Source organism: Impatiens glandulifera, chromosome 6, assembly GCF_907164915.1.
Source record: "Impatiens glandulifera chromosome 6, dImpGla2.1, whole genome shotgun sequence".
NCBI lineage: Eukaryota > Viridiplantae > Streptophyta > Magnoliopsida > Ericales > Balsaminaceae > Impatiens > Impatiens glandulifera.
The window spans coordinates 15,929,195-16,051,447 of NC_061867.1; the positions used below are offsets into that span (position 1 = coordinate 15,929,195).

The 122,253-nt window shown below is 29.8% G+C and overlaps 10 protein-coding genes and 1 non-coding gene across 12 annotated transcripts; 3 read left to right on the forward strand and 8 right to left on the reverse strand.

Annotated features, from left to right (window-relative positions):
• Nucleotides 1–13,652: 13,652 nt before the first annotated feature.
• LOC124941115 (LEAF RUST 10 DISEASE-RESISTANCE LOCUS RECEPTOR-LIKE PROTEIN KINASE-like 1.2) lies at nt 13,653–17,389 on the forward strand. Its single transcript, XM_047481382.1, has 2 exons — nt 13,653–14,431; nt 15,999–17,389. Exons 1-2 carry the CDS (start codon nt 13,660–13,662, stop codon nt 17,207–17,209), a joined length of 1,983 nt encoding a protein of 660 aa, XP_047337338.1. The 5' UTR covers nt 13,653–13,659; the 3' UTR covers nt 17,210–17,389.
• A 667-nt stretch (nt 17,390–18,056) lies between these two features.
• TRNAN-GUU lies at nt 18,057–18,130 on the reverse strand. Its single transcript has one exon. It is a non-coding gene; the product is annotated as a tRNA-Asn (tRNA).
• Nucleotides 18,131–25,572: 7,442 nt separating this feature from the next.
• LOC124941449 (CRM-domain containing factor CFM3, chloroplastic/mitochondrial-like) lies at nt 25,573–33,432 on the forward strand. Of its 2 annotated transcripts, none has more exons than XM_047481781.1 (11): nt 25,573–26,581; nt 26,766–27,228; nt 27,311–27,441; nt 29,269–29,625; nt 30,135–30,291; nt 30,368–30,660; nt 30,758–30,817; nt 32,387–32,467; nt 32,624–32,817; nt 33,030–33,066; nt 33,154–33,432. In XM_047481781.1, the coding sequence occupies exons 1-9, from the start codon at nt 25,709–25,711 to the stop codon at nt 32,753–32,755; spliced, it is 2,547 nt and encodes an 848-aa protein (XP_047337737.1). In that variant the 5' UTR covers nt 25,573–25,708; the 3' UTR covers nt 32,756–32,817; nt 33,030–33,066; nt 33,154–33,432. The 2 variants fall into 2 exon arrangements, with proteins under 2 accessions (XP_047337737.1, XP_047337738.1); XM_047481782.1 differs by having other exon boundaries at nt 33,161–33,432.
• Nucleotides 33,433–52,486: 19,054 nt separating this feature from the next.
• Nucleotides 52,487–57,312, reverse strand: LOC124941870 (cytochrome c1-2, heme protein, mitochondrial-like). Its single transcript, XM_047482233.1, has 8 exons — nt 57,174–57,312; nt 55,709–55,775; nt 55,011–55,231; nt 54,303–54,582; nt 54,155–54,226; nt 53,128–53,244; nt 52,981–53,046; nt 52,487–52,897 (listed from the first exon to the last, which is right to left on the reverse strand). The coding sequence occupies exons 2-8, from the start codon at nt 55,763–55,765 to the stop codon at nt 52,781–52,783; spliced, it is 930 nt and encodes a 309-aa protein (XP_047338189.1). The 5' UTR covers nt 55,766–55,775; nt 57,174–57,312; the 3' UTR covers nt 52,487–52,780.
• Nucleotides 57,313–64,588: 7,276 nt separating this feature from the next.
• LOC124943247 (pollen receptor-like kinase 4) lies at nt 64,589–66,794 on the reverse strand. Its single transcript, XM_047483787.1, has 2 exons — nt 66,118–66,794; nt 64,589–65,932 (listed from the first exon to the last, which is right to left on the reverse strand). The coding sequence occupies exons 1-2, from the start codon at nt 66,773–66,775 to the stop codon at nt 64,761–64,763; spliced, it is 1,830 nt and encodes a 609-aa protein (XP_047339743.1). The 5' UTR covers nt 66,776–66,794; the 3' UTR covers nt 64,589–64,760.
• Nucleotides 66,795–67,596: 802 nt separating this feature from the next.
• Nucleotides 67,597–69,709, reverse strand: LOC124941960 (protein APEM9). Its single transcript, XM_047482352.1, has 6 exons — nt 69,499–69,709; nt 69,006–69,170; nt 68,855–68,932; nt 68,483–68,747; nt 68,089–68,393; nt 67,597–67,999 (listed from the first exon to the last, which is right to left on the reverse strand). Exons 1-6 carry the CDS (start codon nt 69,552–69,554, stop codon nt 67,879–67,881), a joined length of 990 nt encoding a protein of 329 aa, XP_047338308.1. The 5' UTR covers nt 69,555–69,709; the 3' UTR covers nt 67,597–67,878.
• Nucleotides 69,710–72,778: 3,069 nt separating this feature from the next.
• Nucleotides 72,779–73,282, reverse strand: LOC124942477 (mitochondrial import receptor subunit TOM7-1-like). Its single transcript, XM_047482995.1, has one exon. It carries the CDS (start codon nt 73,240–73,242, stop codon nt 73,024–73,026), a length of 219 nt encoding a protein of 72 aa, XP_047338951.1. The 5' UTR covers nt 73,243–73,282; the 3' UTR covers nt 72,779–73,023.
• A 1,815-nt stretch (nt 73,283–75,097) lies between these two features.
• On the reverse strand, nt 75,098–75,813 carry LOC124943248 (acyl carrier protein 1, chloroplastic-like). Its single transcript, XM_047483788.1, has 4 exons — nt 75,703–75,813; nt 75,490–75,597; nt 75,292–75,411; nt 75,098–75,217 (listed from the first exon to the last, which is right to left on the reverse strand). Exons 1-4 carry the CDS (start codon nt 75,811–75,813, stop codon nt 75,098–75,100), a joined length of 459 nt encoding a protein of 152 aa, XP_047339744.1.
• A 15,224-nt stretch (nt 75,814–91,037) lies between these two features.
• On the forward strand, nt 91,038–91,646 carry LOC124943249 (agamous-like MADS-box protein AGL62). The gene has a single exon (XM_047483789.1). It carries the CDS (start codon nt 91,038–91,040, stop codon nt 91,644–91,646), a length of 609 nt encoding a protein of 202 aa, XP_047339745.1.
• A 16,012-nt stretch (nt 91,647–107,658) lies between these two features.
• On the reverse strand, nt 107,659–112,065 carry LOC124943250 (plant intracellular Ras-group-related LRR protein 6-like). Its single transcript, XM_047483790.1, has 4 exons — nt 111,868–112,065; nt 108,680–108,880; nt 108,428–108,597; nt 107,659–108,346 (listed from the first exon to the last, which is right to left on the reverse strand). Exons 1-4 carry the CDS (start codon nt 112,063–112,065, stop codon nt 107,659–107,661), a joined length of 1,257 nt encoding a protein of 418 aa, XP_047339746.1.
• Nucleotides 112,066–114,699: 2,634 nt separating this feature from the next.
• LOC124941086 lies at nt 114,700–115,244 on the reverse strand. Its single transcript, XM_047481351.1, has one exon. The coding sequence runs from the start codon at nt 115,208–115,210 to the stop codon at nt 114,953–114,955; it is 258 nt and encodes an 85-aa protein (XP_047337307.1). The 5' UTR covers nt 115,211–115,244; the 3' UTR covers nt 114,700–114,952.
• Nucleotides 115,245–122,253: the final 7,009 nt, after the last annotated feature.

Below are 122,253 nucleotides of genomic sequence, written 5' to 3' on the forward strand. Positions count from 1 at the left end.
AGTCTCCCAAATATTCTTCTATACTTAGAAGGGATCACATAATATATCTTGAGTTTCATCTTCAAATTTTATGCCTTTAATCATTGGCGTGTTTGTGGGTTTACAACCCATTAGACCCGTATCATGTAATAAATCTAGAATATATTTCCTTTGGTTTACATAAATACCAAGATCATTTTGTACAACTTCAAGACCCAAAAAAAACTTTGCATTTTCAAGATCTTTGATAGGAAATTTAGTGTCAATCATATGTTTGATCTTTTTGATATATTCATAGTCATTCCCTGTTATTAACAAGTCATCAACATATATTACTAGGCCAATCATATTCACACCTTTTTGTTTAAAATATAAACAATGATCATGTTGTGATTTTGTAAAACCAATATCAATCAAAAAAATAGATATTTCATTATACCATTGTCTTGATTCTTGTTTCAAACCATAAATACTTTTTCTTAATTTGCAAACCATGTTTGTGTTATCAACATTGTTTAGACCTTGCGGAATTTTCATTAAAATATCTTCTTCTAAGTTTCCATGAAGAAATGTATTATTTATGTCAATGTGATTCAAGATCCATTTATTTGAGGTTGTTAAGGCAATTAACAATTGTACAGTTACACTCTTAGCCACAGGTGCAAAACAATGATGGAAATCGATACCATCCTTTTGATAAAAACATTTTGCAACTAATTAAGTTTAAAGTACCATCATAATTAAGTTTGCTTTTATAGACCCATTTACAACCAATAGTTTGCATGTATTTGGGTAATTTAGTTATTTCCCATGTTTGATTCAATTCAAGCGTATTTAGTTCATCATTCATTGCTTTTATCCACTTTGGATCTTGAGATGTCTATTTGAAATCAAATGGAGTTGTGGTTAGATTAAAGTTAGATAAAGAGTTTATATACTCTTGATCTTTGTACGAAGAATGAAAAGGATAAGTTTGTGGAGTGTAATCAAGATCAAAATTTTCTTTTGATTTAATATGATTTTCAATAAAGTTTTGAATTCAATTTGGAGAATATTTAGTTCTTGTACTTTTCTTTTGAATTGTTTCAGATGAATCATTATTTTGATCATTTTTGTCAAGGTTAATATCTGTTCTTGTAATTTCTATAATATTATTAAGTTTTGATTGATCATCGATATCTTCTTTGAAAGGTAGAATATTCTCAAAGAAAATAACATCTCTTGAAACTACAATATCACCTGATTCAATCTGATAAAGAGTATACCCTTTCTGATTTGAAGGATATCCAATAAAGACACATTTTATGCCTCTATCTTCAAATTTTGATTTTTGTGGAAAAATATTTTTCATGTAACATAAGCAACCAAAAACTTTCAAATCATCATATTTAGATTCACATTTATTAAGCATGAAGAATGGTGACTTCCAATTCAAAACTTTTGTTGGCATTCTATTTATTAGATAGGTTACAGTAAGGATAGAAAAAGGCTAAAATTTGATCGGTAGGTTAGAATGTTTTAAAAGAGATCTTGCTACTTCAATTAGATGTCTATGCTTTCTTTGTACAACTACATTTTGTTGTGGAGAATATACACAAGTCTTTTGATGTATTATGCCCATTTATTCAAAGAACATATTGCATTTTGAATTCACAAATTCAGTTCCATTATCACTTCTAATGATTTTAATGTTCTTTAAATATTGAGTTTTGATCATGAAATAAATTTTTTGAATTTTGTCAAAAATAACAGTTTTATCAGAAATTAGAAAAGTTCAAATGCATCTAGAGTAGTCATCTACAATTGTAAGCATAAACGACATTTTAGTGTACGATTCTTCTTTACAAGGTCCCCAAATATCAATATGCACAAGATCGAATTTGTCTTTAGAAGATGAAGTGCTATTATGAAAAGGTAAACGATGTGATTTATATATTTGACAGGTTTCACAATGATCCATATTATTGATAAGAGAAGGAAACATTATTCTAATAACTTCATTAGAAGGGTGTCCACATCTATAATGCACAATTTTACAATCTAAGGTAGAAAATGAAGTTTAAACATCACTATTAGAATCTTTAAGGAAATCAGTAACTATGGAATAAAAATACAAGTTTCCTACATGTTTTCCAAGCTCAAGGATATCATATAATTTAGGGCCATGTATCAAACATCCATTTTCAGAAAATATGCATTTAAATTTTTTATCTGCAATTAATCTTGTAACTGATATTAGATTATACTTGAAATCTGAAGCAAATAACACATCCTTAAAAATCAATCCATCATTTAATTTGAGACTACCAGATTCATTTATTGTCTTCTTAGATCCATCGGCTAAAAATAAATTAATTTCATGTTATGTTTTCTTAATATCAAAAAGTAATTTTCTATTATTGAAAATATGTGTACTAGCCATGAATCTATTAATCATAGTTGTTTTGAATTGTTTAAACTATTCATGCTCATTGTAAATTCTATATCAGTTATAAAATAAAGATTGAGTCTAGAAAACTTACCTGCTTCGAAGTTGATTTCTTTATTTTTAGCATACAGGTTAGCTTCAGGTCTAGTGTTCCCTTCAATTAAGTTTTTCATCATGTCCTGCATCATCTTCATTTGATCTTATAAAGAGGCTGTTTTGTCATTATTGTCAAATGATACTGAATTCACAGCATTCTTCCTTTTGTTGTTATCCCACCAACCTTGAAAACCAATTAGTCTATAACATCCTTCTTTAGAATGACCCTTCATATTGCAGTAAATACATGAGAGATTTTTTCTTTTGTCATTGTTGTAGGCCCTGCCATCATTTCCTTTGAATCCTTTTGAACTACCTTCTTTGAAAGCTCTTACTGCCATTATAAATTGGATTGTTGATGTTGTCGATTTATCAAATTCTTTGATTCAACATTCAAGAACATCGTGAAAGCCTTGTATACACTCGGTAAATGATCCATAACTAGAATATTATCCTTTAGATTCTCATAAGAATCATCCAGACCCATCAAGAACAGTAGTAAATTATGTTTTTCATGCCTAGTCAAAACTTGTTTTTCCAGTTTGCATCCCACATAATTTTTAGTTTGAGATTTATCACAAGAACATACATGATGCGGTTCAAGATGTAACAATTCATCCCAATTTAGATGTACCTTAGAATAATATTCTTCTAAATCAAGATTGTCCTGCTTTGTTGTACATATATCTTTTTTAACTCGATACAAGGTTGGACCATTGTTACCTTCATACCTCGCTTTCACTTCATTCCATAGCTCTAAAGAGGTAGTTGTGCTCTAAAAGTGAATTCTCTTCTTTTTATTGATTGAGTTCATTATCCATGATCGGACCATTACATCAATCATTTTCCAACGGATGGCATCTTGAAGTGCAGTCGGAACTATGAATGATCCATCAATATAACACATCTTCATTTTCGTAGTAAGTGTCAATTGCATGTTGGTAGACCATTCGAAGTAGTTCTGGCGGATCAGAACTATGTGAGTCAATATTGCTCTTGAAATATTGCCAGGATGAACATAAAGAGGATCTGTGCAATCTCGCTTCAATGGTGCCATTGGCGGAAAAACTTGAACAATAACTTGAAATGGAACTTGAACTGGATCAATTGTGCGTTCTTGACGAGCTTTGAAATTATGGTTCATAGAACGCACTGGCTCATCAAGAAGTTCGTCGTTGTCGAAATCAAATGGATCATCACTTCCTGAAGGTTCTTGAAGGTGCAGGATCGCCTCCTACTCTGATACCATGTTGAACTTTAATCAAGAAATCAAACAAGAATTCAAGAGTGAAAGATGAAGAATAGTTGTGTGTATTGATTGATAGAAATCCAATGTCTTTGTTACATAATCAATTTGAGAATTGGGGATCGGGACATATCTTATTCTCATATAGTAAAAATTATAAATAGGTCTTTGAACTAATATTACAACTTAAAGAAAGAGAATAAACTTTATAAAGTCTTATTTGAAACTGAAAATATTATGTAATTATAAAAAAAATAAAAATTATTAATATAAACTAATAATTAAATAAATAAATATAACTTATCTCAATATCTCTTGAGATATGAATGACCTCATCTGATTGTAATATTGAAGACCAAAAACAGTTTTTAGTCCATGGTTAACATTAAATAACAAAAATAAATATAACTTTAGACCTTGTTTTTAATAAGTTTTTATTTTATTCATTATCAAATTAATTTTTTAATTAATTATTTCTCACCAATCACATTACTCATTTCATTAATCAAAATACTAAAATATTCATTAATTAAATTATTATTTTATATTTTATTTATATATATTAATATTTTTAAGTCTTTTTACCAAAATTAATCATTATCTCCTTAAAATCATCATTCATCATCTATTTTGTTCCTCAAAATCATCCTTCATCGTCTATTTTGTTCCTCAAAATCATCCTTCATCGTCTATTTTGTTTCTCTCCGTTGATTTTTTAAAAAAACTCATAACCGAAAGAGGCTTAGTCTTTTATTACCTTTGACCTTTTGGGCCACACACATAAGTCTCAACTGAAGTCGTTGTAAAAAGATGAAATTTTGGAAAAATATAAAAAGAACAGACTAAGAAATTTGAGCCTAAATTTCTACCAAATGGAAAAGCAAAAGATACTACTGACCTTTCAAAGCGTGTTGAATATGGGACACGTGTTTAGTGCGAATCTCATATATTATTTATTTGTTACCATTTCTTTTTTTCTTCTAATATTGCTTCTCTTATAAATATAGCTTTTTAAGTTTAATATTTTTAAGAACAGAATAAATTATTTAATACTAATCATTATTTATTATCAATGGTAAAATAATTGTTTAAAAAACTAAATTATTCTCGTTTAAAAACATTTTAAATTAAAGATTAAACATATATGAAATCAATTTTTATCCCAACTTAAATCATTTATTCTTTATTTGTTATAGTAACATATACCATAAAATTATGCATCTTAATAACTATTACAGAATAATTGTTTATCTTTTTTAGTATGTCACAATGAAATAATTAAGAAAATTAAATCAAATAGTAAACAATAAATCAACCACACATAACACATCAATTTTAGCGTGAATCCAACCAAGATTTAAAGTTATAACCATGGGACCATAAACCTTTTACAAACACATCCATTACCAAAATCTTCTCTATCAACCTAAAGTTTAATTCATACAAAGTTTTTACCGTGGATCATATGATTCTAGTCAAAAACAAAAACAAAAATTTGAGAATATTCAAACGGGTATTTGAGAGAAGTCAAAACAAAAAATTTAACGGGTAAAATTGAAACCGATATCGTTCGATTGTCCGATCGTTTCGAAACTCTCAATATGTAACTTATTTTTGTATATTCTTATATATATATTTTTTTATATTTAAAGTTGTATTCCTTTCTAAACAGATATTTATTTAATAACTTTTATTTTACTTTAAATTTCAGCCTATCACATCATGAGTTAGATCCAACATAAAGTTATAAATGGAAAGAAAAATATTAAAGCCAATTTTGAATCAATTTATAAGTATGAGAATGTTTAATAAGCTTATACAAATTATACAATAATTTTAGTTTTAGTGAATAAGTTATAAGATTGTTTGGAAACCAGTCAAACATCGCTATATTTTTTATCCATCACAGCTATATTTTTTATCCATCACATCATTTAACTCATTAATTGAAATATTAAAATATCATATATTTTAAATTATTATTTTTTATTTTATTATATATATATATATATATATATATAAATAACTTTAATATCTTTTTACCAAAATAATCAATATATTCTCAAAATCATCCTTCATTGTTACTCCCTCTAATCTATAATATATATATATATATATATATAATTAATGATGCTTAACTTTTAAAGTGTCTGGATTGTCGGATCGAGAGTTGTGTTTAATTTGGATATATATGTGAGAGTAAATGGATATTTGGGTCGGATTATGGGTTGACCTGCTCATAAACTTAAAACGGTTAAAAATAAAATTAAAAAAACTATAAGTATAGTTCGAACTTACAACCTAACAAAACAAGTACAACTCTTTAACCAATTAAACTAATAAGACTTTATATTTTAAATTTAACACCAAATTTGATGAACGCGAGACATTTTAACAATATAAGTTCAACTTTTTAACTAACTAATATATATATATATATAATGATGCTTAATTTTTAAAAGAATAATGATTTGGGGGCCGAGGGTGGGGCTCAGATCATAAAGCGAATCTATGTGGCATTGCCACGCTGGATTTTTTGAATTAAAAAAAATTAAATAGCTTTAATCTGTGACTCTTCGCCTACCCTTCTCTCTCATTACTCTCTCTTCTCGCTCCCTCCTGTGTAAACCCTAGTCGAGCTGTCAGTCTAACCATTGATTCTCTCTCATTACTATCTCTTCTCGCTCCCTCCTGTGTAAACCCTAGTCGAGCCGTGAGGTATTTTCTGTCTCGCCGTGGAAGCGCTCAACCATTTCCATCAATCTCTTCTTGCCTCCACTTATTATCCGTCTCGTTGTGGAAGCCCCTCGCCTCCTCTTATATTCTCGCCGTACGTATTCTCCAATATCTAATCGCTTCTTGCTATCTATTCTCTAAGATCAATGGATTCTGCTACCGATATCAACATCCCATCTACCGTCCCCCCTAATTCCAACATTGTAACGACTCCGAATGCACGAAAGAGGAAGACCATCCCGAAGACACAAAAGAGGAAGACCAACGATGTTGACAACCAAGATTTTAGAAGGTAGGTTATCTTTTGCGTGTTATATTTCGTAATAACTAGTTATATTTAGCGTAAAATATAGTTATATGAAGCGTACTAAGTAGTTATATGAAGCATAATTAGTAGTTATATGAAGCGTTATAAGTGGTTGTATGGAGTATAATATGTAGTTATATGGAGCATAATAGGTAGATATATGGATCGTAATAAATAGTTATATGCAGCGTTCACCTTTGTCATTTTTTCAATATGCAGGTCTAAAATCTTGAAATCACTAGTTCATGTTGACAGTATTAAGGACCTAAATTGGTGTCGATTCACATTAAATGGACTTGTTGAGAGTATGATCAAATGGAAGAAGAAACGAGACTCATTTTTCCACGGACCAGCAACCTTCCTTATGGTAAGAGCGATTCATTAATTAATTTCATAAACATTGCTAATTAGTATACAACTAACATTCCTTCTTTTTTCAGTTATGTTACATGGACAGGGTAGCAGATTTCACCCAAAGAAGGAACGTGAGGATTTTCCCGATCATATCCTGTTGGGATGACAGGATGATTTTTGAAAGGTTACGTACCGAGGAGAGACTTGGTGGGTATGGCAAAGGGAGGGTGTTAGATAGGATTCCACTTCCAGCACAGGAGAACGTTGTTGCTCCTTCAGTTTCTGCTCCTACTGTTGTTGCTCCTACCTTCCAAGTCCTAGTTAAATTGTTTAAAATATTTATGCTTAGTAAAGCTAAAAAAAACTTAATATAATGCTGAATTATGCTTATAGTTTATTGTTTGTGGTATCATAGTCAAATCATTTATTTGAGATCTATATAATGAGGCAATCAGCTCAATATAACGAAGCAACAAGTACAATATAAAGATTCAATGATCTCAATATAACGAAGCAATAAGTACAATATAACGAGTCAATAATCTCAATATAATGAAGCAACAAGTACACTATAATGAGTCAATGATCTCAATATAATGCTGAAATAAGCTCAATATAACTACAATAATGTGGTAAAAGAGAATTGAGTGGAGACTATTGTTTGTGGTATAGTAGCTGGGTCATTGAATTGTTGCGCATCTGTTGGTTCATCCCGCATTTTTTTCTATAACAAAATTTAACAAGGCAATTAGTTAAATATATTACATCAATATAACTAGGCAATGAGCTCTATATAACGAGTAAATGAGCTCAATATAACAAAGCAACTAACACAATATAACGAGTCAAAGAGGTAAAACTAACCTTTGTTGAATGTTTGGACCTGTTAATTACTTTTTCTACGGCACATAATTTTCGTTTCGTTGGTGGCCTACCTCGAGCCCTCACTCTAACCGGAGAGTGAATCACTTTCTCGGTTGGAGGAGTAGTTGCTGGTGTGGAACTTGTAGATGCATTATCAAAATCCAACATCAACTTTTGAATTATGTCTTCCAAAAGTCTAGACGCAATTGAGGTCTTATCTTCAGATTGTGATGCAAGTTGTTGGAACAAATGCATCATTGGAGTTAGACTGTTATACCTTTTTCTTTAACTTTCAGACACATCAGAATCATAAATATTGGTGATGCTTTGATAACCTCGTTTCAAATCTTTGCGCCAACGGTCCAAGACATATCTCTCAGGCACTTGATCCACTTTCATTCTTCTATACACCATAAGAATATGTCTGCACAAAATTCCCCTAAACTCAAACATCTTACATTGACATTGTACAAAATTCCCCATCGCGGTGTAGTGTACTTTCAACCAAATGTCCCTCAACCATTGTATAAAGGTGGAATGAGCTCAATATAAAGGTGTATATATTTGTGTATTGAGCTCAATATAAAGGTGTATTGAGCTCAATATAACAGTGTATTTAGATCAATATATATGTGTATTGAGCTCAATATAACCGTGTATTTAGCTCAATATATTCGTGTATTGAGCTCAATATATTCGTGTATTGAGATCAATATAATGATGTATTGAGCTCAATATAACAATTTCAATATAAAGTTGTATTGATCTGAAGATAAAGGGAGGATAACGATTAAAGATAACGATGAAAAAACACAATATCAAAACATAGTAGTCATATGTAGTTACCCGAACAATGTCAATATAAAGTTGCATTGATCTGAAGATAAAGTGAGGATAACGATTAAAGATAACGATGAAAAAACACAATATCAAAACATAGTAGTCATATGGAGTTACCCGACCACCGTCGATATGATTCTCCGGAGCAGCCACCGTCGAAATGTATTTATATCGAGTTATATCCCGACCGTCGTCGATAAGGTTCTCCGGAAGAACTGAATGTATTCTAGGGTTTACAAGAAAGGTTGTCTTAGAGAGGATAGAGAAAAGAGAGAAAGTAGTTTCGTGCGTTTATATTTCTTTCTCAGATCATAAAGCGAATCTATGTGGCTTTTTTTTTACACGCTGGCAAAGCACACATGGCATCCACGGAGGATTCGCTGTATGGTCGGAGGCCCAGCATCGGCCTCCCTATCACGGCCCTTTTTAAAATGTTCGGATTGCCGGGTCGAGAGTTGTGGTTAATTTGAATATATATGTGAGAGTAATTGAATACTTAGGTCGGATTGTGGGTTGATCCGTCCATAAACTTAAAACGGTTAAAAATAAGATTAAAAATGCTATCACATTTTTACCATAATATTTTTTCACAGTTTTTTATATAATTACTCGTGTAAATGCACAAAATACATGCTCGTTTATATAAATAACCCTAATCCGAACTCTGTGAGAAAAAAAAATAAAATCAAATATATAAAAAAAAATGAATAATAAAAAATATAATTTAAAACCAATTAATGAATAAACTAAATAGTATTAAATGTGTATGATGCCCAATTGAGGAAACCTATAGAGAATGTAGAAGCCATCAATTTATTGTTTGACCAAGTCATGCTTTTAATTTCATTATTTATTATTCTTTAAAATAAAAAAAAAATAAAAAAAATTGCGTGACTTAGCATGAGTCTTTGGAAGGTACATAAGTGTTCTAGAAGAACTAAACTGGGATATATATATTATTATGTCATGTTTGGAGTGCAGTAAATAAATATCACCTCCAAAGGTACCCAACTACGACTTTTATTTTAATATATTTTTGTGTTTTAAAAAGATAAATTAAAATATATAATATTGTATCGTTAAAAAATATTAAAAATTAATTTAGTGTAAAACTCTAATTAAATAACTTTGTGCCATAATTATACATGGTATGCAAGTTTGATTATGGCATTTTTTTTCTTATTTAACAAAAAAGAATAGGGCAAATTCCCATTAAGGTTTCTAATAAAGTTAGCTTGGAATATTTTATCTTAGCAATAATATACAAATAATGATTTATAAAAAAAATACATTTTGAAAGTGTCAAAAAGACAATACACAAGAGTTCATTGATGTGAGTGTTTTTGGGATTAAAACTGATTTAAAAAAATAAATTCAATTTGATATTATTTGAAAAAAATGGTTTTTAAGTATACATTACTTAAATATACATTTCATTGATAAATACTATTTAATAATAAAAATATTTAAATAAGAAATAATTTGATATTTTATTTAATAAATATAATGATTCAATTGATGAAAATAAAATTTATTTAATGATTGAGTTTTTTTATTTAAATACTCAAAACAACCCAAGATACAGGTTTAATAAAGGGTGTTGGCTCATAATTAATTATAGTTGATTTTTGGGTTGTTTTGGATTTTATTTCGGTTTGGATACGAATTTTTGAAATATGTAAAATATTGAGTTTTGAGTAAAATAAATTTAAAAATTCAATATTAAACAAATTCTTACATTTTGAATATATGAAATTGAAAAATTAGAAAGAATATATTAAATAAATAATATTTTAATATTTAAATAGATAAAAAAAATACAGATGAAATGAAAAGATAAAATATTGAATTTTGGAAAACATTTTTTAAAAATAATTTCAAACAAACTCTTAATATTGAAACACGTGAATTGCTAGTTTTATTTATTTAGTTAATTATTTATTATATTACTTCGAATGAAGCAGCCAAAGTTTTGGTGTCATTCTCAATGACTTTGAATTAAATTTGATGGTTTCTGAATAGTCTTCATCTTGTTTCATCACTGGTATTTGGATTACTTCATGTTTATTAATTAATCATTTAAATTATTAATTAAAATTAATAATAAATTTCTATTTATTTATTTTTAAATTTTAATTATTAAGTAAAAATAAATATTTTAATAAATTAATTCAAATACAATTTTCAAACTATAATCTATTTTTTCTTTTTCAAATAACCCAGAAATCAAACCATCTATTGGATAACACCATTTTTTCAATTTTTAATTTAATTTAATTTAATTTTATGTAAATAATTTGCTAGATTAGTAGTTTCCTTTTAAATATATATACTCATAAGTATGATGATCAATCAAAATGACTTTTGACTCAGCCTTACAGTTAATGTTTTGTTTATTTTTACTTTGAATTTATTTTATTTTTATAAAAATTCATTATATTAAAAATAAAAAATAAAATCATTTAAATACAATAACATGACATTAAAAGAAAAAATATTTAAAAAAAAGATATTTAATAAATTATTAAGCTCGTAAATTTTCAAGGAAAACGATTAACTTACCGCCATAATCTACTGTTTTACTAAACGAATTTCAGAAAACGTCATAATAATAGTATTATGAATGATACGAATCATACGACTACAATAATTAAAAGTTCAATAATTTTTTTCAAACTAGATAATGCAAAAACATATGTTCATATAATCGCGTCAATCCAAATTTTATAAGAGAAATTATTTTAACTTATTCTCTTTTATTTAATCAAAGTATTTTTTAGTAATTTTTTTTTTTAGTAAAAATCCCCTGAAATTAATAATTTATTAGATAAAAACTTTTAACATTTATTTTTGATGGTTAATTATTTAAGGTTACATGTGAATGAGTAATGTCAAGTTCAAATTGTGAATAAATTAGTCATCTAAGCTTTTGAGATGCTTTTTAATTCAACAATTTTGTAAGATAAAATATTTGACCATTCAAAGATAGATTATTATGTTTAGTAATTAGGTTAAGTATATTACTAACTCCGGACATAAAATTCAATTTCATTTCATTAATTCAACTCTGAGATGTGAAATAACCTTAATCAACTTAATAAAATAAATAAATTAGTTGTTTTCTATAAGAAGAAAACTAGACATTCAAAATTTAATAATTATTTTGCCTTAGTTTGATTCAGCTTATAAGTTGAAATTATCCGTTTAAAACATATTTTTGACACTTTTTTATATTTATTTATTTTATTACCTTTGACTTTAAGTTTGTAATTTCAACATTTAAGTATATATTTGAAATAAATATCCACCTCATATCTATTATTAGATATATTTTTGTTAATAAAGATTCTTTTTCTTATTTTTTTTACTTATTAAATTATTTGTTTTTAATTAACTATTAAAATTATATATTAATAAAAAATTATATAAACTAATCTATTTATAAAATTTATTTTAAAATAATTTATTTATTAATTTAAATAATTTATTAATATTTTAAATTAAATTCAAATAGTTTTACAATAAAATAACTATGAAAATTATACATATATTATTTAATTAGTGAATTATATATGGTTGATTATTTATTTAAAATTATAGTGATTAATATTTTAAATATATATATATATATATATAACATTACGTATATAATATTAATTATTAAATATTATTACACGTATAAATAATAATTAAATGAATCAAAAATATATTAGTGTTAATAATTAAAATAAGCTATTTAATAAAATAAAAATTAATAAATGTAATATTTGTAAACTCTGAAATATAGTTTGAACGAATAAATATTATTATTTTATTAATATACACCTAATTAAAATATATTTCAAAATATTATTTATTTAAATTAATATTTAAATAAAAATTTTAAAAAAAAGTAAATTTTTAAACAAAGTTTTAGATTTAACCATAGTTTTTTTTATTAAGTTATATCTTATTTATTTATTAAAATAATCATAACAACTGAAAACTAACAGTAATTGTTATTTGTCATTAATTTATTTATATTGTAAAATTAAACAGAAGTTACATAATATAAATTAATTAATAAATAATATAAAATAATTGATGATATATATCAAAGTATGAACAACTTAAAAAAAATAAAACTATTAATAGAAAAATTCAACGTTATGCGATTTATCGAGATTCTTTAATAAAACCGAACTCATTTGAGTTCTTAAACGATAACGGTTGAAGTAGAGTAAGTCGAACGAACCAATAAAATAATGTCGGAAGAATCCCTACCAAAAATTTCGAATGACAGTTAAAATTATCCTTAACCGATAGTTGGTAAGCAACACCGAAAAAAATCATATTAAATGGAAATAGACCATCTACCTATATGGCCAAAATATGAGAAATTCGTACAAATAATAAGATGATACATGTAAGAGGTCCCCCCATATACAAGATTAAATCGAGAACTTTTTATTAAAAAAATGAAAAATAACTTTATATCCGATTATTTTGTCTCATTTACTGCTAAAATATTGATGAGCATAGACTCGTGAAATAATCACCAAACACAATCAGAATGTATGAGTAACAAATGATCTACCAACGATTGATAATATTATTCGTACTATAAAAATCAGAAGGAAGAAGAAAAAAAAAGCGAATTCGACTAAACATGATACCGGAGCTAATAAAGCGTAACAACAACTCAATTTTTCTAAAGAGAGAAATTGAGTAAGAAGTTTCGTGGGTGGTAATTGTTATGGAAAAATCAAATATATTATATAATGTCCAATTCTAATGAACTCTCTCATTTGTCAATACAGAATTTCCATCATGCCTAATTCCTCTCTCCTTCCTCTCTCCACTTTCTTCATCATCTTCTTCTTTGTATCAGCGGCCGATTCGTTTGATGCAAGTTGCAAACCAAGCATGTGCGGCGACACTAACATCAGCTATCCATTTTGGAAACTCGATTCTCCCGCTGTTGCCGCCGGCGGCGGTGTTTTCCATTGCGGTTATCCAGGTTTTGGAGTTGATTGTTCTTCCGATAACAGAGTACTCTGGAATCTATCGCGCGAAACCTACTTCGTTGAAAATATCAATTACACCGATTACACCTTCAGACTAATAGATGCAGATCTCAGTCAAACATGCCCTAGGGCTCGTCAGAACGTCTCAATTGAAAAACTGCCTTTGGAATTCCCGAGGTCAAATCTGAATCTGACTTTCTACTTTAATTGTAGCGGCAGAGGCGGTTTGATGAACGAATTGAATGATGATATAGAGTGTATGCGATTCAATGAGAAGAAGTCATTTGTATTTGTGAAAGGGGAGGAACCAGGTATCATTATCAGAGGTATGGAATGCGATGAGGTTGTGGAAGTGACGGTGGTGGACGGAGAGATCGATCAGTCTGGTAATTTGAGAGGAAGATTTGCGGATGCGATGAACAAAGGATTCGATCTGAACTGGAAACATCTGGCGGATTGTGCCTTGTGCGAAGAATCAGATGGGCAATGCGGGATGAATAAGATTAATGATGGAACAGAGAATTTCTTGTGTCTTTGCAAAAACAACTCAACCCATCCTTCTACCTGCCAACCAGGTATAACTTTGTAACTCTTGTTTCTTTTGATTGATTTAATATTGAAAATTTCTTAATTTAAATCGTTATAACTAGAAATCGAACTCACAAACTTTATTATCTTAGAAACCAACATTAGAAATTGAACTACTTTAGGAAGTAGAACCTCTTTCTCTTTATTTTATATAGGAATGTCTTATGATTATCGAAAATGGTATTTGTGTCCTCGAGGACCTCGACTCTCCGTCCCGATCTTATCCTCAAAAATCCTAGAGAGGGAAAAAAGTAATGATTGATGATGATTTTGAGGAAGGGATGATTATTTTTGGTAAAAAGACTTAAAGGGTATTGATATATATGAATAAAATAAAAAATAATAATTTAAAATAGAGGGTATTTTAGTATTTTGGTTAATGAAATGAGTGATGTGATTGTTTAGAAGTGATTGATTGGAAAATTGTTTTGGGATACGTTTTTTAAAATATCCAAAGAGATTAAGGCCTTAGTTTATAACATTACCCTAGATTTTCTCAAAACTAAACGGGAACGGGATGGTAGTAAAAAAAATCTCGGGACAGAACAAAACATTTTTAGGCCGATTCGTCCCATTCGTCCCATTGTCTATCCCTAATTATATATATTAAATTGATTTTTTAACTATTAACATTAATTTTTATAAGTGCTAAAACTAAATTATTAAGAATTTAGGAGTACTAATTAAACAGACTAACATTCTAGAGAGAAACAAATTATTTCAACTTTTGTAAATGAACATGGATTCATTATTGCACTCTATAAATCAAGATATGAGTCTCCAAAAAAAAATTAATTGGTATATTTTGAAACACTTTCATATAAATAAATTATAATATTTTAGTAAATAATTAAAAATTTAATAAACTACAAATATTTATAAATTTAATTAGAAAACCACAATAAATATTAATTTGAACCATTTTTATAGGTTGAGTAATCAAATGAACATAAACATATCTTAAATAAACAAAATGAGTTCTTAGTGTAAGTATGTAAAACAATATATGAGCTATAATTTCTAAATAAATATAACAATAACCACTAGGTTTAAGAAATCAAAGATTTGAACTCAAAAGAGAAAAAAAAATATAATAATTTGTCACCATTTAAATTAAATAAAATAGTGTGGGTACTGGGTAGTTGGTTAGAAAGGAATTTATGTTTTGGAAGGACTTTGAAAGTCTTTTGGTCTTCCCCTAGTTTTATAATTTAGTGATAGCCCACCAACTTTGACCGATCCTTTTATCATTTTTTATAATAAATCAACATTTTAGTCAAAAACAATATAATTTTACCCCTAAATTTTGATATTTTTTATTGTGACATTAGAGGATTGCATATTGAGAATTTTTCAACCAGATTTCCCAATTAACCCACACAAGGAATAGTCAAGCCCTATTGTTGAATCTAAACTTAGTTTCTTAATTTGTAAACTATTGGAATTTTTCAGACCATGCACTTTTATTTTATTTTGCTTTCAATCAAACATCTTCAAAAATATATTACTCAATATTCAAATGAATTCTTTTTGTTACTTTCACTTTCAAACCAGGGAAAAAAAGGGATAAAAAATTGAAGGTTATTATCGGAGTTAGCACGTCAATAGGTACCCTTCTTATTGTGGGTCTTGCATTCATCCTCCATCGACACTACAAGAAGACACGATATTCTTCAACTAATTCGTCATGGATAACCTCTTACGCCTCTTCATCGAAAACTCGAGATCTCGAAAACGCGAGCAACTACTACGGGGTCCAACTCTTCACCTATTCCGATCTCGAAAAAGCCACCAACCATTTTGATTCCAAGAAACAACTCGGAGACGGAGGCTTCGGCTCGGTGTACCTAGGTAAACTCCGCGACGGCCGTCAAGTGGCCGTCAAGAGACTATACGAAAACAACTATAGAAGAGTCGAACAATTCATAAATGAAGTCGAGATCCTCGCTCGTATCCGCCACCAAAACCTCGTAACACTCTACGGTTGCACCTCATACAAATGCCAAGTCCTTCTCCTCGTATACGAATACATTCAAAACGGAACCTTAGCCGATCACCTCCACAAACCTGGCTCACTCTCGTGGACCACGCGAATGAGCATTGCGGTCGAGACAGCAAACGCGCTCGCGTATCTCCATGCCTCGGAAGTAGTCCACCGAGACGTGAAAACAAATAACATCCTCCTTGATCAAAACTTCTCCGTTAAAGTCGCGGATTTTGGCCTCTCTCGACTTTTCCCAACCGACGTCACCCATGTCTCAACCGCCCCTCAAGGTACCCCTGGATACGTCGATCCGGAGTACCATCAGTGTTACCAACTAACAAACAAGAGCGATGTTTATAGTTTTGGAGTAGTTCTCGTGGAGTTGATATCGTCTAAGCCAGCAGTGGACATAACAAGACATAGACACGAGATTAACCTCTCCGCTATGGCAATTAACAAGATACAAGGTAAGGCTTTGCACGAGCTGGTGGATGTAACGCTCGGATTCGAGTCCGATTATAAGGTGATGACGATGATTACTAGGGTCGCCGAGTTAGCGTTTATGTGTCTGCAAGACTCGAGAGACTTGAGGCCGACTATGGATGAGGTGGTGAGTGTTTTGGTCGAGATTCAAAGAGACGGATTCGATAGAAAGGAAGAGGCGGATGAGTTGGATATATTGGAAGATGACGATACTTTTCCGCTAAAGAGCGATCCTCCAACTATGTCTCCGAAGTCTGTAACTGTCGAATGGATTAGCGAGTCGTCGACGAGTCACTAACCCTAAACCCGAGTGTCAAAATTTGGTGTAAAAAAAATCAAGCATGCATGCATGAATGATTTATCTTTGAGATTTTTTTCAATAGGATTTATGTACATTTGCTAGAATGGTTTATTTCTTACTATTATATAATAATTATTTTATGAATATTTGATTCATAAATTAAGCTTATATATGCAAAATATTACTTTTTTAAGTTTGAATTTTAGTCTATGTCATATTGTAAATTATAAAAGAATTGCTAATTAGGCTTTCTAATGGCTAACTAAATTTGGGATATATATCTTTACTTTGTAAATAGTTAAAAGTCAATTTTATTTTTATTTTAAAAAAATACAACTTTTCAATCAGACAATAATGACTCTCAAACAAAAACATCTCAAAAAAAAGTATAGGTGAAGTACTTTTATAAAACAGTTTGTAAATATTAGAAAATTAATTATAATATAATAAAAAAAATTATCATAAAATTAAAATTGGGATTGTAAGAACCTGTCAGATAAAGAACTCCCTCCAAATTGTGTTTTTTAACCATACAAGTGGAAAATAAAGAAAAGAGAAAAGTGTTATTCTAATTTAATTTTTGTAATTACTTCTAGTCAGGGCGGCTCTGGATAAGCATGAACGTTCAGTTCATTTATTAAAATAAAAAAAAACATTTATAATATTTTTTAAACATAAATAGATCTAACATAGTGGTTTGGGAGATAAATAAAAGACTTTTATTTGGTCATGAGTTCTAACCTTATTAATATTTTTTATTTTTATTTTTTTTAGCTTTTAAAATTGACGTTTCTTTTAGGCTTGGACAGCCCAAAACTCGGGGCCGGTACTGCTTCTAGTAAAACGCTAGAAGGAGGGCTTGAACCTCCGATCTTGTGGTTAACAGCCACACGCTCTAACCAACTGAGCTATTCCAGCTTATTGGTTAAAATTTATTTTATATATTATATGAATATTAATTAAGATTTTTTATAAATTACAAAATTATCAAATTTTGAATATTGAGACCCTTATTAAGATTTCACATTTTTTTAACTTCATAATTTTGGGTTTCTAACAATATCTTATATGTAAGGTTTTAAATGTAAATAAAAAATCAATATCTATAATTTAACTACCAAATTTAAGAGAAGTAGTCAAAAACCTTTAATTTGTTGATAGTGAAATTATTGATATAATTATTTATTTAAATATTTTAAGTATATAACAAAATAATTGTTTATGTAATTATTAAGATAACACTTTATTTGGTACAATATTAAATTTTAACCAAAAAAAAGTTATTTGTATATAATAATGCTTAATTTGAATTTTCTTAGTTTGTCGAGTCGAAAACTGTGGTTAATTTGGATATATATGAGAGTACTTGAGTCGGATCGTGAGTTTACTCATCCACAAATTTAAAACAGTTAAAAATAAAATTAAAAATGTTATAGATATATTATGAATTTGCAACTTAACACAAACAAGTATAACCCTTTAACCAATTAAGCTAATAAGACTTTATATTTTAAATTTAACACCAAATTTGATAAACGTGAACATTCTTAACAATATAAATTAAACTTTTTAACTAATATATATATATATATATATATATATATTATCGGTCGAGAGTTGTTGTTAATTTGAATATATATGTGAAAGTAATTGGATACTTGTGTCGTATCATAAGTTGACCCACCCATAAATTAAAACGATTAAAAATAAAATTAACACAATGTAATTAAAAATATTTTTTTTATAAATCATTAAACACCCTTATTTTTTAGAATAATAATCAATAATTTATCCTTCCTAAATAATATTTTTTATTATCATACATATATATATTATATAATTTTTTTTATATTTTCTAATTTTTATTCTTATTTTCTCTCCCATCTTATATTCTATATATATTTATTTATTTTAATAAAATTATATAACTTTTATTTAATCATATAATATATATTAAGTTTAAATATTTTCAAATATTTGGCATATAATACAATTTCAAATTTCATACACTAAAGTTTTATTTTTCTCTCTATATAAAAACATATATATTTCGGGTTAGTCAAAGACTTATTAACGGTTGAAATGTCCACATTTAATATTTGAGACTATATTCAAATCCCACTATAACTTCAAAATAGATTGAAGTTTAAGAAATTTTAACATCAATTTACGTGTCAATATTCTTTTTTAAAATAAAATATTATTTTACAAGATTTTAAACAAATATCACAATTTGAATTTTGGGTACAAGTTTAAATAATATTTTAGATTTGAAATAATCAAATTAAAATTTAAAATATTATTTATTTGAAATACAATTGATTTTTAATTTTATGATTTGTTTATATTTCAACATTTTATAATTAAGGAATATTTTATAATTTAACAACCCGTGAAGAGTTTATATTTTTTAATCACTTCATATTGTGTATTTTGATATTTTTAGAAATTTTCGGGACAAAAATGTCCCGAAAATAGAAAATTTTGAAAACTTTCAGGATAAATACGTCCAGAAAGTTTTCATTTTCGAGAGAAAACGTCCTGAAATTCTATTAAATGCTTAAAACCAAACGCAAGATGCATCCAAAACCTTTCTGCAAGCATTTGAAGATATTTTTGCTCATTGAACTTAGAAGTATGCAGTAAGGAAAATGATAATAAATAGATAAACAATAAATATATCTATACAATAAACATATTTATATAATAAAATATCTAAATAATAACCCGATCTAAACAATAAACAAATTTAAGCAATAATGGAAATCTTTAAAGAATAAGACATTTAAAGATATGTAAATTGTAAAGTAGGTTCTTTTATAATATATATATATATTTGAATGACTTATAGTCATTTATTTAAACCCAAAAAGGAAAAAATGAGTACATGAGTTTGAGTTAAGAAAACTACAAGTCTTTTGTCCTAATTATGAAACAAACAATTAACATCCTATAACATGATATTGTTGTTTATGGCACAATTAGAATCCCACATCGGAAGATGATGGGAGTGAAAAAAGTTTCTTAGTATATAAAAGAAACTATATTCACAATTAGTATAAATTCCACATCGGAAGATGATGGGAGTTGGGGAAGTTTCTTAGTGTATAAAAGAAACTCTCCCCTCTTTGGTTTATTGCACCCAAATTTGTATCTCTTTTCCTTATTAATTGATAGCCTTAGTGCTCGTAGACGTAGGCAACATTTTGGCCGAACTCCGTTATCAAATTCTGTTAGTGTTCATTCTTTTGTTTTCTTCTTTTGTGGTCCTGTCAGGGTTTTTCCCAACAAGTGGTATCAGAGCCGAAGGTTCGTCCTTGACATGGTGGAGTCTTCAAAAGGGGCGTCAACTCCTTCGTCATCCTGGACGAGGACACCGATGTCGAATTTGAAGTTTGCGGTGGAGATCTTTGATGGAACTGGACATTTCGGCATGTGGCAAGGTGATGTTCTAGATTGTCTTTTTCAGCAGGGTTTAGATGTTGCTATTGAGGTCGGAAAGCCAGATGGTATAGAAGAAAAAGAGTGGAGTATCATAAATCGGTTGGCGTGCGGAACAATTCGATCATGCCTGTCCAAAGAGCAGAAGTATGCTGTGAAAAATGAAACTTCTGCACAAAAACTGTGGCAAGCATTGGAGGACAAATTTCTGAAGAAGAGTGGTCAGAATAAGCTCCTTATGAAGAAGCGACTGTTCCGGTTTGATTACCAATCAGGTACTACTATGAATGAGCATATAACTAAGTTTAATGAATTAGTAGCAGATTTGTTAAACCTTGACGTTAGGTTTGACGATGAAGATCTTGCGTTGATGTTGCTATCGTCCATTCCTGATGAATTTTAACACTTAGAAACAACGTTACTTTATGGGAAGGGAAATGTTTCTCTTGATGCTGTAAGTTCTGATTTATATAGTCATGAATTGAGAAAGCAGGATAAAAGGAAAAACAAAGTAGGTATAGTAGATGAAGCATTGATGGTCAGGAGCCGTCAGCAGAGCAAATCAAAAGGGAAAGGATTAAGATCTAAAAGTAGAGTTGCCAAAGATGAATGTGTTTTCTGTCGTGAGAAAGGACATTGGAAGATTAACTGCCCAAAGTTGAAGAAGAAAGAGAAAGATTCTGAAAATGCGAATGTTGCAGAAAACAAAGGTGATGCAGATTCAGAATACTCTTTATCAATGTCACACACAACATCACATCCTGATGCGTGGATATTGGACTCAGCCTGCACTTATCATATGACACCAGTTCGAAAGTGGTTCTTTGACTTTAAGGAGCTAGATGGTGGAGTTGTTTACATGGGAGATGCTAATACATGTAAAATAAAGGGGATAAGTTCAATCAAACTGAGGAATGATGATGGATCCACCAGAATTATTAGAGATGTTCGGTACATACCGAATATGAAAAAGAATCTAATTTCTTTGGGGGCCTTGGAGTCGAAAAGCATACATGTGAAATTGGAAAATGGAATTCTTAGGGTAATATATGGAGCGCTAGTGATGTTGAAAGCTATCTGGAAGAGTAATAATTTGTATTACTATCAAGGTAGTACAGTTAATGGGACATCATGTGTATCAACTTCCGGGAGCAGTAAGGAGTTAGAGGCAACAAAGCTATGACATATGCGATTGGGGCATGCTGGTGAGAAATCTATGCAAACTCTTGTCAAGCAAGGATTGTTGAAAGGTACAAAAGTTTGTAAGTTAGATTTTTGTGAACATTGTATTCTGGGAAAACAAAGCCGAGTAAAATTTGGCACTGCTATCCATAACACCAAGGGTATTTTGGATTATGTGCACTCAGATGTCTAGGGACCTGCCAAGACTCATTTTCTTGGAGGTAGACATTATTTTGTTACTTTTATTGATGATTTATCCAGAAGAGTATGGGTGTTTACTATGAAGAATAAAGGTGAAGTGTTTGAGATTTTTCTTAAATGGAAAAGTCAAGTTGAAGACGAGACATGAAGAAATATCAAAATTCTCCGGACTGATAACGGTGGAGAATACAAGAATGATCCATTCCAGAAGTTATGCCAAGAGTGTGACATAGTTCGACACTTCACAGTCAGAAAAACACCACAGCAGAATGGAGTATCGGAACGTATGAACAGGACATTGGTGGAGAAAGTTCGATGTATGTTGTCTAATGCTGGGTTAGAAAGAAAATTTTGGGCAGAAGTTGTGTCATACGTTCAACATTTGGTAAATCGCCTACCATCATCTACACTTGGTGGCAAGACTCCATTAGAGGTATGGTCTGGAAAACCTGCAACTGATTATGATTCTTTGCATATTTTTGGTTCTACTGTATATTATCATGGAGTTGAATCAAAGTTGGATCCACGAGGAAAAAAACTCTTTTTATGGGATTTACTACAAGAGTTAAAGAATATCGCCTTTGGTGTTTGGATGCAAGGAAAACCATTATCAGTAGAGATGTTACTTTTGATGATTATTTAATGTTGAATAAGGTAACACCAAACAAGATTGATTGTACTCCGCAACAGGTGGAGTTTGAGCAGATAAAGATAAACCCAACTATAAGTGACTCTCCGGCGACAGACGAAGAGTTAAATGAGGAAGAGGTTCCGACCCAAGAACCTTCAGAACAAAGTGAATCAATTGCTGTGAATAGGCCAAGACGAGTTATTCAAAAACCAGGTCGGTTTGTTGACATGGCGGCCTATGCACTTCTAGTCGTAGATGATGTTCCATCCATTTTTTCAGATGTCAGTCGAAATACTAAAAATGGAAAAAGGAGAGGTGTTATGGAAGATGAAATGCAATCTATTCAGAAGAATGAGACATGCAAGTTGAGGCATCTACGAAAAGAGAAGAAGGCTATTGGTTGTAAATGGATCTTTGCTAAGAAAGAAGGATTTCCTAAAAAAATTGATGTTCGCTACAAGGAAAAATGGTAGTTAAAGACTACGCTCAGAAGGAAGGAGGTGATTATAATGAGGTACTTTCTCCTGCTGTTAAACACTCTTCCATTAGAATTTTGTTGGCCTTGGTAGCGCAGATGAATTTGGATCTAGCTCAAGCAGATGTGAAGACCGCAGACATACACGGTCATTTGAATGAGGAAATCTACATTTATCAACCAGATGGATTCAAAGTTGCTGATAAAGAAAATTGGGTTTGCAAGTTGAACATATCATTGTATAGGTTGAAGCAATCGTCGAGACAATGGTACAAGCGACTTGACAAGTTTATGATGAAGCACAAGTACACAAGAAGCAGATTCAGTTCATGTGAGTATTTGCGCAAATTGCAAGATGAGTCTTACATCTATCTACTCTTGTACGTTGATGATATGTTGACAGCATCAAAGAGCCAATATGAAGTTGACAAATTGAAGGCTCAATTGGGTAAAGAGTTCGAGATGAAAGACATGGGGAAAACCAAATCAAATTGTTTAGATTTGGTAAACATCTTCCGCGTTTGAGTCGGCGCTGAAGAGCGCCAATTGGAAGCACTGAAGGTTTATTTTTTAATATTGAAGATTAATATTTGGATATTGTGCCAAGGTGGAGATTTGTTGTTTTTGGCACAATTAGAATCCCACATCGGAAGATGATGGGAGTGAAAGAAGTTTCTTAGTATATAAAAGAAACTATATTCACAATTAGTATAAATCCCACATCGGAAGATGATGGGAGTTGGGGAAGTTTCTTAGTGTATAAAAGAAACTCTCCCCTCTTTGATTTATTGCACCCAAATTTGTATCTCTTTTCCTTATTAATTGATAGCCTTAGTGTTCATTCTTTTATTTTCTTCTTTTGTGGTTCTGTCAGGGTTTTTTCCAACAATCCTATAACATGATATAACCAAACAGCTAACAAAGAAACATATAACTATCTTTCCTTGAACAAAGTAATCAGACTTCTTCAAACTTGATATTTCATTGTTGACAAAGCTCATAATTTTCCGACGTTACGGGAATACGCCTCCACGTGAATGAGAGGAAGACCATCAAAATCAATGTCACTCCATACCTCATTCTCATTCTCATTCCTTCTTGCCTTGAGAAGACCCTAACATTCCTCACTATCTAGACTTGATATATTAGTGCTCCATATAAACACTTGAAAACTTTGGACTGAAATGAGTCTCCTTTAGTCTTTGTAGGTATTAATCCTTTAATTTGATCCCAAACCTAAGGAAAACTTTGCAACATGAAATTTTTAGCAAACTTCCTCCAAAGCATACTAGTATATGAACATTCATCAAAGATTTGAACAATTGATTCCTCACTACCAGAATAAATGACACAACTCGTGCTAAGTATCATCATAAACTTACTAATTCTAATTTTGTCCCTTGTCATGAGTCTTTCCCTAAATGTGAGCCAAAGAACAAAGAACAATTTGATGACATGTATGATTTTTTAGGACCATACATAATGAGTCAATCAACTAATTGCTCCTGCTTCGTATGCACTACCACACCAATCCCGGTATGAACTTGCTGTTTTTCACCACTTTCCATTCACGAAAATCAACCCGATCTTGAAACTAAATATGGTTTATTGCATACAGAATCCTCACACTTCTAGAATAAGCCTCAGAAGATCATTACATTCACTATTGCATTCACCATTATTAACATTTCTAACTGTTACCATTTGATGTTCTCTTATAAGCCGAACCAAACCCGATACATATGTCCCGCATTCCGCCTCACTATTTTTTAGTGACCACGACATTTTCTCCTTAATTTATTAGTTTTACAAATCTGCATAATAATTTGAAAAATTAATTAAAAATTTTTACGAGAAAATGATAAACAAACTTAAAATAAGGTAAATTAAATGTTTATCAATTTTAAATTTTGACATTTTTAACTTGTCTAACAAAATAATATAAATTTAATGTGATTATTTTTAATGTCCATTTAATTATCATTTTATTTTATTTTTTTTATTTTTATTTTTGTATATTAATTTTAAATGATTAATTAAAATATTAAAAAATATATATTATAAATTCACCTAAAATGTAAAATATTTATTTACAAACAGTAATTATTTAATTAAGTGTTTAATTTTTTATTATTATCAATTTTTATCATATAACATTTGTTATTTTAACTATTAAATATTTTTTAAATATATATATTTTAAATTATAATATAACTTATTAATGTTTAATAATTTATTTATTTAGTTTTTACCAAATAAATGTCTATATTAGTTTTAAACTGTGATGTTTAAAAGATCTTACAAATATTGTGATATTATATTGAGCTATATAAGTTTTCTTCCTTAAGTCAAAAATCAAAATATTATCAAATAAAATATCAAGGGTTTTAAGGAGTTTTATGAAATAACTAAAACTAAAATCTTATCATACTCTCCTCAGTGATGAACAATGAACTTCTTCTTCTTCTTCCTCTAACCTAACCGTCTCTTTACTTGATTCTCTGCGCCATGAGATTACAGAAATCAGTGAACGAAGAAGCAAGAATCGTCAATTGAACTCGATCAAATGGCCTTAGCCACTGCGAAATTGACAGAATTACCATTCCGTGGCACAATTCCTCTTGTCTATCACCCATCATCCTCTCTTCGTTTCCGTTTCTTCATTTATTCATACCCAAAACGTGCTTTTTCTCTCTTCAAACCATTCTCTTCACTTCGTTCCACCACAGAATCCACCAATACCACAAACCCTACCTCTGGCATTCAGAAACCAAAGGTTTCTTCTTCTGCTCCCTGGATCAAAAAGTGGCCATCTCCCAACACACCAAATGACTCGGACCTGAGAGGAGCTGATACGAACAACAACAATAGAGGAGGAGAAAATCGCACGGAAAGTCGGTTTTTTGATGGAAGGACTGGTGGTGTAGGGACTACTGCAATTGAAAGAATTGCTCTCCGATTGCGGAATCTTGGTCTGGGCTCCGATGATGACAACAAAAGCGAAGAAGAAGAAGACGAAGAAGAACACACTGAAGTGAAAAGAAAAAGAAATGAACCAGTGAATAGCGAGGAGAAATTAGGGGACTTGTTGAGGAGAGATTGGGTGAGACCTGATAGGATGTTAATTCAAGAAGAGGAAAATGAATCGTGGTTGCCATGGGAGAGGACGGAGAGCAATGAAGAAGGTGGTAAGAATGGAACAAGGAAGAAGACAGTGAAGGCACCTACATTGGCAGAACTGACCATTCAGGATGAAGAACTGAGGCGGTTAAGGAGGCAGGGGATAATTCTCAGGGAGAGGGTCAGTGTGCCTAAAGCAGGGTTAACTGCAGCTGTACTTGAAAAGATTCATGAACAATGGACTAGATCAGAAATAGCTAGGCTTAAATTTCACGAAGATTTGGCTCATGATATGAAGACAGCACATGAGATTGTTGAGGTTTGTGGATATATATTGCATATACACTATTAATTACTATCAATCTCTTTTTAATCCTTCGGAACAGAAAAACAGAAATTGATTCAGTGTCATTAAGAACTTCTGAATCTATTTGAACAAAATGGAAGATTACATGAACATCATTTGTTTGCAGCTAAAATGTTGAATTATTGCTTGTTATCAGCGTCGAACTGGAGGGTTAGTCATATGGAGGTCAGGAAGTGTGATGGTTGTGTATCGTGGAAGCAACTATGAAGGGCCAACTCTGATTCAGAGGGAAATGGAAGCAGACAATGATAATATTTTCATTCCAGATGTAACTGCTGCTAAAAGTCCTATTGAGAATCTTGAAAATAAAACAGTTGTGAATCCTGAGAAAATAAAGGTGTCTCTTCCAACACGTTTGGCAAATATGACGGAAGAGGAAATGGAATGCAATGACCTTCTTAATGGTTTAGGTCCACGTTTTGAGGATTGGTGGGGTACTGGAATGCTACCGGTTGATGCTGATTTGCTTCCTCAGACAATTTCGGGTTACAAAGCCCCTTTTAGGCTTCTTCCAACTGGGATGCGATCTGGGCTGACAAATGCAGAGATGACTAATCTGAGGAAGCATGCAAAATCACTTCCATGCCATTTTGCCCTTGGTATTATTCAAACTTTCTATTTGAGTTTATTTGTTTTATATGCTTATTTCTGCAGCTGATATATTATATATCCTTAATAAAGGAAGGAACAGAAATCATCAAGGTCTAGCTGCTTCTATAGTCAAGGTGTGGGAGAAAAGTCTCGTGGTAAAAATTGCAGTGAAACGTGGAGTACAGAACACAAACAATAAGTTAATGGCCGAGGAAATAAAGGTATGTTAATATGATGCTTACCATGAATAAATTGCTAGGGAAGGCTATTTAGTTTTATGGTTGAATGTACCATTTAACTATGATTCGATGTGTTTTCAACTGAAAAATGAAATGTTCCATTTGCATAAGATTCAAGTGAAATCAGTTTACCAAATTGCTATTGATTGTTGCTTAGGGAGATGTAGTATGTGGATGATCAATCCAGTTCCGAAAGACATCAAAGAGGTTCTGGCTAGAAATCCTGATTTCAGTCTTACGTGGATTTCTAGGTTATTTAACAATGCGACTCATTGGGGTGCTCATAATAATATTTGCATGGATAATTTAGCTTGCTTTAATTTTTCAAATGTTTTTCTTAACACTGTTTGTAAGGACTCTTTTGGTTGATATAAGGAAAAGATCCATTTTGATCTTCAATTGTATTTTAGTAAATGAAATAAAAAATCTTGATAGTCAACAGCTTACTATTGGGAACGACTTAACGTTTTAGACTGCCTGTAGGCTGTAGGTTATAGCTACCTACTATTTCGTCCATTGAAATGAACAAAAGACAATTGCTCTTCTTGGAGTTTCTGTTTTTGTATGATTTTACATTTTCCAAGTCAATCTTGTCTATTACCAAATTTTGTTCTATAAAGCTTCTACAAAATGGACAGTATACGTTTTTTATGTAGGAGATAATGTTCAATTCTCTTGTAGAAGAGATAAGGAAGTAATCTTTATTGGCAGATATTTAGTTTGTGCACATAGGTAGTCTTTTGAAATTTTTTTGATTAAAAGATAGAATCATACCACTATTCTATGCTGGGTATGAGTGTCCAATGAGGAAAAATAAAGATTTTCATGACTTTCTGTTTGCTAGTATCAAAATGCCAGTAATTCTATCCTAAAATGTAAAAAAAAAAACATGAATATGATATTCAAGGCTAAAATATAGGCTGAATAAAGATTTAATTGTAGAAAAGCAGGAATTCTATTTTAAACAAGTGTCTCCTCTTACAATTGTTCTTGAAATCCTGTAACAAGTTAGGATCTTCTATGGCTTATGGTTCTTTCCCACAAGAAGCTCACTTGCAGTTGCCTGATTATAGCTGGTCCTTTCAGAATGAGTTTTTAGGATTCATGATTTGAATATCAATAAATTAAACTGTTAGTTTTTCAGGGTTAAGAACACGGACAATATTGTCGTACAGTTATGTAACGAATATCATTATTTATATCGAATCAATTTGTGTATATCAAAATAGGGATGCTAGTGAACCTGACAATTCAGAGTACCAATTACTTATTAGGAACAGCTACACCAGTAATATTGAAAACTGCCTACGGTTATATAGGTTGAATTCTTCACAATTTAAGTCTCTTGGACCTTATATTATCTACAGTTTAATTTTGGTCCTTAAACATGAGGTTGGGATGTGTTTTTTTGTAGTTGGAATTCTTGGTTATACCATGCCCCTGACTATGTGCATACTTTCCATTTTTCATACTTTTTGAAAGTGGGTTTTACTTTTAACATATTCCAAGATTTAATAGCTTTGGAAAGAAAAAACATCTAAAAAGGTAAGGAACATAAGTTGAGTAATTGGTCATATTCTATTGCAATTCATGTTTATTGTGTTACTGTATTCCATGTTGTCGCCTACTTTGTTCCCATCTAAATCCGGTTTGTAATGATACATAACAACTTCTGAAATATCAAAGTTGTCTATTTTTTCTTTATGCAATGTAACATGATTAAGCTTCAATTTTATCAAACGCCCCTAAATGAACTCTATGGTCCAGTTAAGAGTCTGCATATATGTAAAAATGTCAATTTTTTAACAGGAATTAACTGGTGGTGTGTTGCTATTGAGAAACAAATATTACATTGTAATATACCGAGGCAAAGATTTTCTACCAACAAGTGTTGCTACCGCTTTAGCCGAAAGGACTGAAATGACCAATCAGGTTCAAGACGTTGAAGAGAAAGTACGGAGTAAAGCAGTTGAAGAGAAAGTACAGAGTAAAGCAGTGATGCCTGCAAGTGGGCAGGTGCAAGCTGGTACTCTGACTGAATTCTATGAGAATCAGGCTAAATGGGGAAGAAATATAACTGATGAAGACCGAGAGAAGATGATAGAAGAATCTGTCAGAGCTAAAAGTACTAAGGCTGTCATGAAAATGGAAAACAAACAGACTCTTGTAAGTTCTATATTCTCCACTCTTGTTTTTGGAAACTTATGTTGCCTATATGCTGGGAGAATCTGTTGTATGCTAAATATCCTTTACTCTTTATATTCCAAATACCTCTTAACTTTACTTAGAAGATTCACTGGAAATCACGAGTATAATCTAATTTAATAACTAACATGTAATATGATTGGCCAGATTCTATATGTTCCTAAGAAAGTGATTATTTTCAATGAAAAATGTGAAAATATCTAGAAATATTTTGGTGACTTGCAAACTGGAGATTGCGTGAATACAGTTTCACAAGCATGCAAGAGATATTGTCTGTGCAGTCCCCTGCAAACTGGAGAGATCCCTATTAAAAGGAAATTAAGAAGGAATTCTAATTTATCCTAATTGATCGAATTTCACCATCTGTATCTGACTTTTGTTATTTCACAATGGAGCTAATTCTTCACGAAGCTATTGTTTACATTTACTGTAAATTATATAATTTTACTGAATTGTGCTCACTTCAACAGGCTCAATCCAAATTGCTGAGAGCAGAGAAAATGTTGGCTAAATTAGAAGCATCTATGATCCCTGTTGGACCTTCTGATGACCAGGAAACATTAACTGAGGAGGAAAAATCCATGTTTAGAAGAGTTGGATTAAGGATGACTCCATACTTACCTCTAGGTAATAGTTTGATTTTTATTTTCATTGTTTATCATGCGAATGTATAATTTACAACATTTCTTTCTGGACCTACTAGGAATTAGAGGTGTTTTTGATGGAGTTATTGAGAACATGCACTTGCACTGGAAACACAGAGAACTTGTAAAGTTGATTTCCAAACAGAAGAATGCTGCCTTTATTGAAGAAACAGCAAGATTGTTGGAATATGAGAGTGGAGGGATACTAGTCACAATCGAAACTATTCCGAAAGGTCATGCCCTTATTTATTATCGTGGGAAGAATTATAGGCGACCAATCAGCCTGCGGCCAAGAAACCTTCTAACAAAGGCCAAAGCCTTGAGGCGTTCTATTGCCATGCAAAGATATGAGGTTTTCTTCTCTTAAAACTATATTATAATCAAATAGAAGACATATAGTTAGATGCATTATACTTCATGTTGCTTTTAACACTGTCTTTTCTTGGTAGACTCTCACCCAACACATGTCCGAGCTGGAGAAAACAATAAAGCAGATGAAGCATGAAATTGTAAGTGACAATGTCATGTTTAGCTAGATTAATTCTTTTTTTTCATGCTATTATGTGAAATGAATACAAGACTGAGGTTTGGGAAGTTTTTTCTTCAAAGATCACAATGATTAAAATGTACTAAAAAAAATTAGAAAAAGACAATTAACAGGAAATAATGAACTGCAAGAAGAAGAGGGCAAAGGGAAGAGTTTTGTTTTGAACTGGGGGGATGACTATTACATTTTAGATTTACATTGTAATCGTGTTACAATAGTTGTGGCATTTTTTTTTCTAACTAGGTTCATTTAGAAGTAGAAACTATGTCCACATTAAAAGTAATAAATATGTTTGAACTATTGCATTCACTTCCTTGACCATTTGAGTTTCACCATCCTCATTTTCAAGTTCCTTTTCTCTTTGTCAAATTTTTACATAAAAAATTTATTATATACTTAATTATTCAGTTATTTTCTCCCACAAGACAATGTGACCTTCGCGTTGGCTGTGGTGTAATGAAAAGTTGTTCCACCGCTTCAATTGTTTTTTATTAAGTTATTTTCTATCCTCTAGAGACGCCTTTGATCAATTTATGACCAATACAAACTTTATATCCGTAAGATCATGATTTCTAATTAACCTCATCTGTCCTTAAGGTTAAATTTATACATTGTCAGATGCCACTTATAAAGATGATACATTAGCATTCATAATCTTGACAAAGGCCTCAATAATTTCTCATGTCTACAGAGACCAACTAAGCTTCACAGTCATAACTTTCACATTTTATCATTATTTTATTTATTTATTTATTTTTTCAACTTGGTTACATGGTTAGGACTGTCAATATTGAAAAATTATATTGTAGACAATAAATACAAAATATTGTTCATGGAAATATTTAAACTTTCAGTTGCTATTTACTGCATTCTGTCTTTGCCATGCATCTGATAATACCACATTATAATCGATAGAATTAGCAAAAGCCATAAATAATAAATGGAGATGAGAGACTCTGAAGAACAGGCCAAAGGCCTAGATGAGTAGAGAACCCGAACTATTCAATTTCATTCAATAACAATTCAACATAACCTATTCATAATAGTTGCTAATATTTATAGTACTAGATTTTTAAACTCAAACCGCTTATCACTAACAACTAAATACTAATTGTTTAACTAATATTCCTACAGTTTATTTTCGGCAGCAATTTGCTATATTTTCGACTTAAGTCATTCATAGCTAGCCAACTTAAGCCAGACTTTTTAGCATAGTTTCAGTTGAATCTAAATATATATTTCTTTTAAATGTCATGAAGCCTCAAATCCGCGACTTTGTGGTTATTAGCCTTGTGCTCTACTACTGAGTTAAAGGAGCTTTCTAATGAATATAAATAATTAAATGGTTTTAAACAACTGATATCGCATGAACTTATTTCAAATTAACACTTAATTATTTAAATTTAAGTGATAACGTGTGCTATCAAACACCGTCTTAGACTCAAGTTTCATTTGCTGTTGCATCTTCCATCGTTGCTTACAACTCAATCCTGACCAAAAAAATAAAGGGAATAATGAATAATCTTTACAGGGCGATTATGAAGATGAAGTTGATGGGAACACCATTAATTTCAAGCATGATGAATTCGCTAATACGTTGGACTCGGTCGAAGTAAGTAATTTTTACTGAAAAAAATGATGGCCAAGAATCTGCCCTTAATGGGTGGTTAATGTATCAATCTTTTGAATTTTCTTCTACTTGTTGATATCAGGCAATTATATTTTATTTTGAAAAAGTAAATAGTTCTAGGAACTTTCTGTTATGCAGAGTGAAGATGATGAATCTTCATGGAGTAATTCTGATAATGATGATGAAAATGAGCTTGAGTGGGATGGCAGTGAAATATCGAAGAATTTAGACCTGGATAATGATTGTGGTCCATCTTCCTTGGTTGGCTGATTTTTGTTGATTGAAAATACGCATACCAAAAAGATACACCCTTTGAAGCATCTGTTTCTCAGGTATTGCATCCATTCCATTCCATTCAATTATTTGTTTTTGCTTTCGCATTCATTCAAATACAATTAAAGTCATCTCGTCTAGACTCTCGAGTAGGTTTTATTTTATGTGGCTAATCATCCAATCTCTTTGGCCATAGCATAGCCTCGGTTATAGCTATGACCCTATTAGGTTGTGATTGTGTTTTGATTCATTATTTTATGAACTGTTGCAGTTAAAGCAACTGAATCACCCACCAATGGTAGTTTCAGGTTCGATTTTCACTTAAATCACCTTTGATTGATTGGGGATACGTTAAAATAAAAGTTATAAGATCTTGACTTATTCTTCTTCATAAGATTACAGGCTATGGCTACATTGGTTCCAAAAGGGTAAAGTTGAAATGAAGAAAGTATGTATATTAATGGAAGTGCTGACATTGGTTTATATCCAGGTAATCTTAACTAATATGAATCATTTTATTGTATAACAATAATATCGATATAGTTTGGTAGCATTTGTGGGGGGAAAGGAAAGGAAACATGGGAAAATAAGATAATCCTTTGCAAAATGTATTCTCTAATGGTGAAAGATGTATAAGAATTATTATACAGTGAATGAATGTCAGATAATTTCTTCGATCGAAACCATTACTTATGTTTATTGTCGTTGATAAACAGTTTTGCAAGAACTTTTCAAATGGATTCTTCTTAAAGACACACTTCTCAATGGAATTTAGATATTAAAATGGTGTTCATATTCAATTTTGTAAAATTTGAAATTGAATGTTATACTCTTTTTAGTGGTCGATAATAAAATATTCTAATGGAGAATTCAGCCAATTATTATTGAAATTTAAGCGTATAGGTAGACATTCATTCTTGTTTCAAACTCAAGTAGGTCTGTATAAAAAAAACTCGAAATGATCTTCCAGTTTTGGGGAGAATTCGCAAAACTCTGCTTAGGTAGACATTTATTATTGTTTCATTATAGTTTATTGGCAATAAGAGGTAAATATTCTCAGCCTTCTTGGAAGTTCTGGGTTCGAACCCGTCGGGCGACAAGTTTTGCTTGTCTGATTAAGTGTGTTTGTGGGCTATTTGTTTAATCCCGTGGAAATTAATTGCACTCCGAAGGAGATCGAAATTCTACGTTTTCAAAAAATAAATAAATAGCCAGAAAACCAATCAATATCAAAAGTTTAGCGGTTTCATTTCATTAGTAAAAAGTTTTAGCGGTTCCGATTAATCGGGTTTTTTATCTGTTTATCAATTGTTTTTGTTTTTGTACCGTTTTAATCGTTAATGTAATAATTTAATTATATATTTTATAAATTGTATTAGTTATTTTTTAAAATATTAGATATATTATAATATTTAATAATTTATATAGATTAGTTATTTTAAAATTATAAATATTAGGTTAGATATTGATTAAGACGATAATGATGTTGAAAGTAAGGGTTTTGAAAAAATATATAATTTTTTTTTTTGTTAATTTTAAAAAAAAATTAACTTTAGTTTGTATTTAATTTTTTTTTTATCATTTATTATAAATATCTGTGTTTGATAAACCTGAAATTAACATTAGAATTAGAATTAAAATTCTCAATTTTATTATTTTTATTCGAAATTGTAATTTTAAATTTTATTTTTTTTATTTTTATCAAACAAAATAACTTATTATTTTATTATTTGAAACACGATTAACGTTATCAATCGATAATATTTGGTTTTTAATTTAAAAGGTTTATAACGAACTGATATTTTTGTTTTGTTTTTTGAATTTAAGAAATTAAAATGCTGAATTTATATTATTTTTTTTTAATGAGAATCAAAATTTAAACAAAATTCTTACGCTTGAGCTTTTATAATTAGTTGTGTCAAATTAATATTTTAATAAAATTTATAATATATATTAAAATTGTTTTTTATTATATTCTTTATTTTAAATATATAATTAAAATTGGAGTTGAATTATAATTTATAATTTTTTATATATAGAAATTTAATTATAATTTAATATCAATTCTCATTCAATTAAAATTAAAATTATAATTATAATGTTAATTTTAATTTCAATTGTTCAAACATACCTTGGTATTTTAGTATCACGTGAATTTTTCCCATTAATAAAATTCATTTAATAAATTTCATATTTAATTAAAAGAAATTAAATTATCAATTTTTATTTAAATCGGTTAATTCACTAGAACATAACAAGTTTTACCAATACTGGTCGTGGTTTCAACCACCCACTCTGAAATGATTGGATAAAAAATACAAATGAAAAATCCAATAAATTATAGATCAATGTTATTATCTGTATTGATGGGAAATTTGAGCAGATGACCCTTAAAAACAGGGTGAAATGCGGAGAGTGCAAGTGGATAATTTAAATAGGGCTGGTGACCATCTTTTTTTTAATGACAATTGTATTTTTGCGTAACGCAACTCTAAGTGCGTGACGTAACCGATTTTTTTTTTGTCTCGCGATTGCGTGACGTAAATGGGGTTGCGTGACGCGATTACGTAACGCAACTGGGGTTGCGTGACGCGATTACGTAACGCAACTGGGGTTGCGTGACGCAATTGGGGTTGCGTGACGCAACTGGAGCATTTTCGTCCAAAAAAAATTCATGATTAAAATTTTTTGAAAAATAAAAAATTGCGTCACGCAACCTCAAGTTGCGTGACGCAACTGGAGCATTTTGTTCAAAAACAGTAAAATGGGTCATCAGCGCTATTTAAATTATCCACCCGCACTTTCCGTATTTCACCCTGTTTTTAGGGTCATTTGCTCAAATTTCCCGTATTGATAACACATTTTATTATTTAATTTAAATAACTATTTATTTATTTGAATAATTGTTATTTAAAATTATCTAATTATTTAAATTAACTCAAATTAAATTAAAAGATAATTTAATTTAAACTTTGGATAGCTTAATTTAATAAAAGTATTTAAAAAACAATTTTAATCACTTTTATTTTATATGGATAAGTAGCCATTAATCTCTTATCCATTAATCAATGTTCTCTTATATTTTATTAAATCAATTTAAATATATATAATATACTAATTTAAATATTTTTATTTTTCAAAGTATTTTTTATAGTGTATAATAAAATAAAAATATGAAGAGATCTTGATTTAATTATACTTAATCTTAATTTTTTTTAAAAGTTTTATTTTTAGAATTGATAATATGAACAAGAATTATTTTATTGAGTTCTTGAAGAGAAAGATTGAAAACAATATTATTAATTGAATGAGTAATATTTACCATTGTTTATCTATTTATAATAGTAATAAAAAAAAATAACTAATATGAGAAAATTTAGAAATTAGCTAATATATTTAGCCTAATTACTAGGAGATAAAGTAATAATTTCGCTTATTTGTTTAATACTTTATCATCCCTTTCAAGCGAAAAAGTGAGGCACAAACCGTGAGCTTGCTACGTAAAAGAGCAAATCGATGAGAAGCAAGACCTTTGGTGAAGATATCAGTCACTTGATCTTCAGTAGGAATGTACTAGATGAATAGTTGTTTATGAGCAACTTTTTCTCGAACAAAGTAAAAATCAATTTCAATATGTTTTGTGCGAGCATGAAATATCGGGTTTGCTGATAAAAATGCGACACAAATATTATCACACCATAGAACTGGGGAAGAAGAAAGTGAAACTCAAAGTTCACTAATTAGAGATTGAATCCAACAAAGGTCTGCAATTGTATATGCAAGCAAGAGCAAGATATTCAGATTCAGTACTAGAGCGAGCAACTACTTATTGTTTCTTAAAATTCCAAGAAATGAGGTTGTCATATAGAAAAATACAAAATCCAGTTATTGAACGACGATCATCAAGACATCATGCCCAGTCAACATCAGAGTAGGCAGTAAGAGTGAATTGTGAAATTGGACGAAGAAAGATCCCATGACGAGGAGTATGACGAAGATATCGAAGAATATATTTAACCGTTCCTCAATGAGAAGAGGTGGGAGTTTGCATGAATTGACAAGCTCGATTGACAACAAAGGCTAACTCATGACGAGTGAATGTAAGATATTGTAGAGCCCCTACTATACTCCAATAGAGAAACTAATCAGATAAAGGATCACCATCATGTTTAGAAAGAGAGGAGCCAACAAAGACGGAGTGTGTAATGACTTTGCTTGAAACATACCAGCCCGAGTAAGAATATCATCAATATACTTGGATTGACAAATAAATAAGTCATCTTTGGTACGAGTGGCTTCCATTCCAAGAAAATAATGTAATTGACATAAATCTTTAACAGGGAATAATTTATTTAATTGAAGTATAATTTTTGTTAGAAATGATTTTGAGTTGCTGGTGAGAATAATATCATTCACATATACTAAAAAGTATGTGATTATTTGAGGTACATGATGCGTGAAGAGAGCCGTGTCAGATTTCGATTATATGAAATCAAGAGATAGTAGAGCAGTCTGGAGAGTAGCATACCAAGCAGGAGGAGACTGTTTAAGACCGTAGATTGCTTTATGAAGTTTGCATATATGATTAGGAAAATCTGGATGGACGAAACTGGGTGGTTATGCCATGTAAAATCTGGATGGACGAAACTGGGTGGTTATGCCATGTAAAATCTGGATGGACGAAACTGGGTGGTTATGCCATGGACGAAATGGATGAATGAACCCTTGATAAGATATTGACAAATAAAGAATACAACGAAAAGTAGTGAGTTTTGCTACAAGACTGAATGTCTCTTCATAATCAATACCTTGTTGTTGATGAAATCCTTTATCCACAAGATGTGCGTTGTGTCGATCAATAGACCCATCAACTTTATGCTTGAGTTTGAAAACTCATTTACATCCAACAAGATTATGAGATGGTGTACGAGGAATTAGAGACCGTGTTTTATTATGAATAAGAGCATTATATTCATTTGTGTTGGCAAGACTCCATTGCAGATCCTTATTAGCTTTGGTAAAACATGTAGGTGTAGTAGCGGAAGAAGTATCAATGAGAGCTGATGAAGACATAGATTGTGCTTTATTGCGTGTGATCATCTGATGAGTAGAATATTTAGGTGCATTAACTGTTGTGATAATTAGTTGTGTTGGAGGAACAATAATAGTAGTAGAAGAAGATGATATAGTGTTTTGTGATGTTGTGGAGGTCGAAGAGGGTGATGGTGGAGACGATGAAGTGATATGAGATAATAGAGGTGGTATTGATGAATTAAGTATAGTTGTTGAAAGAAATGTCTCATTAAATTCAGGTGGTTTAGATAAGTGCACAATGTCCTTACTTTTAAAATGAAAAGTGAGTTTGTCAAAAGTGACATGTCGAGAAATAAATATACGTCCAGACTGAATGTGAATACACTTATAACCTTTTATTAAATGAGTTGTAACCAAGGAAACTGCATTCAGTAGTATGAAAATCGAGTTTGTATTGATTATACGGTCGTGTGAGCGGATAGCAAGAACACCCAAATATCTTCAAAAAACCATAGTCAGGAGAATAGTTAAATATAATCTCGAATGGTGAACGTTGATGTAATGTCGGAGTAGGAAGCCGATTGATAATATATGTGGCCGTTTCAAAAACTTTACTCTAATAATGTAGTGGCATAAATGAATGAGCCAATAAAGTGAGACTAGTTTCCGTAATGTGACGAATTTTTCGTTCAGCAATATCATTTTGTTCACTACTATGTGGGCAAGATAAACGATGTAAAATATCATGATTATCTGTTAATGATTTGAAATTTCTATATTCTCTTCCCCTATCAGTTTGCAATATTTTGACTTTACGACTAAATAAATTTTCAACAAAGTCGAAGAAAGTTGATAAACGTATTCAAAACATCTGACTTTTTCTTTAGCGGATATATTCATGTGAACTTGCTAAAATTGTCCATAAAATGTACGAAATAACGACAATCAGTAGACAAAAATTCAAGAGCAGGTCCCCAAACATCTGAATGAATTAGGTCTAAAGGATCCATAGATGTAGATTTAGAAGAGGAAAAAGTAGTTTATGTGCTTTCCCATATTGACATGATCCACAAAAAGATATAGTATTACTACCTGAAACTGGTAATTTAAAGTGGGATATAACTAAAGATGTAGTAGCGCTAGAAGGATGTCCAAGTCGTGAATGCCAAATTTGAGCCAGAGATCGAATACCGATGAACACTTGTTTATTAGAACATGTTGAAAACGAACTTTCAGTAGGGTCAATGCAATAAAGTCCGTCCTTGAGTAATCCCTTAAGAAGTATTGTCTTCGTATCTCGGTCTTTAATAAGACAAACATTCGGGTGGAATTCAAAAAACACATTATTATCTGATGAAAATCTCGTTACACCCATCATATTTTTAGTAATATTCGGAACGTGTAAGATATTACGTAAGTAGAAAGGTTTTTGTTGATTTAAAATTTTAGTAGTACCAATATTATAAATATTCAGAGGCATACCGTTTCCGACTTTAATAGTTTGAGTACTTGTATAAGGAGCATGTATGTGTAGATTATTAAGATCAGAAATAATATGGTCGATAGCACCTGAATCTAGACACCAAGTGAGATCTATAATAGTAGACGATGTAACTAACATTGTCATAGGATTTGTAGAAGGATTAAAACGAGGGCACTCGAGAGCATTATGTCCTTGCACATTACATATTTGACAAGGTGGATTATAAAAAAAACTTTCAGAGCGATGAATTTTATGACAAAAATTACACTGCGGACGATTATTGTCTCGATTCTGTCTTTGGTTCTTTCTACCTCCATGCCATAAATATAAACAACATTCGTCGAAAAGTCTGAGGGAGGAATATTTTCATAATGGAATTTTATTTTCTTGAATATGAGCCATTGTTTCATGATTTAGAAGAATGTTTGTCATCTCATTAAACGGTAAATATTTTCCGAAAGTTAGAGCACATATCATTGACTCAAACTTGTTTCCGAGCCCATTGAGTAGAGTTAATTGCAGATCTTGATCAGAAACATATTGTCCGATAGTGTAAGTGCATCTAACAGGTTTCTGATATGTTGAATGAAGTTAAGAAGAGAATCATTACATTTGTATGCGTTTAGGAGCTAACTCTACAACTGAAACGGCCGACTCTTTGATTGAGAAACATAGATCTTCTCTAGGGTTTCCCAAAGTTCTTGCACTGAAGATGATTTTGAGACTTGTTGACGAATCTCGTCGGTCAATGTTGAAAAGAGCCATGCAAGTACCCTTTGATCTTGGATTCGCCATTGTTTAAATGGATTATTGATTTAATTGTATTATTTTGATCATCTGTTTCTTGAAGAAATTTGGGAGGAGTTTCAAGATTCCCTTCTACTGTATCCATAAAATCATAACCTATCATGATGTGAGTAATTTGTGATTTCCAATAGATATAGTTGTGTTTACCAAGCTTTACGCTTCCATGTATTATTAGTGTATTGAGAAGTGATATTGTTCTTCTATTGAAATCGTTTTCGGAAGTTTTTCATTATAAGTTCTGATACCAAGTTTGATTTTTAGAATTGATAATATAAACAAGAATTATTTGATTGAGTTCTTGAAGAGAAAGATTGAAAATAATATTATTGATCGAATGAGTAATATTTACAATTGTTTATCTATTTATAACAGTAATAGAAAAGATAACTAATATGAGAAAATTTAGGAATTAGTTAATATATTTAGCCTAGTTAATAGAAGATAAAACAATAATTTCTCTTATTTGTTTAATACTTTATCATCTAATTATTCATTTTATTATATATATAATTTATTATTGTAACGCCAAAAACCGATTCTTCTAAAGACGGTGTTTTCGATACTTGATAGGTCGTGTCTCATAACTCACATTCCTCTCGAATCTCGAGTGAGACGAGAAATCAAAATGGTAGAATTGACTTTAGTGAATTTAAAAATATTGATTTAGACTAGTTTTAATTTTTTTTATAATCGTTACCTAATTTACTACTCGAGAAATTAGGGAAGAAAAACATGTTGCGTGTTAAACACATTTTAGAAATTTTGTTCTTGATTCGGTGATTGGTTACACATGAGAAAGTCCTCCCGCATTATGTCTCACGTGTCTGTCACATTATAATTTTTTCTCCATTTAAAAGAATATTATTTTATACCTTATTTATTTATCCAATCTTAGGGCATGCCTCTAAAAGTAAATTCAAATCTAAACATGTGTCTAGTTTAGTATCATTTTGTTCCGAAGACATGCGCTTATGTCATTAGTCATAAATCTAAAAATAAAAATATAAGTACATGTAGACGAGTAGCGAAACTCGAGGAATGGTACAAACAATTCCAACGACGTCTAAAGTTAGTGGAGCCTCCTACCTCCGAACTCACTACACAATGATCATCATTTTTTTCTAGTTCCCCTTCGCTCTGTCTCTTCTCCTTTTTAATTTACCCCTCCAAAAATAGCCTTGTCATTTTATTTGGCAAATCAAAGGTGTTTTGTCCTTTTTTCGAAAAGGATCATATGGGTTATGATAGGAAGCATCGAGAGAATCAAAATTGCAGGCAAAAACGAATGGCGCACCTTCCGTGTGTTGCTTGCGTCTGGGAGTTCTCTAGGTCACGGGTTCTTTGGTGATCCTTAAGTTGTTGACGAGCATTGTGCTTCTGTCTGAAGGGTCTTCGCTTGTATTCCTCTCATATAGCCTCTACCCCCAAATTGTCAGGCACACATCGCTGATCCATCCCTCTCTCTTTGGGCTCTGTGTTTCCTTCATCAGGTCTGAATGATTTGGTCATATCCAGATCTGATCCCTTGGCATGTTTAATCTAAGAGTCTTGGTGCTGTTGCGCCTGGGCCTTATTTGGAATCATCATTTTTTTTTATCTAAAAACGCAAATTAATTAAAAAATGATAGTATTAATCTTTAACCATTTTAATTCATTTAAATTAATTTGCCCCATTTTATTTTACTAAAATAAGTCCAAATTTAATTATAAACTTAGGGTATCAAATATGGGTGTCTATAGAATGCCCCTCTTGGATAATGTTTAGAAATTACTATTAAATTTTGAAAAACGTGTATTCAAGTATGACACCGTAGACACCACATTTTTAAATAACTTATTTGTAATCTCACTTGGACCCATTTTAGTTTATTTAGAAAAGAATTAAAATGATTACATGATCGATGATATCCCAATTCCGGTTCTCATTGGTGGCTCATCGGAGGGTTTGGATCTTACAAGATGCCACTCTTGTTTCATTCGTAAAACGTGATAGGATTTTCTTTTAACTCTAGCCAATGTGTTGAATGGTGACGCAAATGTCTCATACAAGCATATGTGTCGAGACATTACAAAACGTTGCACGAGGTTCGCTTCATTACGACTAATAAACAGTGTATTAATCTAAAGCTATTATGGTCTCAAAACCAACTATGTGAGATAGCCAAAATATTTTCATTATTTTGCGGATTGATGAATGTGGTGTATTGATTTCTAGCTTTTATGGTCTGAAGACTAGTTATGCGAGATGACCGAAGAGTTTTGTGTCCTTGTGTGGGTGGACGTCTTACAAATATATTAATTTAATTCTATTGTAGTTCGTAGACTAGTTACGTGAAATAGCCAACGGAGATTTTCATCGTCTTTCGAATTGAGTGAAAAAACAAATACATTAATCTTTCGTCACTATGGTCTGTAGACTAGTTGTGTAGATAGCTAGAGGGTTGACGCCCTTACTTAGGTGGGTGACTACATCATTTTAACCCCACGATCCTAGTCCCGAGTGCGTATCTAATTAGTTAGAGTGTACATGTTTAATTAGTCCGAGTTACATGACATAATTCGTAAGATTGCTAGCGGTTTGTATAAGCTTGATAGATTGACATCTAAATAATTTTACTGGTCTTGTGATTACGAAGATGGGGGAGCCAAACACATGATCACATAAGAGTGGTTTGAGTTGCGTCATTTGCACAATGAGTATCTTACTTCTTAATCTTTGCAACTATTTCATGTCTCGATGGAGTGTTTATGTGCAAAGACATCTTTCAATATTTTTTTTGGTGTACAAATCTCACAAAGCCTAGAAATAGGGAACCCGGAGGGTATAATCCTAAGGAGATGGTCTCAGATTATTTCATCAATTTGTTTTTCAAATTTTCGATTTTCGGATCGTGACCATTTTAGTAATTTTTTGAGAAAACACTTTTCCTCATAATTTTGTGTTTCTCTTTTTATTTGATGATTTTGACGCTTTATTTTGTTTTTGGAAAATGCCCCTTTTAAAGACTTCGACATTTCATTTATTTTGAAAAAAATCCCTAACACTTGTCTAAGGTTTTTTAGTTTTTTTTTAATTTTTGAAAATTTCTTTAAAGTCTAGATTTTTCACAATTTTTATTGCAAGTTAAGGAGTGCCTTGATCTCTCTTATTTTTATATGAATCCCGAATCAAAATATGTTTAGAGTCTCAGTTCGAGTGTCTCTCTTGGACTATTTCAAAAGAATGTCGATTTTCCTTATCATTTTCTTTCGATGTAGAGGTCATCAATAATGCACTCGTAACTGTATTCTCGCAATTATTTTGAAAAGTTTTTATTTGTGAAAGAGAAGTTTTTTCCCAAGCATAATTTTTAACATATTAATAAGGATTTTGCTTTGCACCACCACATGTTTTGGAATTTCGTCCCGCTTTCTTTATTAATTATTTTTATTAGAGATATTCTTCCTCATTCTCAGATTGAGAGAGCTCTTGTTATACTTGGGTACTATATGACAGAATTGATACACTCGTATTTTTTGGGGCAATCTAGACGCGAGTCTCAATAACATCGAGTGATGATTTCAACGTCTCATCCACTTTGAGTATTATTATATATATATTTTATTTTATAGCGACCCGATATATCTTATAAAATTGGTACACATATGCTTTTGCTTCTAGCAATCATAGCGAGAGTTTAAATGAACAATAAGTGGTGATTTGAATATCTCAATCATGAGGGAAACTCATTTTTTGGGTCTTTTTTTGCAACGTTGGTATATCTGTCAGAATCGATACACTCGCGTTCTTGCTTTTAGGCAATAAAGACAAGAGTTTAGATGAACACGCAATTGGGATTTCAATGTCTCAACCTTGATGACTACTTTGGCTTTTCATTTTTTTTTTCTCAATATTAGATTTTCAAGTCATCTCTCATTTTTCATGAAACATTTTTTTAGGAAACGAAACAATTTTCTTTATTCATATGATTTATAAGCTTAAACTTTGATATTTTCCACGAGCTCCCCATTTTACTTTTTTTTATTCAATTAATCACGAGCACACGAGAAAGATGCAATCGGTTATCCTTTGCTCAAACCGAGAAAATTATCGAGATTCTTTTGAAATGATCGTTGAAGGAACACTCTCATATTGATTCTCCCTCGTTTTTAATATCTATTTTTTCTTGTCTTTCTTTTTTTTGAGACATGGATCTTAGCGACCTTTTCTCACATTTGTTTTGGAAAACGCATGGTTATAACCAGGCCTCAAGACAAGGTTGCTTATGTATCATCTTGAGAGAGAAATCGGGTCGAAACGTACTTTAAGGTGTAAAAACGTCAATTTTATTTTGGAAATACCACTAGTGTGAACTAGGGTTTTATTATTTTATTTTGTTGTTATTTTATTTGTTTTTTCATTGTTTTTTGTTTTTGGAATTTTCTAGTGTAAACTATGATTTTTCTTTGTTTTTTGTCCTTTTTTTAAATGTCCCTAGTGAATACTATGATTTTTTACATTTATTTTTGATGCGCTATTTGTGATAGACGTTTACGTTTCATGACCATTGTATTTTTTGTTTTAGATAGCTTACAACGCGTTATCGAGTATATATGTCTTACATTGCATCTATTTTTTTTTATCTTTGGATAATTTAAAATGCGCTATCGGTGATAGGCGTCTTACATCGCATCTCTTTTTTCTCTATTATTTTTTGTTTGGATGACTTAGAATTTGTTATCGAGGATAAGCATTTTACATCGCATTGTTTTTTTCGTTTTTAGGGTTAGACAATTTATTTGTATTTTTTGAAAAATTCCCATTGTCTTGATATTCTTGTTTTCCAAAAAATGCCCCTAATTTATTTTATTAAAAAAGAAAAAATAACGATTATGGTCGAGACTAGTGAATATGCTGCATACGTATCTTTTGAAAAGAATCGGGTCATTGACGTAGTTCGTGGTAATGATATTTTTTTTCATTTTGTTTGTGTTTAATTTTTTTCCATTTTCCTCTTAAAGATGTTCTATTGTATGAACTAAGATTTATTTTATCAGAAGATCCCTTAATATGAGAACTAGAGTTTCATTCCCTTTTCTTTTTTATTGTTGTTTTTTCATTCATTTTATTTTTAAGTGTCTTAGTGTAAGAAAATAGAGTTTCATTCTCGTTGATGCTGCTATAAATAATTTCATTATTTTTTTACGTTTGTCAATGCAAATGTTTTCAATGAAAATAATGTTAATGCATGCGTATGCAAATGCAATCCTATGAAGGATCAATCATTTCCAAAATTTTTATTCATGGAATTTTAGACTTTCAAGTGTAATATCAATCAAGTGTGGGAAGTAATATTGTGCTTAGGTTTCTCGAGGGTTCCTTCATTGTCTTCCGTGATTCACATTGGATGTTTGACTCACTAGTTAGAGTAGACGTTGTGACTCTTCTTTTCATGAGTATCGTTCTTTAGTCTGAGCTTTAGTCGTGGTCTTAGGACATGTAGTCATTATTTATGATCGAGAGGTAACATCCTTATTTGAAGACCAAGTTTTCTAGGAGATCCTTTATTGTCTTCCGTGATTTACCTTAGATATTTGACTCGCTCGAGTGGAGGTTGGGGTTCTTATTCCATAAGAATCGTTCTAGAATCTGAGTCTTAGTCGCAGTCTTGGGAGTTGAAGTCGTTTTTATGATCAAAAGATCATGTCCTAATTTGAAGACTTGTGAAATTGCACAAGTATTGTCGACTTTAAATCCGTGTCTAGCCTCGTCACATTCCCGAGTCGCTTCGAGATGTCGTATGTTAACTTGTAAGAGTCATGTCAAAACTATAATAAGCATCACATTGGTGGAGTGCATCATCTCTCGATTTTTTATACGGAGTTAGCATTTCTCGCATGTTTGTATATTCACAATGTATTGCTCTATTTACATGGTTGGTTGTTTTAGTTACCATTTTGTTCGAATATATTCAAATATTCTTCGAAAGGATTTAATGAGGTCGCTTAAAGTTGGTTGTGCATACAAAATATATAAGAGCATTGAGGAGTGAAGCTCATTCTCGTCTTTGTATTCAATCTTCAACCGAACTCTTGGTATTTAAAATTGTGGGTCATGATCAAGAGATCATGTCATGAATTGAAAATTGATGAATGAGTGAGACCACCATAGATAATGTGTTTGTCCTTAACATCTTCGCATACATGAGTTGCTTCGATATGTTATCATTTATACATATGTTAGTTTGTCAAGGCTCCATGAAACTATAATAGGCCTCCCATCAATGTAGTGCATTGTCTCTCAATTTTTACATCAAGATAATATTTTTTGCATGCTTGTATATCCACAATGCCTTACTCTATTGTCACGTGGTTAGCTTTTCTAGTTACTCATTTTGTTTGAATTAATTTAAAGATTTTACAAAATGATAAAATGAGTTTACGTCCATTATGTTGAGCATACCAATGTATAGAACTTTGAGGAAATAATTTTCATCTCGTCCTTCTGTTTCTCGTTATCTTTGTGTGGATCGAGAAATGTCTTCATCTATATGACATGATCGTTCTTGTCTCAAAGCAAGGGAAATTTAAAATGTAATGAATGCGTCTTTTGGAGTGATAACCCATCGATGCTTCAATGCAATGCAAATATTATAAGAGTGAAGCCTAATCATCTACCTGGCTTTTGCGATTCTTTCAATTAGTGGATCTCATTTTTGGTTCGTTGTGAAGAACATGTGGATCATAAAAAGATGGTTAAGAAGAGAAGTAGCATCAATCATATGATGACCCGTGTCATCATTTGTGCATACCTAAGGGGAAATAGGCACACATTTTCCAACTCGTCATTTTTATTTAAGATGAAAGTACTTAAAAGTGAGGTTAATAGTAAACAATATAAATTGTTACAATCATTCAACTATCGCTCTCGCCTTACAATGAACACAATGTTTTTCATAGTAGAAGTAGGGTTGACCCTAGGGTAAGTCCATCAAGCCCATAGGCTAGGGAAGCTCATTCCCTAGGGCCGCCCATTTAATTAAAAAAAAAAGTTATTTAGTTAAATTTATTAATTGTTTTAACATAAAAGTGTGAATCATAGTAGTTTAGGATTGAAAATAAGATTTTTTATTTGAATATAGGTTCAAATCTCATAAAAACAATTTTTTGAACAATTTAAAAAAAATAGGGCAGCCAAATTCTTTTCACGTTTTTCTACCCTAGGGCTAGGGCAACCCATTCCTCGGGGTCGGCACTAAGTAGAAGAAATTTTTTACGTTTAATGGATAGAAAAAAACGAGTCTTCTTCGAGCTCCTCATTTCCTCGTTTATGGGTATTTCACCTTCTTCGTTCTTTTTGACATGTCTCTTGTAGAGAAACTCAACCATAAAGGGTAAATCTCTTTCTTGTTGAGATCTTCGTCGACTTAATGTTGTCTTTCTTGGAAGAGTAAAATGCATATGGCTTGTGGTTCATTATGAACTTATGGCTAAGGCATTGTCCTTGAAAGATGGCATCTCTTCAATCTTGAACATCTCGTGGTTGAACCCACATTACTCATGATGGATGGCTCAAATCAATCGTGGCGTCGAGCATAAACCTACCTACAAAACAAACATCAAAGAAAAACAATGTTTTTTAAAGGCCAAAATGTACTTCTAAGCACCCATTTTAGCTATAATACATACATGTATTTAAATAAGTATGGTAGGCACGTAAAGGCTTTCAAAATGTATTGACCATTTAGAAATGACGGACGGCTAGGTCTTAGGAATCGTAATCGGGATTTTGTTTCTATGGATAAATCATGAGAGATTATCCACTCACCTCGTTAGAGAGCATAAAAATTCGCCGACTAAGAGAAAGTATCGTCTCAATTGAGAATTTATCCTCATCCCCACGATGCATACCCCTCGAATGAGACCTCATCGTCGGGGAGAAGGATTGACCTAGTGTACCTAAGTTCATCCTCTCGTATTATCGCTCAAATTTGAAACAAATCATCATTCCACATTGGTTAATCTTTGAACATAATGTTATAGGTGTACAAATGACATCGCACAATGCACATCATGTACAACCTCAAAGCATTAGGGCAATGTGACCAAGATCATAACCAATGCACAGATGAAGTTTAGTGAAGTACACTTTTTCGCCTTTATTTTTTGTATTTTTTTTTACTTTTTAGATTTTTTTTAAAGGTGTAAAATATTATTCTTAAGAATGACTAAAATTTTATTTCGAACTAATCATCCATTATCCTTAGTATAGTCGTTAGAAAAACTGTAACGCCAAAAATCGATCCTTCCCGAAAAGGGTTTTCAATACTCGATAATCATGCCCAATAACTCACCTTATCTCGAGTGAAAAGATGAGCTAAAATGATAATCTTGACTTGAGTGCATTTAAAAACATCGATTTAGACTAACTTTGACTTTTTTAGAATCGTCATCTAATTTACTATTCAATAAATTAGGAAAGAAAAATATTTTGCGTGATCAAACATATTTTAGAAATTATATTCTTTGTTGCACGTGAAAAAGGGCTCATGTGCTCTGTCTCACGTGTTTGTCATATTACAAATTCTACTTTAAACTTTTGGTCATTTAAAAGAATATTATTTTACACCTTATTTATTTATCAAATCCTAGAACATGTGTCTAAATATAAATCCAAACATAAAATGTGTTTAGTTTTGTGTCATTATGTTCCTAAAACATGCGTTTATGTCATGGATCCTAAATCTAAAAATAAAAATGCTAGTACTTATATACGAGTAGCGAAGCTCGATGAATGGTATAAACAATTCCAACTACATCTGAAGTAAGTGGAGCCTTCTATCCCAGAACTCACTACACAATAATCGCTATTTTTTTCAACTCTCATTCTCTTTGTCTCTTCTCCTTTTTAATTTACCTCTCCAAAAGTAGTTTGGTCATTTGATTTGGGAAATCAAAGGTTGTTTTTGTCCTTTTTTTGAAAAAGGGATCGTGAGGGTTATGATATGAAGCATTGGGATCAAAAGATAAAGCGAAGATGAATGGTGCACCTTCCACGTGATGGTTCTGTCTAGGCATTTTCCAAGTCATGGGGTCTTCGGTGATCCTTTGGTTGTTGGTGAGCATCGTGCTTTTGTCCAGACTTCGCCTATATTCCTCTCATCTAGCCTTGACCTCAAATTGTGAGGAACAAATCATTGCTCATCTCTCTTTTGGCTCTTTGTTTTCTTCATTATGTCTTGATGATTTGGTCATGTCGAGATCTGATTTCCCTTTAAGGTTTGTTTGGTTTAGGAGACTCATGGCCTATTTGGAATCATCATTCTTGTAAATTACACAAATCAATTAATAAAAATGATATTATTAATCTTTAAGCCTTTTAATTCATTAAAAATTAATTTTATCTCATTTTTATTTTATTTCAATAAGTCTAAATTTGATTATAAACTTATAGGGTAAAATATGGTGTTTATGTATATATATATTATTTTTAAATTGTTCATTTTATTAATATTATTATATTTATAACTTGTTAATTATATAATAAATATTTTATTCTTATATTTATCTAAAATATAGATGGTTAGGATCGGGGGTGAATATTGTTGAACTAATAATCACTTTCAATTCGATTTTAATCATGTTAAAGATGAAAATATGTTTATATTCTTCATAAATCTTCGTAAACTTTTGAACGGATTCAAGTGCGGAAATGCTTGCTCGATTTGAAGCGGCAGATAAACGATTGGAAGATGCATAAATGAAATACTACAATGAGTTTTATGGATGTTCAGAGATAAAACTCCTATGTCACCCCTTCTTCTGTTTCTAAAAGTTTTTTCACTAAAAGGCTTTGATTCGTATAGCAACTACACAAACTCAGTCAGACACATAGGACTTAACAGTTGTCTGTTTCTGAACTTCTAGTTAACACTCTGTTGAACAGACACAGTTATGTTCAACTTACAATACTGAAAATACACTCAAGTATAGCAATAGGTAAATTACAGAATTGACTTAGAACAAGAGTAATCACAACGCTTGGTAATTCTTAATTCGTGCAATTGTAGAATGATCGAGAGATTCGTCGTTGTACTTTGATTCTTATTTATATTGAAATATAGCAATGGTCGAATATTTCTCTTAGATACGTGTCAGTTATCCGTTGTATGTATGTCAGGTGTACGGAATCGTACATAAGAATATATTTGTTGGATCGTGGCGTACTGGATTGTACTGCAGAATATTCGGTAGAACATGGTGTACTGGAATGTACAAGACGGCCCAGTGGAATATTGGAGTACATGGAACTTAAGAAGTTATAGTGTATTAAGCTGTCTTGGCAGACTGTTGATAACGGACGCTGCTGGTGAGTTAGGATAAGTTGACTCTTTTTCAGACGACTGCTGAAGCAAGACGTTTGCTGGCGCTTCTTAAGATTGAGGCGTCTGATGAAGAGAGACGATTGCTCGCGCTTCTTCAGACTAACCTGTCTGTTGAAGCAAGATGTCTTTCGGCGCTTCTTCAGACTAATACATCTGTGAAGCAGTACGTCTTCTCGCGCACTTCTTTAGACTAACACGTCTGTTGAAGCAAGACGTCTTCCAAGGGTTCTTCAGACTAACACGTCTGTTGAAGCAAGACGTCTTCTAGTGCTTCTTCAGACTAACACGTCTGTTGAAGCAAGACGTCTTCTTACGCACTTCTTCAGACTAACACGTCTGTTGAAGCAAAAACGTCTTCCAACGCTTCTTCATACTAACACGTCTGTTGAAGCAAGACGTCTTCTCAAGCACTTCTTCAGACTAACACGTCTGTTGAAGCAAAAACATCTTCCAACGCTTCTTCATACTAACACGTCTGTTGAAGCAAGGCGTCTTCCAGAGCTTCTTCAGACTGGTACTGCTCATAGACAATTTACATAACTTAGTTTTGTTCCTGAACACATCATTAAAACTATGTAGTATTGATTTAAACTTATTTATTTAAGTTTATTTTAATTAATTAAATTATTTTTTTTAATTATTTTTTTCTTTTATTAATTAATTATTTTTATTTTTATTTATTTTTATTTAACATTTTCTCTTTTTTAATGTTTGTTAAAACTATGTTAAAAGAAACAAGAAATTGAATAATATATTTATATAAATATGAAATACATATTATTTATTTTATTAATATTATTATATTTATAACTTATTAATTATATGATAAATATTTTATTCTTATATTTATTAATTATTATATTTATCTAAAATATAGATTAATTATGATATAAATAAATTATATTTTAGTTTATTCAAATATTATGTATAAAACTATAATATTTTTATTATTAATTATCATTGTTAACATAACATTATGTGATAAATTCAGTTATTAAATAATATATTTATTTTATTTATATATATTTATTATTAAAGTAGTAATTTAAATAATAATATAGTTAAATTATTAGTATTTATTTATAATTTAACTATATTATTATTTGAATTCAAACAAATTAATAAATACTAATAAATTTAATAAATTCAAATATATATAATTGAGAAAATTAAATAATAATATAATATAATATATATATAATAAAATAAATAAAAGAATAATAAAAAAGTAACATTGAAAATAATTTAATTGATTAACATAAATATATTTTTATTATATAATAAATTTATACATAAACTAAAAAGTCCATTAAAGTGTTTTTTATTCTATTAGTTTCAGCTAAAACTGTTACATATATTTTAAACACAAAGTATATATATATATATATATATATATATATATATATATATATATATATATATATATATATATATATATAATTTTAAGTCATCAGGTATATTATATAAAAACATAACTTTTGCATAAAATTTATTTTTATTTAATACAATAGATGTTCTTCATAAAAATTCTCCAAAACAAGAATAATAATAATAAATTCTTCTAGGTAAAACAAAATTAAAATGATAAACCACTCCCCTTATTCCTAATCGGCACACCCATAAAAATTGTATCTAAGTACTTAATTTTGAATTGACTATATTTGAAAATATAAATAATGGACCTTTACCAAAAAAAAATATATATATATATTATAAATTTATTTTTATCAGATATAGTCCGAAATATACATTTATGTATTAACAAATTTAACAACTTCCTGTCCAAACTTAGTTTAACTTCCACGTTTGTTTCAAAAGAAAAGCTTATTATGTAGTCAATTCAAGGATGTTAATTCATCACACAAAAAATGAAGAAAAAGAACTTCATTTATTGCAGTTTTTGGTAGGTAAATTAAAAGGACGAGAGTAACAAACAAGGTCGATCAATCCTTATTATTATTCTTTGGTCAGAAAAGGCATATAAGAGTATCTATCTTGATCTCTATGATTTGATCAAAACAAAACACTGAACATGCATGCAGTAAAAACCTTAAAAATATTTTAAGATTACTACCCATTCATTGTTTGAGCATTTCCAAAACAGTTTGGTTCCCAACAAAAAGAATTAAGAAATCTCTTTCACAGTACTTACTTATTTTCTCCAACAACCCGATAAAACATCCAATAACCCGATCAGGCAGGCTGAACAAGGGCAGGCAGGAACAACATAAAAATAAATATTAGAAAGAAACACTTTACGATACAAAACATCATACTTGTGTTTTGCCCGTTCCAAGTCCCTCTCTCCCATACAAAGTGGGGAGGGAACACCACTCAATTAACAATGTCCATCACAAGCTTACGTGACTTCAAAACCGACCACTTCATACGCCTTTGATAAGCCGCTTGTAGCAATGCCAACGATAATACTAAAATCCACTTAAATCCCATCTGCATTTTCAACACACATCGTCATCTCAATCATAATTCAACTAGACATTATTTTATGCATATATAACAAGACAGTTAGTTACCAGTTTTCTTTCTTCCATTTCTGGTTCTGCAGCCCATGCCAAGAATGTCACAACATCTTTTCCCATCTGCAAAAAAAATGGTGTTTAAATCGAAAGAATGTAGTAGTTTAACAATAAAACTGCGCACTAAATAATTAGGAGGCAAACCTGAGCTTCGGTAGCTGGGGTACCATCTTCATATTCAACAGCACCATCATTAAGCATTTTAGGCATGGCTATAGCTCCTCCAGGGAAGTATGGGTTGTAGTGTAATCCTTCTCTAATCTGCATATGTATATGAATGATGATTGTTAGTTCAAAACACATCAAAACCCGAGAATATTAGGGTTAGAGGCCCTATTAATAATAAAGAAAGAAGATTACTTCATCGGAAGTAAACAACGGACTCCTAAAGAGCAGGTCAAGAGCTCAATTTCCATTCCCCTCTTAGCTATCATCGGGTTCGACAAAATTGGAATTGAGGGTCTAATTACAAATCCTTTGTTGGTTTAATGACTTAATAAGGAATTTGAATTAAAATTATAATTTCAATGGAATTGAATGTATATGTTTTTTAAGTTTCAACTTCATCCTTCCCACATTGAAATAGTAAATTTATGATTTCTCCAAACATAAGAAATTAATTAATTCAATTTTTATTCTTATAAGTTTTAATTCTAATTGTAATGTCAGTTATACACATCTAAACATAAGACTTGAAGATTTCTACTTAATCAAAGAGAAGTCTGTTGAACTAAAAAGAAATCCATCATACACAAATGAAACATGTGGGCTTGTTTGGATTTAGTCCAAAACACCTTATCTCTTGAACAATCGCTTCAACATTCAAAAAAACAACTAAATTACCCTTACTTTATATTTTATATAAATTTAAATATAAAATGCAAATAATATTTTAGTAATTTAACCCAACAAATACACTTTTTCATCAAACAGAATTTATTCCAAAAAACGGATTTAAAAAAAACTACATCGAACAGGCTTTAAGTATCAGATTAACTCGTTATATAATCCTGGCTTCTGCTTATGCCTGGTCTGGTGTAAGGCTAGTAAATTATATATTTGTAAATAAAGTTTGATGGGAACCTATACTAGTTATTGCATAAACAGAAACAACAGGATGATTCACACGGATAATAGAAAAATGTTACTAGAGGTGAAAAGAAAAACTTACAGAAACACCAGCTGGAGGATCACGGTAACCAGTTAGAAGAGCAAATACATAGTTCTGGCCATTGTGGCGAGCCTGAAATCGAAGATGACAGAGGTTATGTATATGGAAATGATTGATATGCAATAAAAAACAATGGATAGGAATTTACTTTGGTGACAAGACTTAGATCTGGAGGATAGGCTCCTCCATTTGCAAATCTAGCAGCTTGCTCATTTGCATATGGCTGAGGAAATCGGTCACTTAATTTACCAGGACGAGAAAACATTTCACCCTCATCATTGGGGCCATCAACCACTTCAATCTCAGCAGCCATTGCCTTGGTTTCCTCCTCCGTGTATGCAACACCCACCAAGTCACGATAAGAAATCAGTGACATTGAATGACAGGAAGCACAGACTTGTGTGTAAACCTGGTGACCACGGCGAATCCTGTTTGTGTGGTTTTCAACAGATATAACATGAACCAATAAATAAGGGAGTAACTATTTTTCAGGAAAAAAATATGGCATAAGCATCACAGGAAGAGATTATTGTTTCAGCACTATGACGCTAAGAAACATACTACTGAGTCACTTATTTTGAACAAGAATAACTTTTGGTTATATATAAATTGCTCAAGATGGAACACGCCTAATACTATAGGTCACTAACTTGTAAGAGAAAAACTTCTCATGATTGGTAGACATGAGATAGTTTCAAGATGATTTCAATTCTTAAATGAATTATAAGTTGTGTGGTTATGTCCATGTGAAGAAACAGATAGACACAAACACTTTGACAGGATGGAAACAAAACAATGCTAAACAGGAAACTAAGGCAATAAAAACATTAGAAGAGAAATAATAGCATCAACTCACGATGCGTGATCATATGAACTGAGAATGCCTTGGTGTGGCCAAGGGTAATCTGGACTAGCTAAACCATGCTCAGCTTCATCAGCAGCTGCCATTGTTGAAAATCCCAAAAGCCCAGTTACACCAGCTCCTAGTAGAGCAAATGCTTTCAGAGATTTCATGCCTGCAGATTCAAACCCTTCTTGATCTTTCCTTGAAACAAGAGATGACAAAACTGGGGGAGCCTGCACATATGTAAGAATGTTAATAAATGTGAGATTCAACGATAGTTCAACAATTAATATTTCCTCTCCCTATTTCTTTTTGAGATCATCTTCAGAACAGGTTATAGAAGAATAGACTCAATGTTAATGAAATCGCCATACATTGACTAGTAATATATTTTTTGAAAATAGAAAAGAGATTAACAATTGCCAAAGGTTTTCATACTCTCTTTGTTTCCCTGGCTATGGATGGTTACAAAATGATAAACATGTCACAATATCCAGTAAAGCATTCGGCTTGACAAGATCCAGTAAAGCATAGGTACTAGCAGGGATAGCCAGTGGGAGTGTTAATGTTTTACAATGAAAACAGATTTATTGATCTTCATGCAGTTTTAAGGAGTTCAGATAGACAGAGTGCTAACAAAATCTATGATTGCATATAAAATACATAGAAATAAAAAACATAGTAACAATGAATTATGAAACAATGCTCACAGCGGAATGAGATTGAAGCCTCCTCTTGAATAACTGATGAATTGCTCTACCAGCCATTTTGGTCAACCTGTTGGTTCAACAAGAAAATAATAATTAAACCCCAGACATTAAAGTAACGATGACAAAACATTTTACAAATCGGAAAATATGAGACTTACAACTTAAAAGACGAATAAAACTAGTTAGTTGTATAACTTAAAATGAAAAATAAAGAGATAATTTTCTCGAAGGAGGAATTGGTCATCGAAAACATGATAGAAGCATAACATGGAGCAACAAGATTTTATACATTCCCAACAAAAAATCTATTACATTGGTCATCAGCATATGCAATGCGAAGCTAAATTACTCGAAGATTGGTACATGACATTGAGCACAATAATCCCAATAAAACAACACCATCAAACCTGGTTTGCTACAAAGAAATCTCAAATACTATGTTGCCACATCTTTCATAAGTGAACTTTCTCTCAAAGCAGTGGCATGCAAGAATAACCAAAAATCAAAGGGGAGAAATTTCAAAGAAGTATGTTAATCCCTTTATCATAAAGTCTGAGTAGCTGAAGTTAGAGCCTGTTGATATTGAGTTCCAGATCTAATCATCTATGTCCATTAGTTTCTAAAGTTCAAGACCAGGCAAGCATTCAGACTTTAATCATCTAATCATCCTCATTCTGGTAACTAAACAAACTTGATTGTGATAATAGTTTCCCTCTAGCCCTTCCATATCTAGTAAGGCAACATTTTCTCTTTAGTTGATAGATCCACCAATGGTCTATGTTGTTATACAACAATCCACATACCTTGTTCATTCTTTTCATAATTCTACAAACCAAAAATGAATAACTAAAGCATGTCAACTGTTTCTTCATAATAGCGCTTAGAACATAAAGTATGGATAAACAAATACTTTCGTTCCTCAAAGTGAAATACAATCATCTAGCTTAATCAATATTCCAAATGTTTTAGACGCTTCAAATAACAAATAGGTCAAATGTTTCTTGAACTTATCGTGTCCACCAGATTGAGCATATCTTCTCGATACAAGTTGAATATCTACAATCCAAATCCATATTCCAAATGTTTTAGACGCTTCAAATAACAAATAGGTCAAATGTTTCTCATACAAAAATATAGAACTTATCATGTCCACCAGATTGAACACACATATTCTCGATACAAGTTGAATATCTACAATCCGAATCCAAAAAAAGGATGAAAACATGCATTAGAGACCTATAAACTATCGAAAACTAAACCGTTTGATCCGTTTCTGAACTAACAATTGTCACAACTTAGCTTTCCAACATATAGACAAGGATCCTGAGAGAGATTCAAGTCCGAATAAAGAAAACATGAAGCAATTACGCGTATGACCTGAAGTGCGACGAATTGATTCTATTCGAAAGAGAGGTCAGAAACGAGAAGATCTGAAAGATGAAAGAAGGATGGATGGAAAGCTTACCGGTGAGGATCGCTGCGAGGTCGACGGGATCCAGAGGCCGAAATGAGAGAGCGATCCGACGAAGTGAAGCTATGGAAGGGATGGACACACGCAGACTATTCTACTATCAGAATTTCGTCAATGGCTAATTTTTTTATGAAGTGATTGGACGAAACATTGGGCTTGATATAGAATCATTAATTTGGGCTTATGGACATTATAAAATGGGCTCTTCATATGATTCTCTTAAGGTGTGATAATTTATATATTTATAGAAAAAAATAATTATTTATTTTAGTATTTATTAATTTAAATAAAATTATGTTTTTGAAATATATTTTAATTATATATATTAACAAATTTAATAATATTTGTTTTTATCTTGTGTCATGACGAAGTCGCGCTCTACCCTCACCATTCTCTCGAGTTTGGACAAAGTCCCCATACACCTTTCGAAAGTCGTTCTCTTGCGCCCGGACGAAGCTCGCCCTCCACCTCCGCCGAAAACATCCTCTATTTGATAACAGGGACTGCTTAATTACTCGATATGTAAATTTCATCGAGATTAATATGAGATTGCCTAAAATAAGTAGAACAATTCTATATGAGTAATTTTATGTGTATTTGGATTGAAATGGTGTTTCAAAAAGAAGTCGATATACATCTTTATACAACATATGAATTTAAGTCATATGGATATTTTTAACCGATAAACAAACTAAGTCGACTTTAAACCATTAGCCCTAGCGCAATTGAAAAAATGGCAGTAATGCAAGAGAAAGAACAATCAACTGAAACTCATACAAACAAAATGGAGAAGGAAAAGAGGTACCATGGTTCAAGTTTCTTTAGAGTAAGCACAATTTTCTTTTATCATTTTTCATTCCATATATTATTTGCACTTTACTTTTGTTGCAAAATTCATATGACCAAATCGATTACTTTCTAGATTTACACAAAGAGAAAGTTGAATAATTTCTTTATAAATATTTTATGTAGCAGATTATTCCACCAAAGTAATTAGTGGTAAGAGCCGACTTAAGAGACAAAAAAATTACGGGTTCGATTCCATCTTAAAGCTTTGAGTTTAGGCGGGATCATGGCTGTTAATTTCGTCCATACTTCTAATGGTATCCTCCGCCTTCCCCTATAAGTGGTCTCATATTTCTTTTACTTAAAAATCTTTTGTTTCCGATTCTTTGTTAATCTGTGTTAATAATTATTTTATTTGAATGTAGGCTCCCAAGCTATTATGGAGGAAAGAACCAAAATATCAATAAAAATAAATGGGAGATTTATGATGATATGGACAAATTTTGTGTATCAATTTTACAGAAATAATAAATTAAACATTTATTACTGTGATACAACATTGATTTACACAATTTATTTATTATTATATTATTTAAATACTTATATAATTAATTTAATATTAAATTAAAATCATTTTTTGCTTTTAAAATTTAGATATAATATTTTTTTATAATATTTACTTAATTTACTAATTATTACAATTAAATCATGTAAAATTAAGGTATTTAAATAAATAATAAATTATAATAACTAAAAAATGTTAATAATATACTGTATAAAAAAAAGGAAACTAATATTAGAATATGTTGATATAGTATAAATTAAAGAATGTATCTCTAAGAAGATTTAAAGGCCAATTAAAATTAAAAATCTTTTATTCATATGTAATATTTTATGTTAATTGATAAAAAAAATTACAAATATTCAATTACATACATAGAACATTCAAATAAATAGGAAGTTCGATAACCAGATAATCAATAATTAATTATTATAGTATATAATAAATAAGGTTTCTATCAAGTCACCTCAGATAACCAAGCTAGTTGAATGTTGTTTACTAAACAATTCAACCAACAAATCATTTTGAATTTGTCAAAATTATTATATATATTTTTAATATAAATGTATATGATTTTGTCATCAAAATTATGATATATATATTCATATATTTTTAATATTTTGTGACAAACCTCTCTCACACTGTCAAGTTATTTGTGATTAATTAATAAAATTATTTTATTTAAGAAAGAAAAAGTGTAACTAAGTGATAAAGTATTAAATAAATAAGAGAAATTATTTATTTATCTCCTATTAATTAGACTAAATATAATAACCAAATCCTATATTTTATCTCCTATTAATTAGGCTAAATATAATAACCAAATCCTATATTTTCTCAATTTAGTTATTTCTCTATTACTATTATAAATAGATAAACTATTTTAAAGATTATTCATTCAATCAATAATATTATTTCAATCTTTCTCTTCAAGAACTCAATCAAATAGTTCTTGTTTATTTTATCAATTCAAGGAATTTAACTTGGTATCAGAGCGTATAAGGGAAAACTCCCGAAAACGATTTCAATGGAAGAACAATATCACTCCTCAGTTCTACCAATAATATCTGGAAGCGTAAAGCTTGATAAATATAATTATATCTATTGGAAATCACAAGTTACTCCAATCATGATAGGTTATGATTTTATGGATATAGTAGAAGGAAATCTTGAAACTCCTCCCAAATTTCTTCAAGAAACAGATGGTCAAAATAATGCAATTCAAATCAAGAATCCAAAGTTTAAACAATGGCGTATCCAAGATCAAAGGGTACTTGCATGGCTCTTTTCAACATTGACCGACGAGATTCGTCAACAAGTCTCAAAATCATCTTCGGCACAAGAACTTTGGAAAACCTTAGAGAAAATCTATGTTTCTCAATCAAAGAGCCGACTATTTGAGTTACGGAGTCAACTCCTAAACGCACACAAAGGTAGTGATTCTCTTCTTAACTTCATTCAACACATCAAAAACCTATCAGATGCACTTATTGCTGCCGGACAATATGTTTCTGATCAAGATCTGCAACTAACTCTACTCAACGGGCTTGGAGACGAGTTCGAGCCGATGATATGTGCTCTAACTTCCGGACAAGATCTATTGTTTAATGAGATGACAGACATACTTCTAAATTATGAACAACGACTCATATTCAAGAAAAGAAAATTCCATTATGAAAATATTTCGCGCTCAAACGTTTCGGCGAATGTTGCTTATATTTATAGGCATGGAGGCGGAAAGAACCAAAGACAGAACCGAGACAATAATCGTCCGCAATGTAATTTTTGTCATAAAATTGGTCATCGCTCCGAAAGTTGTTTTTATAATCCATCTTGTCAAATATGTAATGTACAAGGACATAGTGCTCTTGAGTGCCCTCGTTTTAATCCTTCTACAAATCCTACGACAATGTTAGTTACATCGTCTACTATTGTAGATCCCACTTGGTGTCCAGATTCAGGTGCTACCGACCATATTACTTCCGATCTTAATAATCTACATGTACATGCTCCTTATACAGGTACTCAAACTATCAAAGTCGGAAACGGTATGCCTCTGAATATTTATAATATTGGTACGACTAAAATTTTAAATCAACAAAAATCTCTCTACTTACGTAATATCTTACACGTTCCGAATATTACTAAAAATTTGATGAGTGTCGCGAGATTTTCATCAGATAATAACGTATTTTTTGAATTCCACCCAAATATTTGTCTTATTAAAGACCGAGATACGAAGATAGTGCTTCTTAAGGGATTACTCAAGGACGGACTTTATTGCGTTGAACCTACTGAAAGTTCGTTTTCAACATGTTCTAATAAACAAGCATTTATTGGTATTAGATCTCCGGCTCAAATTTGGCATTCACGACTTGGACATCCTTCTAGCGCTACTACATCTTTAGTTATATCACACTTTAAATTACCAGTTTCAGGTAGTAATACTATTTCTTTTTGTGGATCATGTCAATATGGGAAAGCACATAAACTACCTTTTTCAGCTTCAAAATCTACATCTATGGCTCCTTTAGACCTAATTCATTCAGATGTTTGGGGACCTGCTCCTGAATTTTCATCTAATGGTTGTCGTTATTTCGTACATTTTGTGGATGATTTTAGCAAATTCACGTGGATATATCCGCTAAAGAAAAAGTCGGATGTTTTGAATACATTTATCAACTTTCTTCGACTTGTTGAAAATTTATTTAGTCGTAAAATAAAAATATTGCAAACTGATTGGGGAGGAGAATATAGAAATTTCAAATCATTAACAGATAATCATGGTATTTTACATCGTTTATCTTGCCCACATACTAGTGAGCAAAATGGCATTGCTGAACGAAAAATTCGTCATATTACGGAAACTGGTCTCACTTTATTGGCTCATGCATCTATGCCACTACATTATTGGAGTGAAGCTTTTGAAACAGCCACATATCTTATCAATCGTCTTCCTACTCCGACATTACATCAACGTTCACCATTCGAGACTATATTTCACTCTTCTCCTGATTATGGTTTTTTGAAGACATTTGGGTGTTCTTGTTATCCACTCACACGGCCGTACAATCAACACAAACTCGATTTTCATACTACTGAATGCAGTTTCCTTGGTTACAGCTCATCTCATAAAGGTTATAAGTGTCTTCACATTCCGTCTGGACGAATATTTATCTCTCGACATGTCACTTTTGACGAACTCACTTTTCCTTTCAAAAATAAGGACCTTGTGCGCTTGTCTAAACCACAAGAAGATAACGAGACATCTCTTCCAACAACTATACTTAATTTACCAATACCACCTCTATTATCTCATATCACTTCACCGTCTTCATCATCACCCTCTTCGACCTCAACAACATCACCAAACACTATAACATCTTCTTCTACTACTATTACTGTTCCTTCAACACAACCAGTTATCACAACAGTTAATGCACCTACATCTTCTACTCATCATATGATCACACGCAATAAAGCACGGTCTATGTCCTCATCAGCTCTCATTGCTACTTCTTCCGCTACTACACCTACATGTTTTACCAAAGCTAATAAGGATCCGCAATGGCGTCTTGCCATGACAAATGAATATAATGCTCTTATTCAGAATAAAACATGGTCTCTTATTCCTCGTACACAATCTCATAATATTGTTGGATGTAAATGGGTTTTCAAACTCAAGCATAAAGTTGACGGGTCTATTGATCGACATAAAGCACGTCTCGTGGCTAAAGGATTCCATCAACAACAAGGTATTGATTATGAAGAGACATTCAGTCCTGTGGCAAAACCCACTACTATTCGTGTTATTCTTTCTTTGGCAATATCTTATCAATGGTTCATTCATCAACTTGATATTAGCAATGCATTTCTTCATGGGTCTCTACAAGAAGAAGTTTACATGGCACAACCACCCGGTTTTGTCCATCCAGATTTTCCTAATCATATATGCAAACTTCATAAAGCAATATACGGTCTTAAACAGTCTCCTCGTGCCTGGTATGCTACTCTCCGGACTGCTCTACTATCTTTTGATTTCATAGAATCAAAATCTGACACGGCTCTCTTCACGTATCATGCACCTCAAATAACAGCATACTTTTTAGTATATGTGGACGATATTATTCTCACAGGCAACTCTAAATCGTTTCTAACAAAAATTATATTTCAATTAAATAAATTATTCCCTGTTAAAGATTTCGGTCAATTACATTACTTTCTTGGAATGGAAGCCACTCGTACCAAAGATGGCTTATTTCTTTCTCAATCCAAGTATATTGACGATATTCTCACTCGGGCTGATATGATTCAAGCAAAGCCATTACACACTCCCGTCTCTGCTGGCTCATCCCTTTCTAAACATGATGGTGATCCTTTATTTGATCCGTTTCTCTATCGTAGTATAGTAGGGGCTCTACAATATCTTACACTAACTCGTCCTGAGTTAGCCTTTGCTGTCAATCGAGCTTGTCAATTCATGCAAACTCCCACATCTTCTCATTGGGGAGCGGTTAAACGTATTTTTCGATATCTTCGTCATACTCCTCGTCATGGGATCTTTCTTCGTCCAAATTCACAATTCACTCTTGCTGCCTACTCTGATGCTGACTGGGCAGGATGTCCCGATGATCGTCGTTCAACAACTGGATTTTGTATTTTTTTAGGTGACAACCTCATTTCTTGGAATTCTAAGAAACAACAAGTAGTTGCTCGCTCTAGTACTGAATCTGAATACCGTGCTCTTGCATATACAACTGCTGATCTTTGTTGGATTCAATCTCTACTTAGTGAACTTCGAGTTTCACTTTCTTCTTCTCCGGTTCTATGGTGTGATAATATTGGTGCCGCATTCTTATCAGCAAACCCGGTATTTCATGCTCGCACAAAACATATTGAAATCGATTTTCACTTTGTTCGGGAAAAAGTTGCTCGTAAACAACTACTCATCCAATATATTCCTACTGAAGATCAAGTGGCTGATATCTTCACCAAAGGTCTTTCTTCTCATCGATTTGCTCTTTTACGTAGCAAGCTCACGGTTTGTGCCTCACCTTTTCGCTTGAAGGGGGATGATAAAGTATTAAATAAATAAGAGAAATTATTTATTTATCTCCTATTAATTAGACTAAATATAATAACCAAATCCTATATTTTATCTCCTATTAATTAGGCTAAATATAATAACCAAATCCTATATTTTCTCAATTTAGTTATTTCTCTATTACTATTATAAATAGATAAACTATTGTAAAGATTATTCATTCAATCAATAATATTATTTCAATCTTTCTCTTCAAGAACTCAATCAAATAGTTCTTGTTTATTTTATCAATTCAAGGAATTTAACTCTAAGGTAAACCATCTATCTATTGATGTCATCTTACTACATAAATATTGTTTATGTTTTTATTGTTAAAATTATCAATATTCTAAGTTTTAACAATACAAATAATGATATTGTATAGAACAAATTTGTTTGTGAGGAACCATTCAACTTTATTCTTTCATTATAGGTTATTTGTTAATTAATCAAATTGTTTATCCTTATTCTAGTTTAGCGATAACAAAAGATGGATATCAGCCTCCTGAAGTTTTTGGTTCGAACCTGTCATACGACAAGTTCTGTGTCTGGTCTGGTTCAATGTTTAAGTGTGTTTGCGGATTATGTATTTAACCCGTAATAATTAATCGCACTTTAAAGAGCGGAATTTAACGTTCTAAAAAATAAAAAGTTATTCATCTTTATCTTGTATGTTACCTTCTTTGATATTATACTAGACTACTAGCTTTGATCTTATGTGATGTTCCCTTAATTTATTCTATTTATATAAATAAAAAGTAACCATTAAATCGATTAGAACTTACAAATATATATATATATGTATATTATGTTTATATATATATATATTATGTTTCTCTCTTAAAATAAACAAGATATCTGAGAAAAAAAAAAAAGAGAAGACACACCCACAATTATTAAAGACAAATGTTATTATTCAAGAAGATAGGGGTGCAAAAGAGATGTCCTCCCACAATTTACACAATTTAGCTAAGAAATCATACAAAATGACCCTTCTTTCATTGCCCCTATACAAAAATACATAATTTAATGAACATAATTTTATATTTATGTTTCTTTGAAATCAAATTTCAAAAGTTATTTAGTTTTGTTTTCGACATTTACACAGCCAAATCAAAACTTAACAACAGTAACCGCATCGAAAAATCGACTACTTTGCATCTCCTTTTAACTCCTCAATCTTTCTCAAGGCCTCCTTAATATCGTATCTCTTATCGACGTCCATTTCAGCACACGACAATCCAATTCTCAACATCTTCATCATTTCCGCCTCGTCTTGCCTACTTGCCTTCATCTCCTTATCGAACACCTCTGCGGTGTCTTCATGGGCCGTGGATTGCACCCATGTTACCCAGTCTATATCGCTTCCACTACCGGCCTGTCGAGGGGAGGTGGTTGGGAACTTCCCGGTTAGAATTTCCAAGATCAAGACACCGAGGCTCCAAGCGTCGGTTTTCTTTGTGATACGATTGTTGTACTTATGCTCGGGTGACTTGTAGGCTACCATGAGCTCTTGGGCATGTTCCGTGTTGAACACGGGGATTAGGGCGTAGTCCGTCATGAGTGGTTCGAGAGACTCGGTTAGGAGAACGTTTGAGGACTTGAGGTGACCGTGGGGAACAATCAAGCTTGGCAACTCGTTGTGGAGGTATAGAAGACCTTTAGCGACACCTTTGATGATTTTCAATCGGGCTGACCAATTGAGAGTTTGTTTGTTTCCGGATCCTTTGGAATGATGAAGATAGGTGGCTAACGAGACGTTATTAATGTAATCCGATACAAGAAGCTTCTCCTCCTTTCGATAATAGAAAGCAACCGGAGAAAGAAGGTTGGGATGGTTTAGCCTCGCGATCCTCCACATGTGCTCTTGAAACTCTTCTTTCCCGACGTTGTTCATTTGCTTAAACCTCTTCACCACCATTGGTTTTCCCGAAGGAAGACAAGCCTTGTAATACACACCAAGGGAACCGTTTCCAAGCGTCTCCGCTGAGGAGTTGAGCAAGTCCGGCAACTCGAACCTCTCCCTATCTTCAATTAGAAACACTAGCTTTGTTGGCTCCGCCTTCTTGTGTCTGGCTCCGTAATTGGCTGGGGAAGCTCGATCCGACGTCATCATGTCCCCGGTCTTGGAGATCTCAGAGCTAGAGCCCACAAGAGGGGCCTCCACGTCTGCTAGACCGGTTGGCTTATTTTTAAGAGTGATTATGATCATTCCTATGACGGCTAGGACCGCTAAAAAGGAAAAGATGACAAAGATAACATTGATAGTTGGCTTTGAAGAAGTGCATGCTTGGAGTGGATGCCCGCAGAGACCGGCATTACCTGCATTATTTTTTTGTTAATAGTTTATATCCGGGCTAGAATGATAGTATTATCAAGTAAACAAACAAAATAAACACTATTTTCTTTCGGTGACAGAAAATATCAATAACGACGGTATTCTTCCGTCACTTTTGTGCTATATAAAAAGTGTTTTTGCACCTAGATTCGCATTGTATGTAACTCACCGGAGAAGGATTCTACGGGTAGGTATGTCACGCTATAAGGGATTGGGCCATCAAATTTATTATCGGAAAAGTTGAGAAGCTTGAAGTTGACGACCGTAAAGTTTGGAATGACACCAGAGAATTGATTTCCCTCTAGGCTCAACTCCACAAGTCTAGGCAACGTTGCCAAAGACATGGGAATTTGGCCGGTGAATGCATTGTAGGATAAATAAAGCTTCTTTAACGAGGTCATGCCATCGAAACAATCCTGATCGATAGGACCGGAGAATTTATTATGTGAAAGGAATAAGGCTTTCAACTTTCCAACCTTATTTAGCTTTGGGAGTTTCCCATCTAAGCTGTTATTAATCAAACTCATCATTCTTAAATGAGGCATCCCTACAAGAGAATCAACGTCAATGGCGCCCGAGATCCCCATCCCTTCCAACTTTATCCCCCATACACGGCCTTCCTCGCAGAGGATGCCACCCCAGTTCGTCTTGTTGCCTGTGCATGGTCGCGTGGATGGTTTCCACGTGGAGAAGGCTGTGTGATTGCTGATTAGAGAAGATTTGAAGACAAGAAGGGCTTCAGATTGGGTGACGGAGATGACAACCGTCGCTTGATTTATAAGGATGGTGAAGATCGTGAGAATAGTGAGATTGATCAACGGGGCCATTCCGTCGTGTCGTGAAAGATTACGTCGTGTCGTGAGAGGTGCGCGCGCAGGAGAGGCGACGTGCACCTCTTTGCGGCTGCGAAAGACAGACGTGGGGGATGTTTCTTTTCTTTCTATGCCAAGGAGAAGTTTTGGATGGCAATTCCAATTCTATGGGAGAAAGGATGCCAAAAATAGTAGGTGGTGGAGAATGAAGAAAAAATCATGGCCATTAGGTTGACTAAGTCTTTTCTTGGTATACTTTCTAACTAACATATTTTTATCAAAAATAAATCATTATGTTATTCCTACCAAAAAAATAATAATATAAATTAATTTGATATATATTTAATTATTATATTATTCTTCATAAAAACAAAATATTAAAGTAATAATAAATTATATTAAAGTAATAATAAGTTAATGTGATATATATATATATATATATATATATATATATTCTTCCTAAAACAATATTAATGTAATACATTGTTAAAACTTAATAAAAGAATTAACATGACCCATAAACCTCATTTCAATCCAAAACCTAATTTTCACTTATATTTGATTTCGCTCGTGAGTTAATTTGTGAGAGTAAAAATTATTACACTTGTTTATTTTAAGATAACTAGGCATAATTTTTGAGTAATGAAATCGAGAAGGAATTTAGTGTCCTGAAGAATGTCGAAAACTATGTGTAAAAATTTGATAAGACTTGAAATCTAATAAGAGAGATTAATTTCATTTTTCAAGTACATTTATAATATCACAAATTAAGAGAATAAAAAAAAAAAGAAAAATAAGAGAAAATTCTAAATGGATTTGTGACCTTTTATTAAGTATGTATAGTATCATAAAATCCAATATAGGTACAAAAACTCCCACTTATTAAAAAAAGGTATCTGAACTAATTTCAAATACAAAATATACCACAAACTCTATAAAAACAATAGCATCAGTTTAACTCCAACTAACTAACTTTAGTACCCAATTAACAAACATTAATAATTATTAATTCTTCTACAAATTGTAACAAGATTTAATTGCAATATGATGTCTTCTCTGTGTACATAAATTTGGTCTAAAAAACACTAATAAAATTTAGCTATTAAAGATTGATGCTCTCACCTGGTTCCACGTGCCATCGGTTCGACAACAGCTAGAGGATTCACTTGGTATGAAAACGCAAGCTGCCACAGGTCAATCGAAGTGTTCCTCAATGACAAAGCTTGTGTCTTTATACTACTGCAATGAAGAAGCCCGGTTAATGTATGCATAAAACTCAAAAAATAAATGGTGAATGAGTTCTAAGAAAATGTAGATTGATGGCTTACCTTTTTATAGCAACTCGCTTCTTCCGCAGAAAATAAAACACTAAGAGAAGCAAACAACTGAACATGATTTTCCCATTTGATAAGACCAGACGATAGCTTCCAAACTTTAAAGTGATGTTACGGAACAGCCAGAAGGGTTGAACACTTTGTTTCGATAATTTCAGAATTTGTTGTTTCTTCTTGTTGTTATGAGCATTAGACAGGAAAGAATTAACTTTATTCTCATCGGCTAAGGAAGAAACTTGTGATGATGATGATACAGAAACATTCGGGATGTAAAGGGAGTTTAGTCTTCTTAGAAGTTCCTGAAACGAAAAAAATGACTAAAATTTTCTAACAAACGACAGAAAATAAGAATTCAGTACAAAATGAAGAAGAAGAAGAAGAACTCAACTTGTTGTTTTTCTTCTGGTAATGAAGCTTTCTCAACCCACTTAATAGCATTGGCTAAGTCTCTTTGAGGCATCCCAATAAAAGTTGCAACATAGAGCTCAACAACTTCCAAATATTTCTCAACCCCTAGCATAGAGTGATTGCCAAGTTCTTCTACATTTTTTAAGGCATAGTTATTTTCATCCAAGGACGTCCAATTGTTCAGAAATTCCTCAAGAATTTCTCGAGCAGATAATTTATGACCACCCCATACTTGAAAGCAAACTCTGAATCAAAAACAAAATGAATAAACACACTAATGGGCAGAACCAAGAAAATAGGACAATTTTTTCGATAATCCAGCTTTAGATTTGAATCATAGGAGACAAATTACCCTGATATGAAGACGTCAATAGGAATGGAAATCAGAGAACCATACAAAGACTTCAGTTCATTCAGAATTTCCCTTGTCCTGTAAACTATAGTTAATGATTGTCTGTTCATCAGTTCATAGCTATTATTACCTTTAGACACCAAAGAATTACCTTCCAAGCTCCTTCAAGGACTGAACCAAAACCATGGTGGCTGATTCCAGCATATCACAGAATTCAGTATCATCAAGGGATTTGGTGGATTTAAGACTGCATAGATCTTTAAGAACAGATGAAGCTAAAGACGATGCTTCATCAAACATGCAAGAAACAAGATAGCTGCAAATTGAAAATGAAAAAAAAGGATCACACCAGACAATTGAAGCCATAAAATAGGCCACATGGTTTAATCTTTCTTTGCAGTTAAGAATTGGCAAATGGGTAAACGTGAAGCAAGAATCTTTTTCAGTAGGGTTTGTGGCAATTTTCAAACTGGGTTGTCTTGGGATAAACCTCGTACATACAAGATTAAGTCAGCTGTTTACACTCTGCAATATATGTTCATCTTGATTTCCCCCAAATTAAGAAATAACTCAAGAGATAATTTGAATCTAATGAAGAAAACAACTTCAAGAAGAGAGAATGAACATAAAAGAAGAAACTAAACCTCTCAGATCGTTCGATTTCTTCCCACAGTGACTGATTGGAACTACAGATTTCCATACCCTTTTTCTTCCTCTTGATGATAAATTCTTCTGTGTTTTCGTCAATAACAGGAATTCTTCCGGTAGAAAATCGAGACGAGATATATATAAGACTTTTTGAATGTTAGACAGAACAAGGATTTGCGGGTGGAAATGGTAGTGTCAAACCCGGCTGAAGATCCAAGAGGAAGGGGATTTGGGAATGCGTGAATGATAATAATCAAATAAAAGTATTTATAAAATAAAAGTATTTAATTTTGAGAGTTATATATATATAAAAAGATAATTAACAAATAATAAAAAATAAAACCTCCATCAAATTGTACAACAATTTACAATTGGGTTTACGATAAAAACTCATTTTGTAGAGTAAACTGAATGATTCAATGAAATTGTGGTGTGAGAAAAATCTCTATTAAATATTCTAACATTATTTTAAATGAACATTAATGGAGGATGGATAAATAAAGCCAAAAAAGTACTCTCAAATTATAATTCATTATTTACATATATAGTTAAAATAGCGAAAAACACGTAAAATCATAGAAAGATACATGTAAAAATGTTTTACAAATAACATTATTAAAAATATGAAAAATAACTTTATATCCGATAATTTTGTCACATTTATTGCTAAGAAATAAATACATACGAACTCAAAAAAGTATTACTTACACAATAAAGGCTATGAACAAAAAAAAAAAAAAAAACTCACTAACCTTTGTCCATTGAGAATAATGGATCCGATTAAAAAAGATATCGCACTGAACATAATATATCAACTTAAAATGACGTAACGGTGAAAAGAGAAACAATATATTTCGAAACTAGAAAATAATAAAAACTAGTTCAAGATGAAATGTTTTTTTTAATTTTTTTTTATCCATGAACTTTCATTAGTTACTCTTTTTCTTGTATCTTATAATGGATTGGATTACAGTAAATAAGTTATATTAATTGTCAATACCTATTGAATTGTCCTTGAAGCAAATTAATTAAAAATTAAGTAAATAAACTATTTAAAAATAAACATAATTTATAATTTAGTATATTAAATAATAAATAAATGATTATAGCAATTCAATATTTTTTTTAAATTCATGAAATATTTGACAATAATTTTGTTAATATATTAGAGAACAATAACAATATCTCTTTCTTTATATTCAAAAGTCATGAAGACAACTCATCCAATATTACAAAATAATTTAATAATTCATTCATTCTTGATAAATCAAAAATGAATTGTATTTAGAATGATTCAACTAATACAATGATTAAGAATGATCATTCTATCTGAATTTGAATTTAACATATAAATTATATCGAATATAAGATTTTGATACAATAAAGGATGTAGATGAATATAATAAATAATTTGTTTACTAATTTTTGAGTCATTGCAAAAGGTTTATTAAACAATTCAAAACCTTGGTTTCTTAATTTTTTATATTTATTAAGTACAACATTTTATTTCAAACAAATATTATTTATTCCTATTAGTTATATTTTGTTTGATTATTATAGTAATGTCATTTATCACTTATTGAATATATGATCAAATATCCAAAAATTTATAAAACCGACCAAATATCCGTCGACAAATGTATGGTCTTAATAGAGAATAACCTAACATTTCATCATCGATCAACCCTAACAATTATACGAGAATAGATTGAAATATAAATAATACAAGAAGAACCTAATAATAATGAGCTAAGAAGATTTAAATGAGTCTTATTTACCTATCAACACAGTCTAGAATAGAGATACAACACCCAAATTGAATATTAGTAATCCACTAGGAAAAAGGTATTAGGCAATGTCAAATGTTTCTTCTTATAGGCTATTTAGAGATAAATCCAACAAAAATCTGGTCTATAATCAATAGCAAAAATGTAATAAAAAAGCAAAATAGAATTCATATGAACAACCAAATAGATGATCAGCAGGTTCTAATGGATGATAGCTGGAATATTAGAGAACATAATAGTAATGATCATAGTCCATAGAGGAACATTCATAGTCAAGATTAACAAGTTCTCCAATAGTAATTTCTAACATCTCTTGCAAATAGGAGCAAATCCAATACCTTAAGAAGTCATTGTTCCTCAGTTCTACCCATTATGAAGTCATCAAGAAAAGAAGAATGAATACATCATTCAAACATTTCTTAAGTCACCAACCCCTTGCAAAAAACTACTATAACATGACTATTCTTTATCAGGATGAAGAAAAATTAAACTTCAACCTCTTCAAATGAAGGTGGTTTAGGTCTGAAATCATTCCAAATCAAAATCATTGGGTTTTTTCAAACGAATCGAAGTTTTTTTTTATCAAGATAGTATGAACAAATTCTTCACTTCCACTATAAGCATGATCCCATTATGAATTCATCAAGAAAAGAAGAATCAACACATTATTCAAATTTCAAACATTTCTTAAGTTGCCAAACCCTTGCAAAAACCTTCTATAACACAACTATACTTTATCAGGATGAAGAAAAAATGAAGGTGGTTTAGTTCTGAAATCTTTTAAATCAAAGCTGTAGGTTTATTTATTAAGATAGCATGAACAAATTCTTGGTTGTTGCAGCTTCATGATTGAATTTTGTATGCAGCATAAAGGGTATTCCGAAAACTCATTCCTACAGCTAAACAATCTTCAACAAACAATATTCTAAGACTTACCTTTCAGATCATTCATAGAAACAAATAATCTAATTGAATAGAAGAGTGAAATCAAAACAAATGCAGCAATATGAGCTAAATTGTTCTAATGTGACAGTTATATTTCATACAGGAATCACTCATTTCAGAGAAAAATTCAGCTTCATGATTGAATTAAGTATACAACATAAAGGGTATTCCAAAAACTCATTCCTACAACTAACCAATCTTCAACACACAAGATTTCTAAGATTACCCTTTTAGATCATTCATAGAAACAAACAATCTAATTGAATAGAAAAGTGAAAGCAAAACAAATGCAACAATATGAGCTAAAATTTTCCAATGTGACAGTTATATTTCATACAGGAATCACTCATTTCAGAGACAAATTCAGCTTCATGATTGAATTAAGTATACAGCATAAAGGGTATTCCCAAAACTCATTCCTACATCTAAACAATCTTCAACAAACAAGATTTCTAAGACTACCCATTTAGATCATTCATAGAAATAAACAATCTAAATTGCATAGAAGAGTGAAATCAAAACAAATGCAGCAATCTAATCCAAATTGTTCCAATATGACAGTTTTATTTCATATAGGAATCACTCATTTCAAAGACAACCCATAATAAAAAAACAAATGAAAAAAGAGTACAAGATGAACCGGCTTATTTCAAAGAAAGTTAAAACACGAACCAGTTACAAATACAATCAAAATATTTGTAAGTTCGACGAATAGACATGGTTCAAAGTACGCAAAATTAGTAAAAAAAGACGATTCTTCTTACTGTAAGACTGAAGACAAGGATCAGATCAAACAGGACTAAGGAGCTGATATAGAGAAGGTTTGGGATCAGTATTCATTCCTATAATGATGATCAGAGGAATGAAACCATAGTGAGTGATGACCTTCGCTTTCTTCATAGTCCAAGTACTCCATTCTTTAACGCATTTCCCTACTGATCCTTCAGATTCCGCCTTCGATCCCTTCGTTGTCTTGCCTTTTGCCCGGAGTGAAACCTTCGAAGCCATTGATTCCTCTGCTCTCTATATGATGAAACCCTAATTTTGTGTTGATATATTCATATTTATGTGACTCTTTGCCTTTTATTAAAAAAAACATTAATTATTTGTCAAGATATCATATTATATATTTAAATCCTTAAAATATCCATTTGGGTATAATTTATTTCTACAACATTACAATCTAACAAAAATGTCAAAAACTTTGCAGGGAAAAAAATTCTTATATTTTGACATTAAAACCGACATAAATAAAAAGTAAGAGATATACTAACATTTCAATAAACAAAATTTGTTTTAAAAATAATTAATTTAGAGCAATTATATAAAATCCACATCAATATCCTTGTAAAAAAAGCACAAAAATAAAAAAAGAAACTAAAGAATACATGTTAAACATTATATAAATAAAATATTATATTAATTACCTATATATGCACAACAAAAATATTTAGGTCTCGTTTGAATTAAAATTTTCTAAAAAGTCTGATTATTTAAAAAGTAATGATTAGGGATAATTTAAAAAAAATTAAATTTTATAATAATTTTTTTTAAAAGAGTATTAATATATATATAATAATAAAATAAAAATAAAAATTTAAAATAAAAATTATTTTAATATTTTGATTCATAAATTAAAAAATAAGATAAATGAAAAAAATAATATATATTTTTTATTTTAAATATTTAAATAATTCAAACTAAGAAGTCATTAACAATCAAACAAATAAAAAGCATCTATTAACAAATAAACCTCTTAGTAATCATTTACAATTATTTTAAGTTAAAATCAAACTGATGACTTTAATTTATTTTTGTTTGTTTCATTTGAGGCTTTGAGCTAATTCATAGGTTAGTATTGTAAAAATATTAATGGGGTAATTCATATTCTATATATTTTTTTCTTTTGTTTTTTCTTTAAAATTAGATAAGTAATTCAAAATCCCAAAGTATTTAGATAATATAAATAATTGAGTGTGTTTGATAACATGTAATTAAATTAAAATTAAAATTAGCAGACTCTTTAATATTAAGAATTTAAATTGAAATTAGAATTTTAATGAAATTCAATTTAGTGTAATTTTATAATTCTAAATTCATATGTAATTCCAATTTTTTTTATGCATATATATATATATATATATATATATATATATATATATATATATATTAATTTAAGAAGTTAAATGTTGAACAAATATTTTTTTTAACAAAAATTAAAACTTCTAAAAATCTCTTTACTCTGGCTATAATAATTGGTTGTGTCAAACAAATATATTAATAAAATAAATAATATATATTAAAATTATTTTTTCTAATTTTTTTTACAAACATAAAAATTGAAATTTAATTATAATTACATAATTTTCTCTATGATTAGAATTGAATTAAAATTCAATACCAATTTTCATATAATTGGAATTCCAATTTTAATTTTAATTTTAATTTTAATTTTAATTCTAATTCTAATTCTAATTCTTATTTTAATTTTAATTTTAATTTTAATTTTAATTTTAATTTTAATCATAAAAAATGTATCCTTAATGTTTTAATTATATTATTTTCTCTCTTTTTAACATTCATAAAACTATTATAACATAAAATATATATTTTTATTTTTGAATGAAGAAGAACTGACATGGCATTGTGATTCTTGGTTTCCATTCAAAAAACATATATGTTTTTTTATTAATACAATAATTTTCCATTACAATAAAAAAAATAAGTCATTTTAATTTGAATAGAAAGGGTTACATTATGAGAATAAAGTCTACATTTTTTGAAGAAAAAAAAAACAAATAATTTCAAAGACAAACTCCAAATAGAGGAGAAAAAACCCCTCATTTATTTCATAGATAAGAATTTAAGTAGTTTTTATTTTTTCAATCAAGTCAGCTGCATCTTGAACCGTTGCTATATTTGCAGCACCTTCCTCTCCAATGGACACACCAAACTTCTCTTCTAGTGCCATCATAATCTCAACCTATATTTTCAAAAAAATTAAGTTTTTTGGTCCAATTTAGCAGCGAAAATAAACAATAACAATCGAAGACCTACCGTGTCGAGTGAATCGGCCCCCAGCTCCACAAACTTAGTTTGCGGTTCAACTGAGCTTTCGTCAATCGAGAGTTGGTTGGCTATAGTACTCTTAACAATATCAAGAGTCTTTGTAGAAGCCTATGTATATACAATTGATATGACAATTAATATTAGCTTGAAATTGAGGAAAAAAAAACTAAATATATAATTTATTACAAGTGAGCATGAAATTGTAGTCTTGAAGCAATTGCTGGAACATTTTGAATATCTTTCAATTGCTCTTGATGTATGAATCCTACACCTTCTAAATTTTAGCCCTTCACCCTGTAAATATATATGTAATAAGTTCTTAAAATATTTTCAATTTTTAAATTAGTTAACAAAATATGTAACAATGAAAATACAATGTTTCATCGGAGCGAGACATACATGGCCAGAAACCGAAGAGTTGAGAAGGTAAAGTTTAAGAGTGATTTTGATATTTTTATTATTGGCGACGGAAAAGAGTGCGGTGGTTGTTGTTGCTGAGACGAAAGCCATTTAAGAAATTCTTTCTATAAATTTTGGAACTTGGTTTTGGGAGATTTACAAATGGAATTTCATAATATATGCTTATAACCTTATAAAAGTTATTATGAGATATGTTTGGGCGGTAATAACAATAAATGTTTTGTTTGTTCTACCTAATTAAGGAAGACACTTTGTATTTGTATTTATTTTATTGGGTTGAGATCGAGAAAGAAATTGGAGATGTCTATGCCATGCATTCACTCATTTTGTCCCATTATATAATTTGGACTAATTGGCCGTTATGATTGTGTAATCCCCATTTTTTATATTCCCAAACAAAGGTTTTCGAAACCTTATTATTGTAAACACTCATTTTTCACCTCCCAAAATTTATAATTTATGTTTTTAATAAATCCGAGCTTATACAAATTTCTCGAATTTATTCACGGCTCATTGTACGATTTATTTTAAAAAGCCAATTATTTTTTAGAACACTTGAGTTTTTGAAAATAGTTAATTTTTGGATTCTTAATAAAGTTAAGGTAGTAATTTGTCTGTGTTACAACATTTAGGGAATTTATTATACTTAGAATATTCAAAGTTTATTTAATTAATTACTTACCTTGCATATTTATAAAAAAAAAATAAAAAAATTATTTTACAAAATATATATTAACGTTTTTATTTCGTTAGGTATATTTTGTTTTCTTTTAATTAGTTTAGTTGTTAGATTAGTTTGTTATATTTCGTTAGGTATATTTTGTTTTCTTTTAATTAGTTTAGTTGTTAGATTAGGTTTTGCGATTTTATTTTTATAAGTTAGTTAGTATTTTCTTTTCACAATTAGAATTGTTCATTATAAATATGAATAATTAATAATAATAAAATTTCTTTCTTTAATTGTTTGTGGAAATGGGTCAATCCAAGATACACATGCAAGATCTGGATCAGATTTGTGAATAAGGCCAAGAAGATCCAAATCAAAGACAAGTCAACCCGAAGTAAGGCCAAGGAAATGATCCAATTGACGGATCCGATCGGTGACCCGACTTATGGACTGACCCATGCCCAAGATCCACCTATGGAATCAAATGCTAAAGAAGAAAAGGTGAATGCAACATTCATCTTCATGATGGTGATAGTTGAAAATCTTGAAGTCCCAGTCCAATCCAATAGTGAGTGGCCAAAGAAAAAGGAAGAAGTTTCCATGGAAATAGGGAGAATTTGTATAAGACTAGGGGAATTTACTTAAGACTGGGCATTTTAATTTAATTAAATTAAAAAAATGGACAAGGCCGTGAGGAGCCTTTCTTTATTTCTTTATGACCGTTAGGGTGTTAAGTGGGCCTTTGGGCCCTAGGAGGGTTTCATGGTTTTACCTATAAATATCCCATCTTAATACCTTATAAAAGACCCTTCTTTTTCACTATCTAGTGCCCCTTCTTTTTCACTCTCTAGTGCCCCTATGATGCCCTTTCTATCTCTTGAAAAAAAATATATGCCCACTTTCAAAACCTAAGAAAGAGTACCAACTAGTGTGGTTGTGTCACAAGTCTCATGCTTAGAGTTTTCATTCCCTTTATAAAGATCTAAGGAGCAGCCCCTTTGTAAGCTACCTTTGATCCCATTGTTTTTTATTTGTCTATAACATGAAGTTAAACATTAGCATGATTTCATAACAAATTTCTGTTTTGCTTTAATTTATTTTCATTCCTACTTGTACATAATGTAAATATAAAATTTTATTAAGTAAAACACAAAAAAAACAAAAAAAAACTTAAAAGCTAAAAAAAAAATCTGTTTTGATTTGATTTATTGTTTCTATGATGTTAGATATAAAATTTACTTTATATGCTTGTTTATTAATGTGTTAATAATATAGTTAGGATTTTTTTTTAGTTTTGGATCCAATTTGATCACTAATTAGCTAAAAAATGAAAGCAGGTCTAACATAAGGAAATTAGTAGGGTTTTTGCCGATTAATGACACTTAGGACCGAAAAAACTAGCCCTGGGATGCATTGGAAGAGCATCCAATTGCTAAAACTGCACCCTGGAACGTACTCGGGTGCCAACCGACCGAGGAGCTTCTCTACACGTAGAAGCCGACGCCTTCCTAACACTTCCAGCGCTTATGGATGATTCTATGCACACAAGACCGAGAAAACTAGCCCGGCTCTACACATGTGTTGGTTTTCCTGACGCTCAGGATCCTCAAACTAGACCCAAACCTCTTTTCTAACCGAGAAAAGTTAGCCCCAAATTAACCTTTTACCGCACCCGGTTCCTTTAGACATCTTTAATATTTTTTTATTACTCTATTTTATTTATTTTATTAGCCTCTTTGAGCTATAATTTGCACCAAAGAAGGATGCATTGCTTGTTTAGGACCGAAAGGGGGAGCTGCTGCTGGCCAAGGACCGATACTGACTACACATAGCAACCGAAGACCGACACTTTTTGCACCTGGCGACCGAGGACTGTTGCTGCTACTGAACGAAGATCGACATTTGCTACACCTAGCGACCGAGGACTGATATTTCTTGCTACTACCGACCGAAGACCGACGCTTACTGCACTTGGCGACCGAGGATTGCTGCTACTGGCCGAAGACTGATGCTTACTGCACTTGGCGACCAAGGATTGCTGCTACTAACTGAAGAACGACGCTTGCTGCGCCTAGCAACTGACGTTTGCTGCATTCAACCGAGGGCTAAGTCCTTGACCGTAGATGCTTAACTACGACCCATTTTTTTTCTTTCTGTTTTCTTTAGACTTAGGTTTGTTTGTTTGACTTTTTTTATTTTCTTAGTTAAGAATTTGTTGCTTGCTTGATCTTAAGTTAGGATAAATTTTAAAATTAAACCCATAACTAAAATTGAACCTAGCCCTAACTTAGACTTATGATTTTTCTTAGACTTAAGGCTTTTTTTGAACTACAATTTTTTTTTATAAAAACCCAAAAAAGTCAAAAAATTTAGAGCCTTTATATAAATTAACTAAAGTTCCTAAAAATCTGTTAGGATCAGGTACAACAATAGTGACAGGGGGTCTGACTATGTTGAACGCTTACACACACTTCGTTTGATATTAACTCTGCTAGAAGTTAATATCTAATTTCTATTCTACGCAAACCTTCACAAACTCTTGAACAAAGTTCAAGTGCATAATAGTTTGTTTAAACTTGAAGCAATAAGTGAATGAGATTGAAAGAAAGGAACACACGAGAAAAGATGTTTTATGGATGTTCAGAGTAAAAGCTCCTATGTCACCCTTTCTTCACAACCTTGAGAAGAATATTAACTAGAAGATTTGGTTTAAATACAACACTTGTACAAACCCAGTCGAACAACCAGAACTTAGTTAGGCCTGTTTTTGAACTCATAGTACACTCACTCTGTTGAACATAAACAAATTATGTCAACTTATAATGTTGACCAACTCACACAAAATAGGCAGTATGTAATACAATCTTAACACTCTAGCAAACTTGAAGGCTTTTAGGACTTTGAGAGCTTGAGAGAGTTGTGAATAACAATGTAGAGGCAGTTGTTCGTTCAAGAAGATATGAAAGCTTGTATCGGTTGTCGTGCATCTCAAATTGTCCTCTATCTTCTTTTTAAAATAGTCAAGCTGCAATGATCATATAATAGATATATTTGCTTCATAGGATGCCATTCCTTATTTACTTGGTTGAGTTCCAAGAGAGTACATCGGGAAGGATCTTCTTTGATCTTGTCTGTACTTGGATGATAGCAGGTCAAATTGTCATTAATGAAGTTGCAATATACGAGGAACGTATAGCTTTAGAAGATTTGACTTGTCTTGGTTCATAGCAGTCTTGCATGAATCTGATTCTGTTGCGGTTTCAGACTGCTCACAACGAAAGCTTATTCGGGACATAAGATTGAGTAGGTACAAGAAAATGTTTATTCAGGATGTTGAACTTTGAAGCGTCTTGTATCACCGAAATAGTAATTACCGGGTACGCTTAATATAAAGCTGGATTGATGAATTACCAGAAGCGTTTGTTAATTGGAATAAATTACCGGGAACGCCTTTTTGATATAATACCGATTTTGATATAAAACTAGAAGGCTTGATAGTGAGATGAAACTGGAGACGTTTATCTAGAAACTAATCTGGATAAAATACCGGATACATTTATCCAAAAACCGATTTGGATAAACTACCGGGTGCTCTTTGTGGTAAAATACCGATCTTAATATAAAACCGGAAGAGAAAAATACCGAAGACGCTTAGATAAAATACCGAAGTGCAAACTACTGGTCATGCTTTGATAAAATACCAAAGCGTAAATAACTGGATACGCTTTGGTAAAATATCGGAGTGTAAACTAACCGGGCGCACTCCATTAAATACCGAAGTGTAAACTAACCAGGCGTGCTCCATAACTAGTAGAAGCGTGTCTGTAAAGTACCGAAATTACAAACTACTGGAGATGCTTCTTCAAAAACCGATCTTCCTAAAATACCGAAAAACATAAAATACCGGACGTGTGTTTGTGAAATACCGATTTCACAAATTACTGGACGCGTGCTTATATTGAAAACCGAACTTCAAAATACCAGACACGTTCTTCCTTTATAATACCGAGTATAGAATACCGAAGTATAAAATACCGATTTTGGAGATAAAACCAGAACCGCCTCTTTTATAAAATCGAAGTTTGATTAAATGTTAACTTTAATCAAATACTGGACAACTTTTTTTTTCCGGTTTTCTTTAATCTGCACATGATTAAATTGACACAATTAAGTTCTTATTTATATGCTAATAGTTGATTAACTATTTTAACTTAACAATTTTCCTTTTTTGATTATTTAAACTAAATATTCAAAACATGGTAATTTTATAACCGTTGTCTAATTATCCTAAATTAATTAGCTACTTTAATCTAACAAAATCAATATAGACTTAGGCCAATTAAACTTTTATTAATAATTTTCTTAGCTCTGGTTTTTAGGATAACTTTATATGTGGATTATTTGCTTAGGTTTTCTTGTTTTTTTTAAGTTTTGTCTTTGTTTATTAATTCTTTGTTTTCATCTAATGCAAACACTTTGAATGTTAAAATGGAAAAATTTAATTTGTAAAGCGTAAGGAATTTAAAAGAAATGCCAAAAAATTAATTAGTAGAGACATTAGGGGCGTTGTGGGACACATCTTATAAAAAACCTTTTCCCACACGTAACCAAACGCCGAACTCACTCTCTTAATTTTCTAATTTTTAAAATTAGGTGGAGACTCTCTAGTCGTGAGGTTAATTAATATTGAAAACGTTAAAGTAGGCCTATGACATACTTCCCATTAAAAAATTCTCATTCTCTCCCAGATTCGACGGGACGGTAAAATATGAAGTTGTTTACAAAGCCTCGTTTTATAAACTTAATTTTTTCAAACCGTAAAATTAATTCTCCTTAAAATAAATTTTTAAAGACAGTCTCAAAATTTTCAAAATTGTCGATCAAAAAATTGTTTTTGTTTTTAAATCGATCATAGTTTTTTGGCGACTCTGCTGAGGACATTCAACGTTTATCTCCAAAGTAATTTTGGCCAAGTATTTAAATTTTCTTACGTTAATTCATACTCCACAATAAAATTATTTGACTATTTGCATGAGACTTGGAGCTCCAACGTGGAGGTGTGTGAGTATACATCGTTGGATGAAGCTCACACATCTATATTTTATGTGCTAATGATAGACAATGTGGATGACACCCTCAACCCAAGCCACGTCATGAAGCCCTTTACTTGACTACTATCTATATGATAAATACATGTATGCACATAGATATATATATCTAGATGCTCAGTTTATCCATTCAAAGTTTTAAAATGCTAGGGAATATGTGTACAATTTCGAAATTTTGAGGTTAAATCTAATAATTTTAAAGGAGGAAAATTGAGGAAACCTAGAAAAGCTGAAAGAGTAATCTAATTTAACTAATTTTCTTTCTTTGTGTCATTACTACTCAGATTCTAGGCGTAAGCATGGTCAAGAAATATACCATCGAGGAACGTAGACAGAATTTGAGCACTGAAAGGGAACTTGAGGCCATGAGAGTCAAGAAATTAGCAATAACTTTGAAAGATATCGAGGCATGAAAAAAAAATGCAAGACTTGCTCGGAGGAACGCAAAGAAAAATGAACGAGGCATGAGGAGATTTAACCCACTCGGAACAATGCGGGAATACATCTCTCTATTTAAACCTTATCGTTCTTGAGAGCAAAGATTATAATGAGAGGATGATGAGGTGCCTGTTTTCATTTTATGTCTTTTGTTTGCGATTTATCTATAACACTTATGATTTTAATAAAATAACTCATTCTTATTTTACTCATTCTTTTCTACATGTTATATATTGTGAATGAGTAAATTGAGCGTCTATTGCATGTTAGGGATTATGTGCATACAAGCCATGCATTGCTTGTCTTATCTTGTTAAAGGTTTTAAACTCATTATATTCCTTTGAACACAGATCTTTAATCTATGACAGCTTCACGTGATCCAATCAAAGATCGGTACTCTTTACGTGACCCAGTTTCCAAACATTACACTATGTCTGACTCGGAGGAGCAACCCACGTCAGGTCGAAGGACATATCACTTTACTATCATCCAAGTAGAATATATGGCCACCAAATATGATTTGAGGGCTCTAGAATACAAGATAACACTTCTAATGGCACGAGTGGAAGCGATGGTTCCTCCTATTAATCTACAACCACAACCCCATCCCCATACTTCTAACCTGAATTCCTCTAACCCAAATATGCCAAACCTTAAGAATAATGAAGGAGTGAAGGTGGAAGATTGGTATGACTCTGATGAAAAAGATAAGGCCGACGTTGATAGACAATTGGCATGGATCACCCAGATCAACAAAGGGAAAGCGCTAATAGAAGAGCGTGATGATGAGTTTAAAGAGGTCAACAAAAGAGCAAATACTAAAAGGAAAATGAGATGAGAGAGTCAAGTACCCCGATCCACTGATGGAAAAAATGGTTCAATAGTTGATGTTGTTCTCAATCAAGTTGAGGAAATGAACGACATAAAGAAGATACAAGCTGAAATCCTAAAGAAGATAAATGAGCCAACTACTAGAGGTACGTCCAGGGCCATGGAATCCTGGAGGTATAGTATGGAAGCTACGAAAAACACTTCCATACTTCATGGGCTGAAATTGTCAAACCTTCAAAAATACTCGGGAAAGAAGGATCCTACGACTTTCATGAACGAATATATCATAAATATGATGCCACACAATTTAGGAGAGGTCACGATGACTCAAATATTTCTTAGATACTTGGCAGACACGACTCTAGAATGGAATACACGCTAGAATATTGCAAACTACCAGACCATGGAAGAATTGGCCAAGGTGTTCATGAGTCGGTTCGCTATGTTTGTCAAAGTTGACAAACCCGAGCGGAAAGTACATTAGATTCACTAAAGGGAAAACGAAACTTTCGAAAGCTACACTAATAGATGGAAAGAAGTCGCTTCTGAATTGGATGAACTACTTAGTGAACAAGCACAAGTCGACATGTTTTACGTTAATATAAACGTACATTATACGTAGAAATTGTCAGGTCCAAAATATCACTTCTTGGAAGACTTAACCAATGCTGATGAGGGGTATGATGATTCCCTTTGAAAGGAAGCTAAAGAAGGTAAAAAGTCATACTCGGCACCCCTAGGTATAATCCACGGAAGAAGGCAAAAATTGGTCATGCTGCCAACATCTGGGAGGAAAAGAACAATGGAGTGACGCGTCCTTCAAAACAACAATTTTCTCATAAACAACTTTTTCCACCAAGGTAGGTTCATACGCCACCTTAAACAAGACCAGTACTGATAATCCTCGTAGGACATTCGTTGATCTGATAATGTCAGCATCCAAGGCTCTAAAAGTGTTGTTACTAAGAAAGATCATCCAAGTATTGACCCCTCAACCGGGGAAATAAATAATGAGAAAATTTACCAATGAGTGGTGTAACTACCACCAAGTAAACTTTAAGTTCTTATTCGATTGTCACCTCTTAACTTTTAACTTGTTGCTAATGACTTCAATAGACCTAGGCTCATTGAATTCAGCATGAAGACCCAGGTTTCTAAATGATTTAGGCGAATAGACCGTGTTTTATCATCTTCAGTCCCAAAATTCTGCTTTCCAAAATATGATCCCAGAATTCCAGCAATTTCTGTTCCATCCAACCGAGTTTTATAATTAGACCTAGGACTCTGCCTTTTCTGCTTTCGACCCAAATTTCTAGCCATCGACTACATTCTATTGCTCTGCTCATGACCTATTCCTGCATCAGTCTTAGTTATAACAACCACATAATCAGGGCTTCAGTTAGACTCTGGCCTAGCACACTCATCACCAGCCTTTGAGCCAAACTTTGATGTATCATCAACAATTGTCTTAGTCCCATAAATTTTCAATTCAGTATTCATCAAAATCTCAGTCTCGATTCTCATTTCAGGAGATGTTCCAATCCCATTCTGACCCAATTCATTGGTCAAAATATCAACTACAGAATTAATTCCAACACTTTTACACACCTAGACCCAACATTAATTTCAGATTTCGTTCTCTTCTTTTATTTATCCAAATTCAGAATTCATCATAAACCCATTCAACCCCATTTCTTTGGCCAGAATCTTAACTTCATAGCTCCAACCTTCCATTATTACAAGCCACAAACCTTGGAGTTAACCGGAAATCAGTACTTGTATATGAATCAACCCAAACATTTCCCGACTCAACATCAGTAGTCAGCTCAATTTCAGGATGACCCAAGATAAAACTTTGTGCCCTAGGATCAACTCTCATCTTAGTAGTTCCATCAGAATCACCCAATTCCAACCCCAATTTATGATTCAATTCTTTACAAGTAGCCTTACTGATTTTATCTAGTCCTTCAGATACATCAGTTTTACTAGAATACCCTATAACTACAATTTTAAATCCTGCAGTTCAGATTCAATTCGCATGCCCTTCTATAGATCACCATTTCCCAACTCACCTTCAGTATTATGCCTAAGATCAAGATAGTGTTAAATTCTTTAGTCTAGATCTTTAATCCTTAAATCTATATTCTTAATTCTCTATGTCGATAAATCGAGACAAACTGTAATTGCAGAAACGTACCTGGATCTTGAATGCAGAGCGGTTCATTAAGCCGTTCTTCGTTATTCTCTTCTTCTTGATCTTCTTTTGATCTTGGATCTGGACCTGAATCTGAATGTGGATTTTTTTATTCTGGATCTGGACCTGAATCGGAATGTCAGATGTGGGTGGGGTTTAAGTCTTCCAACCCTATGTCGATAGCCCTCTTTAGTGTTCTTGAGAGATGAACAAAAACCTTATTGTCTGATGAGAGAAACAAATAGGTAGGCTTTCTATATGGGTTGGGGACCTAGCCCCTAATATACTCATTTATTATTCGGCCCATCAACGTAATAATAAATGATATTTTTGCTTCTACACAAATAATCCCCATATTTATTATAGATGTCTAAATAAGCCCCATAATTTTTATACTTTAATAGATCACTTTAATTGGACTTTAATCTTTATTATGATAACAACTAATATACAATTATAAATAATATATGTACCCAAATATTGGAAATAATTCCAACAGATAGTCTTTCTATTTATTAGCAGAACTCGTACCCAGTTTATCTTTATTAGAAGCATTCGGTTCTTGCATCTCACTTTGGCAAACTTTCATGGGAGTGTTCTTCTACTTTCGAGCCAACTTTTTAGTATGCATCCTCGCCTTAGAAATTGATTTTAAACCAAGTCTCCCATTAATTATAGGATTAGCAGACTGACCATTAGTAGAAGCCTCTTCCAATGCTGAATTTTTTGACCCATCATCAACTTAACTTAGAAATTCAAGACTAGTACCTCCAATCATCATAGAATTAGAAGTCAAATTATCCTGACTCATTCTCCTCTGGACATCAATCATTATTTGGTCACCTATAACATTTCCATTGTCTCGGATCTTCAATCTACAACCATCAACCATAAACACTACCAAAGCTGGTTTCTTTGACATCTCAAAATCAGTAGTCATTATATTCTAACCCAATTTACCATCAACATCAATCACTACTCGGCCGGACCCAACACTTTTAGCATCCAGATCTTTCAAGCTACACTCATCATCCATATACACATTCAAATCATCTCTAGACTAACCCTGACCAGATGAGAATCAGAAACCGGTTGCATTCCAGACCCTACACTAGAGCTTGTTCCTAACCTCAAATTGTTATCTAGCCTACCCAAATTTTCCACAACCTTTGGATCTTCAGATTCAGTAGCCAGAATTATTGAACAATCAAACTTACTTCATCAATGATTATGTCTGGAAGTCAGGTGATTACAGTTCTAATATATTAACGATGAATAGTGGTATTTGCGCATGCCAACAATACCGATTACTATAGACTTTTGGAGGAGATTATTGAATTATAATACCTTGGTCCATGTTTACATGCTGTTCTATTATGATGCATATGGTTTGATCCGACAAGAGGTAATAGAGTTAATCCAACCTATAGATTGATTACCATTAACATGAAACATGGATATACAAAGTATGATCTATTTGTTCTTGCACAACAAGCCATACAAGTTTATTATTCGTATTATCCAACCCCAATGAAAGATCCTAATTGTGAATGGTTGGCCGTTTGTAAAACAAAAGAAAGGGGAAAGATTGAGGAAATATGGAAAAATAAGGTGGAGGTGGAGGTGGAGTATCAATAGGATTAACCAATCATTGAATTGTATATTCCCCTTAATATATCGTTGTACAATGTAAATGATTTGAGTGACCCAAATATTTTGAATGTTGAGTTAGATGGATCAGATGAAATTGAATCGCATATGAGTGGTTTAGAGGAAATTGAAGATGTATTAAGTGATTCAAATTATAGTACAAATAGAAATGTTGAACCTATATTAGGGGAAGAACAATATGTAAATGACATGTTTTAAATTACTAGTAAAATGGTTTATATTATAGTTTATTTAATAACATATTAAGGTTTCTTTTAGTTCATAATATGTTTATTTAACTAAATATAATATTTATATTATTGTTTATTTTTGTACATGTTATGGTATATTTTAGTGAATTTTATGGTGAATATGAGTGTATATTATGGTTAATTTTAGTGCAAAATAGATCTAGCACTACCTTTGGCAATAGCATTATAAAGCGAGTATTGCAAGACTTAACGAATATTTGAATTCACTTATAGTTAAAGGAGAGTATTACAAGACTTAACGCAGATGTTGAAATTCCATTGGATTTACATTAACATCTACACTGATGTTTGAAATGTAAATATTGCAAGGACTAAAGGACGCTGAAATTCGTTTATCCCTAAATTTGTTCCAATTCCAATTTTAAAAAATTTACCTGATTATTGAAAAATAATTACTTAAATGTCATCGGATTTACATTAACATCTGCATTGATGAAATGTAAATATTACATGGATTAACGCATATTGGCGCTGAAGTCAATTTACCTCTAAATTAGTTGCAATTCTAATTTGCAAAAATCTCACCAGATGACACTAAAGTCCTGTTACCCCTAAAATTAGTTAGGTGTCCCTTTACTCCAAATTTTGTAACTGCACTTTAATTTTGCCCGCCTAAGTCCCCCAAACACATTTCATTTCAAAAAAAAAAAAAATCATCTCTCTACCGTTGTCCAAAACCACCATTGCCTCCAGCCGTCCTAAACCCTAATCATGTTACCCAAACTTGTAGCAGCTTCTATGTTTGAAACCCTAAACCACTACCCCAAACTTATAGTCCTATAGACGCCTCCCTGTCCGAAACCTATTCTCTACCTTAGGATCCTCAACGTTTCCTTTTAACTCACCGCTAATCGATCAATCCACCAAGCCTCCTTCAGCGGAACCAAGCATAGTCATTTTGAGGATTTATTTGTTCAATAATATTTTTTATTATGTTTCTACCAAATTTTTAATATATAGTGTTGTTTGATCAGGTTATCCCAACTCTAGACCCTCATACACCGATCTTTGCCTCATCCTTCACAATGAAGGTAAGACAATAAGGTTTTATACATTCTAGTTCATATACTTCACGGTTGTTCTATTAAATATTATGAACAAAATAGTTTTGAAATATATCACATTTCTTGTTAACAATCTACATTATATTGGACCACTTTAGTGTGTTGACAGTTATGGATCCAACCTGATTATAATTTTTATTTTTTTGCTGCAAACATATTTTTTTAATAATTGAAATAGGGTTTCAAACATGAATACAAGCATTAGGGATATTTGGCATATGGAAGCCTGTGTTGGTTCGACAAAAAACTATTTTTCTCTTCTTTTCGATTCTTGTTCTTGTAAGTTGATTATACTCCTTTTGTATAACTAAGTAAAAAGCATCTGAAGGAGTACGAATTTTTGTTCCATCTAGGCTTAAAATATTTAAAACTAAAAAGAGATTCACTACTGGATCATTTGAGATAGAGCCTATCAAGATTATCCATTCTAAACTTGATTGTTCTGGATTGGTTTTTTGATGTGCTGATGGCACTATTCTTCACACTTGAGACTGGATGGTATTCTAGTTAATTATCTATGATTCTTATCTCTAGTTTAGTAATCTTTGGTAATTTTGGTTTTTATAGATTGATGAATCACCAACGGACAGGCAAGTATTTGATCGGTTAGCTCTAGATGAACTTTCAAATGAGGGAGTAACGCTAGTAAGTCTACTTATGTGGTTTGCACTTTAAATTTAAAATCGAAAGCTTTCATTTGGTTTTTGGTGAACCTACATTTTGAAACACTGAACTTGTCTTTGTCTAAATTTAGTTTTCAAATGTTTTTGTATTTGGAAACGGATCCATATATAGAAACAAAATCTTTGATTTTTATTTATTTTGCAAAAGAAAAGTGGATTATGGGTAAAAATATTGTTTGATCTAATTTGAAAAAAAAGTTTATTTAATTCTTTTACTTAGTGTTGATGATGTATAGTAAATAGGCATATAAAAGAAAAAAGTATTTTGATTTGAATGAAGAGTTGATAATTGATGAGATGGTGGTTTATTTGGATTAAATCCATCAGACAAGCTCTAAGTGTTTCCAAATGGGGACCTTTATGTTATCTTTTATTTCAATTTGCTTGTTGTATAAAATTATAATAAATTATGGATGGCAGAATTTCTTCTATGGTTGAACATGCTTAATTTCCTAACTCCGGCCTAATTAGTTAGTTGCTTTATTAGATGATGAGTGACTCTCGTCCAGTACTAAACAAGAAGGAAAGGGAGGTATAAATATTTATATAAAAATATTGCCCTGTTGATATGGAATCTCTCTATCTCTAGCTGTCCTATTTTTTCTTGATTCTGTGTTTGGTACTTCAGTCAGTCAGTGTGATTTTCTGATGACAGTTCAGTCTCCCCTTAGCCCAACAGACCCGAGTCAATAGCAAAGAGGAACCAAGCACTCCCTTTATATGCTCTAACGAAAATGGAACATTCAGTTGCGACATTAGCTCGTGATAACGCTCAGCCACCCGCTCATCCCCGATGACGATATCGTCACCGAGGATAGTGTAGCGTGTAAAAGGAACTCCTAGATATACTTGGGCTGCTACGAACCAAATCACCAATGGTGAGACGAACATATTATCACCTGTAAGGACATTTAGTGTGAAAGTTGTAGCAGATTCTTTATTGAAGCATATTTCATATGCTAAAGGAAGGGCTATTACCATCAATTGGCTTCAAATATTCATTGTCTTGGGAGTGTGAAAGCAACAAGATTGGTGTACTTGATTTTCTATCCTTCAACATTTTCTTCATTTGCTTTGTGACCACTTAAGAAGTCTTGTAAATCAGGTGATAATTTATTAATGCATTGTTAATTAGTATTTATTGATATTTTTTTTACATATTGTATAGTGCATCATTTTCAAATATTCAGTTTTTGAATATAATTCAAATTGAGTATTGCAAAACCGAGGATAAATTTGCTTTTATTAATATATATATATATATATATCGAAGATATTATAGAAATAGTTATACAAATTATCGCAAATTGTATTACATCATTTTCAAATATTAAGCATTTAAATATAATTCAAGTTGAGTATTGCAAACCAAAGTGCGGATAAATTTGCAAAAGTAAATACAAATTAATCGTATTTATATACAAAAATATTGAAGTAATTATTGCATAGACAGTGGGGCTTTTAATATAAATATTAATATAAATGTTGGTTCAAAACCCTTTTAACCAAGGTTAGTTACAGTTTTATAGAATAAGGGATTTTTTTTGCAACATTTTGGGTTTTAGTGCAAATCTATGGAAAGTAGTATTGTACACGATAATGCAAAATTCCAATTGGTCGATTTGTAATATATTTGGTATAATTTTAGTTTTAGTTGCAAGTCACCTGAATAATGTTAAGATAATAGCAAATGACTAATTTTAAAGAAAATATTGTTGTTGAGTGTCTATTGCAAATCGATAGTTTTTTTTTTTGTAGTGTATAGATTAGCTCCAATAATAAATTGATACAAAAATATTTGTTTTTTTTTTAATCTTGTTGTATTTATAAAAAAAAATATTTATCGTATTTGAATCTTGTTGTATTTATACAAAAGTATTTTTTGTATTTGAATTTTTTTTTATCGATCGTAAAAAATAGTTAAAACAGAGATAATTGTTATATTATTATAATCCAACCTAACAAATAAGTAAAAGTAAAACAAATAGATATGCATAATCAAGTTGTAAAATAAAAACTTAGGTAACTCCATTAATATATATTTTTTAACATAAATGGTGAAAGTAATAGTACTAAAATTTTCATTCATATTCATGTATAATAAATAAAAATTAGTTATATAAAGTAAAGAATTTTGCAATATAAAGTAAAAAAACTAAATGCATTGATTTAGTAACTAAAATAAATAAATAATTGGCCATAAGATATTTTTCCATCGTTGATAAAAAAATATCTCATGACATAGAGCCTGTCAATCTTCAATACTTAAATATATAAATAGACTATCTTTAGTTAATGCATATACAAAATATATATCTATTTCTTGCATAATCCTTCTCTCGTGTTAAATTTGTAACTAGTCATGCCAAGATTAAGTAGAGGACGTCGAAAAATCACCATGACCAAAATGGAGAAGGAGAGTAACCTTCAAGTGACCTTCTCGAAGAGAAAAACTGGAGTGTTCAAGAAATGCAGTGAACTAACCACTCTATGCGGAGTCCAGATGCTAACCATGGTCTTCTCTCCGGGGAAGAAAGTATTTACTTTCGGTCACCCATCTGTAGATGAGATTATAAACCGGATTATAGGTACTAATGATGCATCCTCTTCAACGGGGCTTTCCCGTGAGACTCAACAACTAGTGGAGTCTCATCAATTGTCCAACGTGAATGATTTGAATAATCAAATCATGAATGTTCAAGAGCAGCTGGAGGCCGCAAAACAGCGTGGAAAGGTGATAGCTCAAACCTTACAAGTTGGGCGGGAACAAAGGTGGTGGGAGAGATCTATGAAAAATATGACATATGCACAACTTGAGATGGTAAAAGGATCATTGGAGAATATGAAGGCCCTGGTGGACCAAAAGATATCTGAAGCTTCTAACGTGTTTGATCATACTAGCTCCATTAATGGTGGTGAAGGTAGTTTCAATGGTAACATCCCCGAAGTCGGCGCCATTGGAGATCAAAGCACTCGAGGTGTTATGGGTGGCCCTGGTCCAAGTTCAATGGGATAGCATCAAGCCATGGGTGGGAGCAGCAACTTTTGCGGTGGATATTATTGATATCATTCTCTGTTTGTTGTGCTAAAGTAGACCATAGTATCATAGTTTCGTGCCTCATCTTTGTTTCATTATGGATTGGTGTGTCAAATTAGGTTAGGTCTCATTTTATTTTATTTTGGATTGGTTGTGTCAAAACAGGGCATAGTAGTTTCATCTTTTATGTTTGTTTAAGATTTATAATTATTTGTAGCTTTTATTTATGTTGGTCAGCTTCTTTTTGTTTGTATTTCTTAAAATGTTTTGAATGATATGATACGAATGTTTCATATATTTTATTTTCTAAGTACATAACTTTTAATTATTTATGAAAAAAATACATAAAATCCAGTAACATTATAAATGTATGTTCTCCAAACTTCTCTTAAAAAGAATAAACAAATATATAATAATTCTTGATTATAAATTTATTACAAAAATATTCATATCATCTGAATATTGTTATGAGTATAAAAATGAATATAGCAAGGAAAAATACATATATCATTATTGTCACAATTCCGGACACTAACTACTAACTAAGAAAAGAGTTAATGAAAATAGACAAATAATAATGTTGCAATAAACCAATTTTAGGTAACACTATTAAAAAAGATAAAGTTAAATGATGGAAAACAATAATATATATTTATAATAATTTTTTAATAAATAATAATTAAACTAATTAAATTAGATTCACATTTTAACCATAAATAAAATATATTTATTAATTTTTATACGGAAAATCAGAATCTCATTCATTTTTGTAAATCATCTAATCAAATATAAGAAATGAAGCTATAATTTATTGAAGAATTGCTTAATTATAAGTGATAGATGACTAATTAAAGTATTTATCATTATTTTTTAGAATAAAATAAACATTTTATTAATAAAAAATAAATGGTGAAAATTAGAAAATGATTTTTATAGGTACATTTCTATACATAAACAAGAAATAATATAAAATAATGCTACAAAATTAATAAAATATAAATTAGCTCCGGATAATCGTATTTGAATCTTGTAGTATTTATACAAAAATATTTGTTGTATTAATACAAAAATGTTGTTGTATTTGAATCTTGTCAGAATGATACAAAAAAAAATTATTGTATTTGAATTTGTTGTCAAGTGAAAAAATAGTTAGAACAAAATTGATATATTATTATAATCGAACTTAGCATCTAAATAAAAATAAAATAAATAGATATTCATACAAATTAATATTTTAGGTAACACTGGTAATATTTATTTTTTTAACATAAATAGTTAATTAAGATTTTCATTCATATATAATAAATAAAAAACTATATAAAGTAAAAATCTAATTCATGCATTGATTAAGTAATTAAAAATAAATAAATAGTTGGGATAAGATATTTTTTCATCTTTGATGAAATATATCTAACACAAAATGATGTAGAGGATGTAATTCTTCACAACTTAAATTTATAATTTGACTCCCTTAAGTTCAAGCATACACAAATTATACATCTCTTTTTGCATATACATCTCTTTTTTTATTGACTTCCTATGTTATATGTTATTTTTTCTTTGTTTTTGCTAGATATAGAAATGCAAATGATTTTTATTGTCAATGTTGTATTAATTCCTTAAAAAATATTATTATGTCTTTATTTACATGATATATATTCAACATAATTTATAAATTTGTGTTTAAGGGAGCTCAAACTTAATGGGTTGAAATGCAAATTAAATTGTTTTATTTATGTTACAAAATATTTTTTTTTCTTTATACATTTTTGTCACATTAGAAATTTATATTAACTTAGAGCTTCTTTGATGCAGGGTTATTTGAAAAAAATAAAATTGAAATTAAAATATTTTTTAATTATAAAAGTCAATTATTTGAAATTATTGAATAAAAAAACAAAAAATTGAATTGTATCTAATATTTTATAAAATATATAATTAGGGTAATTTGATATTTTATTAATGTTATTGAAAGAAAAAGTTCAAAATAACCTTAAATTAGGGATTTGTTCAACTAAGTTAAAATTATACTCCATTTAAATTTGAATTGAAATTCTTAAATGAATTTATTTATCAAATAAATTGAATCTTTTGTAAACAAGTGTTAATTCTAATATATTTATAATTATATACATATTTTTAAGAGAGTGGCAGGGGAGGGAATTTGGGAGAGGAAATTAAGTAAGAATGACGTGTCACTACATCACTGACCGGAAAAGAATAAAAGGTGAGAAGAGAAAGAAAAAATTTGATAATTATTCTGCAAATCAGATTGCGCCACGTAATTCCCTCTCAAATTCTCTCTCCAGTCATTTCTCTATTTTTAAATACCATTGTTTGTAAAAAAATAAATTATGGCAGTGGATGCATATTTGGAGTTACAAGCTAGCATATTGTGACTTTAAAAACATTTATTATAAATTTTAATTATACGATGATCCTTGAAAAAATATAACTCATACAGCCACAGAAAACGTGATAGTAGTCTACTAGCCCAAGAAAACAAAGAGAAGACGTAAGTTGTAGTCTACTTCGTAAGTAAGCGCATGACATATTACGAACTTAATTACTCGCCAATAGAGAAGGTGCATTGGGACCTAACTTGGATCACCAAGAGGCTATGACATTACATGCAAGCCCACACAGTCAAGTTGGTGTTGATACTCAATCCAATTCATCATTTATTCCAGAAAACGCTTGTATCACCTAGATTAACTAAGTGGATGATGATGATAGCGGAGTGCGACATCGAGTACATGGTTTAGAAATTTATCAAGGGAAGTATTGTAGAAGACTTTCCCGCAGACCAACCAATCAAAGTTGAAGATGACAAGGAGTTAGCATTCCCAGACGACGAGGTGATGACTATCAACTCTACAACTTGGAAACTATTGTTTGATGGAGCTTCAGGAAAACAAGGATATGGCATCGGAATACTACACATTGATCATGTGGGAACATAAAACCCAATCTCAGTCAAGCTCAAGTATCCCGTGACGAACAATGAAGTAGAGTATGAAGCATGCATTTATGGCTTAAAGATTGCTCACGAAAAAAGAGAGAGCCGCCTAGAACTAGTAGGAAACTCGAACTTAGTCATTTCACAAGTTAATGGTGAATGTAAAGTTAAAGGAGAGTATTTCAAACTCTATCATCAACATTTATCGACTTTAATGGCTAAGTTTGAACATGTGATATTCACACACGTTTTGAGACGTCAGAATTGATTTATAGACACTTTGGGCACGTTAGCATCCGTGACGCAAATCTCATAAGGATCAAGATCAAGCCTTTGAAGATTCGTTGGAAAAAAAAGATACTTCGAGAAGAGGACGATTACACACTAAAGTGGTTCCCAAACCGTGGTTTGAATCTCTACATAAGTACGTCGAGCATGAAGAGTATCCTTCACACTTCCAGAAGAAAGAGAGGAGAGCTCTACGCTAATACGCAATCAACTACGTGCTACTCGCAGGAAAGCTATATCGACACTCCTTCGATGGTTAGAGCATGTTATGCATCGACCAACCTCAAACATCCTAGATCATGGAGGAAGTACACGTAGGAACATGTGGCACACACATGAACGGATCAACATTTGCTAAGAAGATCCTTCGCTTTGGCTATTACTGGAAGAACATGGAACGTGAATGTGTAGAGTATGTTAAGAAGTATCAACAATGTCAAGTCTACCCGAACCTGAAGCACACTCCAAAATCTCTATATATATGTGAAGCCGAATTGATTGGGTACGTAGATGTAGGGTATTTATCTAATCCTCATAATGGTAGGTCTCAAACGGGTTACGTATTCACATATGGCGGTACATCTATATCTTGGAGATCTATGAAACAATCAATTACCACCATATCTTCAAACCATTCTGAGATCATCGTTATTCACGAGGCAAGTTGAGAATGTGTATGGTTGAGATCAATCATTCATCATATTCGAGAGTCATGTGGCTTATTTGTAAACAAGAATTCTCAAACAATTTTATATGAAGATAATGTAGCTTTCATTACACAATTAAAGGTAGGATATATTAAAGGCGATAGAACAGACACATATCACCAAAATTCTTTTTCACTCGTGATCTTCAAAAGAAATGTGATATTGATGTTCATCAAATTCGTTCATCGGATAATCTAGCAGATCTATTTACAAAAGCATTGTCTACTACGACCTTTGAAAAACTATTGTATAATATTGGCATGTGGAGACTCAAAAGTTTAAAGTGAGGTAACAAAAGGGGGATTTTATGTACTACACTCTTTTTCCCTCAATCATGATTTTATCCCAATGGGTTTTCCTGATAAAGTTTTTAATGAGGCAATATACCAATGGAATCCAAGGGGGTATTATCAATGCAATATAATTAATTTATGTCATTGTGTAAGATTCTTGGTTTTCATATTCCACCATTATGAAGACCTTTGGTTTCTATGTATCTAGTCCTATAAATAGGACACATAGGAACATTGTAAATATTATTCATTTGATAAACAATAATACATTCTCTTGTTGTTATCTCTCTTGTTCTTTATATTGTATGTTTATAACATATATATTAGTTAGTTAAAAAGTTAAACTTATATTTTAAAATTTCACGTGTTTATCTAATTTGGTGTTGAATTTAAAATATAAAGTGTAATTAGCCTAGTTGGTTAAAGAGTTGTACTTGTTTTGTTAGGTTGTAAGTTCTAAACATACATATAGCATTTTTAATTTTATTTTTAACCGTTTTAGGTTTAAGGGCGGGTAGCCTACAATCTGACTCAAGTATCCATTTACTCTCACATATATATCCAAATTAACCACAGCTCTCGACCCAGAAATACGGATACTTTAAAAATTAAGCATCATTATATATATATATATAATTATTTAGTTAAAAAGTAGAACTTATATTGTTAAAATGTCACGTGTTCATCTAATTTTGTGTCGGATTTAAAATATAAATTGTTATTAACCTAGTTGGTTAAAGGGTTGTACTTGTTTTGTTAGGTTGCAAATAGAAACATACATATACTATTTTTAATTTTATTTTTAATCGTTTTAAGTTTATGGGCATGTCAACTCACAATCCGACCCAATTATCCATTTACTCTCACATATATGTTCAAATTAACCACAACTCTTAACTTAGTAATCCGGACACTTTAAAAATAAAACATCATTATATATATATAACTATTTAGTTAAAAAAATAAAACTTATATTGTTAAAATGTCTCTCTTCCATCTAATTTGGTGTTGAATTTAAAATATAAAGTGTTATTAGCCTAGTTGGTTAAACGGTTGTACTTGTTTTGTTAGGTTGCAAATTCGAAACATACATATATCTTTTTTGTTAGTTATTTTTAACCATTTTAAGTTTATGGACGGGTCAACTCATAATCTGACACAAATATTCATTTACTCTCACATATATATCTAAATTAACCACAACTCTCGACTTGGCAATCCGGATAACTCTCAACCCGGCATTTAGAACACTTTAAAAATTAATCATTATTATATATATATATTATTTAGTTAAAAAGTTGAACTTATATTGTTAAAATGTCATGTGTTTATCTAATTTGGTGTTTAATTTAAAATATAAAGTGTTATTAGCCTAGTTGGTTAAAAGGTTGTATTTGTTTTGTTAGGTTGCAAATTCAAAACATACATATAGTATTTTTAATTTTATTTTTAAACGTTTTAATTTTATGGGCGGGTCAACCCACAATCTGACTCAAATATCTATTTACTCTCACATATATATCCAAATTAACCACAGCTCTCGACACAGTAATCCGAACACTTTAAAAATTAAGCATCATTATATATATATATATATATATATATATATATATATATATATATATATATATATTAGTTAAAAAGTTAAAATTATATTGTTAAATATCTCGCGTTCATCTAATTTGGTATTGAATTTAAAATATAAATTGTTATTAGTTGGTTAAAGTATGGCTGCAAATGAGTCAAGCCGCTCGTGAGCTACTCGCGAGCCGCTCGGTGATCAAAGCTCGAATTGAGCTTGACTTTAATCTAGTTCGAGCCGAGCTCGAGATGGCTCGTTTAATATTCGAGTCGAACTCGAGCTTATATAATGCTTATTCGATAGCTTGTCGAGCTTTTTCGAGCCTGATAATATAATATATTTTTTATTTATTTTTAATATTAAAATTTAAAACAATATTTTTTTCTCTTTATTCCTCTCTTTTCAAAGACCGTATAATAGGCTCAATCCATATTATTATATTATATTATCTAAAGCAAAAACCCTAATTTCAATCTACATAACTCTTCATCTTTTTTTTCTTCTCTCTTCCGTCTTCACAATTTCTTCTTCTTCATCGTCATTTTATCTTCTTCTTCAAGCATTTCATCTTCTTCTTATCTTCTTATTCTTTTTCACCATTTCATCTTTTTTTTTCTTTTTTTGTCCTTACTATTTCTTTCACTCATTGATAATAGGTTGATTCCATTTTTCATATTATCTTTCATCTACAATATTTCTCTCATTTATTCACAAGGTTTACAGGTAATTAAAATCTATCTATTTTTATTTCTACTATAGATAACTTTGATTTCCTTATGTATGATGAGAAACTAATGCTTATAGGATGAATATAAAAAAACACTAATATTATATATATATATATATATATATATATATATATATATATATATATATATATATATATATAAAAGCATGAAATTATATTAGAGGTTGGATAAATATAAAAACATTATTATATATAATGATTTTTAATATATATTAGGGTTTATATAAAATGATTTTCAATTTATATTAGGGTTGAATTAATGATAGAAAAAATGCGTAAATAAAGATATAATAAGTATATAATATTATATAATATCGAATGAGATAAAAATTGTTAATATATTATATACAATATTGAAAGAGATAAAAAAATGTTAATATAATATATATAATAAAATTTTTAAAAAAAATTAGTATATATTTTATATATTATATGAATGGATAAAAAAATTATAGTATATATATTATATATTGAGAGGAAAATGAATTTATTAGATTAATATTAATATTATATTATAATATATATATATATATATATATATATATATATATATATATATATATATATATATAATATTAGTAGATTCTAGCTATAAATAAGATTATAAATATTTTTTTTTGGTCAGTATCTACTCCTTAATATATAAGTTAAATTTTAGATATTTTTTAACATGTATTTTTATATTAATTATTTTTAAGCTTAAACATTTCATATTATTGACTGCAGGTAAGTATGTGTGTTATGCTGGAAGAACAGACTTAGAAAGACTAATATATTGATTGTTCAAACAATTTATATTATTTTGTACTTTAATTTTGAAATTTTATATTTTAGAATTTTGATTAGTAATGGTGGTTTGATGTTTTTAAAGTTTGGACTTTAGACTATCATTTTTGAAATTTTGAATATTTATGATTGTTTAATATTTTATTTTGAAATATAATGTTTTAAATGTTGAATATGTATGAAAGTTTGATATTTTCATTTTGAAAATAAATTTTGGTTTGGGTTTGGGTTTGAGTTTGAGCTCGAGCTTGAGTTTGAAAATTTAATTTTAGTTCAAACTTTTCGAGTCGAGCCGAGCTTGTAGGTTAATAGTCGAGCTCGAGTTCGAGCTTAAATTTATAAACTCGTTCGAACTCGAGTTCGAGTCGAGCTAATAAATACTAAATCGAGTCGAGCTTTACTCGGCTCATTTGTAGCCCTAGGTTAAAAGATTATACTTGTTTTGTTAGGTTGTAAGTTCGAAACATACATATAGCATTTTTAATTTTATTTTTAACCGTTTTAAGTTTATGGGTGTGTCAACCCACAATCCAACCAAATATCCATTTACTCTCACATATATATCTAAATTAACCACAGCTCTCGACTCGGGAATCTAGACACTTTAAAAATAAAGCATCATTACATATATATATATATTATTTAATTCAAAAATTGAACTTATATTGTTAAAATATCTCGCGTTAATCTAATTTGGTGCTGAATTTAAAATATAAAGTGTTATTAGCCTAGTTGGTTAAAGGATTGTACTTATTTTGTTAGATTGAACATTAGAAACATACATATAGGATTTTTTATTTTATTTTTAACCATTTTAAGTTTATGGGTGGGTCAACTCACAATCCGACCCAAATATTCAATTACTCTCACACATATATATCTAAATTAACAATAGTTCTCGTCCCGGTAATCTAGACAGCTCTCAACCTGACAATTTGAACACTTTAAAAATTAAGCATCATTATATATATATATATATATATAGATTAGTTAGTTAAAAAGTTGAACTTATTTTGATAAAATATCTCGCGTTTATCTAATTTGATGTTTAATTTAAAATATATATTGTTATTATTCTAGTTGGTTAAAAAGTTATACTTATTTTGTTAGGTTGCAAGTTCGAAAAATGCATATAGCATTTTTAATTTTATTTTTAACCGTTTTAAGTTTATAGGCGGGTCAACCCACAATCTGACCCAAATATCAATTTACTCTCAAATATATATTCAAATTAATCACAGCTCTCGACCTAGTAATTTGAACACTTTAAAAATTAAACATCATTATATATATATATATATATATATATATATATTAGTTAGTTAAAAAGTTGAACTTATATTGTTAAATTTTACCGCGTTCATCTAATTTGGTGTTGAATTTAAAATATAATGTGTTGTTATTTTAGTTGGTTAAAAGGTTGTATTATTTTTGTTAGCTTGTAATTTCGAAACATATATATAACATGTTTAATTTTATTTTTAACCGTTTTAAGTTTATGAGCGGGTCAACCCATAATTTGACCCAAGTATCCATTTACTCTTACATATATATCCAAATTAATCACAATTTTCGACCCAATAATTCAAACACTTTAAAAATTACACATCATTATATATATATATAGTTAAAAAGTTGAACTTATATTGTTTAAATTTTCCGCGTTGATCTAATTTGGTGTTAAATTTAAAATATAAAATATTGTTATCTTAGTTGGTTAAAGGGTTGTATTATTTTTGTTAGGTGGCAAGTTCGAAACATATATATAATATTTTTAATTTTATTTTTAACCGTTTTAAATTTATAGCGGGTCAACCCATAATCTGACCCAAATATCAATTTACTATCACATATATATTCAAATTAACTACAGCTCTCGACCCGGTAATACGGACACTTTATAAATTAAGCATCATTATATATATATATATATATATATATATATATATATTTATATATATAGATTTGTTAGTTAAAAAGTTAAACTTATATTGTTAAAATGTCCCGCGTTCATCTAATTAGGTTTTGAATTTAAAATATAAATTGGTATTAGCTTAGTTGATTAAAGAGTTGTACTTATTTTGTTAGGTTGTAAGTTCGAATAATACATATAGCATTTTTAATTTTATTTTTAATCGTTTTAAGTTTATGTGCGGATCAACTCACAATCCGACCCAAGTATCCATTACTCTCACATATATATCCAAATTAACCACAGCTCTCGACTCGGCAATCCGGACACTTTAAAAATTAAGTATTATTATTATATATGTATATATTATTTATTTAAAAAATTGAACTTATATTGTTAAAATGTCATGCGTTCATCTAATTTGGTTTTGAATTTAAAATATAAAGTGTTATTAGTCTAGTTAGTTAAAGGGTCATATTTTTTTTTGTTAGGTTGTAAGTTCGAAAATTACATATAGCATATTTTAATTTTATTTTTAACCGTTTTAAGTGTATGGGCGGGTCAACCTCAATCCGACCCAAGTATCTATTTACTCTCACATATATAAACAAATTAATAACTGTTCTCTACTCGGCAATCCGGACACTTTAAAAATTAAGCATCATTATATATATAGATAATCCACTTAAACATCATTTTACTCTCACTCTCATCAATCACATCACTCAACTAATTACCTAAAATACTAAAATACTCTTTTTTTAATTATTATTTATTATTTTATAATTATATATCAATATCTTTTAAGAGTTTTTATTAAAAATATTTTTATTTTTTTAAAATCATTATCAATCAATATAATATATTTATAGTACTTCTAACATTCCTTTTATTCATTTGCCTCTAGGACTTGCCACAGCCAAATACCACAAAATTTAGATAAATAAAAATAAATTAAAAAAATTTAAAGAAGAAAAAAAAGTTATAAAACAAATAAAATTTTTTGACTCAAATATAGTTAAATTATAATTTTGACAAGAAATAACTTTAACAGAAAACATGTATACAAAATATATTGTTTGATAGATTGTGTTTATGATTTTGTTTTTGTAGTTTTTAAAAAATATATATATATCATTATTCTAATTATTTGAATCACTAATTATATCAACTAAAATATTTTTAGTTAACAAAAAGTTTAAGACATAAAAAAAACAATAAATAAGTGTGAATATAATAATTGAGGTCCTTACATATTTAAATAAGCTAAAAAAAATAAAAAGTTTAAACAAGCTAGTTGATTATGAACTACACTAAGGCATCATTTGATTTGGTTTATTTAAATAATTTAACTCATTCAAACATTATTTTACTCTCATTCTCATCAATTACATTACTAAATTTATTACCCAAAATATTAAAATATTTTTTATTTTAAATTATTATTTATTATTTTATAATTATATATCAATATCTTTAAATAATTTATTAAAAATATTCTCATTTTCTCAAAATTATTAATAATTATTATTTATTTCCATTTTATTATTATTATATTGATCCGTTAGATTTGACAAGTATTTCTAACGTTACTTTTCTTTATTTTTCTCTAAGACCTTCCATAGTCAAACACCACCAAATCCAGATAATTAAAATAAAATTAAAAAAATTCAAAGAAGAAAAAAAAGTTATAAAACAAATAAACAATCTTGACTCAAATATAGTTCAATTAATTTTGACAACAGATAACTTTAATAGAAAACATGTATACAAGATGTATTGTTTGGTAGGCTGTTTTTTAGGATTTTATTTTTATAATTTTTTAAAAAAATATTATTATTCTAATTATTCGAATCACTCATTTTATCATTAAAGTATTTTTTTTGTTTAACAAAAAGTTTGAGTAAAAAAAAAAATGAATGTAATAATGGTTATTCTCCCATATTTAAATAAGTAAAAAAAGTTTAAAAAGTTTGGTTTGACCCGCATTAAGGCCTCGTTTGATCTTTGGGTTATTGGGGTTTTATCCCAAATAACCCTTTTGATAAAATTAGGAAAAAAATATTTTTTTAATTTTTATTACCAATAATACTCTCTCTCCTTCTCTACATTTTAAAAATATATTAATTTAATTTATATTCAAATAAAATTTAAAATATAATAAAATAAATATTAAAAATTATAAATATATTAATATTAACTTTTATTAATACATCAATTAAAATTTAAATGAATACTAATTTTATATTTATAATTTAAATATTATATAAGATAATATAATATATTATAATTTTATTTATATTGTGTATTTATTTTTATTTAATATAATTAATATAAAATTTTAAATGAAATAAATTTTATAATATAATAACTAAAAATCAAATAAATTTATTATAATATTTATTTAGAATGATAATTTAAAATTAGTTTATACCAAAAAATAAATAAATTTTTTTACAATATTTAATTTAAATGAGATATATTTATAAATTAATTAAGATTTTTTATTTAAATATATTTAATTTTATTTTTTAGTATAATTATTTATTAAAATAAATTTAAATTTTAAATGGTATATTAGATAATATAGTTGGTTAGAATTTTATTTATATTTTGAATTTATTTTTATTTGATATAATTAATATAATTTTTTAAAATGAAATAATTTATTAATTTAAATTATATGAAAATAAATTTTATAATGTAATAAAATAAATATAAGATATATATATATATATATTAATATTAATATTATTTTTTAATAATATAAAATAAAATATTTAATTAAAAGATAATTTTGGTATTTTAATTTATAAAAGAATTGATTTGAGACGTAATAATTGAGTTTTGGAATAAAATCTAGATTTTAACCCAGTAACTCAAAGATCAATGATGCCTACATTTTTGTTAGATTTAAATTATTTAAATAATTTAACTCACTCAAACCATCCTTCCTTATTTCCAACTCCGACTAGTACTTTCTCCCATACTCAATGCAGACTCTAAACCCTTACCTTATTTAAAATATTTATAACCACTAATTTGGAGCATATGGACTCATTCTTAGAGATTATAGCTACAATTGCTAGGACTGGAAGCAGAATCGTGTAGTTAGACACTCTTCTCTCCCAATAATTAACTTATCCCTTTCTTATTTTGAATAAGACTGGTTTGATAATTACTCCCACTAATTAACTTATCCCTTTCTTATTTTGAATAAGGCTGGTTTGATAATTAGTTTTTATTTGGTTATTTAAATAAATTTTTTTCATTTGGCATAATATATTTAATAAATAAATAGAAGTTAATATTATCCCAATTTTCATTCCAAAAATTTTAAGTTATTTGATGAAAAGATTTATGAATATTAATATTTAATAAAAATCAAAATTTTATGTTTATATATTAAATGTTTGTATAATATTTTTTTATTTAAATTATTATTTTATTTTTTATTTTGAAATGATTTAATATAGACCTATTTTTATATATTTTAAAAATTAAATATTTTTAATTTATTTATTTTTTCTAATTTATGGTTTGATAGTATATCTTAATATTAACTTAATTGATTTTTTTTATTGAGTTTTATAAAATTCAATATTATAGTTTTTAATTATTATTTTTACATCTAAAATGAGCCGATATCAAACAAGCTCCTAGGCCTGTTGTATACATACAAGATTTAAAGTACAGCACACAGTTTGAAAAACAAGTCATTTCTTCTGTTCATCCCTTCATTCCGTCCAATCCATCTTCTCCTTTCTATCCTTTCAATACTTTATTCCTTCCTTCCGTTTGGTTCAACCATCTTCTTCAAAGAGGATAAACAGTAATTTCAGATTGCTTAAGATTCCTGAGCAGACAGACAAGCCACGGTCCTTTTAAGCTTTCGAGATTTTGAAGATCGAATATCAGGCTTCGAAAGAATAAATAACAGTAGTATCGCTCTCCCCAATAAGTAAGTCTCTTATTTTTTTTTTCTATAAAGAAGGGTGAGGTTTTATTTATTTATATAGAACGTTTTTATTTGAGATTATGAAAATTTGGATTCTATTCTTTTATTTGTTAAGATTAAATGAACTCTATCTGCCTTTGCCTTTGAGTCCATCAGATATACTCTTAGACGACATCTTCATCTGCAGTGTTAAAGTGAGTTTATCATATATTTTCTCCCTTTATCTCCGCTTTAAATTCCACTTTATTCATTAACACAAATTTGAAATCTATTATATATTTTATGTCTAAAGTTTCTTAAGTTACCGATTTGTTTGGCGAAAGTTGTTATTCTGTCTAACCTTAATTTTTATTAATTTTATTTATTTAATCTTTATTTTTTTTAATATCAATTCTAACTAAGGAAAAACTATTTTAATTCGAGAATTCTCATTATTCACTTGATTGGGAATCTAATAAATAAAGAATTAAGATGTTTCTATAGCTATGTGATGATGTGAAACTAAAAAGAAATTTTAATTATAATACTCACTTGATTGGGAATCTAATAAATAAAGAATTAAGATGTTTCTATAGCTATGTGATGATGTGAAACTAAAAAGAAATTTTAATTATAATACTCTTTTGCCTATTGGTTACAAAATTATGAACGATGGTTTGTGAACTTATTAGAGTGTCTATTATAACTACAAAATCTTGAAAAATAAGTGACATTTGAAAAGAAGATACAGAAATATTGGATATTTTTAGGAAATGTTTCTAAATTTAATAGTATATGTTGTGATAATCATCAAAATAACATAATAGCTCTAAACTCTTGGTGGAAATAAGAAAGTAAGGTAAACCCTAATGTTTGTTCGATTTTATAATAATAATTATTAATATTAGTTCTTAAGAACTAATTAGACTATTTTACCTAATTTAATATTTGTTGAACTAATATTAAATTTGTTTATTATTTTGTAATGATGGATCATGTCAAACTTAATAGGTTTAAATTGGATTGAATTAAAAATTAAAATATTTATGAAATTATAAGCACTGTTAGTTGATGACAGTTAGCTGATGTCATCGAATATCTTTCATAAATATATTCATTTTCAATTTTACCAACTTAAATTTATTATCGTTTCACATTATTTTGTTCAACACAAAATTTTAAACAAATTTATATTAGTTCAATAAATATTAAATTATTAAAAATAGTCTATTAGATTTTATGAACTAATATTAATAATTATTATTATGAAAGTGGATAAAGAATAGTGTTTACCTTGCTCTCTTCTTTCCACCAAAAGTTTGGAGCTATTATTGTATTTCGTTGATTATCTCAATCTATGCCGCTAAGTTTACATCTGATTTTTTAAAAATATTCAATCTTTCAATGCTACTTGTTTTTCAAAATTTTGTGGTTACGAAAGATACTCATGAGTCTACAAACTCTCACTCACGTTTTTGTAACAAATGGGTGAAAGACTTTTATCATTAAAATTTCTTTTTAATTTCTCATCATCATAGAAACATCTCATTTCTTTCTTTAATTGATTCTCAATTCACATGAGTAATGCAAATTTCTTGATTAAAATTATTGTTACTTGACATTCTAATATAATTGAATTGATATTAAAAAAAATAGAAGATTGAATAAATAAAATTGATAAAAATTAAGATGGAAACAAAATAATTACAATACCAAATAGAACTTAAGAAATCTTAGATAAAAAATATATAATAGGTTCAAATTTGTATTATTGAATAAAAATGAATTTAAAGTGTGAAAAAAACATTTGATAAACTTATTTTAACACTGTCAATGAAAATCAAAAGTTTCAAAAGGAGCTCTGAAATTCTTGTTCATCCTTTTATGAAAATAGTGATTCTAAGTTAGAACCTAATTAAACAAAAAAAACTCAAATCGGCAGTGCAACCCTAAAGTTACAAGTGAAGCTTTCATTTTTTTTTACTGCTTTTTGAATTGTTATCTTTCCCTTGTTTGTGTTCCTTAATTATTTATGATGGATAAATAAATATATTGCACCTAGTTTAGATAATTCTAATATAATTTAATCTAACTCAAATCAAACTTAGATAATCTCAATTAATAATTCAAATTTATATAGTTTAAAAGATTATAATAAAAATATTATATGAAAAAACTGAATCTTACCTTAAGACGTGACAGATTTAGATTACTGTTCGGGTTGAAATTCACTAAGAACAAAAATTAAATTACATTAGAAAGGTGATATAACACCCTCATTTTTTATTTTTATTTAATTAACTATTTTTTTCTTTATTTGGTAGAAAATGGAAACAAACTTGGGTTTATTTTTATTTATTTTTGATAAGTTAATCTCATTCGAATTTTTGAATGTCTTTTTAAGAGAAATGATAAATAATATTTATTGATATTTTATGAGATAAAACTTATTTTTATTCACTCGTTTTATACTTATTATAATAATATATATCCAACCATTTTTCACGATAATTCGAATTTTTTATTTATTTTTTGTAAAGAGACGAATAAATCGATTTATCTGTAATTTTTTTTACTAGTAATTTAGTTATATTATTTTCTATCTGAAACTTTTGAATGTGTAAATATTACAAGTATTTTGAAAATCGCACAATGATTGTATCCAAATTATTGATATGATTATAGCAATGGTAAAAAATTACATTTTATAATAAGGGAAAAAATGCAAATTTGGTCACATATGCATTGAAATCCTTACACATTTCAAAAAAACATTGATCTAAGATTTAGTGAAATAAGTTTTAGCACACAACATTCGTCGAGGAAAAGACATACCTAAATACCTTCGTGAAACAAAACCATCAATTGCATATCCACCAATTCCTCGTCTTCTCTCTTCATACATCACAGTTTCACCTCCATTACTCCCTCCATTGAAGCTCCCCCACCTCATCATCTTCCCCAACCATGTCTTCTTTCTCGGCGATTCCTTCCGACCTCCATTACCATTCTTCTCCGTCAAGTATTGTTTCACCGCGTTGAATCCATGCTCGCAGACTTCAATAGGCGGATGTACAAGTGGATTCCCTTCCACACTCAGCCTACGAAGTTTCCTTAGGTAACTAATCGACTCGGGTAACTCGATAATCTTGTTATAACTCACGTCGAGTTCGATTAAGGATAGAAGAAGGCCGAGTGAGTATGGAAGAGTCTCGAGATGGTGGAAATTTTGAGAGATATCGAGGATTTCGAGATTGATTAAGTTTTCGAGATCGTCTGGTAAGGAACGGAGACAGTTGAGACGGACGTCTAGTACTTGGAGGTTGATTAAGTGAGTGATTGAGTTTGGGAGGAACATTAGCTTGTTGGCATTGACTGATAGTTTCTTTAGGTTTACAAGTTTATAACCTATTGTTTCTGGTAACTTGATTAGCTTGTTGAAATTTGCACTGATTTCTTCCAATGATCTGCATGGAGATTTAAGATTTGAAATTAAAACTGATTCTGTTTGATTATGCATATCAATAGATGAAGATAATGAAATGAACCTGCAGTTCTCGATTGTTCTAGGGAAAGATTTGAGGAGATTTCCGGTGACATTCAATACCTTGAGCTTAGACAAACATCCAATGGAATTCGGAAGAGATTTGAGCTGATTTGAATGCACATCCAATATGATCAAGTTCAGTAGTCTAGCTGTTACTGATTCTGGTATGTTCTGCGAAAAGAATCAAACCCGAAAGGATTCATACATACATATATATGTAATGAACTGGATTTAGAGATTGAAATCAAGTTACCTGAAGATTGTTATTGGAGAGATCTAATTTGCAGATAGCACCAATGTTGATTAGTGAAGGATCTGGCAAATTCTTAAGAGACATGCCTCTTAGATTCACGATTTGCAGCCTTACCTCCTTGATGTCTTCAGGGACATGTTTTCTCTTCGCTATGTCGATCTTCATCATTGGAGATTGTTGCTGTCTTTGTTCGTATAACATCTTCATAATCAGTTATTGTATGTAAGCTCTACATATGTATATACAATTGCAGATCATGAAATTTAGCTTTGAATTGTGTGTTGTTTATGTAAGGTGATTGGGGGGAGAGAGAAAGAGAAAGAGAGTAGTTATGGATTTGAAGAAAATGGAAATGGAGTAGATGTAAGAGGCGTGCATGGCGTTCGCGCCTTTAATTTACCCTTTATGAGGTAACTGATTTTTCCTTTTGACTTCTTCTTTCTATTCCTTTTTATATCAACTAGTTTTCACATATTCACAACATTATCTATATTTTTTTATACCAAAATTTAAAAATAATTTTTATATCTAAAATTTTTCATTATAATTAATCTCAATTATATGAAAAAGAAATAGTATACCTTAAAAATTTAAGGATAATTATGTCTAATTTCAATTCATAAGTTGAAGGAGTCCATTTTATAATAAGAATTAGAATTGAAATTATAATTATAATTATAATGAAATAAAACTTAAATGTAAATTTATAATTTTTAGTTTTACTATTTTTTGTATTTTTATTTATTTATTGTTTATCTTTTATATATTTTTCAAATCAAATAACTTATTTTTTTTTATCATTTTCACATTAATATTTTTAACAAATATTTTTTAAGCGCTTATGAACTGTGTTTTTGTTATAAATTCCATTAAAATAATTATTTTTTTCTTAAAATGGTGTTAAGAATAAAATCTCATTCTAGCATTAAAAATGCAGTTTTTACTCAAATAAATTTGTAAAATTTAAATTCGAACCTGGTCGCTGTAAAACTTAAAATACGCATTGTCTTCACTATACCTAAATCAAACTCTAAATCGAGAGGGGGAGACAAGTGAAGAATACTCACTTTTATTGTCAGAATGGTTAATCGTGATATTTGACGAAAGATTCATACAAATCTGATTTGATTGAACGGATTACTGAATTTTTTGTTGAGAGGAACCCACGTACATAGAGAAGATGCGAAAAGAGAGAAAGTCTAAGAGAAAAATTATATTTTTTCTCTTTTTGCTAGATATTATGTAATTTGCATAAAAAATGTCATAATCGGATTTTTGTTTATTGTTTAGTACAAAGCCCAAAATAGCTAAAACTTTGATAGTTTAAACCATATAACTCAAATTAAAGTTCTAGACCTATAGGATAAAATCACTCAAAGTTTGAGCCCATTAGATATTTATTTATTTCCTGGGTGAGCTTAGTCCACCCATAGATTTGCTCCTGCCTGATTAACATATTTGTTTTTCAAGAATTCTACCATGATATCTAGAAATTTCATTGTATGAGATATAAAAAATAAATTGAAAAAATATGTAGAACAAAGAGACAATGAATGTGTTACACTTTAAACTATAACCGAGCCTTTCGAATTCTTTGATTCAAGAAACGGGTTCTTGATTGTTGGGGCCAAGGATGGAATTCAATACTCAAACGCAGCGGACATAGAGTGAGGAAAGAATTCGAGGTTAAAGAGAGAAGAAACCGGAGTGAGAAGAGAATACCACTAGAATACACCTAGTAGTCCAAGAAAAGGGGATGAGGTCCGAGAGATAACTTAGAGCACCAAGTTCCAAAAGATTCAATTCATAGCCCCAAAAAGTGGGGTGAGCATTAACATTTAAAGAGGCTGGTTTACCCAAGAGTATTCGGTTACAACTACTTCCAAAATAACAGAATTCGGTTTCAAGAGAAATAAGAGAGAAAGGAAACAAAACAGAATTATTCAATAAAACATAATCTGGCCCATATGCACACTAAGGCCGAGAGACGAGTGCTGCAAATATTTTAGGACCGATGCTTTGGTGAGCAGACCGTAACATAATCTCCCCCTTCAAAGTTCGTCGCCCTCGACGAAAAGAACTTGGACTGGTCAGCCTCTAATGTGCATCTTCAAACTTCAAAACATATTGCTTCGGTCGGGCTTCAAAATGTTCAGCAAGCTTCTCCGCATAGGACCGGTCCTCTGAAAAATCTTTCGGCGGAATCGTTTCAGTAGTGGTGTTGGTCGGGTCCTCGCCATTCCGCCCATGTATGGAATTTCTGTGCACACAAGGTCGAGGTTTTCTTCGTTTAGAGCTGACCTTTGTTGCTGCAATGTCTTCAGCGCCTGGTACAAAAACAATTTCTTCCAACTTCGATTAAACTCTATAGTGTTATGAAAAATCCAGGCCAAGTCTTTTTCCCGAACCAGCATAACAGCGGCATCGAAAGAGCCATAGCTTCTAATTAGATCTTCAGGAATATCTTCCAAGGTCATTGCCGCGAGTGAAACAATTTGACCTTCGGGCTTACTCTTTATTTGCATTTTGGCAGCAACACTGTATTCATCTAAGGTCTTTTCCATCTGGTTTCCATACATCAAAGTGGCCTGCGACCGAGGAATTCCCCTTAGGACCGTGGTTCTATCTTGCTTTTCATAGGATAGGGTCAGCTTTTCGAAGTCCCAAGATGACGGGCCTAGAGTAATCAACCATTCAATGCGCAACACAATATCATATCCGTCCATGGAAATTACCTTCATTTCTGTTTGATATTCATTGCCTTCCATCGACCACTTCCAGTCTTTGCAAACACTAGAGCATAACGCATTAGACCCATCGATCACTCTAACCGATTGCACCCGGGTTGCTATGCTTTTGTGGTCTATTTTCTCCAAAATCCTGCTATTGATAAAATTGTGGGTGCTGCCTGTATCGATCAGGATCACTACCGGCAGGTTCCCAACTTTGCCAAGAATCTGGAGCGTTTGAAAAGCTTTAGACCCGGTCAAGGCATGTAAGGATATGGCTGGTTCATCCCTTGGACCGATCAACGAGGGTAAATCATCAAAAACAAGTTCTTGATCAGGTTCGTGGTCTTCTTGATTGGCCGAGACCATGAATAACTTTGATTTACACCTATGGTTTGGTTTCCATTTTTCATTGCAAGAGTAAAATATGCCCTTTTTTCGTCTTTCATCCATTGAGACCGGGTCTAATTGCTTAACATGACCCTGGTTTGCACTTGAAGAGGACCCATATGATGAATTCTTGAAGTCGGTGTTGGTGCCCGGCCAGGCTGTGTTGATATTCGATGGCTTGGGCAGCAACGGTGCTTCGGCGCTGTACAAGTGCCCGCTGCACATTAAGGACCGATACGTTGCTTCTTGGACCTTAGCCATGGCCATGGCTTCGTTTAAAGAATCTGGGAATCGCAACCTGATGCAATTCGCAATCTCTTCCCTTAGACTAGACAAGTAGCAATCTACGACGTAGTCCCTTGGCATATGTAATAACTTTTGAGAAATCGACATGTACCGGAGATTATATTCTTGGACCGAACCAAACTGTTTCAAATTCATCAGCTGCCTCATTGGAGTGCCGTGTATAGAGGGCCCAAATTGCGCCACAAGAACACATCCCATGACAATGCTTCCTTTTGGTCGCGGTTCTGAAGATATGACCCGTATCACATTCTTGCTTCGCCAGAAAAGTGAATGGGGGCGATATCTAATGTGGTGTCATCCTTGGTCTTGTCCACCTTGAAGAATTGCTCGGCGAATATCAACCAGCCCTCGACATCGGGCCCATCAAACCAAGGGAAGTCGACCTTGGTTAGTCGAGTGGGAGGAACATAATGGTGGTCGCGGTTCTGGCCAAGGTGTTGGGGCCTAAATGGAGGACCGTGGCAAGAAGGCTCATCTTGATCATCGGGGCCGGCGTAGGGATCTTGGCCCTTACCCGACGCGACACTTTCAATTGCTGCAAGTCTTTCTTCAGCGACACTAAATCTTCCGTCTATATTATTGCTTAGTTCGACCAACTGCTGTTTAAGGGCATCATGCAAGGCAGCCGATTCAGTCATGTGTTGGTGCAAAATGGCCTGCGTAGCGGCTGATTGTTGGGACAATCCTTCAATTAGGAACTTTAGTGCTTCCATTTCTGTTTGCTGGCGGGTTTCTACCATTTGGAGAATCGCCCAGCTCTGATACCAATTGTTACACTTTAAACTATAACCTATCCTTTCGAGTTCTTTGATTCAAGAAACGGGTTCTTGATTGTTGGGACCAATGATGGAATTCAATACTCAAACGCAGCGGACATAGAGTGAGGAAAGAATTCGAGGTTAAAGAGAGAAGAACCGGGGTGAGAAGAGAATACCACTAGAATACACCTAGTAGTCCAAGAAAAGGAGATGAGGGTCGAGAGATAACTTAGAGCAGCAAGTTCCAAAAGATTCAATTCATAGCCCCAAAATGTGGGGTGGACATCATCATTTAAAGAGGCTGGTTTACCCAAGAGTATTCGGTTACAACTACTTCCAAAATAACAGAATTCGGTTTCAAGAGAAATAAGAGAGAAAGGAAACAAAACAGAATTATTCAATAAAACATAAACTGGCTCATATGCACACTAGGGCCGAGAGACGGGTGCTGCAAATATTTTAGGACCGAGGTTTTGATAAGCAGAAACAGAATTATATGTCTTTCATAAACTCTCCTAAATTTCAAACATAAACGTATTTGTTTGATTTTGATCATTTTTATATTAAAATATAATTATTAAATTAAATATAAAACAGATAATATATTAAGGGTTTTAAAATGCTTAATAAAATAAATAATACTTAATAATAATAATAATTGAAATTTCAATATATAGTGAAAATAGACTAAATTTTTATTTGTATAAATACTTATCATACAAATGCAATAAACTATTAAGAGGGATTAACAAACAAATTTATCATACTATAAAATTAAAATAATTTTTCATCTTTTAAATTTAGACATAATAATTTAATTTTAATAATATATAGTTAATTTATAAATTATTATAATTTAATAATTTAAAATTAAGATGGTATTTGAATAAATAATGAAATTTTGTAATAAAAAATATTAATAATATATTTTTTAAAACAAAAATTATATTAAACTAATTAAATTGTTTTAAAAAATCAAGTAAAATATTATATAGTGAACAATTGCAAGATATTATAATTTATCATTAAATTTAAAAATATATAGTTTTATTAAATACTGATAAATTAATATAAAATATATCACTATAATTGTCATTTAAAATGTAAATATTTGTTTAAACAAAAATATTAACATATATTCTTTAATAATTTCTTTATCAAATTAAACTTAGAAAAATAATTGGGGGTAATTGGGATGAAATTAGAGATAGAATGACTTATGAATTTTTTTTCACAATTGAATATTTCATTCTACACCATTCATTAATCAAAATATTATATATTTTTAATTATTATATTATATTTTATTATTATATATTATAATTTTAATTATTTTAATAAAAAAAATTTATTTACTCAAAATCATCTTCAATTATTAGATTATTTAAAAACACTTAAATTGAGATAAAATCAATTTAAAACTAATTTAAACAAATAAATATTATTAAATTTATTAATATATATATATATATATATATATATATATATTAAAAAAAAAACTTTTTTCCATATATATTAAAAAAAATTAAAATACTTTTTTCCCAAAACAAAGAGCTCCTTATCTTGCAATTGAGATCCTCCTCCTCCAATATATGCCTGCTCCCTCAGCCCCTCCCTCTGAGACACAGAGAGGAAGCAGAGAACCTGAACTCCTAATCTTGTTTCTAAATTGGGGCCTTATTATTTTGTAGATAAATAAGCTATAGCTTATTTAAAAGACCGAATCAGATCTGGTTTTGGGTAACTCAATTTATTTAGATTTTATTTTTTACTCTAAATTAAATAAAAAAAATAAATCAAATAATATAACATCATTTTATTTGTCTCTTATCCATCACACTTTCATTAATCAAACAAACATGTTTATGAAATCAAAATAACTTGACAAAACCAAACATTAAAATTAACAACTCCAAAATCAATCAAAACATACCCCAAATACAAACAAGCCTTGAAACTTAATACAAACCAACTTCCTGTCTTTTTCTTCTTCTTTCTCTTTCTCCTTTTTATTCTTCGATCTTCTTATTACTATGTATTATTATGCTTACATACATGAATCTAAGAGAGAGAGAGAGATAGATAATTTCTTATTCAAGAGAAGAATCGATCTTTTGGACAGACCTAGAGAAAACAAGAACATCTTCAGGACTCTTAATCACTTTATTACCCATTTCTTCTTCTCCAGTTACTTCTCCACCTGTTACGGCTTTGCGAATCACATCTTCATAAGCCTTTTCTTCAACCAATATTACCTTTTGATCTAAACTCTCATTTGAACGACCGGCAACGGTAATCTTCTCTGCTTCTCTCTCCATTTGCTCTGCCCTCTCCTTGTGCGCCTCCATCTTTATCTCTTTTTTCTTCTCTTTCTCTCTCTATATCTATCTATCTTTATATATATATATATCTTTAGGGTTTATCTATATCTATAACACGTAATACAGATGAACCCATTTTTAAAGCTACACATGTCAAGAGAAAAAGGGGTCACCTTTTACTTGACCGGTCTTTTTCTTTTTAAATTAATAATAAACTATTCTATTATTCAAAAGTATTAATATCATAACACCGACCCATCCTCTATTTCAGTCCAAAAAAACAAAAAGACCGACACTCTTAGTCTTTGAGCTGGTTTGAATTGAGATTTTTTGTTTTTTATTGTTAATAAAAACTCTTCTATCATATTCTTTTTTTCATATCAAATCACTAATTAAGGGATGATATTGTTAAAAATATATATTAAATAACTTATTTCATTTATCTAACAATTTAAAAAAAAAAAAATAAAAAACAGAAATAACTTATGATAAAATAGAATAGGTGTATTCATTAAATATATATTAAATTTATTAATCTTAATGGTTTTGTTTGAAAACTTATGGGTTTGAAGAAAAGGAATATTCTAAATTTATTTACAATTTTAATTTTTATTAAATATGTCCTTCATTCTAACATTGATTTAGATAAAATAGTAATATAAAGTATATTTTAATTATATATATATATATATATATATATATATATATTAACAATTTTTATAAAAACACAATATCACATAACTTTAATTGTTTTCAACCAAGTCCAATATTTATACCAAAATTTAATACAACCAACCGATCCATATAGCCACACAAAGAAAAATTATATATAAAGAAGACCGACCCTATATTATAAGCTGGTATGAATTTGATTTTATTTAATAAAATGTATCCTCTTACATTTTTAACTATTTTAATAAATATTAATCAATCACGAGCATAAACAAAATCAATTCATATGGTGTATTTTGATATTAACTTCACTTCCTAATATTTTAAAAAAATATAAGAACATGATCTTAATCTTGTTTTTACAAGGAAATCTTGTTTATTGTTTTTCCGCTAAAACATGGCTTTGTTGGTACTTTTTCGATTCAACAAATGATTTGTTTAATACTTTATTTTTTGCGACGTTATCTATGTTGCACTCCTAAATATTAAAATTGAAGAAGTTAGACGTTATCTATACAAAATAATTTTTTTTGGTATAATTAAAGCTGGAATCCTATTATTATGACGAAAAAATTTGTAATGTTTGAGTTCACGTAATGAATAGATCTAGAGTTTTAAGTTTGAAGATGATTTTCGTCGAAGAGAATTGAGAGAGATGAAAAGACAAAAATGTGCGGGAAATGAATTTAAAATTTTTTCATTCTCTTTTTTCTCCTACACATTAGCAGACCACGTCGGATTCGTGGTCTTGCTTTCTTTGTCGTAATATTTCTCTTTAATAAAAACTCTCTCCTCTTACATTTTTTTAATTACTGAAACACTTAATTTAATAAAACAAGTTTGGGCAAAAAATGAAAGAAAAAAAGAATTGGGTGAGAGAGGTTCAAACACTTGACCTGGCACAGTTTGTTAGAACGTAGATCTCATTCTCATAGCTAAGAGTAATCCTAAGGTTATTTTTTTTATTCATTTTTTTCTTTTTTCTCTCATACACATATGACAAATTAGGTCTTCGTTCCTAAGATTAATTTTTTTATTCATTTTTTTCTTTTTTCTCTCCTACACATATGACAAATTAGGTCTTCGTTCCTCCTACATTTTTTTAACTATTGAAACACTTAATTTATTAAAATAAAAGAATGGGGTGAGAGCGACCTGATCAAGATTACTCTTAGCTATGAGACCTACGCGCTAGCCAACTGCGCCACCACCCCTTTTGTTGCTTAAGTTCACGCAATAAATAGATTCAGGGATTTAGGTTTAGAGACGATTTTCAAACTCTGAGCTCAGGATTACTCATAGCTGAGACCTGCGCTAGCCAAATGCGCCACCCTCTATAATTTTTATTTTTTTTAAATATTTAAATAACGAAACTTACTTAACCTACTGAAGGAATATTGAGATTTCTATTTAATTTTAAGAGGAAAAACTATATGTCAGCTATATGTCAGCTAGCCAAGTTCTTAATTCTTTGATAAATTTTAAAAGAAAAAAAAATTGTTTAGAATAATAAACTAATTATATTATTTTATTTTTATTTATTATAATACAACCATTTGGAGATTCACATCATCTTCCTATGTGAACTCAAATTTTACTGTCAAAATAATAAGAAATTATTACATTTAAATTTATCTTTTAAAATAAAAAATAAGAACAAATTATCGAATTCCAAAAATTAATTTTTATAATACATTCATTACCAACCTCAATTCTCTTTTATAGATTAATTGATATTGAATATTAACATAAAGAATATATTTTTATTAGTGTTCCTGTTTAGAATTATATATAATATTTAATGTATATTTAATTAAGTTTGTAATATTTTTTTAAACATGATTTTTTATAATGGCTTATTTTACATTTATTTTTGTTCGAATTTACTTTTTAAACATCTAAAATATTGTAATATTTTTAATTTTTTTAAAAATAGACTCAGAGTCCTCTTACATGTGGCATATTTTTTTTCCTAGATCATATTATGGCAAAACTTTTAACTTTATTTTCAGATGATTTTTTCAACTTCATTTTTAAAGGATAACGCAATTACACTATTCACAAAACAATGATGTTGTAAGCTAATACGACGACAAGATTATTGTTCATTTATCTCTTTAATATATTTTTTTTATTGTTTAGAGATAATTTTGTGGCCACAACATAAACAAACAACTTCTAAATATGAAAAAGACGAATAAACAATAACTTCGTCATCATAGCTTGCAACATTGTATTAGTAATAGCAAATTAGCAATCACAGTATATATAAGATCATATATAAGATCTTGTTCGGATTAAGATTTTCTAAGCACTTAGTTATTTAAAAATAATGATAAATGATGATTTTTTTGACAAAAAGATTTAAAGGGTAATAATTTTTGAAAATAAAGCATATAATAATTTTAAAAAAAATAAAATATTTTAATTAATTTATAAATTAATAAGATTAATATTATATTTTAAAATTAGATTATTCAAATAACTACCACCAAACCAATCTAATATAATCATAAATGAAAAATAAGTCAGTATATTTAAAATTATAAAAGTTTATTTAGATAGATGTAATATTAAAATTGACTTATTTACAAATTTATAAAATCTAACAATCAAGTAAATATTATCCTAGTACTTTTTTTCTCCTAATTCAAGTCCTCTTAATATACCTAATTTAATTTTAAAATGTGCATTGGTTATTTTTTGTGAATGTGGAAATTTTTAATTATATAAAGTTTGTGACAATTATTGTACGAGACTCGAAACTTGATTTGAGTAATATGAAGTTCCAACTATTAAAATTTTGACCATATGAGATTTTACTAAATGGATGCTTGCTTGTTTTTTTTAATTGACTTGACAATTTTCTTTTCAAATGATACATCATTTGACATTTATTTTATTTTATTTGATTTAAGAGGCGTTTTAAAAAGTATATTACAAACTCCTTCCGACAAAGCTCCCATTTCATTTAATAACTCGATAATCGATTCCCCTCGATCAGCCGAATATCTCTACCGAATATCTCTACCAACATTCTGTCACGGAATATGAACTCGTCGAATAAACAATACAAATTATATCACACTCTTTTATATGAAGATGGAGTTGTTAATGCCTGCAAATCAGATTTGACATCAGATAAAAATATCTCGGAGACCTTTGTGCTCTTTTAGAACACGAAATTTAATAGAGCTTCAAAAACATTGAATAATAATATCAGGTTGGTTAAATCAGTTTCCTCATTGACATATCCAAATAAAGATGATAATAAAGTCATTATTATTCATAATTTAATTAATATTATTTTTATTATTATTATTATTATTTATTATTTTTATTATTATTATTAATATTACTTTTATTATTATTATTATTTTTTTATTATTTTTATTATTTTTATTATTATTATTATTTTTATTATTTTTATTATTTTTATTTTTATTAATATTATTATTTTTATTTTTATTATTATTTATTTTTATTTTTATTATTATTATTATTATTTCCATTATTATTTATATTATTTTTATTTTTATTATTATTATTATTATTTTTATTAACAATATTATTATTATTTTTATTATTATTAATATTTTTTTTACTAATTTTATTTTCTTTAATTTTATTAATATTATTATTATTATAATATTTTATTATTATTATAATATTTATTATTATTTTTATTATTATTATTATATTTATTATTATTATTTTTATTATTTCTATTATTTTTATTAATATTATTTTTTTTCATTAATTTTATTAATATTATTATTATTATAATATTTTATTATTAATATTATTATTATTATTTTTATTATTATTATATTTATTATATTTATTATTATTTTTATTTCTATTATTATTTTTATTATTATTATTATTATTTCTATTATTATTTAAAATAAATCTCAAATAAATCTTTATCAAATTATTTTTATTATTTTTTTGTAATTTTTAAAGAATTGTTTGAAGTATTAAAATTACAAATAATTTTGAAAATTTAGTTTCATATATTACCAGCACGTACAAAAAAAATACTGACTAAATTATTAATATTTTTATTAATATTATTTTTATTATTATCATTTTTATTATTATTTTTGTAATATTTTTATTATTTTTGTAATATTTTTATTATTATTATTATTATTATTATTAATAATATTATTAATATTATTTTTATTTTTATTATTATTATATTTTATTATTATTATTATTATTTTTATTATTATTATTTTTATTATTAATATTATTTTTATTATTAATATTTTTATTTTTATTATTAATATTATTTTTTATTATTTTTATTATTATTATTAATATTACTTTTTTTATTATTTTTATTATTATTATTATTATTATTTTTATTTTTATTTTTATTATTATCATTATTATTAATATTATAATTATTATTGTTATTATTATTTTTATTATTTTATTATTATTATTATTAATAATATTATTTTTATTATTATTATTATTATTAATATTACTTTTATTATTATTATTATTATTATTATAATTATTATTATTATAATATTTTATTATTATTATTATTATATTTATTAATATTATTTTTATTATTATAATAATAATAATTATTATTATTATTATTTTTTATTTTTATTATTATTATTATTATTATTTTTATTATTATTATTATTTTTTTTTCTATTATTATTTTTATATTATTATTATTATTTCTATTATTATTTATAATAAATCTGAAATAAATTTTTATCAAATTATTTTTATTTTTTAGAATTTTTAAAAAATTGTTTGAAGTACTAAAATTACATATAATTTTGAAAATTAAAAAATTCAAAAGTGACTGGATTTATGATTTAGTTTCTGATCTGGTGAACAAGCAGTAACAGTACAAAAGAATGCTCACTAATTTATTAATATTTTTATTAATATTATTTTTATTATTATTATTATCATTTTTATTATTATTTTTGTAATATTTTTGTTATTTATTATTTTTATTATTAATATTATTATTATTATTATTTTTATTATTATTATTATTAATATTAATTTTTTTATTTTTATTTTTATTATTATTATATTTTATTATTATTATTATTTTTATTATTATTATTATTATTTTTATTATTATTAGTAAGATTATTTTTATTATTATTATTAATATTTTTTTTATTATTTTTTTTATTATTATTATTTTTATTTTTATTATTATTATTTTTGTTTATATTTTTATTTTTATTATTATTATTATTTTTTATTATTATGATTATGATTATTTTTATTATTATTATTATTATTATTATTTTTATTTTTATTTATATTATTATTTTTATTACTATTATTATTTTTATTTTTATTATTATTATTTTTATTTTTATTAACAATATTATTATTATTTTTATTATTATTAATATTTTTTTTTATTAATTTTATTTTCTTTAATTTTATTAATATTATTATTATTATAATATTTTATTATTATTATAATATTTATTATTATTATATTTATTATTATTTTTATTATTATTATTATATTTATAATTATTATTTTTATTATTTCTATTATTTTTATTAATATTTCTTTTTTTTCATTAATTTTATTAATATTATTATTATTTTTATTTTTATTATTATTATTATTATTTTTATTTCTATTATTATTGTTATTATTATTTCTATTATTATTTATAATAAATCTCAAATAAATTTTTATCAAATTATTTTTATTTTTTAAAATTTTTAAAAAATTGTTTGAAGTACTAAAATTACAAATAATTTTGAAAATTGAAAAATTCAAAAGTGACTGGATTTATGATTTAGTTTCTGATCTGGTGAACAAGCAGTAACAGTAACAGTACAAAAGAAGTATAAAAGAATGCTCACTAATTTATTAATATTTTTATTAATATTATTTTTATTATTATTATTATCATTTTTATTATTATTTTTGTAATATTTTTGTTATTTATTATTTTTATTATTAATATTATTATTATTATTATTTTTATTATTATTAATATTAATTTTTTATTTTTATTTTTATTATTATTATATTTTATTATTATTATTATTTTTATTATTATTATTATTTTTTTATTATTATTAGTAAGATTATTTTTATTTTTATTTTTATTATTATTATTAATATTTTTTTTATTATTTTTTTTATTATTATTATTTTTATTATTATTATTATTATTTTTTATTATTATGATTATGATTATTTTTATTATTATTATTATTATTATTATTATTTTTATTTTTATTTATATTATTATTTTTATTACTATTATTATTTTTATTTTTATTATTATTATTATTATTTTTATTTTTATTAACAATATTATTATTATTTTTATTATTATTAATATTTTTTTTATTAATTTTATTTTCTTTAATTT

Bases quoted from the DNA above. Each gene is read 5' to 3' on its own strand.
- LOC124943248 (XM_047483788.1), bottom strand. From the start codon at position 75,813: ATGGCTTTCGTCTCAGCAACAACAACCACCGCACTCTTTTCCGTCGCC. The intron at 75,598-75,702 runs GTATGTCTCGCT...ATATATTTACAG, and splicing joins ACTCTTCGGTTTCTGGCCAT to GGTGAAGGGCTAAAATTTAG. The intron at 75,412-75,489 runs GTAATAAATTAT...GTATATACATAG, and splicing joins CTACAATTTCATGCTCACTT to GCTTCTACAAAGACTCTTGA.
- LOC124941870 (XM_047482233.1), bottom strand. From the start codon at position 55,765: ATGGCTGGTAGAGCAATTCATCAGTTATTCAAGAGGAGGCTTCAATCT. The intron at 55,232-55,708 runs GTGAGCATTGTT...ACATATGTGCAG, and splicing joins GGCTTCAATCTCATTCCGCT to GCTCCCCCAGTTTTGTCATC. The intron at 53,245-54,154 runs GTAAGTTTTTCT...ATACATATGCAG, and splicing joins ATCCTCCAGCTGGTGTTTCT to ATTAGAGAAGGATTACACTA.
- LOC124941086 (XM_047481351.1), bottom strand. From the start codon at position 115,210: ATGGAGGCGCACAAGGAGAGGGCAGAGCAAATGGAGAGAGAAGCAGAG.
- LOC124943250 (XM_047483790.1), bottom strand. From the start codon at position 112,065: ATGGCCATGGCTAAGGTCCAAGAAGCAACGTATCGGTCCTTAATGTGC. The intron at 108,881-111,867 runs GTCTCAATGGAT...CTGATTATGAAG, and splicing joins ATGTTAAGCAATTAGACCCG to ATGTTATACGAACAAAGACA. The intron at 108,347-108,427 runs GTTCATTTCATT...ATCTCCATGCAG, and splicing joins AGAACAATCGAGAACTGCAG to ATCATTGGAAGAAATCAGTG.
- LOC124941960 (XM_047482352.1), bottom strand. From the start codon at position 69,554: ATGGAAATCTGTAGTTCCAATCAGTCACTGTGGGAAGAAATCGAACGA. The intron at 68,933-69,005 runs GTAATTCTTTGG...TATAGTTTACAG, and splicing joins TCCTTGAAGGAGCTTGGAAG to GACAAGGGAAATTCTGAATG. The intron at 68,000-68,088 runs GTAAGCCATCAA...TCTTCATTGCAG, and splicing joins AAGCGAGTTGCTATAAAAAG to TAGTATAAAGACACAAGCTT.
- LOC124943249 (XM_047483789.1), top strand. From the start codon at position 91,038: ATGGAGAAGGAGAGTAACCTTCAAGTGACCTTCTCGAAGAGAAAAACT.
- LOC124941115 (XM_047481382.1), top strand. From the start codon at position 13,660: ATGCCTAATTCCTCTCTCCTTCCTCTCTCCACTTTCTTCATCATCTTC. The intron at 14,432-15,998 runs GTATAACTTTGT...CTTTCAAACCAG, and splicing joins TCCTTCTACCTGCCAACCAG to GGAAAAAAAGGGATAAAAAA.
- LOC124942477 (XM_047482995.1), bottom strand. From the start codon at position 73,242: ATGGCTTCGAAGGTTTCACTCCGGGCAAAAGGCAAGACAACGAAGGGA.
- LOC124943247 (XM_047483787.1), bottom strand. From the start codon at position 66,775: ATGGCCCCGTTGATCAATCTCACTATTCTCACGATCTTCACCATCCTT. The intron at 65,933-66,117 runs GTGAGTTACATA...AAAATAATGCAG, and splicing joins ACCCGTAGAATCCTTCTCCG to GTAATGCCGGTCTCTGCGGG.
- LOC124941449 (XM_047481781.1), top strand. From the start codon at position 25,709: ATGGCCTTAGCCACTGCGAAATTGACAGAATTACCATTCCGTGGCACA. The intron at 26,582-26,765 runs GTTTGTGGATAT...GCTTGTTATCAG, and splicing joins CAGCACATGAGATTGTTGAG to CGTCGAACTGGAGGGTTAGT. The intron at 29,626-30,134 runs GTAAGTTCTATA...TCACTTCAACAG, and splicing joins TGGAAAACAAACAGACTCTT to GCTCAATCCAAATTGCTGAG.